The sequence below is a fragment of the Phoenix dactylifera genome, chromosome 3 (genome assembly GCF_009389715.1).
Source record: "Phoenix dactylifera cultivar Barhee BC4 chromosome 3, palm_55x_up_171113_PBpolish2nd_filt_p, whole genome shotgun sequence".
Lineage (NCBI taxonomy): Eukaryota > Viridiplantae > Streptophyta > Magnoliopsida > Arecales > Arecaceae > Phoenix > Phoenix dactylifera.
This window is the reverse complement of record NC_052394.1, coordinates 23,475,687-23,615,558: the sequence shown is the minus strand read 5'-3', so window position 1 is coordinate 23,615,558 and position 139,872 is coordinate 23,475,687. Positions and strand designations below refer to the sequence as shown.

General features: G+C 39.2%; 15 protein-coding genes and 1 long non-coding RNA gene across 42 annotated transcripts in view; 10 read left to right on the top strand and 6 right to left on the bottom strand.

Annotated features, from left to right (window-relative positions):
* The window catches only part of LOC103704110, a 1,476-nt gene extending 414 nt beyond the window's left edge, over window positions 1-1,062 (top strand). The window contains exons 1-2 of the long non-coding RNA XR_603564.4: window positions 1-474; window positions 598-1,062. The exon at window positions 1-474 is cut by the window's left edge and continues 414 nt beyond it. This is a non-coding gene — a long non-coding RNA (uncharacterized LOC103704110). The remainder of the gene's footprint in view (window positions 475-597) is intronic.
* Window positions 740-6,228, bottom strand: LOC113462538. 10 transcript variants are annotated; one of them, XR_005511260.1, is made up of 4 exons: window positions 5,299-6,227; window positions 1,781-3,302; window positions 1,423-1,484; window positions 740-1,116 (listed from the first exon to the last, which is right to left on the bottom strand). XR_005511260.1 is itself a non-coding variant. In XM_026803450.2 (4 exons), the coding sequence occupies exons 1-4, from the start codon at window positions 5,319-5,321 to the stop codon at window positions 1,025-1,027; spliced, it is 270 nt and encodes an 89-aa protein (XP_026659251.1). In that variant the 5' UTR covers window positions 5,322-5,770; the 3' UTR covers window positions 740-1,024. The 10 variants fall into 10 exon arrangements, 2 of the variants coding, with proteins under 2 accessions (XP_026659251.1, XP_026659250.1); XR_005511261.1 differs by having other exon boundaries at window positions 1,423-1,459; XM_026803450.2 differs by having other exon boundaries at window positions 3,210-3,302; window positions 5,299-5,770.
* Window positions 6,229-6,952: 724 nt separating this feature from the next.
* On the bottom strand, window positions 6,953-10,637 carry LOC103704111 (26S proteasome non-ATPase regulatory subunit 14 homolog). Its single transcript, XM_008787264.3, has 6 exons — window positions 10,200-10,637; window positions 9,854-10,031; window positions 8,242-8,323; window positions 7,757-7,933; window positions 7,498-7,665; window positions 6,953-7,314 (listed from the first exon to the last, which is right to left on the bottom strand). Exons 1-6 carry the CDS (start codon window positions 10,327-10,329, stop codon window positions 7,123-7,125), a joined length of 927 nt encoding a protein of 308 aa, XP_008785486.1. The 5' UTR covers window positions 10,330-10,637; the 3' UTR covers window positions 6,953-7,122.
* Window positions 10,638-11,002: 365 nt separating this feature from the next.
* Window positions 11,003-15,452, bottom strand: LOC103704112 (elongin-C). The gene is made up of 3 exons (XM_008787266.3): window positions 15,182-15,452; window positions 15,002-15,107; window positions 11,003-11,390 (listed from the first exon to the last, which is right to left on the bottom strand). The coding sequence occupies exons 1-3, from the start codon at window positions 15,291-15,293 to the stop codon at window positions 11,312-11,314; spliced, it is 297 nt and encodes a 98-aa protein (XP_008785488.1). The 5' UTR covers window positions 15,294-15,452; the 3' UTR covers window positions 11,003-11,311.
* Window positions 15,453-16,619: 1,167 nt separating this feature from the next.
* LOC103704113 (ras-related protein Rab11C) lies at window positions 16,620-19,459 on the top strand. Its single transcript, XM_008787267.2, has 3 exons — window positions 16,620-16,867; window positions 16,971-17,166; window positions 18,636-19,459. Exons 2-3 carry the CDS (start codon window positions 17,002-17,004, stop codon window positions 19,119-19,121), a joined length of 651 nt encoding a protein of 216 aa, XP_008785489.1. The 5' UTR covers window positions 16,620-16,867; window positions 16,971-17,001; the 3' UTR covers window positions 19,122-19,459.
* Window positions 19,460-32,128: 12,669 nt separating this feature from the next.
* LOC103704114 (protein NRT1/ PTR FAMILY 5.6-like) lies at window positions 32,129-35,104 on the top strand. The gene is made up of 4 exons (XM_008787268.4): window positions 32,129-32,676; window positions 32,801-33,018; window positions 33,402-33,946; window positions 34,123-35,104. Exons 1-4 carry the CDS (start codon window positions 32,385-32,387, stop codon window positions 35,030-35,032), a joined length of 1,965 nt encoding a protein of 654 aa, XP_008785490.3. The 5' UTR covers window positions 32,129-32,384; the 3' UTR covers window positions 35,033-35,104.
* Window positions 35,105-40,391: 5,287 nt separating this feature from the next.
* Window positions 40,392-45,759, top strand: LOC103704115 (BEL1-like homeodomain protein 9). 2 transcript variants are annotated; one of them, XM_026803452.2, is made up of 5 exons: window positions 40,392-41,257; window positions 43,236-43,609; window positions 44,179-44,239; window positions 44,608-45,282; window positions 45,363-45,759. In XM_026803452.2, exons 1-4 carry the CDS (start codon window positions 40,607-40,609, stop codon window positions 45,124-45,126), a joined length of 1,605 nt encoding a protein of 534 aa, XP_026659253.2. In that variant the 5' UTR covers window positions 40,392-40,606; the 3' UTR covers window positions 45,127-45,282; window positions 45,363-45,759. The 2 variants fall into 2 exon arrangements, with proteins under 2 accessions (XP_026659253.2, XP_008785491.2); XM_008787269.4 differs by having other exon boundaries at window positions 45,371-45,726.
* Window positions 45,760-49,810: 4,051 nt separating this feature from the next.
* On the top strand, window positions 49,811-64,076 carry LOC103704116 (mitochondrial substrate carrier family protein B-like). Of its 9 annotated transcripts, none has more exons than XR_003385048.1 (9): window positions 49,811-50,308; window positions 54,836-55,024; window positions 55,116-55,265; window positions 60,485-60,586; window positions 60,669-60,739; window positions 60,857-60,924; window positions 63,035-63,172; window positions 63,261-63,384; window positions 63,719-64,076. XR_003385048.1 is itself a non-coding variant. In XM_008787272.4 (8 exons), exons 1-8 carry the CDS (start codon window positions 50,054-50,056, stop codon window positions 63,296-63,298), a joined length of 1,011 nt encoding a protein of 336 aa, XP_008785494.1. In that variant the 5' UTR covers window positions 49,811-50,053; the 3' UTR covers window positions 63,299-64,076. The 9 variants fall into 9 exon arrangements, 4 of the variants coding, with proteins under 4 accessions (XP_008785494.1, XP_026659255.1, XP_026659254.1 ...); XR_003385047.1 differs by having other exon boundaries at window positions 63,714-64,076; XR_005511253.1 differs by having other exon boundaries at window positions 63,512-64,076.
* Window positions 64,077-66,598: 2,522 nt separating this feature from the next.
* Window positions 66,599-75,782, bottom strand: LOC103704117 (protein DA1-related 2). Its single transcript, XM_039124080.1, is given in 14 exon segments — window positions 66,599-66,983; window positions 66,986-67,120; window positions 69,125-69,183; window positions 69,878-69,993; window positions 70,088-70,150; window positions 70,222-70,434; window positions 70,551-70,670; window positions 71,617-71,700; window positions 71,829-71,949; window positions 72,030-72,075; window positions 72,078-72,149; window positions 72,310-72,391; window positions 72,616-72,721; window positions 75,715-75,782. Coding segments are annotated over 14 exon segments (1,476 nt in total). The 3' UTR covers window positions 66,599-66,792.
* Window positions 75,783-76,124: 342 nt separating this feature from the next.
* LOC103704118 (serine/threonine-protein phosphatase PP1) lies at window positions 76,125-84,881 on the top strand. Of its 3 annotated transcripts, none has more exons than XR_005511252.1 (6): window positions 76,125-76,447; window positions 76,561-76,850; window positions 81,851-82,410; window positions 82,489-82,713; window positions 84,109-84,244; window positions 84,454-84,881. XR_005511252.1 is itself a non-coding variant. In XM_039125085.1 (6 exons), the coding sequence occupies exons 1-5, from the start codon at window positions 76,431-76,433 to the stop codon at window positions 82,675-82,677; spliced, it is 843 nt and encodes a 280-aa protein (XP_038981013.1). In that variant the 5' UTR covers window positions 76,427-76,430; the 3' UTR covers window positions 82,678-82,713; window positions 84,454-84,881. The 3 variants fall into 3 exon arrangements, 2 of the variants coding, with proteins under 2 accessions (XP_038981012.1, XP_038981013.1); XM_039125085.1 differs by lacking the exon at window positions 84,109-84,244 and having other exon boundaries at window positions 76,427-76,447; window positions 81,851-81,934; window positions 82,148-82,410; XM_039125084.1 differs by lacking the exon at window positions 84,109-84,244 and having other exon boundaries at window positions 76,157-76,447.
* A 3,491-nt stretch (window positions 84,882-88,372) lies between these two features.
* LOC120110320 (mannose-specific lectin 3-like) lies at window positions 88,373-89,238 on the top strand. The gene has a single exon (XM_039125086.1). It carries the CDS (start codon window positions 88,381-88,383, stop codon window positions 89,188-89,190), a length of 810 nt encoding a protein of 269 aa, XP_038981014.1. The 5' UTR covers window positions 88,373-88,380; the 3' UTR covers window positions 89,191-89,238.
* Window positions 89,239-92,314: 3,076 nt separating this feature from the next.
* On the top strand, window positions 92,315-93,269 carry LOC120110136 (mannose-specific lectin 3-like). The gene has a single exon (XM_039124079.1). It carries the CDS (start codon window positions 92,315-92,317, stop codon window positions 93,125-93,127), a length of 813 nt encoding a protein of 270 aa, XP_038980007.1. The 3' UTR covers window positions 93,128-93,269.
* Window positions 93,270-95,637: 2,368 nt separating this feature from the next.
* Window positions 95,638-96,486, top strand: LOC103704186 (mannose-specific lectin 3-like). Its single transcript, XM_008787376.1, has one exon. It carries the CDS (start codon window positions 95,638-95,640, stop codon window positions 96,484-96,486), a length of 849 nt encoding a protein of 282 aa, XP_008785598.1.
* A 4,107-nt stretch (window positions 96,487-100,593) lies between these two features.
* On the top strand, window positions 100,594-112,358 carry LOC103704120 (protein NEDD1-like). 2 transcript variants are annotated; one of them, XM_039125081.1, is made up of 11 exons: window positions 100,595-100,729; window positions 100,924-101,106; window positions 102,471-102,583; window positions 104,821-105,081; window positions 105,209-105,313; window positions 106,405-106,470; window positions 106,660-106,881; window positions 107,981-108,511; window positions 109,806-110,432; window positions 110,538-110,717; window positions 111,853-112,358. In XM_039125081.1, exons 2-11 carry the CDS (start codon window positions 100,950-100,952, stop codon window positions 111,958-111,960), a joined length of 2,370 nt encoding a protein of 789 aa, XP_038981009.1. In that variant the 5' UTR covers window positions 100,595-100,729; window positions 100,924-100,949; the 3' UTR covers window positions 111,961-112,358. The 2 variants fall into 2 exon arrangements, with proteins under 2 accessions (XP_038981010.1, XP_038981009.1); XM_039125082.1 differs by having other exon boundaries at window positions 100,594-101,106; window positions 111,857-112,358.
* Window positions 112,359-113,642: 1,284 nt separating this feature from the next.
* Window positions 113,643-131,191, bottom strand: LOC103704121 (delta-1-pyrroline-5-carboxylate synthase). Of its 6 annotated transcripts, none has more exons than XR_603569.4 (22): window positions 131,058-131,191; window positions 130,169-130,240; window positions 129,963-130,066; window positions 129,700-129,802; window positions 129,410-129,571; window positions 125,253-125,530; window positions 124,041-124,191; window positions 123,658-123,822; window positions 123,361-123,438; window positions 123,050-123,139; window positions 121,427-121,513; window positions 121,236-121,322; window positions 121,031-121,127; window positions 120,804-120,907; window positions 119,850-119,925; window positions 117,930-118,080; window positions 117,673-117,741; window positions 114,969-115,035; window positions 114,812-114,882; window positions 114,211-114,314; window positions 114,041-114,105; window positions 113,643-113,793 (listed from the first exon to the last, which is right to left on the bottom strand). XR_603569.4 is itself a non-coding variant. In XM_008787284.3 (21 exons), the coding sequence occupies exons 1-20, from the start codon at window positions 131,106-131,108 to the stop codon at window positions 114,236-114,238; spliced, it is 2,142 nt and encodes a 713-aa protein (XP_008785506.1). In that variant the 5' UTR covers window positions 131,109-131,191; the 3' UTR covers window positions 113,870-114,105; window positions 114,211-114,235. The 6 variants fall into 6 exon arrangements, 3 of the variants coding, with proteins under 3 accessions (XP_008785506.1, XP_008785507.1, XP_017697524.1); XR_001879269.3 differs by having other exon boundaries at window positions 114,272-114,314; XR_003385050.2 differs by having other exon boundaries at window positions 113,677-113,793; window positions 114,041-114,314.
* A 739-nt stretch (window positions 131,192-131,930) lies between these two features.
* LOC103704124 (uracil phosphoribosyltransferase-like) lies at window positions 131,931-138,703 on the bottom strand. Its single transcript, XM_008787289.4, has 12 exons — window positions 138,448-138,703; window positions 138,218-138,307; window positions 138,036-138,114; window positions 137,292-137,350; window positions 136,716-136,793; window positions 136,487-136,568; window positions 136,001-136,049; window positions 134,336-134,397; window positions 132,702-132,769; window positions 132,557-132,612; window positions 132,434-132,481; window positions 131,931-132,259 (listed from the first exon to the last, which is right to left on the bottom strand). The coding sequence occupies exons 1-12, from the start codon at window positions 138,580-138,582 to the stop codon at window positions 132,208-132,210; spliced, it is 858 nt and encodes a 285-aa protein (XP_008785511.1). The 5' UTR covers window positions 138,583-138,703; the 3' UTR covers window positions 131,931-132,207.
* Between the last annotated feature and the right edge of the window lie 1,169 nt (window positions 138,704-139,872).

Here is a 139,872-nt window from a genome sequence, read left to right as displayed (position 1 = left end):
AAGAAGCGTAGACGCGTGCAACGCCGGCTGGACCCCTTCCGGAAGCCCCACAGGACCCCACTTAGTTCAGAAGGGACAGGAACATGTTTTCATCATTAAGCAATCAAACGACCAATGATATCCTTCCCTTGCGAGCTGTCTCTCCTCTGTCTCATCGATCTAGAAAAGACCCATAAAGTTGGTGACTCGGTTCATGGAAAAGGAGGATGGTTGCGAATTTCTTGAGATTTTATACGGATATCATTTCACATCGTGCAGAAATTAGAATAACTCCAAGAGGACCAAGACCTAGATGGAGTCCACGTCTAGTGTATAAAGCCTTCCAAGTTGCAATCCTCTGGCCAAGAAAAATAGACATGGAATCACGAAGGGCTCCCTTCTTCTTCCTGCTGCTCCTGGTTTCAATCCAATATCTTCACCTCTCCGGGTTTGCAGAAGCCAGGCCACTGCCGCTGCCCTCGGGGAAACAAGAGAGTAAGAGCTTCTCTGAAAGTTACTGAAGAATTTTACCTGTTTATGCTGTGTCCGTCTAATTATGTGTATTTGAAGGGATGGGTATGAAAGTCTAATGAGTCTTTCAATCATGGCGTGGTTCAGGGCATGTCAAGGTGCTGGAGTCGCTGGGCCTCCTCTGCCGGTGCTGCGACGGAGTGGGAGGGGAGTGCAGGAGCGCCTGGGAATCCACCTGCACCAAACTCGACTGCCGTCCCTGGAAATCTTTGTGATTTTGGCATCTCAATTTTGGTTTTCTGGCCTTGTAAATAACTTCTGAAGAGTTGGTACTTGAAGCATCAAGCAAAGCCATGCAAATGCCTTCCATAATAGCTAGTCTCAATAGGATATGGTGACCTCTGTGAATTGCACTTGACTAGGAACTTTGGAATGGTGCAATTGTTGGGCAAAATCAGCATGATCATACACAAACATTACAAATTGACATCACAGAAGTTAATTAGAGCCATGGGCTTGTTCAAAGAAAACAAATAATGAAGTAACGAGAGCAAAATGTCAGAGGAGAGAATGGTTACATATAATAGAAGAGGAAGATGTTGATTACTTGTCCGGTTTTGACTCTGCTTTCATTTGCCAATGCTCTTGAGTATGGTAATCGAAAATCTGCTTTCATTTGCCAATATATAAAAGATGTTAATTGCTTGTGTAGTTTATACTTCAGGATGGTAATTGCTTGATATATATCAGTCCCCTGAGATGCATCAACGACAGGTCCATTATCTGCATGAATTGCTTCCCATAAAAACATCCTACCCTTTACCAGATCACTATCCACGGAGCCTGGTTCGCAGTACCTCTCCGATAGACCAAAGAAGGAAAAGAAAGAAGAGAAAACTATGTATATATAAAAGAGTGAAGCCCAAGAGGCAAATCATCAAATGGGATCATCTGACAAATTGAAAACATTACCTTGATTTGCCAGCAGAAAACTTGTTTTGCGCATTGCCTGCATATATAATAGGACACGTACTCTGTGGGAAATGTTGTCATCCAACAAGAATGACATTGTTAAGCAGATGCAAATGATGAATAAAGTCTAGTAGTAAAATGCGAATATCATGGTCCATTAGTAAAAACACTGCATTGGATGACAAGGGAACAACAGATCTCCAACAAAACTTTTTGAATACATGCATGCAAGTAGCACCAGCAGTATGATCTCAGTGAAGAGGGAATAAAAAATTAGACCAACTTCATGGACATTAAAATACGAGAAAAAACCCTCATTAGTTACATGTAATGTTGATGCAAACTCCCCTTCATTTACCTGGTGGTGCACTGTGAGCATCACCTCAAAAGCTCTCATGTTCTGGCCAAAGTCCAGTGTCAAGCATGCCAATTATGTTGTTGCTCTCTGCTTCAATTTCATGGTGTAGTGCTGTAGAGACCTAGAAAATGCCATGAATTTGTGGTGTGGAGCTTCAGCGTTTTGCTTGGAAACACAGAAACTATTTCTTCCATGCCAGCGAAAACGTCAAAATATCACAGATGTAGATGATATTGTCACAGGGGTTCTACCCTAGGCTCTTATTGGCAAACTTTTCATATTCTTTGAGTTAGCTTGGCTGCAAAATCACTGAAGCTTCTTTTATGTGCTGCACCAACTCAATACAATGTGCTCAGACTATGATCAAATTTTTCTCGTAGGATCTTTTATGCATACGGATGTGCTCTTCTGGGCCTAGCGAACAAGTTGGTCAAAGAATTCACAATTCAGCTTTTGGGCACACTCTGATTGATGCTATGAGAGTATGGAAATCTAGCGATCAAACATGGCAATGCATTGAGTCTGGATTTTCAAATTTTATGGACTGCTCCTTAAAACTACATCTTATTAAAGGTTTTCTTCTCATAAACATCTTATTCTACGATCATTGTTAAAAGAGAAAGTTCTAACATCCCAAAAGAAATTTGCCCCCGTATCCAACTGAAAGATGCTAACATAGTATATGGAAGGTGCCATTACTTTGTTAGAAAGAGGCTACACTGTCATGTAATGTACCTTGATAAATCAAATAAATGACATTCACGAGAACTAGTATGATAATTTAGATCAATTAGCTTAAGGGATCAAATGCGAAGCATCATTAGCTAGTTCACTGGGAACATTCGGATATGGTAGTAGTTCTATGAGTATAAAAAATTTCACAGATTTATTACCAAAAAAATGAAGGAATGACATTACCTAGCAAAAACATTTCTCCATCATCCATGTATTGCACCAACATTTTTAACAGAATCACATGTGATTTTTTTTTCTTTAATTGCTTTTTATTTTTTTGAGAACTAGGATGGGAGGAAGCCCAGCTGAAAATCAGGTGAGGGTGGAACTCAAACCCACCAGTTAATTTACCAACAGCACCAGCTGGCAATGTTGCTTTAATTTCTTTATTAATGCTCACCTAAAGAGGGTGTTATCAGGATATTTGTACCAATTGGTCATTAGACACAAAAACAGTGCTCCAGCTTGACCAGTGGCCCAAAGAATAAAAGCCCTACAACAGGCCAATTACAGAAGGTACTGACAGACAGCTCAAATTTGATGCAAGACGTGTCCTTGTCCTTAAGATTGCATGTTGGTTTTAACAAAACTATGCCATTCCAAAACCAATTCTGTTCAAAACCTACCAAGCAACCATATCATTTCCATTTCTTTGTGATATACAAAATCTAGTTGGCTTAGATTGGGAGCTTACCTGTCCCCAAGCACTTGCTCCAATAGACTATGGTGGATAGACTCAGTTAAGTACTCATCATGCAGCTTCTCCCCCAAGTACACTAATGTAAACCTGTCACATCAAATGATTTCCAACCCATCAATCCATCTCAAAGCTTATTTGCTTTGTAGCATCAAATAATAGCAAGTACCAACGACCTTCTGCATACACAGTTCTTATCATAGATTAATGCTCACCTGTTTGTCTGCATCGGCACAAATGGAAATTGGAAGGAGAGATGGTGAGAATGGTGGTGAGATGAAGGAGCAATATCCATGCAGTAAATGAGAAAGCAATTACAGCATAAATGAGAAAGCAATCACAGCAATCTTTCAATTTGCTTAGGCAAAAGTGCAAATAAGTTATTAGAAGATAATAAGCTCTGTGTTATTCATTTGCCCTATGAAACAGTCACTATTTCATACATCCCGCCTCTCTCTAGTGATATATGGCACCATGTATCGAGAATCACTTGGCACACTTAGGGCATGTTTGGAAAATCCAACAGGATTGGGCTGAATTTCTATAGGAATCGGGCTTGTTAGCCTGCTCAGTCCCTTTTTTTCTAAAGGGCCGTCCTAGTCTTGGCCTAAATTCCATCTATAGGCCTGTTGGACAGCATGTTGAGAAAAAAAAAACTATGGAGGTCTTTTTTTTTATCCCATGGGATTTGGGCTGGAGAGAGATTGGGTTGATATGGACCTTACCTAAATAGACTATGTAATCCATGATCCAACAAGAAATCCAACCTAATCTTGCTGGATTTCCCAAGAAGACCCTTACTATGTGATAGATACTGTCATCCTTCATATTTGGAATATACCCAACGACTCATGAATACTTTACAAACAAACCAAGATATGACCTATTCTGGTTAACTAGGTAGATTTTATTCCTTATGGTGGTGGCAGGAGTGACAAAGAATAGTAGGTCACTTTGATGTCTCATTACATATTTGACACATGTCATTCCATTTGCTATGACTTATCATTTCTGTAAAGGAGCATTTGGAGGCTAATCACATCACTCCGAGGAGGATTCATTCTAATTTGGCACCGTTCGGAGCCTGCATTACATCAGGCACATCCCTTTTACCTCCGAAAATTAACGGTCCTGTTTGTAGTTTAGTAATCCAGGGGCATGATAAATGCATCTTAGGGAAAAGAAAATTCTGTTGATAAAAACATTTGTACATCACTTTATATTTTAAAAGATAGAAGATAGGAAAAACTGGGAGAGAAAGGACAGATTATTCAAAGATAAAAATGTCAGCTAATATTAATACATTTATACATCCATTTACAATTTTACATTACAGGAATCTTTTGAAAATTTATCTACATAACGAGTAAATGAATTTTTATTATAATTACCAATAATATGATGAATAGGAAATGATATTAATTTTGTTGCATAAAGTTCTGGTATAGAAAGGTCAAAAGTAAGTACATAAAGTTCTGCAATCTCAACAACACCTCTCACAGGCATTGGCTCTTCAGTTTTCAGATACACTGTTTCCATTTATATCCGAAGTTAAGACAAAACTCATTGGAAAAGCATATGGCAGATAGCAACCTTTGAAAATGTACACAGATAAGAAGTACATGATCATCTGATATATGCTGGGACTTCAGCGAGCTCTCCAAATCCATTGAAGGCAAGCATGCCCATAAAATCTAGACCATGTAATTTTCACCTCTGGATTCATTGATGGTGATATGCTATCCAGCCATAACATAATTAGTTTCTAACATAAGTAGGAAACAATACATTCAGCACCAAGATTTAGATAAATAATAAATATGCAATCATCTGCTATTAGAGACACTTAAAAGGCAACTTTACTGCCCAAGCAAATTGGATCTGCAAACAGGCGAATGCACCCACTTAAAAAATCAAGGATATGAACTTTTTTTTGTTTTTAAGAATGGTTAATCAATAGAGGAGTAAGAAAAATACATAAGGAATATGGACAATAACGCCGGGGGGGGGGGGGGGGGGGGGGGGGGGAAGGTTGGGGTTGTTCGAGCGGAAATGGATAGCAAAGGTTGAGAAGAGGGTTCCATACCGTTGGGTGAGTTTCCAAATCATGTATAAAAGTAGAAATCGTTGCCTCTTTTATCACAGGAATAGCAGCTCCAGAAACACAGTGACTAACTATACTTCCATCCTAGACATGGCGTGGAATCATTAGCGGAGCAAAGATCCCCGTCAATGCAGTCACACGGAGGAGACGGAGGCGATCAGCAGCAGGCGCCGCCTCTGGGTGAGAGATTTCATCGAACGCCTTCCGGGCAGGAATCTTGGTTCCCGGGGCCACCTCGAATCTAAGCGGTCTTCTATCTTCATCGACCCGGGCGGCCCAGATCTCCGACGGGCCCCGAATCCCATATTGCGGCTGGACGCGAGGGCCAAGCGCTTCTCTGATGCTTTTCGATGAAAAGATAAAGCACCTGGAACCAGACCCGTGAAAAACTGGGTAGTTCTGCGAGCATCCTACTACTACTCCTGCTCCCTGTCCTCGTCCCCTATAAAAGTACAAGCAAAATACCCTCGCGATGCGGAAGAGGTAAAAAAAATAATAAATATAAAAAATATTTATTATTTCTTAGTCACATGGCTTATTGATGATACGGCAGGGAATTTGTCTCAATTTTTTCTTGAAATTTTCAATAAAAAATAAAAAAAAGCCTATATATCAAACTTGATGCAAGTATTAGTAAAACCAAATTAGTAATTCATATACTTCGTGATCGAAAAAAGCTAGACAATATTTCAACAATACGATTACCTCATATAATGGACTCTTAAGATTTCGTTAGTATTTTTTTTAGAAGTACGGCCCAGATGCTACCAACGAACGGGTTGGATTCCTGGTTCTTTTTATTTTGAAAAATATTTTATGGAATTATTTCTTTCAGAATTCGGATTAAATGGGAAAAAAATCTGACCTTACTCTTTAAAATATTTATTTTATTTTCAGAATAAATAAACTACTTTTCTGTATTTGATTTTCTAAATGAGTAAAAAAAAATGTTTATTCCATTTAGTTTTCATCCAACACGCAGCCAAACACAGCCTTCATACTAACAATATATTTAGAATATAAAAGTATAATATAATATGAGGCTCTTGAGATGTACAAAATCACAGGCGTTCATCAAATGCTCCATTTTTTAAAAAATAAATCACGTACCTCGGAGTTCACTAACGTGTCATGATATTTTTCCCCAAATCTATAATAAGCACGCCATATCGGAGGCCACAAGGAACTGGGTTAATTGTTTGTTAAAGTGAACCCACACAAAACTACAAGTCGCAGTACACTGTGCTGTGAAAAGAATAATGGTGAACGCCAAGTTCGACTTCCTGTGAAGTCCATGTAACACGCTATATCTGTTTCAGACAAGGATGCAGCAGAGAGCTGACATTTTTGCGTGGAAAGAACATACCCTGCATCTCACTCTCATCCAGTTGTGAATGGCTAGGCCAGCTCAATTTTGAAGTTCACATCAGCTGTGCTAATCTTCTGTGTGAGAGATCTTAGGCAGACACTGCTCTCTCCATTATAAATTTACAGACACGGACCAAGCCCGGAATTTGTACCAGGTAGATGGCTGCCATGCTTGGACTTGGTATGAGGACTGAGTCATAACACAACTATTATGAAGCTTGAGGATATGGAATAGAGGATACGAGCTTACTTCCAAGTATGGCCCTGATTGGTCATGAAATATGCTCGTGGCATTAACAATAATATAATATAACTCGAACAATCATATCATCCAACTGGAACATTAGTCTGCACAAGATTCATTTTGAGCAAATAAATGATGGAATAAGTTCAAATAGGACAGAAAGCCATGCATGTTTTTCTGAAATGCAGACATTCTTAGAATACAACAGTGTCTAGCATGGCCCCCAATGTCTGGACTATATTAGATGACATCAGGTTTGAGACATGCTCTTCTAGACGCTTCTTCGCATCTTGCCTTCCAACATTTGCAATTGCCAGCTTCTCTGGTGGCAGCTCATCTTCCTCCCGAACCGCTTTGTTATATTTGATGGCCAAATTTAGCATTTCCTGTTTTCAGGCCAAACATCATAAGCTAAATTCATCAGAGAATTCGGCAATTAATTCACGGTTCTCAACTAGCTGATGGGAATTGAAAAATTTTACAGCAACGTGAAGCAAATTTCTATCATGATGATATCACAGCACAATTGACAGGAGCGGTAAGAGAGCTGAAGATCCAGGCAACGTTACCTGCACGGTCTGTTCATTAGTTTTAGAATGAGCGTCGAACTGCCGCAGTGTCAGGCCATCAGTCCATTTCTTTTTGTGCAGGTTCAGCAACATCTTTTCTTCAAGCTCATTTTTCCGATAGTTTATGGCTATAGAGTAGTAATGCCGATTCAACCCATGAATGAGTGCCTGGTAAATGAAAACCATTTAGAAAGGGTTACTTTGCATTAAGACATTTAAATGAAGGTTACACAACTTACTGCTTCAACAAGCAGTTTACCTGAATAGATGGCTTGTTGAGATGCCCAACATTAGAAGTAGTCTGGCGAGGCTCTTGGCCTAGCATCATGGTCTGAGGATTGATCAAGCGGAAAGCATCAATAACCACCTTCCCCTTAACACTCTGAATTGGATCTATGACAACTGCTACTGCCCTTGGATTCAAGGCTTCAAAACTCTGCAAGAGGCATGAAAGCAGTTTAATGCCCAGAGCCACATGGTAAACTTAGTATTAATGATAGAATTAACCATATGAATTGGCAGTAAGATTTAAAAGGAGGTCTGGAGTGAAAGGGAAGGAGGCACGACATTAGTCCCAGAACCAGTGAAACAAGAAAAAAGAATCACTCTTCTTCCAAAGGTAGTGCAACATCCTACCAAAACATAGTAACCAAGCATGTTAAGCCATTGGATGTGTGATTTGGACAAAGAAGAGAAAAGACAAGTTCCCCCATCCTTATCCAAAACAAAAAAAAAGTTGATTACCTGCTGCGTATTTATATCAACACCAGAAAGCCAACAACCAAAGCCTGGATGAGAATGGTACCACCCCACAACCATCTCGGGCCTGCACAATTAGGACCATAGTTATCCACGATTACTCAGAGGAAGTCTTAGCATGTGCAAATAACCAAAATAAAGAACAGCGGTTCCAATAATGAAACAAAGCTATCGTTCTGCAGGCCTAATAAACATCAATTCTTTTTTCTCTTTCTTTTGAGTCGGGTTCTGAGTTGTTAATGTAGGAAGTTAACAAAGCACAACTATTGGACAATGTAATAACTAAAAAAAGTAGAAATAATAATAAAGTGAGAGGGAAGGAAGGGGGGGGGGGGGGTGATGGGGGGAGAGCTAGCTTCGTGGAATGATATATGGTGGCCATTCCTAAGGAGTACACATTTGACCATCATAGGTTCTACTCCAATCCAAAGCAAAAGTTACCGCCGTCATGGAACCGATTATCACACAAAGCAGTTAGAATTAGTAAATTGCATGCTTGCAATTTTAATCCTTTTGGAGATAAACCCACCAGCATAGCTCCTTATTATCCCTTTTAATATCTCCACTGGATTCCCTAAATAGCAAATGCTAACAGCCAGATATTGGATTTAACTTAACGACCTAAATTCCAGTGCCAGCTAATGGCCTAAAAGGATAGTCCATCAACCTACCAGACATTGGCCAAAGATGCTTTCTGCCTGGGCTCTCTTTGAGGTGTCAATACCTTCTCCTGAAATCTATTTCTAGGATTTCATTATAGGTACAGACTGGCTTGGCTGTTATCAAAAAAATGACAGGTATAACCTCCAGAAGGTGGCAAGACAGAATGAACAGAAGAATGCCACAATTTAGGAGATGAAGAAGAACTTATCACACCAAGAACATGAACTGTTAATGCAAAACAGATAAACTACCTCACATCGGCAGATCCAAGGTAATTTTCCTGCAAATAAGAAAAATATACAGCGATGGAAGTTTCAAATACCACTTCACATCCCAGGTAACACTTAAGTCATCGAGTCTCTCTCTCTCTCTCTCTCTCTCTTCAACAGCTAATACTTGAATCACTTCACATCCTAGGTGCATGCATGCACATGCACACACATATGCATTCTAATGAAGTCTAGTAGAGGCAGTCACCTAAATGGAACAATACAGCAAGACAAAGATCACAACAATACAACCAGAGAAATGGGGATCTCATATTCCATTCATCATAAGATTTGAAACATACTTCTTCTTTGTTCCAAGAGGCCAATGTAGTTGGCACAAAGCTTCTTAACACTACATCCCTCCAAAAGTCTATCCTGCCCCATCCTGACACCAATTATGGAACATTTAGCATGATGAATAAACCGATCATTAACTCGCCGCGAACAGCCAGAAAAGAATTAAAGCCAACCAATATTTGCAACTCATGCTCACATAACATCGGTAAGTAATCCACATACTGCAATCAGGATTATAGCAGACCTTAGAGAGCACACGTCTTATACAATACCTTATAATAATCATAAATAATAAAAGAAACTGTCGAATAATAATGCCAGACACTTGAGATGAACCCGCAACCAAAATAAGAGAGAAAGATGAGGACCTTCCGGTCTGCTTGAGCATATCGAGCATGTTGGTCTGGAAGACGTGGTCGACGGCCTCGACGCTGACGCCGGTCCCGCTCTGCGGCATGGCGAATACGTCTACCACCCGCACCGTGTACTCGTCCACGAACTCCCCCAGCATCAGCCCCATCACCTCCATCGGCACCCCAGCCCTCCCTATTTTGATTTCATTTCATTACATTTCAATCAATTATTCTGATATACATATTCGTAAGAAGGAAGAGAACCCTAATTTCAAGGAAAACAGCACTCGGAAGAAGAAAACCCACCACCCTAGATGATCTGGTGATGGATGGATGGACGGATGGAAAATGAATTAATTACCGTGCTTGAGCATCTTGAGGAGGGCGAGGGAGGAGATGTAGACCTGCTCCGACGAGTCCACCAGCGGGGAGTCCGTCGGCGGGTGCCCCATCCCTCCCGCCCCTGAGAAGATCCGATGCAGCCTCTCCATCCCGCCCTTCCTCTCCCTTGCGTTCCTCTCCTCTCCGCTTTGGGTTTCTCTCGCCAAGCAAGAAACTCCGCCTTCCAGCTCCGAGCACCAAGCCTTCTTCTCGTCCCGGTCCAACCCGTACCAGTCTTAAAGGTTGGGCCCGCGCCTCTTGATCCACGGTCAAAATATTTCTAGCAAATTAATATAAAAGAATAATAGAGAACTAACTAGAAAAAAAGAGATATTTGATTTCATCGACGGAAACGAAGCCTCCAAAAGTTTTTTTTTTTTTTACTGGTTTTATTAAATCGATCACATTGACCGCTTGCCTCCGTAGCCAACATGAGAAAGATGTCTTGACCATAAAGAAAAGGCATAATCCTAATTATAATAAAAAATATAAATAAAAGTAAGTTATAAAAAATAAATAAAAGTCGATTGTGATTTTCTTTTCTTCGAGACTACGATTCTCTTCAAAATGGCACAATCTAGTTTATGTGGCCAAATCGAGAAATCATTATATGTGTTCCATGATAAAGATTTGATCTGTCTTACACCTGATCATTCTTCTTTCAGACATATACAAAGTATACAAATTTAGCATTTTCCCCTTGTTTCGACCTTCTCCAACATGTCCAGCATGATACATTTAACGTGATGAGTTATGATTGATTTCATCACACACCACAACACAGAAGTAAATAGCATCTTTTGTTTCTGTCCATCCTTCATAACAAGTTGAACAATATGATGCAGCTTGATCAAAAGCTGAAGTCCAGATCCAAGGCACCATGTTCCAAAATGTAAAAGCAACGCAACCAAAACAACTAGCCAATCTTGAGACAGTCGTCCATCTATAAGTGTTTGTTACACGAAACTATAATTTCATTTCTCAAAAGAACGCATAATCCACTTCATAATGACTCTGTATACATACATGAGCACATTGACTAACAGTGCAAACAAGAGACGAGCCCCAAGATAGCAGACCCATAGAGATCTCTCAGGTGTGGAGATAATTAGCTGCCATCATCAACTCCAAAGTTATTTCAGGTTCAATATGAAACTCTGTCTCCATTCCACTGCCAACAACATAGACAAAAAAGAGGTTAAGGAATAATTTTAACAGAAATAGTAAGAAAGCACAGAAGGCTTTAAAATTAGTCGCTTTTTAAGCTGAGAAGAAGCGTGTGAGGCAAAGCATAAAGATCAAGGACATTGCTCGTTTGTCATACCAGTTTAAAAAGTGAAGTTCATTGAATTCTTATTCAGTTTAAACCTTTACAGTAACACAAACAATCAAGAATTCTGGCACAAACAGACCCGAAATCATACATACAGTACACCACTTATGTGGTAAATTTGGAAAACCAACACATCCATTGATAAGAGAGGAAATTATCTCTGTGATGAACACATAATCTAGCTAGATGTCCACTTTAGTCAATAAATAAAGTCACAAGCTCTTATTCACAATTCCGTCTGTCCTTTCACCGTCCAACTTCATTTATCCTTTCCTATTTCTAACAAGATTTTCAACATGCATGACCGGCTTGAATGGATAGAAAAACAAGTGCATAAATCAGGCATGAGCATTATTTGCCAGAGCATATTAAAAAATCACTCTCTTGCAATATAAACAAGATGCTGCACAATCTGACAAACACAGAAACTACAGCAGATTTAAGTGCATTGTATACATGAATAAAGCATTTGCTCATCTCGCACTACTATTTGCAGATTCGAGTTTTATTAGAGTAATAATGAACTAAGATTTTTCTGAAGCCTCTTGTGAGGTGAAAAGTTAAGAGGATATAAGTTGTGAGTTCCTCCAAGCACTGAGAAATTCAAATAGTTCAATTTTTTAATTATATCTGGGTGCAGGGCACGCGAAGGGGGTGGTGGGAATCCTTTCACATGGTCAGTTTCTTTTTTTTTAAGCATTGCCCTTTACACCCTAATATGTAGGTGAAAACCATCTAAACAAACCATACGTCACACAAAGACATAGTGCCCAAGCCCTATAGGAGCCACAGCATTGGGTGTGGCATATCTGGCACAGGTATACGTGGCTTATGTGTGTACAAAGCGCTCCTTATAATCCACTCGAGGGTTGCTAGCTACAAGCACCAAAACTACATCATAAACATACATACTTTTAAATATATAAAACTGCAAAGTCCAGTGATCTAGACATGGTCCCACAATGTGGAAATTCCCCACTTTGGATTGCAAACATTGATTAACCCACCAGTCTTTCTCCACCTCAAAGGCATGAATAAGTGTAAGAGGTGGAGAATAACATAACTGACGACAAAAGTATGTTGCATTCAAATTGTAACAATAAAGTCTAGTCTATAAACATATCAGCAACAAGAATATACATGAAAGGAAGGCTTTGTTAGCTTTTGTTTTTGGTGTTTCATCTTGAAAAGCATTGTGTATTGAATGGCTGTATGGGCCTTGCAGGAAGAGATTTCGACCTAGCTTACACTAAAACTAATTTAAGAGCCATTAATCTTGGCAATAATACAACAGTATCAATTTGAACTCATCCAAAACCAAAATATAATATTAATGAGTCAAACTTCTTATAATAACCGGGCATTAACTAGCACGAAATTCAATCTGAACCAACACATCAAGTGTGGCATCAAATTATTAACACAAAAGTAATATCTCATCATATAATAAGCCTTGATGATTATCTTCTCAGGTAGAAGAAATACAAGATACCATCATTCGTCGATGAAGTGAAGACTCGTATTGTTACAATTTTTACTTTTTTTCTAAATAGCATTCAAGCTTTTCTCAATCATTTCTTCAAGATCCTTCCTTGCCTTAAAAACTTTGATCAAAAGTCATATATTATACTTTTTATAGATTATATAGCTTCCTTAATTAAACATCATGATTCATGTATAACTTTTGCAAATACCTGATGCAGTCATACCAGTGCTAGGGAACTGAACCCCATCAAACAGTTTCTTACATATTTCTTTATTGATAAGATCTACCCCTCAAAAATATTTACAGAACACATAAGATGGAATGCCTAACTACATTGATGGGAGCTAGCATCACTTGAAATCCATACTAGGCAAATCCTATAGCTCTGAAGTCCTTAAGAAACTGAAGTGAAGCTAGTAGGCTCTTGATATATAACATGTGTGAGCCTGAATTCTAAAATGTTTTGAAAAATAATAGCTGCATAACACCTCAATCTTCAAATATTCTCTCATTGTTCGAGATAAATAATAGAGGACAGAACAATAACCTGGATACATTAGCAATCAACAAGGTAGTCATGTGAGATGGTGGTCTTAGGATGTTATCCATCAGTTCTGAACAGTATTTGACAACATCAAGATGCTAACCCTCTTTAGATCAGTTGCTGAAGCAGATAGTTGTCTCCTTTCCTCTTTTGGAATGCAATGCTGGACAAATTGATTAACCCTGTTCCTGATGCCATTCAGCATGAGGGGATTTTCTTTGTTAGCTTCAAGCTAACAAAATCCTTAAGTTCAACGGGAAAGATTCTGTCTTATATTTGATAAATCACATCCTCACCCTAATTAAGAGAATGCTGCTTAGTAGTCAGAACAACCGTAGATTCAACAAATAATTTAAATTAGTCTATTTGTGATCTCTTCTGTCACTGGTTGTAGTTCATTATTTGTACATGTCCTTAGTTTGAATGGGAAATCAAGGTTGACAAGATGGATATTAACTAATCCATTGCAGATGCTTTATTGCCAAATGCCCAAACCTCGCAAGCTACTACGTTGGAAACTGATAGCTTCTCTATAGTAGGATCCACATGCAATATATTCACAAAACTTAAAATGAACGCAAATGACTGAATGATGTTCTTACAAAGCACATCTTGTCTTGGGTAAAGGTTTTCTACTTATTAGACTTGTCTGACAATCCTCCTGCATCTACCCTTCTTTTTCATTATAAAGGGTTTTTCTTTTGGGAGGGCCAATATAAAGGCATATGCACAAAAACTGAGAAATACAACATGGATTCCGAAATTAGAGACTCCAGAACGTACTGGAATTGGTTATTCATACAATACCCGACTTGTCATCAACACAATCGCCTTCCCGGCTTACCGGAAAGAAAGCCCATGCCTTGTCAAACAAACCATGGCATACAATTTTAACAGTTTAGAATCAAGCACTGAAAGTTTCTACAAGCAGCATACTAACAGCATGAGAACAACAACCTATCCATATAACTACTGGATTAGGAAACTGGAAAATGCACATTACATGTAGGTAATTCTTCAAGTTACTTATCATCAAAAAAAAAAAAAATCAACTTTATTGTAAATTTTAGCTCATTGTTTCTTGAGGAGTAGATGCTACAAAAGTTCTGGTGGTTCTCAGCAAAAATTAGATGCGAAACTGATCATACAAGGATTGCCACTAAGAATCCAAAACCAATTCTCTATCCAGCTGTCCCTGCACTAAGGATAATCTCTAAAATTGCTAACATGTATGCCCCGATAAGACAGATTGCAACAACTGATAAGCACAGACACATTTGGCCCTCCTTGATTCAAATATTTTGGAATCGGACTGGTACGTCTAGTGTGATGACCTTAAAGATCCACCAGAAAAGGAACGAATCACAACTTGGTAAGGAGTAAGTGTCGATCAAGATAAGGAAGAGGGAGAAGAGGAACCTGGCGTATTGAAGGGACCAGTAGAAATACTGGCAGACCTTCTCCAGAATGGGGGTGCTTATCTCCGGAAACGTCACCTCTCCGAGCTGCGTCTCCGCGAAGCCACCTGCCATATACTAGACGTTTAATGAGAAAACCTAAAAGGAAAGCAAGATGGAAGCGAGAAACGAGATGGTAGACCAGGGGAGGTGAGCATGTTGCGGATGGTGTGGGAGACCATGGCGGCCTTCTTGTCGATCACGAACTCGAACCCCTCCGCGCTTATCAGCTTCACCGTCTCCTCCTTCTTCATCCCTCCTCGTTGCCTCCTCCCCCCCACCCCTCGCCGCCCGGACCTTTATCTCCCGTTTCGACCGGTTCCAAATATTTGCGTCTCCGCGTTGGATTGCCGTGGTCGGTGCTTCTTTGTCATGCGAAATGGATGCGGCGCATCCGATCCGTGTGCATTGATCAACAAATGGATGACCAGGCTTGCGGAGCAAGATTTATATAGTCTATTGGAAGGCATAGCCCAAACGCAATCCATATTACTCCGAGTTGTGTCGGATTTCAAAGTGGTGTAACAACTTAGAACCTCATCTAAAATAATTAATCAAAAAATATTATTTAGATTTTTTGTTCTATCCAACATATGCTCACATACTTTTTTTCGTTTAACTCTCGACGTTCTCGTCAAGATAAGAATTCAAATCCATTCAAATCTAACTATAGTCGGACTCAATAAATTCGTACTACAGTGTTCCCTAGTCTACATAAGTTATGAATCGGATTTGTCCTGATATTATTTGTAACAACTCAAAACCTCATCAAAAAAACTAGCCGAAAGATATATTTTGGGTTTCTTATTATGTATAAGTACCCAAGTTCTTCTCGGCGAATAATTGATGTGATGCTAAACATATATTCGTATGAATCTTCATAGATATCTTGCCCATTTCAAGTCAATAGCGAAGGCTCGAACTACGCGATCTAATCATGCCTCCAACTTAGAACAACGCTACCAGATGGTGGTTTGGAAGGGGAACCGAGGAAGATTTATGAGCATGCCATTACGGTCCCTAGGTTACATCAGCTTGGAATGCACCCTAAACCAAGTGTTAATCAGGTCTAACTTGTGCCTAGTTTAGCTTCATCAATATGGTTGCCTATGAGCAAAAAGTGGCCTTGATACAGTAACTGTAATTGTTCCTTAGACAAAGATAGAGGTCCCTTGGGATTTATGTGAATCACATTACTCCATCTTTGAATGAGGTCAAAAATTTTATGCAAAGTCAAGATTATTTTTGGGTAAAAATGTCATTAAAGACCAAACTGTAAAAGGTAATTATATCAACCAATTCAATATTGTATGAATTTACAATCCATTAAACAATTAATTCATAGTGCCAGACTCAAGGACTTTAGATATTTGAAGCTTTCTTAACAAATACATAAACACTAAGGATTTACCAGATCGGGCATAAACGACTTCATACCCACCAAAGGACGTGGACGGTAGATCTTTATTTTCGTACTGAAAATCATATGCGGCCGCCCCTACATCGAATGTCAACGTGGACGGTCGATCTTTATTTTATTCTTCCTTGCCGCCTACTTCGATGCTAACGTGCGCTCACTGGATTAATAGAGTGAACAGAAATTTAAAGAGTGAAAAAAAAAATCCGGGATTTAGTAACGCATAATAATAGAATAGAATAAAATAAAATAAAATAATGGTTGGGCCATTTCAAATCAAAACGCCCTTTTTTTCGGTTTTCCGTTTCTCGCCGTTGGCATTGGCACCTGCCTTCCCCTTCTGTCTCTCTGATCCCCCCACCTCCTGAAACCATCGAATTTTCCGCTCTCTGCACCCTCCTTCGATCGGAGGTAGGATTTTCTTCGATCTGATTTCGACTATTTTGATTCCTTTTTTTTTTTTGATGCCGGTTTGACTTGGTGGCCATTTTTTTATGGTATGGATCGGGCTCAGATCGGAGGGCAGATAGGAGGAGGAAAAAGTTATGGCGCATCGAGTGGATCATGAGTATGATTACCTGTTCAAGATCGTGCTGATCGGTGATTCTGGCGTGGGGAAATCGAACATCCTGTCGAGATTCACCAGGAATGAGTTTTGTCTGGAGTCTAAATCGACCATCGGCGTCGAATTCGCGACCAGGACTCTTCAGGTCAGCACCTGTTTCCGATCTCTGTTCGGGTTCTTGCTTTATTTCATTTATTTGCCCTTTTCAGCGTATACTCGGTTTTATTGCTTCATTTTGTTTATTTGTTTGTCGGTCTGTTTATTTTTTGTGGTGAAATGATCGTTCTCGGTTTCTTCGGATATATAAAGAATTCGAGGGGAAGGAATCTGTTATAGGCGCAAAAGCAAAATTCCGTTCTATTGGTTATGCAACAGGAATAAGCACGGCCACGATCTCAAATTTGAATACGCTTATCAAGTTTATGTCCTTCTTGATCGTCCAGTACTGTGATTTATCAACTTCATTTGGTTTGTTTCTTTACTATGGTAAATCTCATTACAAGATCGAAGGTTGTATTTCATCGTGTGTTTTGCATGTAAATTTTGCACCAATAGATTCATATTGTAAAGAATTGGTTCTGCGATTTATGTAAGAATTATCATGGATAACAGAAGATTAAGTTTGTCTACCTTATGTGTCTAAATCCACAATTCATGTCATTCAGAGGAGCAGCGATGAATTCACAAGTCATGTAGGAGGACAATGAATCTATAAGACATATGTAGATGTAGCTGTGAACATCTGAGGACTGGGAAAAGAATGATGCTCGAACTTTTCCTAGGTGAAACAAAAATAACACTTCTCTCTTCCAATCCAACAATTATTTCAAGTGAGTTTTCTTCTTGTACATCTTGCTGATTAGTTAGTCAAGAAGTGAACCAAAGTTTCCTAAATATGTATCCTGCTGATTTATTTAGTTTTCTGTCCTTTGAGCCATTTTGCTAGTCCTTAAGGGGCGAACTAAAGTTTAAACTAGTTTCTATAGGTTAGTACTTAATGATGGATGGCGTCATGGCCTCTTTGTTTTTCCCTTTTTTTCAGAATACTCAGGGTCTTATGAGTTTAAAAACATATTAGAATGGCAATTCCAGCCACTTCCTTACTTTCGGCATATAGCCTAGGGAGAAGTTTCTGTTTACTTGTTTATTCTGTAAGTGCAAGTTGCTCCATAAATAGAATTGTTCTTCTGATGGATGAATCTGCTAAACATTAATTGTTTGCTGAGTCACCTTAATGTTTCTACCTAACATATTCTCCTCTTACATCTTCATTGTTCAGTTCATACTAACCATCTTCCTGAAAGATTTTATAAAAAGAAATATGTTTTTCTTTTTCCTTTAGTGAATTATGTTGCAATTGATGCTTGTGGATGGTAACACGAGTATGTATTCCCTAAAGGAATGCCATGATGCATGCTTCTTTTTAAATTACATGTTAATATGTTTTTCACTACTTTTGTAGTATGCATCATCAACGAAATGGGTCTCTTAACCTAAATTCAAAGTGGTATTAATTCCCCTGTTAACTGATTATTTAACCATCATACTTTAGTTTCTACTTCTTGCTTTATTGATGCAGTTGTCAGTGCTGCAATAATTTGATATTCTGAACAGATAGAAGGGAAAACCATCAAGGCACAGATATGGGACACTGCTGGTCAAGAGAGGTACCGTGCGATCACCAGTGCATATTACAGAGGTGCAGTGGGAGCACTCCTAGTCTATGACATAACAAAGAGGCAAACATTTGACAATGTACAGAGATGGCTTCGTGAACTTAGAGACCATGCCGATTCCAACATTGTCATTATGATGGCTGGTAATAAGTCCGACTTGAAGCACCTACGAGCAGTTTCAGAGGATGATGCCCGGCTATTGGCTGAGAAGGAGGGGCTTTCCTTTCTAGAGACCTCAGCATTGGAAGCATTCAACATTGAGAAGGCATTCCAGCATATTTTGACAGAGATTTACCAAATAATAAGCAAGAAGGCACTTGCTGCTCAAGAGGCAGCAGGGACAGCAGGACCACCCATTCAAGGAACAACTATCAACGTTGCTGATTCTTCAGGGAATGTAAAGCGAGCTTGCTGTTCTACTTAGTTGATTAAGTTCCAAAAAGGAGTGCGACATCAAAGTGGATCAGCCTTAAAGGCTTCATAAGAAATCAACCCATGTGTAGATTACTTTTCTACTTTTCCTTATGCTTCATTCTGCAGACTCTGGAAGTTAGATTCCTCTTTTTGAGAAGAAAATTTTCCATTAAGAGATTGATGACCTGTGCAGTTTAGGTTGTTGAGTTCTTTTGTGCTTCTGTTTGTCATGGCATGGAAGCATGGTAGAACAGTTGAGCACTGAATTGAGCACTTTTGAGAATGTGGTGCCTGTTTTATATTTTTGATTTGATTCTAACTTTTTATAATGAAGTTCCTTTTGCATCACATGAGTCTATCAGCAGATTAAGTCATCATCAATTGGTTGGTCCATTACCATAGCAGCTACTCTGCTTAGCAATTTTACAAGAGGTGTTTATCAAGAGGTATGTAAAATCCTTTTATTTTTCCCTTTTCAGTATGCAAGAGGAATTTAAAATTTTAATGAGTAATCAATGCTTAATTATTGCAAATGCAAGAGATGCATGCCTAGCTTGCTGCTTGGTTGATTTGAAAAGAAAATACTTGGTAGATTCTTTTTGATTGGGTGAGGGATTAAGGAGAACTGAGTTTAGCAACGGCATGTGGTAGAAGAATACAAGTTAGCTCAAGCAGTTCAATATTTTCACATGGTTGATCCACTAATGATCACAGGCAATATGCTCCCTGGGATTTAATGTTTGCATGGACAGTGCTAGTGCTTGTGGCTTTTGACCTGGTTTGCGTCCAACTTGACAGAAGTCTTGAGGATACTAAATTCCGACAGTAGCATATGTTCATTTTATAGTTACTCAGGAGATACATCTACTAATTTTTTTTCTTCTTGAATGGGTATTTTAGCTTCCATGGGTGGCATCCTGAACATAGTTACATTAAGTGGTCATGATCAGCTCAGACCGCCTAATTAAAGTGGGCAACAAACCCAAATGTTGTGTCGACCAGCATAAGCTTGGAAAACAGCTCTTGGAGTGATAGCTTTTGTAGAAACACTGGATATGAAGCTGTCTTTCGACAAACAGCACAAGTGACTTAGCAAATCATGGTCGTCCAGTGCATAAGCATCAACATTTTTTCTAGAACTGGCCCTTTTCTGCACTAAATATGCCCCTTAATTACCACATTTTGCTTCAGGCTTTAAAAGTTGAGGGTTCTCTCTTCTGTTGCTCTCAGTCCAGATAGTCTCAATGTCCTTCCAATCCACCATAACTTCATTTCTTCTTCCCACAATATGGTACGCTGGTTCACCTGCATGCCTTAAGAGCAGGGTAATTTTATTGGATGTTGCACCACCTCACCCTAGAAGAGGCCCTAGCCAGCCAATCAAGTGGAGCCATGGAGGTGCTTCATAATCATAGGTGATTTTGGCGACCAAATGACGGTCAAAGGTCGCGTCCTTTGCATCTTTCTACCTTTTGCTTTGCTTCCAATTTGATATATGATGCTGATTCTTTGCTTATTTATTTGTAGATTCTTGCGCTTCTTTCCACCTGTTCATATAGAATGTGTAAGGATAATGGCTTTATTTTCTAGTGGGAAACTGACCCTGTGGACGCATTTAACATTAAACTGCCTTTGCATCTTGTTAGCTTTGGCTCTGATTCTGATTTTATGCACCATGCTGCTTTTCTGCAGATTCCTGCACTTCTTTCCACCTGATCATTTATATTGAGTATAATGGTGTTCTGTGTCATGCAATAGGTTTGAATTGCCAAAATACCCATCCTGTGGACCCTGTTTATAGCATTAAACTAGCTTTTTATATATCTGTTAGAGCAATCTAGCATGGGGAGCTGCATCTAAAAAAGGAATATGTACTTATATCAGTTGACATGGAATGAAAAAGTCATATTATAGCTCTAAAGCTGTCACCAAATTGTGCACCGTTTAGCTATTAACTAGTACTTGTTATAGCTAGAGGACTTGGGTCTGTGCCAGTTGGCACACCTCTCAGTGCTTTTACTGGGAAAAATTTGGGTTCAGAACAGAAGGTGACATTTCATAGTAGTGATCCCAAAAGAAGGATTACTGTTATTTAATCCTAAACTTTTGATTTGCTAAATGAAAGCAATTAGGCATTGACTAATCTTTTCGTGAGAAAATAAGATGTTCTTGAATCTTCAACAAGAGGCCATCTGTGGCTTATTAGGATTACATGGTCCAAATGACGAACTATGTGTTCTAAAGTGAGGTTGATGATGCACTTTGATATCCTTGAGGAGCACCTACTGGTTTCCTGGTACATTTTTGTTTTAAGTAATGTAAAATTGTAACCGAATTAATGATCACTTAAACATAACTGCATGTTATTTTTTGTAAATCAGTGTGTATTTCTGAATGGAGAATGTCTTAGGCATTCAATATGGGGGAGTTGGACATTTTCATTTAATTTGGATGCATTCAATTTGTTTTGTGAGCTAAATGGGGATGGAGATACCTTCATGATGATCGAGCCCCTTGGAAAAAGCTGTGATCTTGCTTCTATTTTAAAAGGTGTAAACCTTCTGATTGTTGGAAGCCAAAGCGGAAATGCTCCGCTATCCTCAATGGTATACTCTCTCCTCTTTGCAACCCTTTTAGAATAAATCTTCTTTTGTTGTTGGAAATGGGTTGAAAGTTCTCTTTTGGAAGTACAAATAGATCCTGAATCTACTTTTGAGGGCCTAATTTCGCAACCTCTATCAAGCTTCTAGACTCAAATCTAGGTATGTGGCTCAATTCTTTAATCGAAGATCCAATTCTTGGCACTTCCGGTGTGGGTCTTCTCTTTCGACTTGAGTCTACAACTGAACTGCAGCAACTGTCTAGACTTCTCTATGAAATTTGGTTAGATCCAAATCAACCTGATGATATCTCATGGTCCCTTGTTGTCTCTAGTATATTCACCACTCCATCTCTGTGTAGCTTTCTTGACTCAACCGGAATTAAATGGGACCTTGCTTCTATTATCTGGAAACTCAAAGTCCTCTGAAAGTCAGATGTTTCTTCCAGATGGCACTCTTTGACAAACTTAAACATCAGGGGAAACATCTTGAAAAGAATGGGTAAGTCCCATGGTGGCTGACCCTATTGCTCTGATCCTCTAGAAACAAACAGTCATCTCTTCCTATGTTGCCGCTTTGCCTTTGAAATGTGGAGCATCCTTTGCTTGCACCTAAATGTCCCTTGTCCAAATGGTGATCTAGAGGACTTATGTACCAAATAGGTATCAGCTTACTTCTCAAGAGACACCCATTCTGCAATGCTCATGCTAATTGTGGCTTTTCTTTGGTGCAGCTGGAAGGAATATAACAATCGAATCTTTCTGAATTGAAGTTTCCTATCCTTAATTATTGTCTTCTTTGCTATTAGCTTGGTTAATAGCCAGTTAATATCCATGATCATAAGTCCCTTCTTGGTTTTGGCAAATTGTGGGATTGTATAAGGAAGCTTAGAGGAGCGGGTGTTTCCTCTTCAGATGAGCATATAGATGATGCCTTCTTTCTGCTGCTACTGGTGTCTGGCTATGTGACTCTCTGAATGAGAGGAAGCCCTGCTATTCTGCTTTTTCTTTTGTTCGGTTCCCTCTAAAGGAGACTATGATAGAATCTCAAGCAAAATGATGATCCCTGGATCTTCTGTGATGTATGAGCTACTTTGTCAGACTTCTCTATCTTCTTAGTTCTTTTTCCACTTCTACTCTTTACCATGTTTGTTGCTTCAAGCTCTAGCGGCAACAGTTCTGTAACCTCATTGGGTCTCTTCCTTCCTCTTTTCTCATATAAATTCCCTTTTCAGTCATCCTGGATGTATTTGAAACTTTTCTTCTTCTTTAATAAAACTTCTAGTGACTAATGTGGCTTATTGCCCGTTAGTCTCCTTTATTTTGCGCAAAAGAAAAAAAAATATTTTGCAAGGAAAAAGGTCGCTACATTTCACTCAAAAAAGAAGAAAAAAGATTTTTTTGGTCAAAAAAGAGAAAAAGTTTACGACAAAGCGATACCCCATCGAATCTTTTGTAAAAAATCACTAAAGTAAAAACAATTCAGATTTCAGATGTACTCTCTATGTGATTTGGTGTAAGTTAAATCACATTATCATTGCTATATGAATTCAAGACAATATAATTGCAAGGGTCCAGAAAAGTTGACCTGGATTCTTATGAGCTCTTTTTCTTTGGGTTGGTCCCAAGTGCTCTTGTAGGTGGTGGCATTCTTGTGGCTCACATTAAATGAAGAAAGTGAACCAGGGAGAGGATCAGGAAGGACGTCTGATGCAGGACGGAAGTACGGATTGAAATACAGAGAAAAAAAAGAGGGGAAGAGGGGAAGAAGAAGAAGGAGGAGGAGAAAAGGAGGAGGAAGAAGAAGACCAATTTTCATTCAATAATTCATTAAAAAAAAAAATAACAAATGCATGCCCTATATATATATAGGGCCACCAAATAACAAATAAGTCCTCATAAAAAAAAACAATTCGAAATAGGTCCTCACAAGACAATATGCAAACTAATCCTATCAAAATAAATAATAATAAAAGAAAACATCAATCAATCCAGCCACAATGAAAGTGGCTGGACCGTCTTCCTGCGACGACCATAATCCCGCACAATAATCAGTCCAGTATTCGTGTCCGCACCAACTCCCCCCGGGTAAGAAGAAGTCGACCCCGACGAATGACTCTGGTAGTACTCCAAAAGATCTGGGTCAATGCGCTGTAACTCCGCACGGGTAATCCATGTAGTATCAGACTCCGGGCGTCCTCGCCAACGAACCAGAAAACGCTGAACACCCCCATCACTGGTAGAAACAGTCTGCTCATCTAAAATGGCATCAATTTGTTCTTTTTGTGCTGGTGGTAAAGTTAGATTGGTCGGAGATGGGATGGAATCAAGAAGAGGATTATCATCAAGCTCAAGTGATGGCGGAGCGAAAGGATCAGTAGGAATAGAAAGGGGGCCCTTGTAAGCAACCAAATCCTCAATATTAAAAGTGGAGCTAATACCAAAATCAGAGGGAAGATCAAGAACGTAAGCATTAGTACCCACGCGTTGCAATACCCGAAAGGGCCCAGCACTACGAGCCTGCAGTTTCTTGACGGTTCCAGATGGAAACCGCTCAGGCCGAATACGTATCATCACATAATCCCCAGTTTGAAATGATTTATCTCGCTTATGAGAATCAGCTTGTAGCTTATATTGAGCATTACTCATATGAATGCGCTTGCTAATTTCCTGATGCAGATTATGAATGTGCTGTGCAAATGCATGTGCAGACTCAGAAATGCGAATATGGGGGGACATAGGTAGGAGATCTACAGGTTTGCGAGCTTTATAACCATGGACCACTTCGAATGGACTCATCCCGATAGATCGATTGACTGATGAATTATATGCAAATTGGGCGACAGGCAGAATAGAATCCCAGTTACGATTGTGATCCCCGACTAGACTACGCAGAAGGTTACCTAGACTTCGGTTGACGACTTCGGTTTGGCCATCGGTTTGAGGATGATAGGCCGTAGAAAATTTAAGTTTGGTGCCAACCAGATGCCACAAGGTTTTCCAAAAATAGCTCATGAAACGGACATCCCTATCAGAGACAATGGTTTTTGGTAACCCGTATAACTTAACAATCTCATCAAAAAATATCTTGGCTACTCGAGAGGCATCAGAAGTTTTGGAACAAGGAAGGAAGTGGGCCATTTTAGAAAAACGATCCACAACCACAAAAATGGAGTCATGTTTCCGAAATGTGCGAGGAAGGCCGAGTACGAAGTCGATACTAAGGTCAAGCCAAGGGCGATCTGGGACAGGTAATGGAGTGTATAGGCCAGTATTTTGTTTTTTGTGCTTAGCTAGTTGACACGTGCGACACTGTCCCACAATTTTAGCAACATCCCGTTTTAAACTTGGCCAAAAAAATTGACGTTCAACTTCTTCTATGGTCTTATCACGGCCAAAATGTCCAGAGAGACCACCGGCATGTACTTCCCATATCAAGAAATCGCGCACAGAAGTGCGCGGAATGCAGAGCTTGGAAGCTTTGAACAAGTACCCGTCTTGTAGATAAACACCATCAATCAAAGGTCCTTGTCCATCAGCAAGGGCATTATAGAGTTGGCCAAAATCTGGGCAAGACAAGTAATCGAGCTTAAGTCTATCAAAACCGGTGAGGGAAACAGACATGGCGGACAACAGAGTTACTCGACGACTTAACGCATCAGCAGCTTTGTTCGCAGCACCGGACATATGCTTGAGAACAAAAGTGTAATCCTGGAGGAACTGAACCCACTTGGCATGTCGATGATTAAGTTTTTTCTGGGAATTAAGAAAACGAAGTGCTTCATGGTCAGAATAGAGAACAAATTCATTAGGAAGGAGATAATGTCGCCAATACCGTAGGGCCTGGACTATGGCATAAAATTCCTTGTCATAGGTGGAATATCTTTGTCTAGCCTCATTCAGCTTTTCACTAAAATAGGCTATAGGATGACGTTCTTGACTAAGCACACCACCTATTCCTAAGCCAGATGCATCACATTCCACCTCAAAAACTTTGTTAAAATCAGGGAGTCGCATAACTGGCGCTTCCGTCATTTTTGTCTTAATGTCATTAAATGCTTTAGCGGCTGCGCGTGTCCACCGAAAATCACCTCGTTTAAGACAATCAGTGATAGGTGACATAAGTGTACTGAAGCCCTTAATGAAACGACGGTAAAATGTGGCCAGGCCGTGAAAACTACGGATGTCAGTAATATTCTTAGGTTCAGGCCATTCAACAATTGCGGTGATTTTCGCAGGATCAGCAGATAAACCTTCAGAGGAGACTATATACCCTAAGAAGTTTACGTGAGTAGTGAAAAATGAACACTTCTTAAGGTTAGCATAGAGGCTCTCGTTGCGTAAAGTCGTACAAACTTGCCTTAAATGGCCTAAATGTTGCTCCTTAGTTTGACTATAAATAAGGATATCGTCAAAGTACACGACTAAAAATTTGCCCATAAAAGGTCGGAGTACTTGAGTCATCACTCGCATAAATGTACTTGGAGCGTTTGAGAGGCCGAAAGGCATTACCAGCCACTCATAGAGGCCATCTTTTGTCTTGAAGGCTGTCTTCCATTCATCTCCTGGACGAATCCGGATTTGATGGTAGCCACTTTTTAAGTCAATCTCGGAGAAAATCGAGGCACCTGCCATCATATCCAGCATATCGTCGAGCCGGGGAATAGGAAAACGGTATTTGACCGTGATTCTATTAATAGCCCGACTGTCTACACACATTCGCCAAGTCCCATCTTTTTTTGGAGTAAGAAGGGCAGGTACGGCACAAGGACTTAGACTCTCCCGAATAAATCCCTTTTGTAGGAGCTCGTTAATTTGCTTTAGGAGCTCTGCATGATCAGAGGGGTTCATCCGATAATGGGGCAGGTTAGGAAGGGTAGCTCCCGGGACTAGGTCAATGGCGTGTTGAATATCACGCAAAGGGGGTAAATGATCTGGAAGGTCTTCCGGAAAAACTTCTTTGAACTCCTCGAGAATAGCGAGGGATTCTGCCGATAATGTGCTTTGAAGATGTGGCTGAAATTCTTTAACTAGCAGGGCAAACACCGGAGAGTCCTTAAAGACGTTCCTCTCAAATTCCGTGGGGTTAAGGATATGCAGTTCCTTCCCCTTTGATGTACTCTTGTCTGTACTCTTATTTAGCGTTTTGGGCCGTAAAGGATTAAGCGTAATCTTTTTACCCTGGAATACAAAGGAGCAAGAGTTAGTTCGACCGTAGATGGTGACATCGAGATCGAACAACCAAGGCCTACCTAATATCAGATGACCTACGTCCATTGGGAGTACGTCACACCAGACAGTGTCTTTATAAGAGAGGATTTGAATAGGTACAAGACACCGTTCCTTAATGTGAATGGACGACGTGTCGATCCAGGAGACCTTATAAGGGTGAGGTTGGGACACAGGAGTCAGACCCAAGCGTGCGACAATGCTGGAAGATATCGCATTAATGCAGCTCCCGCTATCAATGATAACTTTACAGTCTTTTTCGCCGCATTTAATGTAAGTGTGGAAAATTGAGGTTCGTCTCCAGTCATCAGTCTCTTTAGGCTGGGTAATTGCACACCTTACTACATTCACAGTGGATCGGTCAGGTTCGTGGGCAATTATCCGGGGAGTAGGTCGGATACAACCTAAAGTGTGTGATTCTTCCTCAGTTTCGTCTTCGACATCGTGAATATCATCTAAATTAGGCTCATAAATTTGTTCCTCCAAATTATCTATGTCATCCTTCTGTTCATGTGTGTCAATAACTAGAGTCGGATTTGCACATTGGGAGGCAACATGACCAAACCCTTGGCATTTAAAGCACTGAATTCGTGAGCTTGGTTTTGGAGGTTCACCTAAAATTCCTTTGCCTTTAATATCCCGGTTTTGGATAGGTGGAGAAGAAAAGGGTTTAGGAGGGACAGAACCGACTGGGGGTCTGGGTCCAGATGGTTGGGCACTAGTGGGGACCCGCCTGGTGTCAGGGCGCCTAGCAAACATAGATTTGGAGAATTGTTCATAATTTTGCACAAATGTATAGGCTTGGTCTAAGGTGGACACTTCACGAAGGATAAGTTCTTTCCTAAGCTCATCATTTAGGCCTCGTCGAAATCGGCTCAAGATCATACGTTCATCTTCAGCTACATTACTACGCATCATAAATTCATCAAATTGGGCGATGTATTCAGTAGCTGTGCGACTACCTTGTCTTAAATTGTTCCATCGATCTAAGAGGTCAGATTGATAACTTAATGGAAGGTATTTTTCTTTTAATTTTTCTTTCATCTCAACCCAATCGGTAATAGCAGGTTGATGTCTCCTGGCTAGCAGTTGTTCGGTGTTTTGCCAAAACAATTTGGCTCGACCAAGGAGTTTCATTCTAGCGAATCGGACCTTTTTCTCCTCCGACAGATTGTACCACTCAAAGAAATGATCCATTTCGTGTAGCCAATCGGAGAAGACCTTCGGATCAAGACGACCATCGAAAGTAGGGGCTTCAACCCTAATGCCTCGCATTACATCGTCATCAGGGTCACGAGGCTCTCTAGATTCTACGGTATGTCGGTGACCTCTATCAACAGGAGGAATGGGACCAGGTCCTCTAGGGCGAGGGTAGGCATAATGGTGACCTGGAACAGACCTATGATCAAAGTTGCCCTGCCGAACCGAACCGTGTTGTTCTAGGAGTTGTTCTAGGGTATCATCCTCATCAAGACCCGGTAAATGGGGAGTACTAACCTTTTGGGATTCAATAACCCTTTGAATTGAAGCCTCAATTGAATCGAGTCGAGTATTAACCTGGGTGGACATTGTGGTTAGGTCATGAATTTGGGCGTTGTTTGCTTGGACTTGGGTATTAGTGTCATGGATAGCTTTTAATAGGGCTTCAATTTTGGAATCCATGTCTAGGGGGGACTCAAGATGAGATGCGACACGACCACTACGTAGATGCATAAAATGAATAACAAAATGTATTAGCCGACCAACTATAAAGGTTCCTAAGTAGACCTAATGCATGAAATGAATTCACAATTGCAAAGTAGATGCTCAATATAAACTAAAACTACTCTCTAGCAAATAGTCATAGCAAACTGTAAATTACTATGAAGCGCAGGCCAACAAGTAATGCAGTCCAGTAGTACTAAGTTTTCGGACTATGCAAGAGGGTACGGAGCCACGTATGTTTCCCCGAATTGATCTAGCTCCACAGTTAATATTAAAAGTGCTGCTACTAGGGTTTCTGTTTGTCTTGTGAACGTGTGTGAACGCGTGTATTTTGGATTTGTAGACGCAGTACCACGCACAAATTAAGAAAATTAATGCCAACTTAATTGAGCAAATTGAATCTGCAGGAAATGGGAGAACAGCGCTGACCTGGTCTGGAGAGAGGCTCGCAGAAGAGACGTGGTCTACAGAGATGTAGAACAGGAGCTCGATGACGACCGGTGGCAGAGAAGGGGTCACGGAGACCTCCGTGAAAGGTGATCAGAAAAACTGATGGCGGCTTTGGTCGGGACAGTTCGTGATGGCTGATGGCGCGGTGACCGGCGATGGCGAAATGTAGCAGCAGCGCGGCGGCGACTTAGCAGCGGCGAGCGGCAGTAAAGAAGGGCAGGGGCGGCGCGCAGCGCTGTGGTGCAGCAGCAGGCGTGGCAGCGGCGGTGGGGAGCGAGCGGGGAGCGCTGTCAGCAGTGGAAGGCAGAAAGTTGCGGTGGTGGGAGGGCGGGATACGGTGGTGGAGGTGGGAGCAACTGTTGGCAGGGGAAGCGACAGTGGCGGTCCAGCAGTCGACGGCGGCGACGGCAACGCGGCGGCGCGGCGGTGAGAGCAACCCGGCGGCGCGGCAGTGCGGCAGCAGGCGGCGACGAACAGCGGCGAGCGGCGGCACGGAAGAGCGGGGGCGGCGCGCGGCGCGGTGGTGCACGCGGCAGAGATAGCAGCGGCTGTGGAAACGGGCGGGAGCGCAGAGAGCAGTGGACGGCAGAGTGGGTGGCGGAGGAGGAGTGGTGACGGCTTACCCGTACTGTAGATCACCTTCAACCTTCAATCGCCCGTTCGCTTCCGCCGGATCTCGCCGGATTTTGCGGCGGTGGGTGCGGGGGGGCGTTGCACCGGCGGAGGAAAGTGCTGGGGCGGCGTCTCGTGAAGAGGTGGCGTCCTTCTTCGAGCTTCGGCCACGGGCGGTGGCTGTAGGGTGCGGCCGAAACTTCCACGGCAACGCGGTGGCTTCCAATGGCGATTCGGCGGCGCTGCAGGGTGAAGGCAGTGGTTGGCGCCTGTGTAGCGGCGGCCGGAAGGGAAACGGTGAGAGGGGGGGGGGGGGGGAAAAAGAGGGAGAAGGCGGCTTATTCGCCGCTCGGGTCACTGTGGGGTAGCTGGCGACGGGGTCTTCCCTTCTGTGCAGGGACCGAGAGGGAAGGGAGAGGGAAAGGAGACGGTGGTGGTGGGGGACGAAGGCGATGACGGCGTATGGCGAGGAGGCTTGGTGGAATGGCGACAGGCGGTAAGCGGCCGACGGGAGGGCTTTGCCCCTTTTTTCCTCACGGCCGTCACGGGAGATGAGATCAAGGAGAGGGAAGAAAACAAAGAAGAAAGGGAACGTCCCTTCTTCTTCGGAATGCGTGTTGTGCAGGAACCCTCTGTACGATCCGGTGTCCGCGGTGCAACTACTCCAGCAAAATATAGATGAGGAAAAGGCCGAAAAGGAATCGGCGGGGGTCCGTCCATAAACTGGATCCTTTGACTTCAGCAACAGAGGTAAAGTCAGCCCTGCTCTGATACCAAAGCTGATGCAGGACGGAAGTACGGATTGAAATACAGAGAAAAAAAAAGAGGGGAAGAGGGGAAGAAGAAGAAGGAGGAGGAGAAAAGGAGGAGGAAGAAGAAGACCAATTTTCATTCAATAATTCATTAAAAAAAAAAATAACAAATGCATGCCCTATATATATATAGGGCCACCAAATAACAAATAAGTCCTCATAAAAAAAAACAATTCGAAATAGGTCCTCACAAGACAATATGCAAACTAATCCTATCAAAATAAATAATAATAAAAGAAAACATCAATCAATCCAGCCACAATGAAAGTGGCTGGACCGTCTTCCTGCGACGACCATAATCCCGCACAATAATCAGTCCAGTATTCGTGTCCGCACCAACGTCGCTCTCCAAGTACTCACTCTTGAGCACTCTCTTCGCTCAGCAACAAAAAGTCTGCATTCAAATCTTCAATGATAAATTTTCAAAAATTTCAGACTGGATAATTATGGCGTACATGGATAAGTCTCGTCAGAACTTCGGATTTCACATATATTCTTATGGATTTTAATGCAAGTTAAATCACTTCGTCGTTGCTCAGTATATAAATTCGAAACAATAATCATAAGGGTCCAGAAAATTGTCCTGGATACTTAAAAGAGCTCTTCTGTTCTCTTTATTCTTTTCGAGTGCTCTTACACGTAGTGGTTCTCTTATGCTTGCAACGACCACCAAGAAAAAGTGAACTAGCTAAAGGTGGGGTGGGTCAACAAGGGCATCACTCTCCGAAATCGCAGACCTTTTTGAATAAACTATTTGCTAAGCAATAAAATGTTCAGCGTTCAAATCCTGAATAGCATATTTTCAAAAATTTAAGATTGGATGGTTATAGTGCGTGTAAGTCTCTCGTCCTTCATCTCAAAAGAAATATCAAAGAGGAGCGGATTCCTCATTTCACTTTCATCATATATTGCTGTCAGAAGTTGAAGAATGGTTATCTTGTTTGTATATTGGTTGCAATTTGCATGTGTGAAAATGACTTCAAATGATGGGACATGCACCGAATAACCTAAATATAATATTATCTACAAGAAATTATGTCCTACAGCATATAGACTGTATAGACCGTATAGCCGTGTACCATGCCTATCACATGCCCTCGTTCCTATGGACCTCATTCATCAATGGGCCCACAGGAATGAGAGCATGCAATTATGCTCCCAAACCTAGTTGGTTTAGTAGAGAACTAAGACAAGGTATGATGACTGATGCCTTCTGCTGCCACATTAAATCCAGCCAAGAAGGGAAATCGCTAAAGAGTGACTCAGGCTTTCTGAAATATGTATCTCATGGTTCATCACTCTTTAAAATAGCTGGTGGGAAAGGTTGGAGTCTAGAAAAAGGATAAGTCAGGGAAGCTTCTCTTTCTCCCTCTCCCTCTCTCTGTTTTTTGCTTCTTTTTTTTAAAATTTTTTTTGGCAATAGCATGATAATGCATTACTGTCATGTTATATGTGACTTGGATTTACCATGTGTGATGCATGCAAATGGCCTGCTCGAGGTGGGGAACATGGGATAAAGATGTACCCTCAGAGTTTTATTTTTTATTTTTGAAAGCATAGCTTCAGAGTTCTTAATGATTATAATATTACGGACAAGGTGAGAAATAATTATTTTCATCTCCCACAGTACCCATCTTTCGCAAGCACAAGATCATACCTCTATATTTTATGTGGATATGGTCTGGTTAAAGCTAGCTAACTTTACCATACATGGCTATATATATACACCATCCACCATCTTAACTTGTTCCATTCATATTCCCATGGAGTACTCGGATTCTCGTCTCTACAGCGACCGGGCATTCTTCAATTCGGAGATGAAAGCAAAGGCCATGATTGCGAAAAAAAGGGAGAATATGTCGCTTGAATGGATGTTATACAAAGAAGCCACATAGCTCCTTTTACACTCGGCCTCTGCACCGGCCTCATTCTATTCTTAAACTCTTTCCCTCGGTATCTTTTTAACTCTGCATCTCTATCTCCTTCAGCTACAGTCCTGCTTTCATCCATGGAACCAGGTAGGCTTGACAAGAAGGCGCGAGTACTGGAGTCAGAAGTCGACGACAAGAAATGGGTCCATGACTCATCCGTTGATCACAAGGGGAGGCGGCCTCTCAGAGCCTCAACTGGTGTTTGGAAAGCATCCTTCTTCATCATAGGTAACAGCGATCATTCATAAGCCCCGCAGATGGTCGCGAGAGGAAGTGTCCTTAATTACCACCTGAGTTTTCCTTTGATGCTCTATTCTATTCCTTTGAGGTGTGTGCGGTTTCTCTCATGCAGCGATAGAGTTCAGCGAGAGGCTGAGCTACTTTGGGCTGGACAGCAACCTCATCATATACCTGACCAAGGTGCTGCACCAGGAGGTGAAGACGGCGGCCAAGAACGTCAACTACTGGTCAGGGGTCACCACCATGATGCCGCTCCTCGGCGGGTTCATCGCCGACGCCTACCTGGGGAGGTTCTCCACCGTCCTCTTCTCCTCCCTCATCTATCTCGCGGTGAGACTGCAACCTTTTCTGCTTCCATTCATCTAAGGCAGCCAGTAGTAGCGTGGTCAGGCACCAGGGATATATTCCAACTTCCACGTTGCAAACAAAAGCGAATTCGGAAACCGATCCTCCTTTCGCAAAGAAAAGAAAGCAACCATGAGTGGTTGTGGATAGCCATGATGAGCCCCCACTATTCCGAAATTCTCAACCACCCCCATGCGCTTCACGCTTACCATGGGCTGGTTCAGGCCCGGCATTTGCATTGCTAATACCATTGGATGCAGACCAAGACATATCGAATGCAAATAAAACTTCACATTAGTCAAGAAGTATCTATTGGAATATAAGCATTTATTCTACGATAATCTATCGGAATATGTCTTTTTTCCCAGGGCCTGATCCTCTTGACTTTGTCGCAACTGGTCCCGAGCTTGAAACCCTGCAACCCGGAGACCTGCCACAGATCGTTGCGACTTCATGAGCTCGTCTTCCTTGTGGCCATGTATTTGATCTCTGTAGGCACAGGGGGGCATAAGCCATCGCTCGAGAGCTTCGGAGCGGACCAATTTGACGACGATGATGCGGAGGAGAGGAAGAAGAAGATGTCCTACTTCAACTGGTGGAACTTTGGGCTGTGCTGTGGGCTGCTGCTGGGGGTCACTGTTGTTGTGTATATCCAGGATAAGGTGAGCTGGGGTGCGGCTGACATCTTGCTAACCTCGGTAATGGGCGTCAGCCTGGTGATCTTCTACCTGGGGAAGCCATTCTATCGGTACCAAGTACCAAGTGGTAGCCCACTGACTCCCATGTTACGAGTGTTGGTGGCAGCCGTGGCCAAGAGACACCTTCCACATCCTTCGGATGCTGGGGAACTGCACGAGGTTCCTAAGTCACAAAAGAGCGACAAGAGGCTTCTGTCCCACACTAATCAGCTCAGGTAAGGTCCCTGATATATCGATTGCAGATGTTTCACTAATTAATTATTCTTTTAGCGCATGCACACCAGATTATTTTGCCACTCTATATAACTTCTCATAAGGCTTCTAGACATTTATGCAAATCTATCCATCATCATTTTTCACTTGGATTTATGGTGGTAGTATTAAATTTCAGATTTCTCGATAAAGCTGCCATAATCGAGCACACAGAGGACGAGTCGGCCTTGGCAGCCGAGGAGCTAAATCAATGGCGACTAGCGACGGTAACTCAAGTCGAGGAGGCGAAATTGGTCCTTTCCATGGTCCCTATCTGGCTTGTCTCCTTACCGTTTGGCATGTGCGTGGCACAAGCCCCTACCTTCTTCATCAAACAAGGAAGCATAATGGACCGAAGACTAGGCGGCAGCAGCTTCGAAATCCCTCCAGCCTCTATATATTCCCTCGGTGCCATGGGCATGATCATCTCCGTTTGCTTCTATGAGAAAATCCTCGTACCCTTCCTGAGACGAGCCACAGGGGATGAGAGGGGCATCAGCATCCTTCGAAGGATCGGAATTGGCATGGTGTTCTCGGTCTTGGCGATGATCGTTGCAGCCATCGTGGAAAGCAAGAGGCTGAAGGCGGCCCAGGGGGAGCAAGCCAATGCAGTCTCCATGAGCGTCTTCTGGTTAGCCCCTCAGTTTACGATCCTGGGCGTGGGTGATGGGTTCGCTCTCGTGGGCTTGCAAGAATATTTCTACGATCAAGTGCCTGACAACATGAGGAGTCTGGGAATAGCCTTCTATTTGAGCGTGATAGGGGCCTCCAACTTCCTCAGCAGTCTCTTGATCACTGCTGCGGACCATTTGACTGAGAAGGGAGGGAGGGCAGGCTGGTTTGCCAAGGACTTGAACAAGAGTCGCCTCGATCTTTTCTATTGGTTGCTTGCTGTAATAGATGCAGTAAGCCTCTGTGGCTACGTATACTTAGCTTGCAGGTACTCTTACAAGACTGTGCAGAGAAAAAATGGCTCCCCTAAGGCCCTAACTTCCCTGAAGAAGATGGACGGGGAATCTGGGATGTCTTCAGATGTCTCCACTGTATAGCATAATTGTAGCTGGTTGGGTACGTATATACGGAAAGCAAATAAATACCATGCATATTCTATTTATATGATGCATCATTTGTCAAAAGGAAAGGGCAACCAGAACTATTACATGGATGTGCAATATTTTACATTAAAAAAAAGGAAGAAGAAAAATCCTCTACAACGTACGGATAATAGCAGCCAGGGCAAAGGGGAATGGAATGAGTTACAATAAAGTGGTGATGACATTCTAAATAATCTTAGTTGATTCTATGAAGAAGAGCAAGAAATAATTGTTTGTCTCCTACATGCTGGCATGTGTTTAGTCCCACATCGATTTTTCACCAGAGAGATCTTGAATATTTATATAGGACTAAAAAATTCAAAAAATATCTTTATGCTAGCCTTTTTGGGTGAGGTCCTAAGTTGTTACATGTGGTATCAAAGCATAAATTTAAGGTCAATCTGGATTATATTTGATATTGACATTTTCGGATACTACAAATAGGTGAATCTATATTAGCAGATTTAATTTTATATTTAAAGCTATAAATATGCATATTAGCCAAAGTAAACTAACCTAGATCGTCGGATGCTGCTACCTAGTCAATCCTATCTTTCCTTCACTTTGACTTTTATTGGTTACCATTGAACCCATAATTGATAATCCCTGATCTATTACCTTTATCTTGATTGGATATATTATTTTTGATCAGATGAATTGAGTTGCATTGTGCTAACTCGAATAATTGGGCATTGTCATCTAGCTGGCCTCGTACTTCATTTTATACAAATCTATTTTCATACTTAGCCCTAATTTTGTATGGGGTTATAGTCATCTAGATATACTTAGCCCTAATTTTGTATGGGGCCTCGTACAAATCTATATGAATCTATTTTCATACTTAGCCCTAATTTTGTATGGGGCCTCGTACTTCATTCTATACGAATCTATATTCATACTTAGCCCTAATTTTGTATGGGTCAATGATCTCCATCTGTTGATCATGAGGGAAGGACTACTTTTAGAGCCTCCACTGGAATTTGGAAAGCATCCCTAGAATGAGCCTTGAGAATGATTAGAAATCCCAGTTTTCTTCCTATTTTCTTCATAAGTTAGATCATAATATATTACTGGCTAATTAGGGAAAACATAACAACTACCTGATTAAACTAATATAATATATATATACATATATGATTATGTTGGCGCATCTTTTATTTAGTGCTAATTGATATAGAAGCCTGGCTCCGACTTTCTTATGTTTGACATTAATACAAAAAAAGACAAATGCATTAAAAAAAAACAAAAAAAGAGAAACGCAAAAGTTTCATGATCTTCTCCTTTATTACTTGTGATAATTAGTCTTTCATGCACACAAAATCATCACAACAACCTATTAATCTCTAATCATCATCAATGGAGATATAAAATCATGCTTCCATGAAACTTTATTGGCCTCCAACTCCCACAAACTTAGGAATGACTCGGCCAAACTCTACAACAATTTGGTCCAACTTGGCAATGACTCGGGCTAACTTGGTTGAGTTTAGAACTTGGATAAACAAAAAAATTAGATTCATGACTCCGCCAACTTTTTTATCTCATTGATTCAACTAAATCGGAATCAGCTAAACTCGGCCAAGTCTTGCTCTTATTTTTAATACTAATTGAGTCATCTTGACTTTTTTGGCTCAATAAGGTTTTTGACTCCACTAGGCCAAGTCATGAGTTTGACTCATCAATTTTCCCTAGCTTGTAATTTTGACCTCATTCAGAGATCCATGGAAAATATCTTTAATTAGAATAGAGAAAACAGGATCAAGTCTACCATCCATCTTATGAACAGTTCATGAAACCCATAGCGATGAAGGACCATAGATAGATATATAGGGTTATTTGATGATTGTAAGGCCATTCCATATCAGCTTTAATAACCATGAGGGTTTTTTTTGAAGCATTTACAGCTGAATGCATAAATTTCTGTGCCCCCGGAGAATTGTCAGAGATTTTCCCATCTTGAATGAATGTTCCTTGCTCTTCAGAAACCAGTTTAGGCAACAAATCCTTCATTCAAACCAGCAACATGTTGGCCACAATTTCATATACTTAATTACATAAGCTGATTGGTCTGTAATCCTTGCATTGTCCTGAGTGATTCTTTTTTGAAATTAAGGTGACAAAAGTTGCTTTCGAGGCACTGAGCATATTCCTACTTGAGAAGAACTCCTTCACATCCTCCACTGCATTATTTTTGGTCAGGGACCAAACGAATTTGAAGAACCTTGGCTAGAGTCCACCTAACTCAGATGCCCTATCATTATCCATACTACACGCCACCAATTCTATTCCCCCGCTATGACTTTCATCATAATAACTCAATTAAGCATCAGATACTTCTTCTGGAATTGAAGGGAACTCAGAATTGCAATGTCGAAGGTCCAAATTCCATTTCTCAATCACATTCCCATCAGATCGAACCATGCAGGCAATTCTAATATTCTTCATCATCATCATCATCATCATCAAGATGTTTTCTTGTTCAAGTGTGGGAGTTATTTTTTAATTTTTATCAAAAGAAATAGTTGAAATAAATGGGAAGAAATGGAAAGGCCAAGATAGAAAAGAGTGAATTAATTTTAGATTTTTGTCTCCGTAATAATTCTTGTGGGTGCAAGACCTTGTTATATGGTAAAAATAATAGTAACTTTGAGAACTACGGAGATTGCTGATCCCAGGATCCTGCAGCCATTGCTTTTGCCAAGGCTATCATGTGAAATAAGGGCCATAATTTGTACTAACTTCTCACAATATAGCAGCGGAAAAAGTGTTGGGCTTGAGGCACATCACACCCATTTGATAAATTGATGTATAGGGTTTGATTCGAGATGTGCACGAAATATGGTTTCCCATGTTCTGGTCACGTGCATCATGCATGATACAAGGCTCCACGCTGCATTGGATCATCAAATCGTTCATGTTGGACCCAACCTACTTCCATGGGCTAGTGTTTGACTGGCCTGGCTGAGTACCATACTCTTAGCCCAAGCCGGTCTGAGCTAAGTTTATTCCCACCTTTGTGTAATTACCCAAGGAAGCCGGCAACCCCCATTTCTTACCCACCAATTATAAGTATTTAAAGCATGGTTCATTATACCAGTCCGAACGAAGCAGTATGAGGTGTACCATACTGTACAAGTACTTGGTACAGATGGTGTACCAGACATTCGGTAAGCTGAAAAGGCTCCATATCGCACCGACATGGTTATAGCATGGTACCAGTACCGAATCGGCAAACCTTGATTTGAAACTCAATATTGTGGATCAATAGCACTTAAGCCCAAAATCATAAGCCCTCTCATTTTGGAACCAAGAGGCTTTGACCACCGAGGTATATGTTTTAATGGTATTTTCAAGACTAAAACACTAGCAACAAAAAATCCATTATATCAACCAATAATAGATTTTATCCTTGTTCACAAAACTTTTTTTTTCTGTAGGTATATAGGTTTCAATTAAAATCATCTTTTTAAGGTATGCAAAATGTCAAATACTAACTTCTATTTTAATTATGTAAAAGTTATTATAAGGTAATAGATATACATGACATAATAGGATTCGAAATCCAGGGGCAATAGTAGCTGATTCCTCATTGTCATGTAGTCTGAAAAATGAAAATGAAATACAGATAAAAAGAGGGCATTGTTAACCAAGTGTCAAAATAAAGTGTGAAAAAGAAGATAATAGAAGGAATCTAAAGTAAAAAAGTTTCATTATTAGTTTTCCTTTATACATTATATAAATAAAATTTCTGCTATGGAAATGATGTTTGGACTAGCCAAAGATTCATCAGGATTCAAGTCAAATTTCAAAAAAAAATCCACAATCCATTAGCATATTATATGTATACTCAAGTTTGTCCGAAATTATAAAGAAGAATCCGTCCTACATCCTGTAAAGCTGACACCCGGACACCCAGGAGACGCACAGCAACCAAATGAGCCGCTGCTTTGATATTCGTGCATGTACTGGAACTCGGCCGGCCGTCGTCCTCCATCTCAAGCAAAAGATCCGCAGGCGTTGGAGAGTTGCTATTCTTTTACACCAACATAGCAATCAAACCCCAATTAAAAGACTAAAAAAAAACAAGTGTAAACCTAAAACGAAGGCATCTCCATCTACGGTATTCTTCCTGTCTCTCTTGAAAGCAAGCAAAGCCAGGCTTCTGATGAGCTCCGGACGTAAAGGGGCAAAAGGCGACGTCACCGGACTCCCTTTTCCACAGTGGACAAAGGCTAGATCTAATTATTCCTCAGTAAAACCCAGTGCCGATTTCCTGTATTGGATCTCGACACGTGGATAATGATGCCTTATGACAATTTAATAGACCTCTCTGTAATATGAACGAGCCGTCTCCGTTCCCCAAATCTGGCCGTAATCATCACAATCTGTAGACGTACACGCAACGATGGAACATGTCCATCTCTTTATTCCCTACCGTTGGTCTATTTCCATCTGATGCATGTTAAATAGTAAAAAAAATTTGATGTGGGTCCCGGCGTAGCTACGGTCTGATGTAACGTTTCGTTCGTACCAGGTCCCACCAGCACAATCAGTAAAGGTACCCGGCTGGCCACCTTAATTATTAAGCAGCCAAAGGCTGTGATCCTCCAACGGTGCAAGTAACGTGTGCGAATCGCTGTATCGGTGTTCTACTGCACCAGCGTTTCAGGCGTCAGCGTCATTGCCTTCCAATAGCAGGTCCATGACCGTAAGGATTTCTAACCGCCTTTCTTTTAGAATAAAAAATATATTTTATATTTAATTATTTATTTTAAAAATAAAAATAGTTTTTTATATAAAAAATATATAGCAAAGAAAAATTATGAAAAACATTTATTTTCATTGGTTGGAAATTATAGAATTTTTTTTGAAAAATATTTTTAAACTTTTAAATGGGATAGAATTTCTTTCTTTTTTTATTAAAAGCTTAACAAATATTTTATAGTATGCCGCTTTAGCTTCTCAAAAAAAATGTTTTGATAACTTTTTTTTATAAATTAAATATTTTTTATTAAATTAACAGGAAAATGCCTGAGTGTGAAATTAGAGAAGCAAAGAGAATGGTGCACGGCACTTACGACTTTTTTTCAAGTAATTTTTCTGAGTTACCGTTGCATTACTCGGCTCTTTGTAGCATCATTTATAATTAAACAATATCTTAACTAACTAGGAGCAGAAACCATGAAATGCACTGTAACTGAGAGAATCTAGCAACCGGCACAAGTTAGCCACCGCCAGGACTGTTCCTTCCAAAAAAAACAATGCTCCACCCCAACCCCTTTTCTCCGTCCATCAACTTTCTCCACTTTAAATTCTTATCATAACCTGATTCCCCCAATCCCCATACCCCTATCGCTTTCACTGCTCACGCTTCCCCCTCACTTTCTTGCCCCCTTTGCAGAAAGGAAGAGCGAAAGAAAAAGAAGCGGAAGTGACGGACAGCCCTTCTCTCCACCTTCACTCTCTCCAGCGTTTTAAAGCAGAGAAAGAGGAGTGGACGAATACGACCCAAAACGAAGAAACAACAAGATGTCGTCGGCGGCGAAGGGCTACGGCGGCGGTGACGGAGAAGCGGAGCAGCTGCTCTACCACTACCACCATCAGACGTACCACGTGCCTCAATACAGCCGGCGAGAGAAGCTCCGGTTCCCACCGGAGGAATCCCCGCCGCCTACCTCCTTCTTCTTCCACCACGATCCCAACTCTCTCACCACCTTCCTCCCATCCTCCTCCTCCTCCTCCTCCTTGTCCTACTACTCTCCAAACCCTAGCGATACTTTCTCTCCAACCACCCAATTTTCGGGCCATCAGGGCTTCTCCTTGTCCCTTGCCTCCTCCCCTTCTTCTTCCAAGCCTCCTCCGCCTTCTTTGCCCCACCTCCAGTTCACCGCCGGGCCCGCGCCGAGGCCGGCGGGGCCCTTCACTGGCTACGCCGCCGTCCTGAACCGGTCCCGGTTCCTCGAGCCCGCCCGGCAAATTCTAGAGGAGATTTGCGACGCAGGACGTCGACAAGGACTAAGTGGTGGTGGCGGGGGAATGCTCCTCGATGCCGATCCGCCGGAGCTTTCGTCGTTGGATCATCATAAGATGGAGGGGTTGGCTGGAGGAGAGGTAGAGGGCCGGATCTCGGGGACCGAGCAGCAGTGGAAGAAAACGAGACTCGTGTCCATGCTTGACGAGGTGGGAGTCTAGCTCTTGAAACAACTTCGCCTGCTTTCTTGGATTTTTGTTCTTTTATTTTTCTGTTCTCTATTCATATGAAAGGACTTGCTTTGTCTCAGTTCTCTCATCCATTTATGCCATCTTCTCGAGGCGTTGCATATATTCATAAACAATGGCTGTGTTCTTTCATGTCAGAAGATTTTGGTTGCAACTCGTGGAATCTTGTTACTGTTAAGAGATCATGGTCATGTCGTGAACTTATGGCATGGTTATAGCTATCATTACTTGATATAATCTTTGCTTGCTTATTTTGAAGATGGAAGATTTTTATCTTTTATGGTGTCGGTGATGCTACTGCTCAGCCCAAGCATAGTTCTTTCAGATCAATGAAGTATTTCTTATCTGTGACTGTTTGTCTTACTCCTGTTCTCCTACTTTTGATTTGTTTAAGCTAGGGCTGATTTGATATTCCTGAAATCAGGCCATGATTTTGCGAGAACCTGTAAATGCTGGTCAGTAGCTTTAGGTTATTTTTCTTGAAAAAGAATGCTCTTGTTAATTAGCTAGCATTAGTCGTGATAATCTTTTTCTTTGTTAGATTAGTGGTGGTAATCTTTACCAGGAGCTTGATATTATGATATTCCCATATGATTAGAAGGAATATGTCCAGCTTGTTTTGTAAGAGAAAACAAATTGAGATGAACGTGTTTGCTACTCATTATGGAATGAGTATCATGTCATGGGCGAAATTTCAGCGACAGTTTTTATATCGTCAAAAAAACTCCACTCATAATTGTGCCACATCTGGAAAATTCGGGTTGAATTTGTGATGTGAAGTGTCTAAAAAAGTTGAGAGAAGTGCATTTAATTTACTCAATTTTTTCACAGGCTTAAATGTTGCTTCATGAGGTAGACTTTGACATATATATTGCAGTTACCAAAGTGTTTTCTGCGACTCATTTATTTCTGAGATGATTCTACCTTTTTAATGCTCTACTCATCAATGAATTGCGTTCGGCAATTATCATTAATTGAGTTAGTTTGTTCATATAATTAGCTTTGCTCTTTTAATATGAAGAATGACATAGTATTTGACCTCGCGAGCTGCGGGAATTCTTCATGCACCTGTGCAGAAGCTTATTCTTTTGCGTTTGATGACCTTTGAATTGCTTAGCAAGCATTCCAAATTTCATAAGCTTCTCATGTTTATGTTACAACTGTATGACCTTTAACTTGTGGTGTGGGTATCATCATGGTATTTAACATTTTCGCTAACATAAACGGTAGACTGACTGTATGGCTGATCTGCATTGGAAGGGCAAACTTCAAGGATTTTGTGATATGCTTTTCATCTGTTATCATGAAAACATCTAGAAACTTGGCGGTTCTTCATACTGTCAGCTGCGGAACGCAGTCTCAAGTAAATTTGATAGCAACTCACCCAGATTTCTTGCAGAATATTTGCTTGATGCAATTTTAAGCTATAGAGCAGTCTGCCATAAAATCAATAACCCTATTTTGCAGCTAAGGGTACTTCCATTATTCTTTGTAGTCGAAGATCATGCAACTGAGAGATGAAAGATCTGAACTTATCTATAATTTGAAAAGTCTACAATAAGGTAGAAAGATAACAAAAATTTGATAAATCTATGTCTCCAGGGAACAATTGTAAGCCAAAATGTCTTATTGAAATGCAATCTGCTGCACATCCTTAGTGGATCTTAAATGATTTCTTTAAATTTGTTCATTTCTTTGGTCCTTCCCAGGTTATCTATTTTCTGGAAATAATCATCATGTGGGTTCTTTTTTCCTTGTTGAGTTAACTAGACTTGCATTCAGAATTATATTAATTCTTTATTAAATTGCAGCTCTATTGGATTTGATTACAACTCAAGAAGCAGTTTACTGTATTAAAATAGTTCATGCAAGCTATTTTGTGGTCCTACTGTCATTTCTTTGTTTCCTTTTGTAATTTACCCCATTGATTCTATTGTAGGTCTATAGAAAATACAAGCAATATTATCAACAGGTGCAAGCTGTCATCACATCATTTGAATCTGTGGCGGGCTTGAGGATTGCAGCTCCGTATGCCTCCATGGCCCTCAGAACCATGTTGAAGCACTTCAGGTGCCTCAAAAAAAAAATATCTAATCAACTAAGTTACGCAAACAAGGTTCTTAGGTCGACAGAAGGCCTCAGTAGAGAAGAGAGCTCAAGCTTTGGCCTCATTAGTTGTGGTGTTGGTCTCCAAAGAGCACCAAACGACTCTGGCACTTTTGGTCCGGCAAATATTTGGCGGCCTCAACGAGGACTTCCTGAACGTGCGGTGTCCGTCCTTCGTGCATGGCTATTTGAACACTTCTTGCACCCGTAAGTTTCTAAACTCCTGGAACTGGTTCTGAAATATAGCTGAGAGCAACACCTTAGAGGTGGGCTTCTTCCTTCTTCGTTGGTTTATGGTTTGAAAATTTTTTGCTCGTCATGGTTGAATATATTTATGATATCAACATTTGGAGAGGACACATTCTTCTTGCGTCAACATTTTTATTGAGATACAGTCCGATGGAGGATTTTTCACTTATTATGTGCTATAGATGCGATCATGTGAATATAGTATAGTATCTTTGAGTATGACAATATGATAAGGCATTGTTTAGTAGATATTGCGAAAAATCAGTGGGAGTATCTATGTTTTGGGTTGTTTTATATTATCAATAAAAAAGAAAAAAACATATTAGCTTATTTGCTTTGCTGATGTAACCATGCTCGCCTTCCATATTTTTTCTTCAAAAATCCAGTGCCTTGCTTCTGAACCACAAGGCAATAAAATGAGCGGCAAATAAATGGTTAGATTTATTTTGCTCAAAACTTTCGTTCTGTGCTTGTCTTTTCGAGATATAAGCATGCATCCATTGATATGTTCCATTACTGTTTTCTAGGTATCCGACCGACACCGACAAGCAAATGTTGGCTAAACAAACAGGTCTAACAAGAAACCAGGTACGTAAAATCTACATTCATGCTAAATTTACTTCATTGTGAATCGATGTTGTTCAAATACTCGAGCATGGCTCTTCTTGTCTGATTGAATGAGGACTTTTTGTTGGAGAAATTGCCACTGGCAGTATGGCTGTTGCATATTACCCTATAATCACGATATGACTAAAAAGTAGGACCCGATTGACTCCTACGAGGGGAAAAAACCGACATTTTTAATAGCACCAAACTTTTCTCTCCTCTTACATGGATGATATGCCCCCTTTTTTTGCCTGATATACCCCAATTTGCCTTGAATGGACTGCCTTTACGCTTGTTCATCCTTACAGTTTTACAATATCTTGTACCAATCACATATTTGATTCAAACAGGTCTCAAACTGGTTTATCAATGCAAGAGTAAGACTTTGGAAGCCAATGATCGAAGAAATACACACTCTCGACATGCGACAACTGCATAGAGCCCCAGCAGCTGATAGAAACCGTAAAACCGAAGAGCAAACTCAGGTTCCATCAGCATCTGTTGCACCTCCGTCCAGTTCTCAACCTCTCTATGCCAGCAGCAGCCAAAAGAATCAAAATCCATCCACGGAACTCTTTCAAGATGACCTCACCCACATATCCAGCCACATCCGAGAATCCTGGAACTTTGTCTATGATGATTTATCCGGCCATCAGCACGGAATGGATGTCGCTGGTGGTGCGAAGGGTGATGTTTCTCTCACTCTGGGCCTCCACCAAAACAATGGTGTTTGCTTAGCAGAGCCGCTTCCTATGAATGTCGTTCGCCGTTTTGGCCTTGAAGACTACAGTGATCCTTATGTCATGGGTGCATTTGAGGGACAAGATCGACACTTCGGAAAGGATACCTGGCGGGCACTTCCTTCATGATTTGTCGGATGAAGTGCTCACGAAGTTTACAAAAACTGAAGCAGCTGATGATGAGCTATCATGTTAACATCAATGTACCCAACATCTCATCCGGACTCTGTGTGACATGAATTTCCAATCAGAAATTTGGAAGGTGGTTCTTCATGAAGTGTCGAGGTATGTAGATCTATTTGTTTTTCCCTACGTGTTATATATATTCTTCTATAGACACTCGCCAACTTTATTTTTATGTACAGAACGACAGTGCAAGTTGGCCAAGTTGCCGTTTGAGATGGCTGGGAATAGTTGCTGATTGGAATACAGAAAACAATGATGGTCTACCTTGATTGTAGAGCATGAGCTGTGTACATTAATTGACCTGCTAGCTTAGGCTGCAAGTAAATCATTTTAACAAATGCTTGTGTTTAGCTGGCTAGAATTATGGATTGGAACGTAGGAGCCCATTTGCCCCATCTAGGGGATGCAGGCTAGGCTGTGAAATGGAGTTTCGTGCTTGTGTCCAGCCAAGACGGATCTCGGATGGATTATAGGAGCTAAGTTGTAGTCTTCACTGAAACCCATGTCAAACGGATCTATCGTTGATATTGGTGTCTCTTTTAATTTAGTTCTTCCGAGCAGTCGGAATTTAATACTCCGTGGGGCGAGCATTTAAAGTCCTTTAATCGCTAAGTTGTATGGAAAAAAATCCATTACTCTAAGCCCTGTTTGATATTATTAATCTGCGGCAGGGCTGCGTCGACGTCAGTGTTATTTAATGGGGATAATGGGGCAAATTGGTGTGGGAGAAGGTAGATGCAGCGGATCCTGGCTTCTGAGTTGCGCCAAGAGCAAATATTTTGGACAATTTCGTGGCCAACGTGTAGCCGTCTCGGAAATGACATGCTCCGTGAGGAACGGGTGCCTTTCTTGGAAATGACAGCACTGTTCGTGATGTAACTAAGGAATGGGACTCATAGATGTAGCTTTTTTTTTTTTTTTTTTTCAATCCTCTCTCATTGTGCCCATGGCTTTTTCCGGACGCTGTCAGCGCTTCCACCGCGGCCTATATTTATCTGGCACTTTTAGTCCTCGTTACAGTTAGGCGACAGACTGCAGCCACCAAGATTTAGAATAAGAACTGCTATAATATGGTTATAATAATAATTGGAAAAAGAAAAGGATAATGAGCGTTATAACTAGTTTGTACTTTGTAAATGGACGTATTTAGAAAATGAGAATTTCACTCGTATCCAACGGGGTATCCGCGCTCGGGGCAGATGGAGGAGTCCATCTGTACCTAAATTCGCCACTGGCTTCTCTCACTCGTGGCAAGACTTTTGATCGTAAGCAGAAGCAGGGCTGGTAGTCTGCCACGGTTAATCCAATGTAGAAGTATGTGTTTTGAGATTGGTGGAGAGGTTTTTCAAGTGTGGAATTAGATGTACAGTCGTTACCTTCTGCTTTAGTTATACTGCGAATTAACGTTATAGACCATGTTATGCTTGCTTGGTACGACATGCTCTCATTTTTTTTTAAATACTTTTTTTTTGTATTTGATCATGGTTTAGATTGATCAAAAAGTAGCTAGATTCTTTTTCATGCCGAGAATTTTAAATTTGTTGAGTGATTTATAGGAATGAAATTATAAAAAGAAATGAAGGATGCGATTTATGTAATTTGGTCAAGAACGATGTTGATACAATGTGGTAAAAGAATGAATCAAATGACAAGAGAGGGTTAGAATCATAAGTCATTTCTGCTCGCTTTCTTTACAATAAAAAAATATTCATTATCAACTTCACTGATCATCCGAGCTTGACGACAGCAAATAAGTTGAACCATTAATTTATGGTTTCCTTGGTGTTTTTGCTAAAATAGATTAGACCTTCATTATGAGTCTCTTGATATTTATGTGAGTGTATGTTGAATCTTCGACGAAATTAAAATTGCATTTATTGGTGGTTGGAAGACCTCACCGTCAAGAGATTTTGGATTCCAAAAATTTTAGGAAGGGATCATCAAACCATGTACTTCATAGAATTGCAGTACGAAAGAAAATCACATAGATAGTGGCATTGAATGAAAAGAAGCTCTTTAGATATGTATTATTATACGCCATATTTTGGATTGTGCCAATTGAACATGGTCGAGACTAACTTGATATAAGGAAAAAAAAAAGGAAAAACGAGAAAACTTATTAGACATCACTCAAACAGCTATTCGATTTGCCGCATGAAACAATACTCTAATCGGTGAGTCAAGTAGATCATTTATCATAAATCAGTAAAGTTTTTTAATACATAATACAAGCTTTTTATGGTGACAAGTTATTTGTGAAAAGAGAGTGTTTGTTATACAATCATATACAACAGCAATATTTGTGAGGCCCAACTCTTGGCGGACCAAGTCCATAAATGGTCTATTTTTGAGACGACCCAAGCCCCTAGAGGAAGAGAAAAAGAAAAAGAACTCAGTTGAGTGCATACCTAGCTAGAATGTGCCTAGCTAGAGGAAGACTCCTAATGGGAGACTTCTTCCCTGATTGACTCTTAATTAGACTCAAAATCTTAGAGGCAGTCGAACGCTAGGAAAAACCTAGCTCCCACCTCTATTTAACGGCCTCACTCCCTCCTTCAAGTCTCACCATCGAATCACTACTAGCCATAATAGATTTCATGGTGGAAATCCCTCGATTTCATCGGCGATCTTCTTGCCAACCCGATCACAAAAGCTTGATGAAGATGAGGTAAGTGCCCCTACTCTTCTTTCATCCACCATCTATAAGGTTTCCGGCAAACAATCACTGAAATTAAGCTGAGCACTAGACCCTTATTTTTTGCCACACTTTAGATCCTATTTTCTTAGTTTTTCACACCGATTGCTTGCGGCCTTTGGTCTTCACCACCATCCAAGCCTAGGTTTCTCCTTCTTTTTCTGATTCTTAGCCAAATCATTTGACTCTATTCAGTCCTTTTTCTTAGACCGATTCCATGCTTGTTTTACGCTAGTCGTTGCCACCGTCACCATGCAACATTCACCAGAAGCCAAACTTTGACTAATAGCTCACCGCCACCACTATCGAGCCACTGCACCTCTTCCTCTAATTTTTTTAAGGGCACATTTTTTTTTCTTCTTTTCTCTCCCCTCTCTTCTTTCTATTTCTCTCTCTATAGGAATCTACGGACCCTACTAAAGAGTCCTAACCTCCTCTGTGGACCTCTGGTCAACCCTCAATGAAGAGGTTCTGAACAGTCCTAATGGTGCCCTTGCCAGCCACCACTAGACTCCATCAACAATCTCTATTGAGCTATCTCTACCCTAGCATGACTCTTGGTTTATAGTTTGACCGGTTAGATTGCCTAAATTAGACAGCCCAGGCTGTCAAACTCCCAAATCAACATTATGAATAGCACAGAGTCTCCCAAAATTTGCCGGCGAAGAAGGTTTTGCTGCACTCGGCAATTCTAAACTATAACATTCATAAAGAAGAAATAACAACAAATTCCTCGGCAATTCCTTCAACCACTTGAGTGCCTGCCTCAAAAGATTGCCCCTCGTCAATCTTTGCTGCCTCAGAAGAAGGATGGGAAGATATCTCCTGGCCTTATAAAGCATCTTCCTTCTCGTTGGTGTGAACTTGAACTCCCGATCATCCTTCGTATGAACTTTGTTTTAGCTTTGCCAAGAACCGTCTCCTGCAGCTTCAAATAAGAGACTATAACCAGGAGAGGCCCAATGTATTTGGGGGCCTAAGGTTGTTTTGTCTTTGAGGCATTTCTGCAGTGGGCCAATCTAAAGCTAACTCACACAGGAACCTTTTTCCTTTTCATTTTGTCTTTGAGCCCTTTCCTGCGGTGGGCCTTCTTTGGGCCGGGGCCTTAGACGACCACCTCAATTGCCTAAGAGTTGGGCCGGCTCTGTCTATGATGCTTGCCCATGGTTGGAGGCTGGGATCCATTCGGAGATGCGCCTGAACGAGGAAGATGGAGACATCACACTCCTCTCTGAGGATGAGCTAGCGACTCTTGCTGACATGTGCATCCCTAATTTTTGCCTGCCGTTTTGCTCCAGAAGTGATTATTGGTTAGACTAGATTCACTATTTACCTGATGCACCAATCCAACCATGGAGCAACACACATGCATTTCGTACATGTTGCTCCAGTAGATTTGGTTCAACAAAAAACAAAATTATACCGGTGCCATTTAATTTTGACTTTTCCCATACTAGTCCTCCTCCGTTTGTTCCAAGTTTCCTACTTCATTAAGTCTCCATAGTTTCTATGGATGAATCACAATCTTGGTAAACTTCTGGTTGCTTTCCAAGTTTATGACCCAACCATGTTAAATCGGGACTATTGTTCCAAAAGTGTTTGAAACCCATCCACCATCCATGGTAACTGGCCCACCGGTCAACCTGCCCCACTCCCATATTTCCGACTCCCACAGTTCACCCTGGGCCCGAGACCCCGAGTGCTCGCTGACGGTCACATCAAAAGACCAACAGTCCCGTCCACGAATCGTAATCTTCCACGTCATGCGGCTCAGAAAAGAGACTGCCCCCGAGATGGAACACCGCATCTTCCGGTCTTCAGGGATACTCTTCATCCTGACCGTGCAATCCGGGGAGCGTGATCACGATAGGCAACACACCCAAACAAAAACGCTAACTGAAAAGGAAAATAATAATTATAATAATTGGGAAGGGAAGGGAAGAGTCCCACTCGGACGCTGCATCCTTTCCAGCTTCGAATTCCTCGCCCAAAAACCTATATATGAAGCAAACGAAGACGACGACGCCAGACGCGCCGGACACCTTTCTAGGGTTTCTCTAGGATTTCCACTTCCATTTCGGCGATTCCAGGGGGCGAGTCCAATCCAAATCTGGAGCCGCTCCGCCTCGTTTCTAGGGTTTCCGAGGTCACAGCGGGAGGAGGACGAGATCGCAGATGCAGACGGACGCGCGGATGAGGGCGGTGGTGGAAGGCGGAGGGCAGAGGGCCCTCGCCGCCGCCCACGGAGTCGCCGTGGAGGGCGGGATCCGGCGGTACTCGGCCTCGCACCCCAACCAGCAGAGTGGGCAGCAGGCCCCTCAGCTTCAGCCGCAGATGGCGCCGGTGGCGAACCTCCTGGCCGGAGGCGTCGCCGGAGCGTTCAGCAAGACCTGCACGGCCCCACTTTCTCGTCTCACTATTCTATTTCAGGTCGGTCCCTCTCTTGCCCTCTCTTTCCACTTGTTGGAAGGAGCGTCTTTGAACCATGTGAAACTGCTCTTATTTTTCGGTGGAATTTGAATTCTTACAAATTCTTGAAGGCGGCGGTTCTTTTCTTTTCGGTGAAATTTGAATTCCTACAAATTCTTGAAAGCGGTGGTTCCATGTTTATTTTCCGTGGTTTTGTTGTTCGTTTTGTACCAAGAAAAGTTTTAAAGTGCGCAAATTTGAAGCAAGGTGGTGGAACAGGAGCGATGAAGACCGAAATACCCTGTTTCGGATGAAATTTCCGGCGATTTGCTGGCTCAAACCTAAGCAAAAGTCTACTCAAACACTAGGAAAGGAAGGGGAATAAGATGAGGAACATTTACCTCGGTCTGGCGAGGTTTTGGCAGCCCTTTCCGACAACGAATTGTGAGGAGGAGACTCGGAGAAGAAGAGCTTGAAATTGCGGTGATTCTCGGCAATTGGGGTGGAGGAAATCAAAGGGGGTGGAGAGTTAAATAGGCAAGATCCTAAAGTTCGGATCAAACTTGGATTGCCCTCGGTGAGTCGCTGACTTCGCCGAAATCGAAGAGGAAGAAGACTCCCAGCCGGGGTCTTCTTCCCCAACCCCCTCACATGCCGGATCGGGTTGGGTCTGGCCTATTCGAGCCGGCCCACAAGTTGGGCTAGTTGGAGTCGAGCTGGGCCTGGCCACTTCGAGCCGGCCCACGATCCCAAAATATCTGGTTATTGCATTCTCCCTCTTAAAATAATTTGGTCCTCGAAATTAATATACCTGAAGATTCAAAAAGCTGTGAATGTTTGACCTTCATTTCTTCCTCAAGCTCCCATGCAACCTCTGTTTTTGAATGATTATTCCATTGTACTTTGACAAAAGGAATGATTCGGTACCGTAATACATGATTTTTTCTGTCCACAATTTGGATCGAAAGCTCCTCGTAGGTCAAATCTTCACGTACACTCAACGGTTCATATTCTACCATAAGGAATGACTAAATCAAATTGAGAAGACATGGGTAAGCACTTCTCTAAGTACGGGCCAAAATTTGTGCATGCAAATTTGACCACCTGTTATAGTTTCTTGATGCAAAATGTCATGTTTTTTGAGTAATTACCAAAGTGAAACTATGTCTATAGATGAATTTTGTACCAATCATTAAGTTGAGAAAGATTTTAGTTCCTAATTTTCGTTGTACGATCAATATCAGGGAACATTGTTTAGCTTCATTTTGGGTAAGTATTTAGAATGTTTAGGACTAATTTTGTCAAGAAAAACCATTATGATTTTCTGTAAAACAAAGTATCGAAGAACATCTTCATATTTAGGCACACAGATAGTGCATGTCTAAGTCACAGGTCACAATACAATTAAGGCTTAACAAGGACAATAATGCATTTTGCTTAACTATGTGTTTCTTTTTTCCCCCCTTTTCTTGAGTGTGCTTCAACTGGGCTAGGTGGTTGGTTGCAAGTTTTAAACTTTAAATCATTTTTTTAAAGTCATCCTACTAATGTACTTGGGTGGGATTGTGGGAAACTTTTGTGGTTTCAGAGTTTGTTACCTTCTTAGAGGCATGACATAATTGATATCAAATTGAAATTGAGCACAACAATTTAGCATTTATGTATTCACCATTCCCTGTAAGGGTCCAAGGGTGTGTAGGTATTGTATTGTACCATATTGATGGCAGGCTTATATTGGTTCCAAACAAAAAAAACAAAATATCGCTAAAACGATATATGACTCTAAGACATGTTAAGGAACAATTTTCCTTTTTGAGATATAGCTTTTTTTTTTCTTGCAAAAATAGAGATGTTTTGAACCTCTGAACATCCTATTTAATTATATATTGCCAACTTTAGCATTTGAAGGCATTATTGACAAAGCATGCCTTAAATCCTGTAGTAAGCTATCTGAAGAACACTGAAAGTATCAACGAAATGTTGCACTCAAGTTCTACGGTAAAAGCTATAAGAATTCATATGATTTTCTATATACTAAGATTTTCTTTGAGGTAATGATCTACATTAATTAATGATGTCTTTGATTGGTAAAATATATGAAGAAAATGGGTACAAAATGCATCTATATCGATATGTATCTGCATGTTTATTAGTCTGGCATACTGAAATTGAGATTAATGTATGTTGGGATAGAGAGAATATTGTTACATTTATATGTGCACATACATACATGTATACATAGACATGCATGTATGTGCACATACATAGACGTACATGCATGTGCACATACATGTACATGTACATATATATATATATATATATATATATATATATATATATATATATATATATATATATATATATATATATATATATGCATAATATATCTCAATGATAGAGCATAATCCGTGATCAAGTGAAAAAGAAGTTGAAATGGGGGAATGCTCTTTTAAGTCTCGTAAAATAGATTTAAATGATGGTCCTTTCATATCATGTTATATGCTTGTATCATGATGTAGAATTGCCTACACAACACATAAGTGTGCATCTTATGCTTTAATATGAAAAATTTACAAGAAGTCAAAATTTTAGATCAAGTTTGCAGAGTATAAATTCATTAGAAACTATTTTGGTTTACTCCACATCTTAGCATTCATTTGGGATATCTTATGGCTGGTTGTGTATTTTTCATTGCCAGGGGGCCAAGTAAAGCAGAACTTGTACTAGCTGGCCCCTGACTAGCACAAGCGTGATATGTGATAAGTTAGATGTTGGACTTAAGAAGGTGGAGCAGCAAGGATGGAACCTTAAAAAGTATTCATTTGTGTAGGTGTTTGTGCTGGTACAAGCATACAGTTCAAATTTTACATTATTCTGGTTGACTCTATTGTATTATATTTTAAGTAATGCGATTTCAAAGTCATTACATGGGTAATTCACAGTGTTAGTTAATAATGACCAGGCAACAGATTCAATTTGTGTTGTAACTTGTAAGTAAGGTGTTGTTTATGAGTAAAGTTTGAGCTTAGATTAGTTATATGCGAGTTAGTTTATAATTAACACTTTGTTTGATTGTTTCTATGTTCTTTATGCACCCATGTAGTGGGAGTGAAAAATCAATTAGAAATAATAAAAGTGAACATATATTTTTATTTTTTCTGCCATGATGATGACCTTATGCTTAGAGGCAATGAATTTACCATCTCTCAGCAAGGACCTGAAACTGCCTACATTTAGCTGGTGATTTGTTAGGTGGTGAGATTTTTAATCAATTATTTGTTGTTATTCTATGCCTTCATAAAGTTCTTCCATAACTCCTATTACTAGATTTTTTTTGCCCATTAGAGTTAGGTCCTAGATTGAGTCCTCATACACATTCTTCATTATATAATTGGAGAATCTATATTTATACGATCCAGTTTGTGCTGTATCAAGACCTCAGACTTGCAGTTTCCTCTATTTCTAGCATCTAGCCATCGGTCCTTGACTTGATCATACAATCCCAAATGTTAAAATTTCTTAAGTTTCCCTCTTTAAGATTTAAAAAGAAAAATCTTATCTGAAGCATGTTGTACCTCCATGGAAGCATCTTATGTGAAGTTAAGGAAGCTCAGAACTCCTCATATCTGAATTTGTAAGACATAATAATTGAAGTCTCTGTTTTAAATCCTTTCATTTAAGGACCCAACGAATCTCTTTCCCATTACTCATTTGGCATGCATGACTACTAGTTGGAAAGTGAGCAAGTGAATAAAATACGATTTTAGCCCTCACTTCATTGTAGCTGGTATTTATGGGGATTCATATTCATGTTTTTTTAAATAAGTGAATTGTGGTGTTTATATTATAGGCGAATAACCGAATAACCATTCATTTCAACAAGCTTTACTAGTAGCTTTACCAGTTATTTGCAAGGCCAAGTTTGTAGCACATGGACTTTCTTGTTATGCTTTAAGAGTGTTGTGTGCTTGTTTGGGTAAATAATTAGCTCAAGATGTAAGCACAAGAACAGACTATAAACTATGTTCTTGACTCATGTTAAAGGGTCTTTTAGGTAGAGTTCTTTTTAGCAAGGGTCTTCTAGGTAGAGTTCTTTTTAGCTTTCTTTCTTGATTTTTATCAATGGCTAAGACTTAACTAACTGTTTGTTGGCTATGATACCTGGATCCTTCAGTTTACCTAACACTTGGACACGGATATTGGTATGGTATTCAGACAAGGGCTTGTAATATGTAATTCTTAGATATTGAAAGGACTCGACACTTAGATCTATTTAACAGAGAACTTGAGCAAAAGTACCTCATCGTATGGATGCTTTTTCCAGATGTGTCCTCATTTAAGGCTTTTGTGTGCTGCTGAACTGGTAACGTTCTGTTATCTAAGGTTGTCATGCCACTTTTTCTTCCTCATTTTCTTCATTTTCCTATCTGTTCTACAATGGTTTATCTATATTGGTTGGTGTCATAGAGAGGATCCTTCATTTTGGCTTCCATTTCTCACCTGTTCTCTCAGATCACCAACTGCTTTCCTGGCATCTTATTTCCTTAGGTGCAAGGCATGCATTCTAATGTTGCTACCCTAAGCAAGGCTAGTATATGGAGGGAGGCTTCACGCATTGTCTATGAAGAAGGTTTTAGAGCATTTTGGAAAGGAAATTTGGTCACTATTGCTCATCGGCTACCATATTCATCTATAAGCTTCTATGCTTATGAACACTACAAGCATGCAAGTATGAAGGTTTGTTGGAGAAATATGTTTTGGCCAGTCAGCTAGTTGGGTTTTATAATTTTTAAATGATATGTCTATATCAATTATTATTTTTTTGCAGTTACTACAATTGATTCCTGGGCTTGATAGGCATAAGGATTATATGGCTGCAGATGTATGTGTTCGGCTGTTAGGTGGTGCTTTGGCAGGTGTAACAGCTGCATCTATCACATACCCGTTGGACCTTGTGAGGACGCGTCTTGCTGCTCAGGTGATCTCACCATTATTATATCACATCATGCAGTAGAATTCCTATCTATTAATCTTATCTTCAGCAATCATATTTGAAAATTTGAATTCTTAATTTTTTTTCCCAGTGAATAAGTAGGAGAGAAAAAATGCATGATGGCTTCTCTTCAAGGTTTCAAATTCAAGGCTTTTTTTTAAAAAAATAAACCATCGCTAATATCTGTCGTTGCAAATGAAGCAGGATGTTTGCTAATTAGCTTATTTTCTTTTCTAGAAGGATCTGTAGTCTAGATATAACTTGGCACTGATAATAACTGTCCAGCTACTAAGAGCTGTCAGTTGTTTACTGTGGATGTTAGTTTGCATTTCTTACTGTCATAGGGCAATCACATAGACATTTTGGGATATACTTTGTGCAGATAGAATCATAGAAATGTGTATTTGCTTGAATGATGGGATTCCCTTGTATGCAGTTATCTTAATAAAGTCTATATTTGTATACTGAATAAATTCTCATGATTTGTTTATATGCTTATTTTTTATCATGTTAGAACTAAGTTCAATTGATATATTAAGAGATCATTCTTTTGGCTAGGTTTCTATATTTGATGCACTCTGACACTTTTATCTTCTGCATGAGTTGTGCCTATTTAATATGGTTATCCTATTTCCTTTTGAATTCATTCTTCAAGCTGTAAAATTTTGAAGTTTTATTTTGTTTCTGTAATAAAAAATATGAGAATCTGATGGTTTAAATTCCTAGCTATATAATTGATTGGTACGTGAAGCGAAGTTTGCATGCCTACTAACTTTGGTAATTCATTCACATTGATTGTGGGTCATGGTGATAAATCTTTCTTTCCCATTCATTTCTTCTGGTGTAACTTGTTTACTCATTTTAAATTGCATAAATTGTTTTGTCGTAGCTGTTCTGCCGTTTTCTTTAGGTCTTCCCTTGATAAGACTTGAAACCTATAAGTAGGGCTTTCTTTTGGTCATTGTTGCACATGCTGTACAGACTGGGGGTGAAGTCGAGTATCTAACTATTTCTCAGCTAGACATTGGGGACAAAAATCTTGATAAGCTTTGGCTAAGATGAGCCATTTGGGAAAAAATGGTATATAAATAAGCAAAATTGCTATCAATATTGTTAGGGTCATTCATAACATTGTAATACATTTGGAGTTCGCTGCTCAACAATGCGATTGAACTTTCTATCACTGTTTAAGTCTATGAAGCAAGGTCTGCTAGACCGGTACCAAGGCTCGTATTGACTGGTGATCGGTTTGGTATGATACCAGTATATATACTATACCGGCCTAATAGAGGGAGAGGGAGGAGAGAGAGGGGGGGAGAGAGGGAGATTGGGGTGGGGGCTTACATGGGCATCGATTGACATTGAAGAGGAGCAAGACGAGCTACCAAGCAAGCTAGACGAATAACCGAGCGAGCGCGATGAGAACACGAACACTCTCTCGAAGATTCAACCGCATGTGGTGGAGCTTCGAAGCTTCGATCATGGCGGAAGATGGGAGAGAGGGGGAGAGAGAGGAAGAGGGTCAGGGCCTTGGGGTGGGGGGCTACATGAGGTTTTTAAGGGACTGATCTGTCCCAACCATCCAAATTGTGCTGGTTCTTAATCAGTTCAGTTTGGTTTGTTACAACCCAAATTGCCCTACTCTGAATTGGTAGATTAATATTCTTGTAGAATCACAAAATATCAAAAGTCAAAAAAAAGAGAAATGTAAAAAAGTTAACTATGTACAACTCAAAAGAAAGGATGATGAGTCAAAGGAAGAATATCATCACCTACACTTTGCACTTCTACTTTGGCATGGGTTGTTATTCTTTCAAAAGTTATGTTAATAAAATATAGGACAACTATGAATTCATAGTTTACAAGTTTCTTATATGATGACTTGTGCTTACATTCCCTAAGCTAAGGATTCTTGTCGTGTGATATGTGGGTGGCGTTGGGTGACCCCAGTGGGATCACCAAGGTGATCTTCGATCACTAATGATTCTTATCCGAGGGTAATTTGATCGCGATGATCTAAGATCACCTCATTTGGCATGCTATATTCCAGTGACGAGAGATTCTCAGATATCCATGAGTAACTTGTTTGTTATTCCATAAAAATCCAAGATCACTAAACATGTAATACCAAAACTACCTCTGATATATTTTATAAACTTATATTTAGTAATCACATCAAATATATTATAATAAAATATTAATATATTTGCTAATATATTTATTATTAGTATGTTCCATAAAAATATATTTATGTCCTATAATTATTAATCCTATAAAGATATATTAATAATTATTAAAGAATTAATATTTTTATTTATTCTTATAATATATTATTTTTAATACTGATATTTATTTTGATTAAAAAAATAAGGCAAATAGAAGTAATGTATTAAATATTTTTATTATATAAATATAAAGTACAATTATATACTTCTACTATAATTTAAAATTATTATTGAATAGTAATTTGACAATAATATGATTAATAATAAGTAAAATATCTAATATCGATATAAAATAATATATATAATATTGATATAATATATTAATGGTATAGTTATATACCAATTTTTTTTGTTGGACCGACGGACATTTTTGTCCTCAAATTTCAGCCCAAGATCACTGTAGTGCAACCAAATGTTGTGATCTCATTATGTCCACCCGCATCACCCTTAATCTTGGAATGATCAACCCATACCAAACTCTCCCGTAGTTATTGAGTTATATCTGCTATGGCCGGCATATCGCATGCAACCGGCACTAGATGGTATGGCACTGATATGTGGTGAATAAGATTTGAGTGCTGTGGTCTGATATATAAAATAAAGAATTCCTTATGAAAAAATATGGCCGATATGTGGTGAATAAGATTTGAGTGCTGTGGTCTGATATATAAAATTAAGAATTCCTTATGAAAAAAAGCAAATCAACCAAGGAATCTCTACTACTGTATTTTATGTTGATTTTGGTGATAGTTATGGCAATAATATTTCTCATAAAAAGATAGTTATAAACTTATAATAATAGTTGAAATGTTGGTACTTTGTGCCATTAGTTACTTGATAGGTGATCATGGAATGTGGATGCTGAAGGGACCATATAGTGCTTAGGAAGAAGGTTCATGCCTAAGCAGATTCCATTGGAATATTAGAATAAAATTAAATGCTCTCTCATGCATGTGCACACAAATATGTATGTATATATACATAACTAGAAAATACAGATAAAGCATAAAAAATTGAAGGAAAAAAGGTCAAATTGAGAGAACTCCTTTTATTTATTTGAGGACCTATTTTAGTGCAATGTGACATATGAACCAGTAAAATCACAATATTCTTGAGGAAGTTATATGATGAGATAAATTTTCTGAGAGTTATATATTAATCATTAAAAAAGGCATGCATAATTATTGAAGTTGATAATACAAGACAGCTGCCAAATGATGAAAATTAATAAATGACAAGTTAACAAGTAAGTAAATTTATGACTCATAAGCTGTAATCAGTTTAAAGTTTATGGCTTCATCAAGACGTTTATGGGGGGTGATGAGGTGCATAATTAATATGGTCAATACCTAGGCCTACCTTAGTAAACTGGTACGAAAAAGTAGTCCAAGCCCATTAGTACTGCGCTGCCTATGCATGTGCAGGTTGCTTGATTGTTCACTAGGTGGTCAGTTGCATATAGGAGCTGTAATCATGCCCCAGGTAATGCATCCAAGGAACCACTCAAGTCCAGGTGGCTGCCTTTCAAGTTGTTCTTGGGCTTTCTGTGTTATGGTAATTTTTATGTTGTAGGTGGTCTGCTGCATATAGGAGCTTTTATTGTGCCCTAGGTAGTGCACCCAATGAACCACTTAAGTCCAGCCTTTTAGGTTTTTTCTGTTTTGGGTTTCTATATCATGGTGCACTTCGATCTCACAATTCCCATTACATTAATGTAACATTTAATACTCATGTTGGCCTTATCGTTGAAAATTATGAACTCATTATTCTCTTAATATCATTGCTTTGCTTGTTCTACATGCTTATATTTGTGCTTAAAAAGATACTTATTGATTGGTAGAGACTGGCGAAATAGGTTCAAGAAAGAGCAAAAAGGGTTGAGATCAAGAAAGTTTTACACTATTATAGCTTTTTTAACCGAAAGTTCAGAGAAATGTTTTCAAGTGCTTGAACAAAAAATGGTTTTACACATCCCTCATGACTCTGACAATTTGCTAGATTAGACAAAATATATATAAGTCCATCGAAGATCTATGCAAGGTTTTTAAAAACAGAGGTACTGATTATTTGGTGGGCGACCAAGATTGAGATGAGCAGAGGTCTTGGCTTTATTTTGGCTGAATATGAAAGGTTGAAAAATTTGAAAAGAGCTGAAATTTTATGACATCTCAGCCAATATTTTAGATGCAAGATATCAAAAATTGACATGGTATTTCCAAGATCGGCAGCTATTTTTAGGCACTGGTTTTGCAATCTATTCATTAAAAATCTATTTAAGTAATTAAAATATGTGATTGAGAGAATATCAGCCACGTATATCCACTGATGTCTCAGGATTTAGTGGTTGATGTTGGCCGAGATACCTTATATAAGATAACTTTTTTATAAGCATCCTAGAGTTTGCAGTATCTTGCATTGGAATACCTGTTTATAACTTCCAGTCCACTAAATGTGTGATATCCATTGTTCAAAAACTGTGATAACAACCTGTCTTCACAAAACTGTTATGATTTCACTTTTTAAAAGTACATTTTCCCATTACGTGACTTCGAAATGATGAACAGATATTTTAGGTATATCTGGCTTGTTCTTCCATGCATGGTATTAGTTGACCCACCTTTTCATTCATGCATTGATCCAACATTATCATACTATTTGATTGATTTAGTTGTTGGGTTAGGTGTTTGTATGAATACAGATTCTATTCTGAAGCATCTTGGAATAACCAATTTATTTATTCTAGAGTTTGCAATCCTCATTGATGATTGATATGGCAGATAAAACTTTGGCTTCACTTTTTTTAACACTCTAATTAGTCTAAATTTTCCTGATCTGTTAGGATTCTCTTCTCATTGCAATTACATTGTTGTTTTTACAAATATTGAAGTTTGTGTTCTTGCACTGTTACTTCCATTGTTTGCAGAACTTATCTAGACCAGGATTTGCAGCATAATTAACTTGAGATATGTAATTATGCAGACAAAAACCATGTATTACAGAGGCATTTCTCATGCACTCTGTGCCATCTACAGAGATGAGGGTATCAGAGGGTTATATAAAGGACTTGGAGCAACTTTGTTGGTAAGCTGTTCAGATCAATCCGTATTGAGGTCATGGTTCTTAAACTTTCATTCTGTTGGCATTGACCATTGGTAAGCTGCAGGGTGTTGGACCTAATATAGCGATCAGCTTCTCTGTGTATGAAACCTTGCGATCTCATTGGCAATTACAGAGGTGGTTTCCTTGTGCTTTGATTAAATAATTTTGGTGCTTCATATGCTGAGGAGACACTACTTTTTCACATTGTATGGTAAATTTTGATATGTGAATTTTTTTCCTGTAAAATGTCAGGCCCAATGATCCTGCTGTATTTGTTAGTTTGGCTTGTGGAAGTATTTCGGGCATTGCTTCATCAACAGGTAAGTGATTGACAACTTGATAACCAGAATCTAGGATTGCGCATATGGACACAGAGTTATATGAAAAAACTATAGATGAATGGAAGCTGATACTAGGATGAATCATAGCACTAATTGATCTAAAGAAGTTAAAAATCTACAACTAAACAATTTTGCAGAATTAAGTGAACAGACATAAATTGGTTGGTTTTGCCTCTTTTTCCCAACTGTATGCATCTCCTGCAATCCTTTATTTGAACTTGAACCTCTTTTTTTTCAGTGATAAGTTGCCTGGTATTTGCAGTTTAGCTGTCATGACTGATTGACACTTAATCAAATAATAAGAATTTTGAGTTAATCCTAATCTACTCTTGTGTTTGTATTTTGGATCAATTGCTAATAGTGAGAAAGGATAAAAATGGATAGGCACCAGAAAGACTAATTTGTATAGTGTGCACTGTCCAGTATCATGATTACTTGATATACTGGGAAAGTCAGTAATGAAGACAAAATACCAAAATCCTCGCATAAGTAATTATGATAAAAGTTGCTGCCCCAGGCCTATTAATTATGCCTAATTGCAATATAAGCTCCAAAAGTAGCTTGATCGTGAACTTTTTGGTCATTTATGCAAGTTGTTTTCTTTTTTAAAAAAAATTGAATATCATATAATTGGCTTAAGCAAATTTTCTTTAGCTCGCTTTTGTGTGAAGAGAATAGGCTACGGGAGCGTTCTTGCCTTTGAAGAAGAAAAATTGGGGGGACGAATAAGATGAGAGGAAAAGAAGAGAGGAGGCAGATGGGGAAGTGGTTGACAGAAAAGTTTTATATCCTTTGAGCTCTACCTCTTGACACGTGAAATAATGTGTCTCTAATAAGCAATATTCTTTGAGCTCAAGTTGTTCTCATACTGATTTCCAAAATAAGACATTTCAAAAGGACAAACTCATTGCATTAAGTATTTAAATCAACCTGAAAGCAGGTTGAACTTTGTCCAAAAATTTCAAGAGAGCTCTTATTGGTGATGTCATCTGTAAGTGTCCACCTTCTTTGCTGCAGTAGTTCTTTTTGGTAAGTATTTCATTAGTTTCCAATTCAGTTTGGAATTAGCACCGGCAGATATGATGTTAATGTTCGGGTGTTTTCTAAATGTGCATTTGCAATCTCCAGTCTCTACATGCACATGTAGACTCCAATTATTATTTTTGTATGCCATAGATTGGTGTTAACTCATGCATGATATGCTGGCATTATTTTTTGAGACACCTGTTTTTTGGAGTGACTTTCAGATTGCATTTATAATTCTTGACATGATCAATTATAGAATGAAACAAGTGATAATTATAGTAATCATCAAGGTCAGCGGAACTGTCCCGAATCGGTCGGTTCCGGTCATAAGGAGCCATCCCGGCGGCGGATCAGAATGATTCCGTTAACGGAAACGAGATCGGTTGCCGGAAGGGGAGAAGGAGAAGAGAGGAAAAGAGAGCGAGCGGGGGAGGGAGAGGGAGAGGAAGGAAGAGAAAGCCGGCTAGCGGAGAGCCGGCGAGCCACGCGGAGGGAGGGAGAGGGAGAGGGAGAGGAAGGAAGAGAAAGGGAGGTGGAGGCCGGCGAGCTGCGTAGAGGACGCTCCTCCGGGCTCTGCAGCCGAAAAACAATGAAACATGGGTCCGGCCTCTTTTTTTATTTCGTAATTTTTAAGTAAAGTCGACAAGTGATTTGCTGGCTTTACTTAAAGATTGCGAAATTTAAAAAAAAGAGGTCGGACCCTGCCGCGGAGCCTTTCTACGCCTCTTGCCTATGTTGCCAGCCTCCGACGGCCCTTCGTTGGCCTCCACCACCCCCCTCTCTCTCTCTCCCCCTTTCCTCTCTCTTCTCCTTTCCCGTTCGCCTTCTCCTCTGCCTCCTCTACTATATCGATACAAGCCCGGCACAGCATGGCGCGGGCCTGTACCAACCTGTGCCGCCGGGCAACCGGTCCAGGCTCCGGTACCGGCATAGCAAACCATGGTAATACTTCTAAGTTAGTATGCAAGATGGACCATATATCCAACTGATGATAGCCTTATATTTTTTGCTTGCTCAAATTTAGAGCACCTAAAGTGCTGATACATCTAAAATTGTTTTGCAGTTACATTCCCATTAGATCTTGTGAGGCGGCGAATGCAGTTGGAAGGGGCAGCTGGAAAGGTTCATGTCTACAACTCGGGGCTGTTTGGAACATTTAGGCACATAATCTATACTGAAGGATTTCGAGGATTGTACAGAGGTATCTTGCCTGAGTACTATAAAGTTGTCCCAGGTGTTGGCATTGTTTTCATGACTTACGAGATGCTGAAGTCATGCCTGTCTGGCAGAGATTCTGATGACTAGCATTGAGATCTTTCAGAGATGAAGTTTTGACCTCTGACATTGATGCACATTGTTAAGTTCTTAGAGATAAGGTAGAAAAGTTTCTAGTGTCCAAGGAATCACATGGTGGTAAGTTTTGCAATTGCTTCCATGAAAAAGTTTTTCATTCGTTATAATTTTTATAAAATTATATCTTCAACTCTATCCATGAGGCATTAAGTGTTATACATCTTCCAATTCTGCTAGCATTTTCCAGATCATGTACTTCTCAGTTTTGATTGATCTTTAAGGGAAAAAAAGATGATTGGGCTCTTTGGAGCCTACTTGTCTATTTGCTGTTGATGGAGGTCCAGCTGAGTTTCTTGTAAAAAGCATATGCGAGGTTTCGAGGATTATAACAATGACTTTTTAGAAAAAGTGATGGAGAATTTGTTTAACTAACAGAAGCAACTTGCCAGTTCAGGAAATTATTAATTCCAACATCAGGGAGGATGGGTGGTGAAAGATATCTATCAGCAAGTGACGTCATATGCATGGTGAAAACATCCCCAGAAGCTACTGCAAGATGTTGTTGGTGACTTGCTAGCTAAGGATCTCAGTTTTGAATTACCGCTGTGATCTTAGCTGATAAGTTTATTTTCTTTTAACTCATCGAAGACCATGGTCAATTTTCATGGTGTTTAAACAAATTCTTCTCTGCAATTAAATTTTATAAAATGTTGTCACTGGTTACCAACTTGATTGAGTAGGGGCCCACATTGATATGCTGATTGGTATAACTGTTTGCACAATCAAATGAAGCTGATTCTGGCGTTTGGATATATTAAACACACCGCTGGTTATGCATAGGGCATTCTTGTAATATCAGTGGGGCCTTAGCTCTTGTTGATAGAGGTTTTTGTTCAATCTGTTTCGGGACAGTTTAATGTGCTTCATCCTCAACTTGATCTGTAGAGAACAGGGGCAGGTGAAAGGAGCATCCTGTGTTTCTAGTCTATAAGTCGATTCATTAAAATTATATGAGAAGTATTGTAGTCATGAGTCTGATTGCTTGTGAAAGAATGGTGCTAGGTCCTGTGTGAACTGCTTTAGAAGGTTCTGTTTTGATGCTTCAAGAATCATGCGCTCATTCTTTCTTAGAAGATGCCACTCTTCGTGCCATCGAGTGAAAGCTTTTAGGCAGGTTGTTCAATTCCAAGCTTCACTCAGCTAATCAAAGCAACAAATCGTGTTACAGGCTGACTTGCTAATCTGTGGTCCATACAGAGGCCCACCACCATGACCATTACTAATCGGTGGCTCATAGTGGCCCACCATCATTACTAGAATTATCGCCTGTTTGTTTGTCCGTTTCAAATAAGCTAGGGTGTCAGCCAGTGATTGGTTGAGCAATTTAGTATAGGAAGAAAATATTGGGTGGTTCGTTGCTTCTGATTGCATTGTTTTCTATAAATTACCAATTTGAAGAGATGACACCGGTTGAGCATCCTATGACAACAGTTCTACTGATCAAATTTTAGAGAACAGAAAATCCTATTGAAGCAACTTCGATAGGGTGTGCTTTAACTTGAAAAATAATAGTAGTCGAACCTTCAACCGGAAGTGGAAGAATGCATCTTGAAAGTGGAACTGATGCAGTGCTGCCAGCTTCAGGATTGAAACACAGAAATAGTCATACACGAGCTTCAGCCTTAGTTGAGAGTACATTCATGGCCCTTTGTCCCCACTTGTTCTCAACAAGTTGTCTTTATCCATCCGCTCTAAACTATGCTATTGAGGAACCATCCATGTTGATGCAGAGAATTTCTTTTAGGAACCAGTAGACAGAACAAAGATAGAGAGGAAGGTTAAGGTCATACAGAAACCATGACCATTAACTGAAATCAGAAACCATGACGAGTAGAGCTACGATTATTGGTGTCAAGCCATCCAACCTTTCCGCCAATTTCTACCAAACTTAATGGAATTACTTGCTTATTCAAAACAATATGTAGATGCAGTTTGATGATATTTCCTCTTTACCACTGATTCCTGTTTTGTCAGGTGACTTGGTGCAAAATTAATGATGCAACCATCTAGAAAAAAAGCAGACGCATCTTGACACCAATTAAAGTTCGTGCTTTATGTTCATGGCCAGCATCCACTCTTGCATTTACAACTAACCGCAAGTATGAAAGGACTCCAGATTAGGAATAAAGAAGATAAACGAATAGATAAGATGAAACCATTAACTGCTCCGGACATGTATATCAAGCAAATTCAAGCAAACAGCAAGCATATTATTCTTTTTTATGCGGTGGTCCTGGCTGGAAGCAAGCATATTGTGTAGCTCACTAATAGACCAGTCCACCAATAACTGTCGTACAGTGAGGGAGAGAATAAATTAGATCAACAAGAATGACACTGATGCAATTTTATGCTAGTTTAAATCCATCAAATATAATTTGAGAGCTTTACTTCAATGCCAGCATCCACTTTGCTGCTAGATTTGATCACATCTAGACAACAGATTAGAGTGCATGACATGGACTAGGTACAAAATGATGAACAGTTGCACAAGCAGATAAATGAAGTGCATCAAACATATGAACTAAAAACCTCCAATAGAAAGAAGTTTTCTCTGAAAAAATGGTTATGAAACAATTATGGATTATTAACAGAGAAGTAAAGGAATTGAACTAGCCAATAATTTAAATAATATCAGTTAATAATATCCTTCATTACCAACATGATTGACATCGCTGGCTAAACCATTCAAAGATCAATCAAAACACCATTACCTTTTAGGCAGCAGTACATGATGTGAGTGCAACATGAAATTGAACATCTTGGTGTAGTGCCTCTAGTGATATTTAACGTTAACACTTCAGTTTTGCACGCAATTCACTTAAAAAGCAGCAGTGACAGAAGCCCATGTAAGGAGACAGCTACAGCATGCTAATTCTCCTGAAAGCAGGCTCCAGCCAACACAAAATGGTGCAACCAGCTAGCCTTGGTTATCAGGAAGCCGGCCCATCATACAATAAATCTGCGGACATGGAACATCCAGCATCCTAAACCACCTTCCTAGGAATTATAAGCAGTAAGCTCAAGTTTGACTAGAAGACATGACAGGTGAAGAACCTGGTATTGTAAGTTTGAAGTGTGTTTCATATTGCCTGTTAAACATAGTGATGCATGAGCGTTACTGTTTGCTTGCTCATGTACCTCATTTAATTGTCTGGTCTTTTATATCACTATGACTAATTTTTAGCCAGCAAGCGCCGACTTCCCATAAAGGCCTGCAATTGCCATATAGCACAGATGATCCCTATATATCTGCTATTATTTTCACAAATAATGCTGCTGGAATTTGAAGAAAATGATTTTATTGATGGTTGATCCAATACAAGTGCTTATTTACCTGAAATAGTAGTTGGTAAGTAGCCCCATAAAAAATTAAGGGGAGCTTGTCCAAGCTTCCATGACTAAATTTTATCATCAAAGACATAATATATCTCTGAAGGAATATATCTCCTTACAACAGAAGAAATGGCTTTACATCGGAAAGTTTCCTGTCCAGCGAATGTGATCTAAGGTGCAACGAAGCCCATACCTATTAACAGCATCATTAGCAGCTCTAAAACCCTCACCATAGGCAGATGAAGTGTCATGAGCAATCTGATGAATGAAAAAATCACCAAGCTTCTTCTCAGTATCAGATTTTCCTGCTTTCTTGGATGATGGAATGAAGAGGATGAAGACGAAGGAAACGTAGATGAGGATGGCATGTTCCTTGACCCTGGCATAACCTCTGATTCAAGCCACATATGGGAGAGCACCTGGCAGATACCTTCCTCCACCTCAGGGCTTAGATTGCGGTAGCCTAAATTGGTGAAAGGAAATTTAACTCCAGTATTGAAACTTGAAGCACCAAGCAAATAATAAAACAAAAATCAAACTCTGTGTGTGTGTGTGTGTGTGAGTGAGTGAGAGAGAGAGAGAGAACCAAGGAAGACTTGGATAAACTTGGTAAAATCAATATGATGGGAATTAATAACAAAGTAGAATTCCATGGAGCTCACACAGTTTATTGTTCACATATATGTTTATACAAGGATTTTGTCAAACCCATGAGTCTTCATCTTACACTGCTAACTGCATAGAAAGATAATGACAGTGGATAAATGTTGCAAAGAATGTTGTGATGGAAGAGGCATAGGTGGTAAATGGGTGTTGAAGGGAAAGTGATGGAGGTTATTAGAGCTACTTCTAAGGTAGGACTGCAACCAGATCCATTTAACCAGCAAGCTAACGCAAACTCAACGAAGTTAGAGCCAAATCATGAATATATGTCTCGAAGCATTATGTTAAAATGAACAAAAGTAAAGAATCAAGACATGAGGTGGGTGGAGAGAGGATTTTACGAACGCCACCAGATGACCTATATAACCTTTCCTCATTCCAATCAGTTGTAAAAAAATAAGGGTACCACTTTAATTTAAACAAGCAATTGATGTACCTAAAAAGGCCAACACTATAGGCATATGATGAGACACTTCCTTATATTAAATTATGTTAATTATATTGTACCTAACAAAAATCCCCTCCACATGCATGCGCATACAAGCACACATGCACGCCTACACATGCACATAAACACATGCATGCAAGCATGAGGATATATAGGGATCATGTAAGCCCAATCTAACTGGACCTTAAAGTTCAGATGACCCAATCCAACCCATTCACAACTGGCCCTTTTGCTTCTTTTTTTTTTTTTTTGTTATTGCCAAGGGGATAGTTTCCCAACTTATTAGGCATTGAAACAATGTTCCTTTTGAAGGACTCAGATAAAAAGTTTTTGCTACCACTTATTCTACATGAAGAGGAGACACATGCTGGGGCAACCAGATGAAGCTTTCAGGTTTGGTCAAACTTCAGGAAGGGTTTAGCTGAAAGCTTAGGTTAGAAGTGGTATGACTTGAGTCCACGTCCATGCCATTCATTAGTTGTTACTTATGACTCAGTGTTATTGAACTTGTTAGTTTCTAGGGCACCAAATCATGTAAAATCGCTTAATAGTAACCATTTTAGCATCTACAAGCAATATCAGAAGAAAATCATGACTGCATAGTCACACCCAGTCATTTCCTAACAGCTCTAGGTTTTGAGTGTGAACGAAGCTTGACTTCTTAGCAAAAAATACTAATAGTGAATTTAGCCCAAGATTGGGCCAAGTTTCGAGCTTGGGTGCCGGGCCAAAAGTCGGCCTCAAGCTTCGAGTTGAGCCCTGGCCGAGGGCAAGCAACAGTCCAAGCTTAGCTCAGAATTTATCTGAGCCCTTTTTTTAGGCCCAAGCCTAACCCAAGCAATATTGGGCCTAACCCAGAGACCCAACTTGAAGCCCGCCCGGTCCAATGGGCCTCAAGCCAGCCCGGGCCCATTACCAGCACTACTTCTTAGTTTGACATGGCTTAAGTCGAAAATGGACATATATAAGCCTCATCTAAGCTTGTAGTCCAGGTTTGGGCCCATGGTCAAGAGCTTCCAGCCAAGTATGGCAAATCATGGCAACACCTTAGGCTTAGCAGGTTGCAACCCCAACAGACAAGTAACCAAACAAAAGCTTGAAAAGATACTGACAAGTAATAATGAGATGAAGGGCCAAAGGTAAAGAGCTCCCTTTGACTTTACTAGCTACATTATATCAGTCTCTGTTAAACATCCCTTCATCAGCAGTAACAAGTGCATAAAATCTTAATTTACAAAACAAGCAACAGAGTTTTGTAATAAGAGACTATGATTCAGAGAAAAGTTATAATAATCTTTCTCGGATTGACAACAAAAGATGTACCCTAATGAGAATCTGAAAAGCAGTGCAATATACCTTTGAGGCGTAACCATGCATGCATCAATTCATGAGCAAGGATAGAACCTGTTAATAGCCTGCATTAATAACCAGAAAAGACTTTTATAAGTCATGGGAAAGCTACAGGAACTTGTGGTGTATGAGCATGTTGCTGGCTATAGGGAGCGGGTTGTTATTCTCATAGTTCACTAGAAGTTGACACATCAGAACCTTTAATTAAATCTTTTCGATGCATAAAAATTGATTCGATGCAAAACTCAAAATGTGCATCCGTGGCATAAAAACTAGAATTGCTTTCTTAATAATTACAATATAGAGGGGCATGTGTGTTCACAGGCGTGATTGTGTGCATTTGCACTTGTGCATTTCTACTGTTGTAATATAAACTTTTATCAGATAACATGGTTCAAATATTTCAAAAAATCTCAACTGGTTGAATGAATAAAATTTATATGATCTAACCAAGGTATCCCAAATTTTCGCTTTAGACACCTAAAAAGTTGTAGGTTCCTCCATGCACAAAGCATAAGTAGCATACCAGATTCAGTTAAGCACTTTTGTTGTCCTGACCAAAAATATGCTATAATAAGTTAAAGAAAAATGCAATTGTAAATCAGACGAAAGGTAATAAGATGTATAATGCTGGCAACCAGATTCAAGCATGTTAGGAAAACCAGATCATGGCACTCAAAACATCAATCTAATTGGATCACACCAATGTATTTACAAATGTAAACGCTGGAGTATAACATGGCATTGGATGAAACTGACCTGGGAAGACCATATAAAACAAGAATTGCTGTGACCTCACATTTACGAGTCAACTTCTGTGGATGAGTTCTCATGCCAAATATTTGATTTCCCCCAATCTTTGGCCTCTTATGTATCTATATTAACAAGATAGAAAAATAAAGATATGCTTTTTATATATCTGAGAATAAAAATTGTGGTGATAAAGATGGCAAGACAGAAATTCTTTACACTGCTAACTGTCTGCTCCTCAGAAAGGCATAAGCCCCTTGTCTCAGGCATGTGATAATGACCCTAATAACACAACAATTTCAGAGAACACTCTCAAGATTAAGCATGTAAAACCACCGCAAAGTAAAACTCACATCCTTCTCCCCTTCCATGGCTTCATTAAGTGCTTGCCTTTCAACCAGAAGCATTGGAATCTGTTGATCTATTTTCATATTCATTCCTTCATAATAGTCTCTGATAGAATGGTATAGAGATTGACAATCACCAGTATCCATGATAGCAGAATCCAGACATTCTAGGCATAAGTTGCGCCCATCTCCTAGAGAAATGTATTTCATACCCCTTGACTTTGATATTAACCAAAGAAAAAGAAAATCAATGTAGAGTCAGGTCCACCCTGAATCCTATTGGCAAAAAGAAAACGACAAATAGGTACTTCCACTTAAACAATAATATTGCATACCTCCATCCGCTCACAACTACAACAACGAGGTGTTTTGTCATGTTCATGTGAAGGACAATATTTTTGGCCCCAAAATGGGTGAGCTCTATACTCAATTAAACCAGCCATGTTCGTTGGAATCTGTAAAAATAGATAATAGAGAATGGTTGTTCATGCCAATTATGATTTCGATTATTGATATCTGTGGCAGCTTTATTCTTCCTCATCTTTGAAATAGAAGCAGGAGAACCAGCATTAATCAATCAAAAGGGGGAAAGCATGCAGCTTCTAAATGATAAGACACATACTACATACAAATAGCAATTGTTGTTAAGATTTTTTTTTTTTTTGCAAAACAAAAAAATCGACATCTTCTGTGTTTTCACCAGCAACTTTTAGGGGGATCATGCCTATAGTATCGAATAGTAAGACCATGATAGCAATCATGACTAGCTGTTTGCATTTTAGCTTTAGGGTCTTACTTCACTCCCAAGGCCCATCCAATGGAAGCCCACTGAAATGGTTTTAAAATAACCAACCATACCTTCGAAAGACAAACCTAGAAATTAGAAAAGAAGAAACAAATTGCATGCAGTAGTTTGATAGTTTGCTTTCTTCAAAAATTGTCGATCAGAAAAATGCCATGTATGTAGGTAAGTGATGTATAAATCTAGAGGCCACAGTGAGAATGGATATGATGCATGATGGTATTAAGATGGTAATAACTTATATTACCATATAATGCATGGTTAGCTGGAAACACGAAGCATAAAAGGCCTGAAAGAAAATTATTTATAGAAGTCATTGATGAAGAGCAGCAGCAGAGGATACAAAGAAGATAAAGCAGACCAGAATGAGATTAGTTTATGCAATGAGTTAATCCCAATGTAACCTGATAAACAAATATTTAAACTTAATATGTATTAAATAGCAGATTAATACAAAAACACACTACTTCAATGAGAAAGTTTAGTTTCAATGATGGCCTGTTAACTGAAGCACTGGTAACAAGGTAGAAGCATTAATTAACAAAATTATCTTATAATAAGTGATTATCTGCAAATATACAGGAACTAAATGTTCTTACAAATTCATGGCAGACATCACATTTTGGATGATGCGACTCCTTATAGCATGCCTTGTGGTATGGCAAATTCCCTGACAAAGAAAACTGAAGCAATTGCTACATTTAAAATCTGCTGCGCTACAAAATCCTCTAAGATAGGCACTTTGCCAGTAGAATTCTTCAGAAAAGAAACAAAAACTAAACAAAATTATATGACCATAAAAATTGCATACCTCAGTTTCATGGATAGGCCGTCTACAAGCATGACAGCAAAAGCATTGAGGGTGCCAGAAGGTTCCCATGCAGCTTAAGTAACGGCCATAGCCTATTTCCTGGTTACAACCTCCACAAACTCTGCAGGGTTTGAAGCAATGGTGGAACTTTGGGTGCCCTTTAGCAAGATATTGTATGGACTAAAAAATGCAGATACGAACCTATATTCTCTAGGTAAATACTGGATTGGGGCGTATGGCTGAAGGAAGACATATTCAAACTCTCTTGTAGGGCTCTTGCAAGTTCTTCATCATTATTGCCCATTCCATTGTATCCTGAAGCTGTCCTACAAATTTGTTATGTTATGGAGAAGATTCTGAAATGCAAGTTATATTTTTAAAAGTGAAAAGAAAAAGCTGAATTAATGCAAATAGTTTAGTGAAGAGAAAAACACGATGCTAAGCGAGCTCATAATTTAAATTTCAAATAATCCAAACTTACATTTCCGTTTCTTAGCATCCTCTGCAAGAGAAATTGCAATTGCACGATCCAATTCCTCATTCTCAGCTTTAGGTTGATCATCCTGACAATAAGTTATGCAACACAATCTCATGCAACAACATGAAAGAGGGAAATACAAAATTTAACAACATATCCCCTATTGGCATGTTATTAACAAGGAGCAGTCAGTTAATGAACATGCTACTGGCTTCAAAACCCAGCTAATGCCCTATTCATATGAGATGACAATATGGAATAGCTGGGGGCAGTCTAACATAGAAAATCTGAAGGATATGAGCATATTACCGTTGATCTAACTGGCTCGTGCCAAAATATGTTCTCCCCGAGAGCTCGTGGATGCTGTCCATTTGATGCTCCACGACTCGTTCCCTTAAAAATCTTGCACCAGCCACTTCATGAAGCGGGATTTTCTTTCGCTGTATGATGGAGCTGTGTGCCCTGGTAGCATAAATGAGGTCGGTATGAAAGAAAAATTAGGAATTTAACTGAAGGATTGAATGGAGAGAGTGCAACATACTGTGTGATCAACCTCCTAAGAATTACTTAAACTTTTTTTTAAAAAAAAAAAGCAGGTAGTTCTACATTTTGAAGACAGCCCTAGTGAGGAAAGAGCACTTATTAAATAGTTCTACATTTGAAAAGGGAAACACATTAAGAAAATTAGAATGGAAAATGAAGTTGATCGAGATTGTAGTTATGAACATATTTATGATGAATTCCAAGAAATGTCCATATGTCAATATAATCTTTTTTTACGGAAAAAAACCTAAAATATAATCTAATTATGCATTGTCTCTTTACTTGAATCACCGTGCAATCTTTCTTGGTGACGTCATGAGTGTCATGAGAAATAATAGCAAACGTGGCCTATCAATACTACCCTAATGAATGACAAGCACTAAAAATTTTCAGACAAAATCCCTGATCGAGAAAGAATTCAAGAACATCAAAAAGAAAAAAGAAAAATAATTATTTTTACGGGCGGAGGTAGGGTTATGAATGTATTCATGATCAATGCAAAATAAACATATAAGGGGAACGTATATAAAGATTGTAGTCACGAACGTATGCACGATTCCAACCCTAAAAAAAAGTTCAGACTGCTCTCTTAACTTGAACCCCCTCGCAAGCAAACTCGGTAGTGTCATGAGAAACAGTAGCGAACATAGACCATCAGTTTTATCATAAGCGTTCTTGCCCTGTATTCTCGTAGCACTCGTCCAGAACAAGAACCCCCAACAGACATAATCGAAGATGGAAATTTTCAAAACAGATTACTAGTTTTCCATCGAACGAACGTCAAAACCCTGAAAATCAACAAATCGAGGAAACCTTCGGAGAGTTGAAGAACACAAAGAAAGCAGAGATTGGGTTTGGAGTACCGTAGATGCAGGGCTGGGAGAGAAAGGTGGAGTCGGAGGGGGAAGCCATCGAAGTCGAGAGCGGCGCTGCAGCGAGGAAAAGGGGTTTTGATGATGAACAGGAAAAGAAAGACGAGGGGGAGATGATGGCAGGTGGGGAAAGAAAAGAGAGGTGGAGATGGAAAGGAAGGGATCGGGACAGATAGAGAAAAAAGCCACCGCAGCAGCAGCGGCCGCCCAACGAGGTGGAGGCATCTCGAAAAGCTACAGAAGAAGATTAACTTATAAGGCGAGATAGAGAATATGTGAAGGGGGAGACGAGGAAGGAAGAGATTCTTCTCTCCAATGGAAGAGAGAGAGAGAGATGCGGGAAACGACACGCATGGAAGGGGCGGAGGGAATTTTGTACGGGAATTGGGTTATATCTTTCGCGCGAAAGAATGATTCGCGTTCTTTCGCGATGTCAACCGTTGGATCGCGCAATAACGGCCGCAGACAGAGAGAAAAAAATAATTAGACTGCTTTAAAATTTGTGACATACGCGATCCAACGGTAAAAGGATCGACCATTCTTTCGAGCCAAAGATACAACCCGAACCCATTTGGTAAAGGTTGGACAAGGCTAATGCGGGTCGGTGTAGAATATTAAAGCATTCTTATTCCGCTCCGCTGAGCTGTGGGAATATGAATCGTTGAGGAGATGGAAGGGCAAAAGGTGTGGCCAACAAAAATAATAATCAAACATTGTTTCTTTTTTATATTTGCGTCAATATTGAAAAGTAGATGGAACCACGAAGAAATAAAATCTTGCAAGCAAGCTGATTGGTGGTGTCTTGTATTGTGTTATATTTGCCAGTAGTTATATTATTAGCATTTGTAATGAAATATTATAACTTAGGAATGCTTTATATTTTAGCTTTCTATATACGAATTAGATTATCTATAAATATTGCTGCAAAAAATAAAGAATATTTTGGAAAAACATAGCATGGCGATATTGAATATTGGCCTTGATAGCTTTTTTTTTTTTTTTTTTTTGAAAACTATTTGGCCAATACAAAGGTGTTCAAAATAAAGCCCGATGAAGTCGAGTCTTTAGCACAGCTAGTAAGGGATTTGAGTTTAAGGAGGTTAGAAAAGGATTACCTTGGTGTCACTGATTGCTGATGGACTATTTCAATGCATATGTACAAGCAAGCACATAATATATTGGTTTATTAGAAAAGATAGATCCAAAGAATGCTATGCGAGTTGGTATAAATGCATGCTGACCGTATGTACGTATAAGTACTGAATCAGTACATAATATAAGAAAGGTATCGAATTAGAGGTAGTATAAGAGACGTATCGAGTGTCGATACATGGTACAAAAGGTGTATCGAGTATCGATACGCCCAATTGGCCTTCATATTGGATGTACCGATACAGTAACAAATTAGTACTAGTATAGAATCCGATATCAAAATGACGTAGATTCAAAAGTTAAATGCTCTAACATTTTTAAAATGTTTTAATTTTGTTGAAAAATATGCTATAGTGATGCATATACGTAGCTAAAGTTTTTCCAAATAAATTATATTATCATTTTGAAACATCATTAGGCTTGAGAGCCACCATCCTTTTTTTTCTCCTTTGGTTATCCATAATAATACCAACTTCGTAAATTAATTCAAAGTAACATTACCTGCCTGCTGCCTCATAGGTCTAAACCACAAACTCACTCATATATGATAATCAACTCCTATCGTGCATTGATTCTCTTTTTTCTCTACTTTATATCTTACATTTTTGCATGTAATTGGAACACCCTGGATATAGGTAAACCAAGGCTGCAAAACAAAGTCAATTTCATGCAACTTCAGAGTATAACAGTCTTCGTTGTTCAGGAAAGGAAGAATGCATCTGTTGTTTTTTTTGATTCAAGGAGAAGGTCTAAGTAGTATTAATTGTTTCCGAATAAGAGTTGGGCCAACTCAAGTATCGAAAAATAAGACTTGAACTTAGATTACTTTCAGCAAATCTACCACGGATTTTTACCAACTAAAGCAACCAGCATCGTCATCAATGAAGTTCCTCCTCCATTAGACTCCATAATCTCAATGAATTTGATGAATGCTGCCCTTTTTCTTTTAAAAAAAAAAGGGAATAGGTGGTAAGTACCTTTTAACAAATGAAAAATCTTTCAATGTTTCTAAGATGGTCCATCTCTAGTTTCATGCCAATCTGCACTGGTACGTGGATATTTGTCTGCTGCAAAAAAGTTTAAACTTCTATCATGACCTTTTACCTTGATCATTAGGACAAACATACTCCCTGTGGCACTACCTTTTGACCTACTCTTCCTCACTTGGTTCAAGTAAAGCTAAATTTAGATGGAACACTTGAAGACTCATTTGCTGGTGCTGGTTGAATGCCCCCTCCAAGGATTTTTCTCCTTGTTGATACCTAGGTCTGATTCCCCTTGTTCTCACGAGAGAGAGAGAGAGAGAGAGAGAGAGAGAGAGAGCATTGGAGAATATCTAAATGCAAATGCTAAAATTATGCATGATCTTCCTTAGCGCAGTGGCCGGTCACGGTGACGGTCACATCACTGGAAGTACCCGGGAGGTTTAGAAAAATATCCGATTAAATCCGACGGTTCACATCGATAAGCATCATGATCCGGATGAACTTGACAACTGCAACCGCGGCCATTGTCGTCGGTCCCTTCGCAGGATGCAGGTGCGCATCGAGCCAATTAATGCACCACCCGAATAGGTCCCTGGCTCTTTCGCTCTCCATCCTCTTCTTTATAACAACAACGGTGATTTTTTCATCTTCTCTCCTCCGATCCTAATTTTTTTACCGCTGAATGCACCTCCCGAAGGCAGAAGAGAGAGACGATCGAAATCGGGGAGATTTTTCCTTCTCTCCGGTAGTTTATACGTTCGTTGTCTAGATCTAGATTCTGGAGTGGATCGTTCGGGATCGATCGGGGAAGGGATGGATCCGGCGTTGCTCGATGGCATCATAAACAGGCTCCTGGAGGTGCGGTTGGCGAGGTCCGGGCAGCAGGTGCAGCTCTCGGAGTCGGAGATTCGACAACTTTGCATGGTCTCTCGGGAGATTTTCCTCAGCCAGCCCAATCTCCTGGAGCTCGAGGCTCCCATCAAGATCTGCGGTCAGCGCTCTCTCTCTCTCTCTCTCTCCCTCCTTTCTTTCCCCTTTTCCTTTTGCGCGGAGCGGTTTGGTACAACTGCAGTTGATTTTGAGAGCTCACGGGTGATTTAGGGTTTTTCAGGAAGGGGGATCAATTGAAACTGCGAAATATTTGATCTTGGAATTCATAATGATGTACATTCCTCGTTTTCTTGGATTTACATGTCAGCCTGTTTTGGATTTTCATCTTAGATCTTGTGCCGCTTCATCGTCTGAGCAATGTGCACTTTAACCGGCTGGAAATTCTGAGGAAACATCAAAGATAATCAAATTCTTGATAATGAACGAGCATGGAAAATTATATTAAAGGCACCATTCCAGCAAATTATGTATTCTGTGTTGTGCGAAAAGCTGTCATAGGAATGATTTCTGAATTTCGCTTTTCCTTATGATGCCTCTAACGCCTTTAGAAGTTCCAAGTCTTTTAATTTGACTAAGTCAGCAGATGAACACAATATAGGTCATCTTTTACTACAAGTTCAATGGACATTTAAAATGGTTTAATTCAAATCCCAGAAAGAATATGCTATTTGCTTCATTTTCTTTACTTGTGCCCATCCATGCGTTGCAGTGGACAGTCTAGATTTATCTGTTGACAGCCTAGGGTAACTGATTAATGGTGCTGGTACATTATAATACCTTTGAAACTCAAAGGTTATTTTTATTAGGCAATATGATAGAGCTAAGAAAGGAAAAGAGAATCCTCCTCAGGCTTTGATTCTTCCACATAAGTTTTTCTGGCCCAAGGAAATAGTTGCTAAAAAGTGCAATTCTTTCATCTCAGTGCCGGAAAATGGCACAAAAGAAAGGGCAGCTCAGATTCATTTTTTTCTTTAAATAGGCTACTACCAACGTCTATCAGTTGGTGCTTAATAAGAACCTTTATGAAGTACAGTTTGATTTCAATTACCCCTTAAAAGTAAGTATTTTTTTCATAACTCTATCCATCACAAAACTTACATCATACTATTCCATTCTCTTGATGGATCTTGTGGCGACCCTCCCTCCTCTAGCTCCATGTTGTACAGGCATTAAAGTGCATATTGATAGAGAAAGAGAGAGGGTGAGAAGAGAAGAAAGCTTTGTTCTTGAGGGTAGGATAAAATGTGAATGAACTTTAAGCACTATTCTAACAGGACATGAAATGAGGAACACATGCTTCATCTGTCTGTTTCTCTGTGGTGGACCAGGTGAAAGAAGTGGGGCAAGGGATCTAGGTGAAAAGAGGTGGTTGAGAGAGGAGGAAAGGGGGGCAGGGACAATGATAATTTAAAAGAAGGGTCACGTAGTTAGGAGGGGGGCCGATAAGGTTGTTGTTGGGGGGGCGGGGGGACGTGTGGATAGGTCTAGTTGTAATTAATTGGAGGGGATGGTTAAATTCTTCAATTACTCGAGCCAATAGTTATGTGGCATTCCCAAATTCACCCCCTCCATCTAGATAGCCGACATTTTTTTAAAAAAAAAATAATTGAAAAATGATTTGTAGTTATTGAAACCATAACTATGCCACAACCAACCAGCCTTTCTCAATTCGGGGTTGACTTTATGGATCCTCATTCACAAAGTATCAAATGTGGATCCATTTCATAGTTGTTAATTGATTTTTATGATCGATTGTCAACTTGACATCAACCCTCTACCTTTCTCATTTAGGCTTAGGACCAGCCATGATGGGTTTAGGTACTTAATCAAATCCCCAAATATTTGTTAAACTATAGGGTTCATAACAAATGCTACTGCATGGCAATTTGTTTTACATGAATGATGTCCGAATGGTGTTGTATGCTGCTTGTATAATTTACTATTTCACATTATCATTATAATTAATGTCTCATGTGCGATGCACATACAAGATTGTCAAAATCGGTAGAATATGCTAATAAGTAATCATTATGACCTTTTTCTTTTACCTACTGCATATTTTAGTGGAATCTATACTATATATAAAATTCATAGTTTTGAAATCAAGGAATATTCTTTCTTGATTTATTTGACATTGTTTATGCCGGAAATAATCATCCAATTATTTTAGAAAACATGTAAATTATCTAACTTTCTCACCATTAACTACCACATGTGCTCTCTTTTCCTTTCCCACTTAGAACCCAAACAAATTGGACTCTTTCTCTAATTTGACTTCCAAAACGGTTGTACTCTTTGATTTAACTTCTAAATAGATTGGACTGTATCACTCACTCTCTCTTCTCTCTTCCCTCGAATGTGCATTGCACATGCCTCGTTGCCATTTTAGAAGAGAATTACACCTAAAAGGCAAGTGGCATTTCATATGTTGAGGATGAGTTATTGCTGGGCTTGCTATACCCTTGTTCTCTCAGTATTTAGATGGCTTGCCTTAGTCAGCAATTGTGTATTTGATTCTTAGGTTAGTGATAGCTTCTCGGTGCCATAGGGGTGGAAGTTGATAGGACGTGTTTATTGAAGTAACTGAATTGGATGCCTCTATGCTGTAGGTAGTTTAAGAGGCTTTGCTTAGCAGTAGCCACAAACCTATTAAAAGGAAGATTTGTTGGTTCCTCATCTTGGAGGGTTGACTCACGATCCTCTGTTGCAGTGCAGCAGTAGTCATCTTTCATTGCAATTCTTGTGGATGGTGAATTTGATGGGACAGACATTTTAAATATGTCAGCATGTGTGCAGAAGGGCTTTTTTTAATGCATTTTAAAATGGTAGTCAAAAATAGAATATAGAGGAATCCCAAGAAAATTTCCATGGAAAGGTTGAAATTGTTAGGAAGAATTGTTCAAATACAAACAAAGAAAAGTTATGCTGGATTAACATTTCAGGTCAAGTTGTTAAATGTGATTCTAGCAGACTTGAAGGTGGAAATGGCCTATTTGACCTATCATGAAAGAGTGAGAAGCAAGGTTCACTGAATTAATACCAAAGGTTGTACCAATAGCGACTGGCTCGCTACGGTACCAATATGTATCATAGCGAGCCGAGGCATATTGTAACCACGGGGAGGGGGAGGGGGAGGGGGAGGGAGAGGGAGAGGGAGAGAGAGGTGTAATGGTTGTTGTCGTCATAGACCTAAACCCTAATCCTAGTTAGCATCATCGTCTTGTCATCACGTCGTCGTTGTCCTATAGAGGAAGATTGGGAGGAGAATCGAAAGAGAGGGAGAGAAGGAGAGAAGAATGGAGATCGAGACATCGAGAGAGAGGGAGAAGGAGAGGGAGGGGGGAGAGAGAGGGGAGGAGAGAGGTCTACCGGTCTACCGGTCTAGTCGGCATCATTGTGTCATTACATCGTCATCCCGGAGAGAAAGATTAGGTGGAGTATTGAGAGAAAGGGAGAGAGTGGGAGGAGAATTTAGATCAAGAGATTGGGAGAGAGAGAGAGGGAGAGAGGAATCGAGAGAGAGAGAGAGAGAGAGAGAGAGAGGATTGGGAGGGGAGAGGATTTATAGGAACAGGTTTCGGTTGAACTGGATTGACTAGCCGAATCATTCCAGTAATAAGTTGGTCCGGTTTGGTATGCTCCGAATTACTCGGTTTGGGATGGTTCAATGGTCCTTGGTGGAAAAATCAAGCTATAAGAGTATAACTAATGCTTGCTGAAGATGGTTATTGCTTGCATAAAAGTACTTGACGCAATGCAATGTGATGCTTTTCGAGAAGAGGGCTGGTATGATTTGTTTTGTTGTCCATCATGAAAGATCAACCAAAGAACTTAGTATGTACAAAGTTTTAAATCTTTTTAACCTTCTTTAATTGCGGAAGAAGAGGCATAAGAGATGGACTGATTGAAAAGTTCCTCTGAAATTCTTAGATGCTTTTGTAAATAATGATGGAAACAAGAGGGTACCGTGGTCATAAAAAGTTTGACCTAGTTGTCTTAGTTTATTGCCTTTAAAATAATCCACTATAGTTGGTATGGGATCTTTTAGTGAAACAACAAGATGATCATAGAGATCTGCTCCAAATGGAAGGAATGATCCCATTATAGATACTAAACCCGCTGTTACAACAATTGGGAGGGAGGGAGGAGAGAGAGGAAAAAAAGAGAGGGAGGGAGGGAGTTGCTGGAAGAGAGAGAGAGAGAGAGGGGGGCTCGAAAGCCCTCCTCTCATCCTCATATTCTCTACAAGGGCCACAGGGGGCATCCCTATTTGAAAGGACTTTCTCTCCCCCTCTCCCCCCTCTCCCTCTCCCTCCCTCTCTCTCCTTCTCCCTCTCCCCCTACCTCGCCTGATTTCCTTTGTCGGTACGTGCCGAAACCACATGGCACAGTGCCGTACTGCTGGCTAACTGGTACAGGTGCCAGTACCAGTACCACATACTTTGCTTATGTGAGCATTTAAGAGCACAAATAATAGAAGTAGATATTTTGTTCTCGCAACATTATACATATGTCATGCATGGATGTGTTATGCATGCGCATGTTTGTTAAAATTTTGCAAGTAGTATGAAATTCCAATTCCTATTGATGTGAAACCAATGATCAGCCTTCCAAATTGGGAATTTTAAATTTTTGATTCTCCACCATTGATTCTTACAGTACTAAAGGCTTCTGCTCTCCTATAAGATTTGGATCCCACCACCCACCCCCCAAGCAGCAGACTTTTTAATATATAATATATTTGTTAGTCTTGGCATTTCATATTTTGAATGCTGCAAATGCTGTTTCAGGGTTCATTGTTTTTGTAGCATGAGATTGTGTCAATCCATGGATTAGAGCTCTCCTGCTTAAAATAAATGTAGGCTCCTCTTATAGCAGCGATATTACTTTTTGTATTCACACTTACATTATGGAAAATGTGGAATCGTTCTATTGTCTATACTTCAATATTTACTCAGAAGCAATTAGTTATGGCTATTCACCTTTCTGTTTCTGCATATTTGAAGAAATTATTATATGATATTTTTTTAATCACTTGTGAGTCGTATTGCTTTGAATCCTTTGTTAATTTATTATTCCATGTTTTATATGGAATTTCAGGTGACATTCATGGCCAGTATAGTGATCTTTTAAGACTCTTCGAGTATGGTGGTTTTCCTCCTGAGGCCAACTATTTATTCTTAGGTGATTATGTGGACCGAGGAAAACAAAGCTTGGAAACAATATGCCTTCTTCTTGCTTACAAAATAAAGTACCCAGAGAACTTTTTTCTACTGAGAGGAAATCATGAATGCGCTTCTATAAATAGAATATATGGGTTTTATGATGAATGTAAGCGCCGGTTTAATGTTAGATTATGGAAAGTTTTTACTGATTGCTTCAACTGCCTTCCTGTAGCTGCTCTAATCGATGACAAAATATTATGCATGCATGGTGGCCTTTCACCTGATCTGTCAAACTTGGATCAAATTAAAAGTTTAACTCGTCCAACTGATGTCCCAGACACTGGTTTATTATGCGACTTACTTTGGTCAGATCCTGGTAGAGATATTCAAGGTTGGGGAATGAATGATAGAGGGGTTTCATACACTTTTGGTGCTGATAAGGTTTCAGAATTCTTGTCGAAGCATGATCTGGATCTTATCTGTCGGGCTCATCAGGTTATAAATTAATCCATATTTTCTTGCTTGTAGAATATGGTTTATGTTCATGTGCTGAGTTATTTTTACAATTTGCAGGTTGTTGAGGATGGGTATGAATTCTTTGCTAACAGAGAACTTGTCACCATATTTTCAGCCCCAAACTACTGTGGTGAATTTGACAATGCCGGTGCAATGATGAGTGTTGATGAAACTCTAATGTGCTCTTTTCAAATTCTCAAGCCTGCAGAGAAGAAACCCAAATTTATTATGCCAACAGGAATATGATAATAACAAAGCCTATTTATCTATATGATTATCATGGTTAGTTGCAGCTTATCCTATCTTGTTCCCTCCTTTGCTGTCAATGATTTGTAAAAGATAAAAGATACTCATGTATGGGTATCTTTACAAAAAAAATAACAAAAATAAAAAAAGGATATCATGTATGAGTAGCCATCCGACTTTTCTGTTAATGCTCTGAAAATGTTTGGTAGCTAAGGTGATAATTGCGAATGAGAATGCCTTTCACCATGGTGCACTGGAAGTTTTTGCATCATGCCATTCTTATAGGAGTTTGCTTCATGCACACACAGGTGAGGGACAAAAAGAATGGAAAAAAAAATAGAGAACATAAAGATCACTTATTAGTAGGGCAAATAGGAAAAATAGAGAAAGCTTTTGTAAGCGGAACTACACAGTATAAAAATAGCCACCGCCTATTCTTGCATTTTCTTAGGTATAGCTGGACCTTTGACCATTTTACAATTTTGAGATACATGTAACCTCTTAGTTGACTTTCATCTGCCTGTTTTGTTGATTTTACATAGATTGTTGACTCTTCAATCACTAGTTATATGTCCATTTTTGCTTGATAGTACAGTGAGGTTCTGGTCCATAATATGCAATTCTTTCTTCATTGCTACTGCATGGTTGGATGGACCGATTGCACTAATACTGAACAGTTGGTTCAGTCCCCATTCAGTCAGCATGCCTAAATCATTAATCTGTTGCGGAACAACATTCTGTTTATATCAAGCTCTATCTGAAATTTATAGAGGTGTATTGATCTCAAATATGTTATGCTTTTTATTGCAGATTTATGATTTTTGTGCTGGAGAAATTCCTGCAAGGCAGAAATTGCGAAATCCCTTGAATTTAGTTATATAAGACATGATTGACAAGCTTTAAGGGCGTATTGGTCTGCTTAAAATTATTATTAGTGCTTTAAGCTTTTCCAAACACACAATGTTACTGGCATCTTGCGGTATTAGGTTGAGCTCCATGGTGGAAAGATGGCAGTCCTCATTGATAAAAAAATATTTTAGTTTCTGAGTACAATCTGGCAAAGTTGAAGCTGTATATTCAGATGCTTTTTTTGACAACTTACAGAGCAGAAATAAACTTTTAGTTCTTCAATAAAAAGGAGAAGGATATGTTAGAAATATGTCGGGATTTAAGATTGTGTTATCCATATTTTCCATGAGTATGCATGCAGTTGAGTGCATTAAGAGAAAATAAGAAAATAAATTGATAATAATGAGGTTCAAGTGATCTTATATATAAGTTTAGTATGATTTCATGTTATAAAAAAGATCAACTGAGACTCAGCAGATAAATAACTTGGTTCAAAATGTAAAGGATTGAAACACTTTTATGAAAAAAGATATTATATTTAGAATTAGATCCTAAACTGAGTAAAAATTTCAATATATGCAGGATGTTTATCAGCAATGATGGAAACAATCTTACAGCTTGTAGTTTACTTCAAGGCTGCTAGTAGGTTATGGAGTACATAAAAATACTATCTCTTGTCATCATGGCATATGATATTTGACTTCATATGCAACCAAAAGTAGGTGATGAATGTTTTGTCCTTTTGTCTTTTTTTTTTAATTATTATTACTAAACAGGCATTGTATTCATGTTATTCTGCTGGAAGGCAATTTATCTGCATATCCTTTTCTATTTCGTCATTGTATTTTACTTTCCTGTAGCAGCATCAACTTTGTAGACTGAGTATCAAATTTGCTCATTCTAAAGGATGCTATTGCACTATTTCAGGTTAGAAACTTGATAATCGAAGGTGCAAAGCTTCATGAATAATGGAAATGAATTTGGGGCGTGTTAATGCCACTAATGGAGCTGACATAATATGATATAGGCATTTGGCGGTCTGTCTGGAAGCTATCTCATTCTTAGATGGCAAGTGCTGTAGTTTTTTTCATCTTCAATGTGCAAAACTATGCTGCAGGTGTGCGTACATTGGTGTTGGCTGGTTGGAGTAGCCTACTCTCTTCTTCAACGCCCTGATTTTAAGTAACGGATTTTTTTTTTTTAAAAGACAATCCAAATATGCAAAAAAAATTATGACAAAGCCATGTTGATTAGGTGGTATGAATGATTAATTGGAAATTATGCATTGCATGAATAGACTATAGCTGGAAGTGATCATGATGTTAATTCAGAGATCTGTTTGAATTTGTCAATCAGATTTAGGTGTTTCGCCGTGTCTGCCAGATGCCTGAACTCATCCTGAGTCAATGATTGTAGCATGCCCTCAACAAGATAAATGTACCCATCTCAACTTGTTGAAGTTTCAGATATACTTGCTTGTAGTAAGCCAAGAGCAGGTCTAATCTCTAGTAGGACTTTTTTTTTTTCGATCTATCATAGCATATGGAGAGATAGATTCACCATGAGCAATTTTAGCTGTATTACGAATTTGAAAAAAAAATGTTTACATAGGGGTAAGTGTTAGTAACTTTATTCACTAATTTGAGTATCTTGCTCTCATGTGGCGCGTGCATTCATAAGGTTACTGCCTTAACTGCAGCCTTCGCCCTATCAAGCATCATCAGGTCAATATATGTTTATTTTTTTTATTGGAAGTCTTTTCCCTTTTGCTGGATTTTTTTGGTCATGCAACCCGACTGCAACCTAGTCCTCATACTTCCGTCCAAGAGAGCTACGCCTTCCTCTTGCAATGGAATGTATGGTCCAGCTCCAACGAAGGAGAACCGAGCGATCCGGAGCTTTCCAACGTCGCCACGGACTGTCTCCCATTCCTACACCGTGTTGCAAGCCTATCGGAAAGAACTATAAGCTGGTGTTGCGAGATGACTGCAACCTGGTGGATCCATGGGTTCGGAGTGGAATCGAATAAGCTATCCATGGCTTACTACCGTGCATTTAGTTATATCTTAAGCTGCTTTATCTTCTTATTATTGTTAGGTTCTTGTCTGATGCTGTGCAACATTAAGATGCCATGGTTGTAGTCTGGTACATCATATGATCTCTCATTGCATCGCGACTGTTACCTTGCATATTAATGTAGCCTTCACTGTTCAAACATTTTGGTCCTGGAAAGCTTATCTTGAAAATTGTCACTTCATCTTAACAGGAGAGAAAGCATAAGGTCAGTTATCAACTAGGTGCCAGGTTCTTTTTTTGTTTCTTAGCCTTAGCATGTTAATAATCATCAATATGTTTAGATAAATTAGTAGGAGAATTATTACACAGTTTTGAAATAGTAGCAGTGCCAATGGGCGGCCGCAATGTAATTATGACAATCATGAGAAGAGAGGGACCAAGCAGCGTCTTGGCTTGGCCTAGATTGTCTCAATGGAACGGTTGTTATTTGGGCTATGTTTTTTTAGTTAGATTGCATCACATTATAAGATATTAACATATTAAAACAATCATATTTGATGTCGTTGTTATTGATTTTCTATCTATGGGCTGCTAGAGATCTGCCAGAGCACGGACCACATTAACATATTAAAACAATCATAGTTGATGTCGTTGTTATTGATTGTCTATCTATGGGCTGCTAGAGATCTGCCGGAGCACGGACCACCTCTTAAAATGGCAACTTTAAAGGGACATATGCATAGCTAGGCTTTTGTTGGGCCTTGGTCAGCCAGACTATGTTCAGCCCATTCCAGATCCTAAAATTTGGCAGCCCACAACCTGCTCTTGTTATGGACCAGTCAAAGCCCAATTCAAATGCAAGTCAATACTGGGAAAGCACATATAATGGCCATCATTGGTTAATCTTACTGTTTGTATGCCGTCTTTTTTTTTTTTTTTGCTAAACCGGGAGATTCATACAATATATGTGCAGATGTATCCAATAAATAAAATCGGAAAAAAACATATCACGGAGCTCCCAAGGCAGCTTTCCATCCCTTGTATGTATGTCTTTGCTGCATAGTGTTTATGCCTTTGTATGTGCCAACCCTCCACCCACCATTTGGATGGATTCTTAAAAATGGTAAGTAATGAGGTCCTGGACGGTCAGTTTTACATTGTAATCCATTATTAAATCTTGTATTCTAAACCCATGATATATGCACCGTTTGGATTAGAGTTTTGCTTGATGATATTGGCATATAATCCTCACTTCAGAGTGGAGTGCCAACTGCAGTAACCGATGTTTTGTCTGGTAAAACCTAAAACCCAAAATGGAACCCAGGACCTGTTTGAGAGGATGCAAACCAACTGGACCATGTCCTGTTGGCGAAACCAACTACTCATGGTGATGGCTCTTTTTGGAGCTTTTTATAGATTTCAGCCGGCCGGGCATGATTGTTCATCTTCGAACCCTTTTACTAAATGGGCCATGGACTCATGGAGAAAAACCATCCTGGGTTTAGCTTGTTTTCTTGGATAGTTCAAGGAATATAACAATTATTTCCTAGCAAACTCACAAGTCGCAAGATGAGCCGGCTAAAACTAGTGATTTACTAGCTGTGCTGCGATGATGGCATTCAGCGTGAGAAACTAGGTGTGGCTTCCTAGGATTTCTTTTCGAACTCAATGGTCACATCGATGTGTCGTTTTGTTATAGCTGGCTTACACCAAGACGTGCCCATGCATGCAGAACTGATGAAAAGGCTCGACGGCCTTGGCAAATGGCAGAAGACCCTCTCGCTATATATATATATATATAGTGTGACCACGTTTTTTCGGCAGCCCATAAACCCACCCAACCAAGAGCTAGCAATGGCAATTCCATCCTCAACCAAACCCTCCAGGAGGCAAATCTTGACTTCTGTCTTCTACACGTTCGATCAAAATCTTATCCGAAAAGGAAATTTTCAATTTGACCATCCCATTTCAGAGCCTAAATGATAAAATTTCGGCCTGATTTGGCCCAAAATTGTAGATCTCTACAAAATATCCAATTTCAAAAAAAAAAAATGATTTTTTCAATTAGACATCGCATGACCAAATTATAGCCTTTGGAAGTTTAGCTGCAAGTTGGCTTCACGATGCGGCGGGTCTTGCTCTTAAACACTATCCAATCCCGCTCGTAGTGTTCAAAATGATCCAAATCGAGTTTGATGTTCTCCAGAATACTCGTAATGGCCAAAATATTCTACATCGAGTTTGGTTATTTTCTTAGATATGCGTAATGGCCAAAATAATCCACATCGACTTTGGCAATCCTTCTGAGTATTTGTAGTGGTTATAGTGCTTCGCATCTAGTCCGGTGATCCTTCTGGATCATGGGACTAAGTTATTGGCCCGACTGTTACACCCTTTTAGATTTCATTAGGCTTTAGGTTTAATTTCATATATGTGGATTAGGTCCACCAAGCAAGTGTTGCTATTACGGATAAAAAGAAGAAAGAAGAGGGAAAATCAAGGGATAAACTACTTAATTATCACGCCAAAAAGGAAAGCTGGTCCCCAAACAATGAGAAGCGGCAGGGCGTTCAACGTGGGAAACTAGGGATAGCTGCCGGCGTGCATGGTAGCTGGCGTGCCTGCATAATATTTCTCTTCGGGCTCATCGGTGTCGTCTAGTTGCTTCCCATTCAAATTTCAACGCTAGCTAGGCTGGGCGACACCGGGACCCATGTCCATTGCCAAGACGTCTAATTAACGACATTGGCCAAAGGCCCTCCCCTCTCGCCCAATATCTATATAATGACCACGTATCAAGAGCGGCGAGAGCAAAAGCAAGACAATCAACCAATAGCAATGGCAATAATCCCATCCTCGATCCGCAAACTTTCTCTCCTCCTCGTCGTCCTTTCATCGACCGTCTCACTCCTCCCACGGCCATCCACAGCCAACGACAGCAATGTCCTTCTCACCGGCGATGTTCTCCCCACCAACGGCCAGCTTTCCAACGGGGACGCCACATTCGTCATGCAAGGTGACTGCAACCTGGTATTGTACAACAAGCGCCGTGGCTTCCAATCCAACACCCATGGCAATGGCGACAATTGCACGCTAACCCTCAACGCCCTCGGCCAATTGGTCATCAAGGGCGCCAGCGGCTCCGCCTTCTGGAGCTCCACCCTCCGCGGCAACTACACGAGAGGAAACTACGCCGCCGTCCTCCGACCCGACGGTGAAGTAGCCATCTATGGCCCTGCCGTTTGGTCCACGCCCAACTTCGGATTCAGCACCGCGCGGGGTGCTGTTTCTACTCGGGCGATGGAGGTTCCGATGGCGAACAACGTGCTGTTCTCGTCCCAGGTTCTCTACGACGACGCCCAGCTCACGACGAGGGATTACATCTTCACCATGAGTGAGAGCTGCAATCTGGCCCTGGTTAAGAGGTCCAGAGGCATCATCTGGCAGAGTGGAACGATTGATGGAGGCGAGTACTGCTTCCTCAGGCTTGACCACCGCGGGCAGCTGGCCGTTGTAGACGACGAGTACAAGACGGTGTGGCGCAGCCAACCAGCATCCAAGGATGGAGACTATGTGCTTGTGGTCCAGATCAATGGACAAGCCGTCGTCTATGGACCCGTCGTCTGGTCGACTGCCTACGGCTACTGATCTATGAGCATAAGTTAAAGTTGCTCGTTGCATGGATGTGTCTCGTCTTTGTTTGTCTGTTTGTTTGTGAGGTATCTCATGTTTGACGAATAATAAATTCTGGCTGGCTGCTGCCACCGGCCTGTACGAGCTTTATTTCCAAGGAGTTTCCAGCATGAACAAAACTAGCACCAAAGCAATTTTTTCTTTAATTATAAAATCTGGAATCAGATAGACAATATAAATTTTAGCATTAAGTCAAACTTTTGAATCTCTCCCTATGCCTTCGCCAAGATCTCTTCCTGAACTCCTAAAGTTTCTCCTCTCCATTGAGATCTCAACCCATCTCAAGACTGGCCACCACCAAAACGACCAAGAACTTGAACTATAAATTCTTGAATGTTGGCAAAATCTCAAAATTACTTGGTGAGGTTGTTAACTCCAGGAATTGAAGCATGACTGGTTACCTAGCTACTAGTCATGAGATCCAAATATTAACAAAAGTCAGGAGGGATGTTAATTTATTTCATATTTGAAATACCTCAAGATCGTATACAGTGTCCATGTAGACATGTGACTACCATGTCAACGGACCAGGTTTGGCCACATCCTTATCAAAACATGAAAAACACCTATTAGATCCAAACACAAACCAAACCTAAATAAAACAATATACATATACCGAACACTCGAAAAGATTGCATATGTGTATAAAAAAAACCAAAAAAAAACAAAGAAAAGATTGCATATCGGATCGTAATAAGGTATCTAACAAGTTTTCATATTATGCTCTTTAAGTTACTTGTAATTTTTTTTGATGCATCCAAAATGTTGTCTCATGAACTATGAACCATAAATAAAGAAATAATGATATAAGAAAAAGTAGTTTGTAACCCAAGAGTCCCTTTTTCTTGATACAAAACAGAATAGCTATGTTTGATTTTAAGCAATGAAAAAATAGTCCGCTATAGAAATTTGGTGGAAAAAGGTGGGTTACAGATTGAAATTTTTTCTACTTTATTTTCTTCTATGACTAAAAGCAAATAAATGTTACTTGGTGCATGTATGCCTGAACGCATGCATCCAAACACACACGCACGCACACGCATATATATATATATATATATATATATATATATATATAGTGTGTGTGTGTGTGTGTGTGTGTGTGTGTGTGTGTGTGTGTGTAGGGTCGTGTTTTGGAATTTTGAATGAGTCCATCATAATCTACACTTGGCCTAATAGAAGTTCAAATCATATTTCAAGACTGAGCCCAAACCTAATTACTTATTGCGTGACTTGCGTCTATTTCTAAATCAAACCACATGGTCCAAGTTAGTTTTGAATCATGGTTACTAGCCTCCTTCAACACATCTCCATATGGCATAATTAAGTCAAGATCAGATGAGATGTAAGGATTAATTTCTTACTTTGATGAGAAGCACACACCCTTGCCGTGCAGCATACTTTGTCAATCAAAAAAATCTATCACCATCACTACTTGATCACCATTTGATGGTGACATGCCAATACTAATTAGATTTTTCTCTTAAAAAATTTAATTATATTATGATTTCAGATTTCTAGTAGAAAAGAAAAAACTGCTAAAAAAGATATCATGGTAATACATATGGACTTTATTTGGATAAAATAAGAAGAGATGTTTGTGAAGCAAAACACGAAGATGGAAAATAGTACATTAAATGAAAAAAATTAATTATGAGATATCGGCCGTTGTTAAAAGAAGATATAACAGAGGACCTTCCAAGCTATAATAATGGTCTGTATAGCTCTCCAAGCCCTCTAAACTCCATTCATCTATCTGCAAAGATCTCGAAGCAGCCATTGCATGATCCAACGGTGGATTCATGTGAAGGAATGTAAATCCTTCTTTCACGCCAAAGATAAAACCCCTATCCGGTGATGATGAGGTGTTGTTGGGTTGTCAAATGGAAGCACAATTGTGAATTGGGGTTTAGCTAGCAATTCTCGCCCATATATCAAGCCTTTTACTTATTCCCATTAATTTACTAACAGATGGAAGGTAAAACTTAGTTTGATTTCTAATACTCTTTTTCTCTCTCTATCTCTATCTTATGTAAATATGGACGAAGTAAGACCGATAGATAGACTCTCTGGATCAAATTGGGATTATCCAATCGGAGAGAAGAAAGATTTTCTTCAACCCATTCAACTTGAATCCCTAAAAAAAAAATAAAAGAAGATATAAAATTATCGAAAGTAGGACTTTTAGTCCTTTTTTTTCTCTCATTGATCCTTAAAAAATTGAGGTGCAAAACCTCTATTATAATATGAGGTCCGTCCTAACATAATTTGGGTCAGATTTCTCTTTCACTCGTAATGGGACTCTTTTTTCTTAAACAGATATCTCTAGTAGAAAAAAAGCTAAAAATCTCGAGGATGTAAATCCTAATTTCTACATCAACTCTGTTTTCTATTGCTTCATTAAATTCTTATCGGATAGAGGGCTACACTCGATCAAAGTCTTATCCCGAAAAAAAAACTTTCGATTTGACCAGTCTATTTCTGCTAGAATTACGGCTCTGTTCTGTCTCTCTTGCAATTTTTTCTAGTTTCTGACTTTATGAGCTACACCCACAATCGTTGTGTGTGAGTCACCGATGTACAAAAAAAAAAAAAAAGGTCGACAGGCTTAATGTCCAGTCCTAATTAGGGACCATCTAAGAGTTCAAGCATGGTGAAAATATTTAAGATCTAATTGGCATACATATGACCTAGGTACACCAAGCACGTGTTGCCATTACACGTAAAAAAAAGAAAGAAGAGAGAAAATCAAGGGATAAACTACTTATCACGCCAAAAGGGAAAGCTGGTTCCCAAACAATGCGAAGCGGCAGGGCGTTCAACGTGGGAAACTAGGGATAGCTGCCGGCGTGCATGGTAGCTGGCGTGCCTGCATAATATTTCTCTTCGGGCTCATCGGTGTCGTATACTTGCTTCGCCTTCAACGCTAGCTAGGCTGGGCGACACCGGGACCCATGTCCATTGCCAAGACGTCTAATTAACGACATTGGCCAAAGGCCCTCCCCTCTCGCCCAATATCTATATAATGACCACGTATCAAGAGCGGCGAGAGCAAAAGCAAGACAATCAACCAATAGCAATGGAAATAATCCCATCCTCGATCCACCAACTTTCTCTCCTCCTCCTCGTCCTTTCATCGACCGTCTCACTCCTCGCACGGCCATCCACAGCCAACGACAGCAATGTCCTTCTCACCGGCGATGTTCTCCCCACCAACGGCCAGCTTTCCAACGGCGACGCCACATTCGTCATGCAAGGCGACTGCAACCTGGTCTTGTACAACAAGCGCCGTGGCTTCCAATCCAACACCCATGGCAATGGCGACAATTGCACGCTAGCACTCAACGACCTCGGCCAATTGGTCATCAAGGGCGCCAGCGGCTCCGCCGTCTGGAGCTCCACCCCCCGCGGCAACTACACGAGAGGAAAGTACGCCGCCGTCCTCCGACCCGACGGTGAAGTAGCCATCTATGGCCCTGCCGTTTGGTCCACGCCCAACTTCGGATTCAGCGCCGCGCGGGGTGCTGTTTCTACTCGGGCGATGGAGGTTCCGATGGCGAACAACGTGCTGTTCTCGTCCCAGGTTCTCTACGACGACGCCCAGCTCACGACGAGGGATTACATCTTCACCATGAGTGAGAACTGCAATCTGGCCCTGGTTAAGAGGTCCAGAGGCATCATCTGGCAGAGTGGAACGATTGATGGAGGCGAGTACTGCTTCCTCAGGCTTGACCACCGAGGGCAGCTGGCCGTTGTAGACGACGAGTACAAGACGGTGTGGCGCAGCCAGCCAGCATCCAAGGATGGAGACTATGTGCTTGTGGTCCAGATCAATGGACAAGCCGTCGTCTATGGACCCGTCGTCTGGTCGACAGCTGCCTACGGCCACTGATCTATGAGCATAAGTTAAAGTTGCTCGTTGCACGGATGTGTCTCGTCTTTGTTTGTTTGTTTGTTTGTGAGGTATCTCATGTTTGACGATTAATAAATTTTGGCTTGCTGCTGCCACCAGCCTGTACGAGCTTTATTTCCAAGGAGTTTCCAGCATGAACAAAACAGGCACCAAAGCAATTTTTTCTTTAATTATAAAATCTGGAAATCAATATCTATCTGAACATGATAGACAATATAAATTTTACCATCAAGTCAAACTTCTGAATCTCGCCCTATGTCTTAACCAAAATCTCTTCCTCAACTCCTAAAGTTTCTCCTCTCGATTGAGATCTCAATCCATCTCAAGATTGGCCACCACGAAAATGACCAACAACTTGAACTATAAATTCTTGAATGTTGGCAAAATCTCAAAATTACTTGGTAAGATTGTTAACTCCAGCAATGGAAGCGTGATTGGTTACCTATTAGTCATGAGAACCAAATATTGAAGCAAGTCAGGAGGGATGCTTATTTCATATTTGAAATACCTTGAGATGGTACGTATATAATGTCCATGTAGACAACTGACTAGTATGTCGATGGACCGGGTTTGGCTACATCCTTATCCAAACTCGAAATACACATATTAGTCAGGAGGGATTTCATATTATGCTTTTAAGTTACTTGTAAATTTATTTGATGCATCCAGAATGTTGTCTCGTGCACTATGAACTATAAATAAAGAAATAATGATATAAGTAAAAGTAGTATGTAATCCAAGAGTCCCTTTTTCTTAATACAAAATAGAATAACTATGTTTGATTTTAAGCAACGAAAAAATAGTCCACTATAGAAATTTGGTGGAAAAAAGTGAGTTGCTTGTGCTCGTATTGAAGGTGTCGCCAATCGAGATACGATCTTAGTGAATTGGGCTATCTTTTTCTCTAGTTGTGTGAAACGTTCCATTATCTCATTATCCGTCGAGATAGAAGTAACATGTATACTCGTCTTTATCCTTGAGTGTACTTCAAGTATGGATAGTCCTTCTCGTAACTACTTGTACTACTCGTGCATCTGGACAATGCACTAAAGCTCCCATAAATGTAGAGGACCGAGGCTTTGATGCCAACTTGATCTGATCAAATCAAGTTGGAATTTTACAAGGTAAGAGCATTGCTCTAGTACCAACTTGATCTGATTAGGGATAAGAAAGATTATCTTCGACCCGCTTAACTCGAATCTCTCAAAAAAAATCTAGAAGAAGATGGAAGAATCTCGAAAGTATAGCTTTTAGTCCCCTTTTGTTTTATTGATCCTTAGAAAAAAATAAGATACATAGCTTCTATTTATAATATGAGGTTCATCCTAACATAATTTAGATCGGATTTCTCTTCCTAATCCTAGTAGGACTCTTTTTTCTTAAATAGACATCTCTAGTAAAAAAAAGCTAAAAATTTCAAGGAGGTAGATCTTGACTTCTATATTAACTCTGTCTTATGTCACTCCGAGGAATTCTTATCGGATAGAGAGCTACGCTTGGACAAAGTCTTACGTAAAAAGAAAATTTTGGATTTAAGCAGCCCGTTTTGGGGCCTAAACGATAGTATTTGGCCCTATTTGGCCCAAAGTTGTAGATCCCAAAAATATACCCAATTTCAAAAAATATCATTTCAATTGGGCATTGTATGACCAAATAATTGCTTTCGAAAGTTTGGCTGCGACTTGACTTCATGATGTGGCAGATATTTCTCTTGAACACTGTCCAACCCCGCTCATAATAGTTAAAGTGATCCACATCGAGTTTGGTGTCCTCGTAAATACTCGTAGTGGCCAAAGTATTCCACACTGAGTTTGGTAATCTCTTTGGATACTCATAATGGCCAAAGCGATCTACATCGACTTTTGTGATCCTCCTAAATACTCGTAGTGGTCATAGTAGCCCACATCGAGTCCGATGATCCTTTTGGATCATGGAACAAAATTATTGACCCAACTGTTACAACCTTTTAGATTTCATTGAGCTTTAGGTTTAACTTTATTCAATCCCAACCAACTAAAAGGTCTGAGTCCTAATTAGGGGCTCAATGTCCGGTCCTAGTTAGGGACCAACTACGAGTTCAAGTACAGTGACATTATTTAAGATATAATTGGGCTATATGACATGAAATTATTAGGTGCACGTAAAAAGAAGAAAGAAGAGGGAAAATCAAGGGATAAACTAATTATCACGCCAAAAGGGAAAGCTGGCTCCCAAACAATGAGAAGCTGCAGAGCATTCAACGTGGGAAACTAGGGTGGCTGCCGGCGAGCCTGAATAGTATTTCTCATCGGGCTCATCGGTGTCGTCTAGGTGTCGTCTAGTTGCTTCGCTTTCAACGCCAGCCAGGCTGGGCGACACCGGCCGGGAACCTTGTCCCTTGGCAAGACGGCTAAGGACATTGGCCAAAGGCCCTCCCCTCTTGCTCTATCTATATAATGATCACGTATCAAGAGCGGTGAGAGCAAAAGCAAGACACTCAACCAATAGCAATGGCAATAATTCCATCCTCGATCCGCCAACTTTCTCTCCTCCTCCTCGTCCTTTCATCGACCGTCTCACTCCTCGCACCGCCATCCACAGCCAACGACAGCAATGTCCTTCTCACCGGCGATGTTCTCCCCACCAACGGCCAGCTTTCCAACGGCGACGCCACATTCGTCATGCAGGGCGACTGCAACTTAGTATTGTACAACAAGGGCCGCGGCTTCCAGTCCGGCACGTCCGGCCTCGGTGATGCATGCACGCTAACTCTCGACGACCTCGGCCAATTCGTCATCATGGTCGCCAGCGGCTCCGCCGTCTGGAGCTCCACGCTCCGCGGCAACTACACGAGAGAAAAGTACGCCTCGCCCCGCGGCAACTACACGAGAGGAAAGTACGCCGCCGTCCTCCGACCCGACGGTGAAGTAGCCATCTATGGCCCTGCCGTTTGGTCCACGCCCAACTTCGGATTCAGCACCGCGCGGGGTGCTGTTTCTACTCAGGCGATGGAGGTTCCGATGGCGAACAACGTGCTGTTCTCGTCCCAGGTTCTCTACGACGACGCCCAGCTCACGACGAGGGATTACATCTTCACCATGAGGGAGAGTTGCAATCTGGCCCTGGTTAAGAGGTCCAAAGGCATCATCTGGCAGACTGGAACGGTGGATGGAGGCGAGAACTGCTTCCTTAGGCTTGACCACCGTGGGCAGCTGGCCGTTGTAGACGACGAGTACGATACGGTGTGGCGCAGCCAGCCCGCATCCAAGGATGGAGACTATGTGCTTGTGGTCCAGATCAATGGACAAGCCGTCGTCTATGGACCCGTCGTCTGGTCGACAGCTTCCTACGCCTACTGATCTATGAGGACATGTTAAAGTTTCTCGTTGCTCGCTGCTTGGATGTGTCTCACGTTGGTTTGTTTCTTTGTTTGCTTTCTTGTTTGCGTGAGGTGTCTCGTGTTTCATGATGAACAATAAATTTTGGCTTCAGCCTGTACTGGACTTTATTTCGAAGGATTTGTTGAAGTTAATGACGAGTCGTCGGGGTTAATTCGGTGCTCAACACGCGTACCACTAGTAGACGCAATGAAGATTTCTTAGAAGTTTTTTTTATAGCTAAGCAGAACTAATAAAAGTTTTTACCTTAGCACCATGTCCTAAAAAATTCGAACATTCCTATCTAGCCTACTGTGCTAAGCCAGATAGGCTATCCAGATCCTTTACTCCATATGGGTGGGCCTCCAAGAGGACTCCCTCAAGAAGGACAGGATGTTCTCTATCGACATCCATCTCCGAAGCAAGCCGGAATAAATCGAAGCACACTCCTAAATCTGGATAGCCCACTTACAGTCGAAGAGCACATGAAAGATAGACTCCTCCGTCTCCTGACGCGCCCCACAACTTAGGAGAATATTGCTGACTCCTCGCTGCGCCAGTACCTCTCTAGGTGGCAGGCACCTCCAAACAACTTTCCATATAAACAAAACTGCCCGATGGTTAATGCGCATCCGCTAAATCTAACCCCAACAACCGATTTCGTTAAATCACCCTCCAACTCAAAAAGAAATGAGTTGGGATCCCCTCCACTTCACCCTTTTGGCCTGTTTTAAATTAGGGCCGCCCCTAATTCGAGAGACGGCCAGTGATCAAGCGCTCCGCGTGGCATGCGAGGTGCGTGTTTCCGTGCCCGCATGAGATCCGCATGATCACCGTCTATGCCATGATTTTAAAACAGGCCCTCTTCGGTTCATAAATAATCGACCACTCAGAAGGAACGTGCACCGCCGATGTAAGACCCTTGCCGTCTTTGTTGATATAAATGGATTTTGTTACATAATTACAACAGCCAGCAGCTACCTAGCATTTAATTAGCACCTACTCTTCAATTAAGAGATCTCAAGCTCGAACCAATGCAATGGTGGTCAACCACCATATTCTAAAATATGAGGAGCCAATTACAATATGTACTTCAAAAAGAAAAATAAAATTTTCAGCCATATGGCATAAAAAAGATTGGTGTTACAAGCATGAATGCAGGGAAGCATTTCTCCATATATTATAACATATCAAAATCAATCACCAAAATTAGCCATCACCAAAATTAGGAGGGGCAGTCGGGTCAGATCAAACTAGGTATGGATTAGGTCTGATGCAAGATAAATCAAAAATCACTCAATCGAAATATGATTTATTTATTAAATAAGTCAAAAATTCGAATCTGAACCTAACCATTTTATCAAACTAGTAACCTAACCCGACTTACAAAAGATTGAATCAAGTTAAACGATTAAGTATTGCCTCCGCTGGCCAAAATGACCAAGATCTTGAACTCTAAACGTTCGAATGCTGGCAAAATCTCAAAAATTACTTCATAAGATTGTTAACTCCAGCAATTGAAGCATGATAAACTACCTATTAGTCATTAGATTCAAATATTGAACCAAGTCAGTAGGGAAGTTTATTTGATATTTGAAATACCTTGAGATAGTATACAGTAGGGATGTTAGGGGACCAGGTTTGGTTTATGTTAAGTTACATCCTTATCCAACTTAAAATATATGTATTAGCTTCAAGCTTAGGCTAAACCTAAATAAAACTCTATGCACATATTGAACATTAGACTCGTAAGGATTGCATATCAGATAGTAATCAAGTATCTAACAAGTTTCTTATTATACTTTTAAGTTATTTTTAAATTTATTTGATGCATCCAAAATATTGTCTCATTAATTGAGAACCATAAAAAAAGAAATGATGATATAGGAAAATGGCAAAAATTAAGTTGTATTCAAACCAAGGGTCCCTTTTTCTTTAAAAAAAAAGAGATAATTATATTTGATTTCAAATAGTGAAATCATAGTCCACTACAGAAAATTAGTGGAAAAAGATGGGTTACAATCTCATATACCATCTACTTCATTTTCTTCTATGACTAAAAGCAAAAAAAAATATTACATGATACATGTGTATGCACCCATGCATTTGTGCATCTATACATTACATAAATTGCACACATACATATACATATGTGCATACGCATATACAAACATATATACATATACATATACATATACATATACATATACACATACATACATACATGCATACATACATATCTATCTATATATATACACGCATATATACGGTGTATTGTGTGTAGGGTCGTGTTTTCGATTTTTAAATATGAGTCTATCGAAGTCTGTACTCAACCTTATAATTTTTTTTTTTGGTAGAAATCTTGTAAAAGTTCAAATCATATTTTTAGGCCAAACCCAAATCTAATTAGCTATTTGGTATGTTTCTATTTCAAACCATATGTTCCAAATTAGTTCTGAATTAGGTCTACAAGATTCTGGCCTCCTTTACCACATCTCCAACGGCCTAATTAGATCAAGGTAAGATGACATATAAGGACTTCTTACTCGATGATGAGATACACATTCTTATCATTGGCCACATACGATGTCAACCAAAAAAAACTCTATCACCATTGCTACTTAATCACCGCTTGATGGTGACAAGCCAATGCTAATTAAATTTACCTTTTAAATTTTTTTAAAATATATTATATTTTCTAGTCGATGGAATTTTGTTGAACTTTGTTAAAAAAAATTTTGCTAAGAAAAGATATCTTAGAAATATATATGGACTCTATTTAAATTCGAAGAGACATCTGTGAAGCAAAACGCCAAGATGAAACATAACACATTAAATGAAAAGGTTAATTATGAGATATCAGCCGTTTGTTAAAAGGAGATATAACGGGGGACCTTCCAAGCTACGACAACGGTTGTTAATTTAATCCAAATTAAACTTGCCGGCCGAATGAGTCTTAAAATTTGAAAAAGAGGGATAACATGTCGTGTTCCGCCGCACCAACAGCACAAACTCGCTACCTACCGTTCACTTCCCAAAGGGGGGTTCTATATACACCCCCCCTATTGCTCAGGACACCCCCCAAAAATTAAAAAAAAATTAAATACTCTCTACACCCCCCCATTTGCTAAGGACACCCCTAAAAAATTAAAAATTCCTAAATTACCCCCCACCCTTCCCACCCCCTCACCTAAATTGCTCTCTACACCCCCCAAACCCCCCCCACCCCGCTCTTCCCCTCCAAAACACCTCGCCAACGCCCAAAACCCCCCCGTTCCCCCTTCTCCCTCTCGTCGCCGGCATTCTCCCGATCTCCGACCACCTCGCCGGCTTCTTCCGGAACCACCTCGCTGGCTTCTCCCGAAATTTTTTTTTTTCACGGTTCGTGCTCCGTTCGGCACTGGATCGCCGAACAAAAAGCTTCTGTTCGGCTGAACAGTGCCGGACAGAAGCCTTCTGTTCGGCACTGTGCAGCCGAACAGATCTGTTCGGTTGAGGGTTGCCGAACAGAAGGCTTCTGTTCGGCACTGTTCAGCCGAACAGAAGGCTTCTGTTCGGCACTGTTCAGCCGAACAGAAGCCTTTTGTTCGGCGATCCAGTGCCGAACGGAGCACGAACCGTGAAAAAAAAAAAATTTCGAAACAAGGTGGAACACGTACCTTTGCGGCCGATTCTTCGTCCCAAATCACTAGTTGCTTGTCCATGCTTCGAATGGGGCTTAAATCTCCTTCAAAGATCGCCTAAACGATGTAAATGGATCGAGGGGTTTAAGGGGGGTTTGAGGGGGGTTTTTTTTTTTTCTTTTCAAAACGAAACGGAGGAGGAGGAAGGGGGGTGTATGAGAAAATTTCAAGGGCAATATGGTAATTACACTAAAGGTTAGTTTGGGTATTTTCTTTTGGTTTTTGGGGGATGTCCTGAGCAATAGGGGGGGTGTATATAGAACTACCCCTTCCCAAATCCAGCACCATCACGAGATGAGAAAAAGACCCAATGGGATCTCCGCAACGCATGTCAAAACTTGACTGTTAGTAGTTCCGGCGGGACAAAATTAAAAAAAAAAAAAATCCAAACGCCATTTGAAAACAGTAGCCGAGTCCCCACCGTTGCTGGGTTCCATTCCTTCCCTCTTTTGCTCCCCGCTCGAATTATTTCTACTTTCCCCTCGATTTTTTTTTTTTTTGGAGATAAAATAATCGATAAAGGGAGAAAATTTGAATCAGAGGTACTCCATGATCTCATTACCGGGGTTTTGATTTTTATCTCTCCGTGTTTCTTAGTAGGATTTTGATCTCTCTCTCTCTCTCTCCTCGCCGTCGAATTAGGGCATTGTTTTTTTCTCTGTGGAAATAGTTAGGGCATTGCTTTGATCTTTGAGTTTTTGAATCGGGTATTCTTTGTGTTTTTTAATCGGGCGAGGCTTCGATCGCTGATCCGATCGGAAGATGAGCTTCGCGGATTCGTCGGCATCACTGCTGACCACGTGCGGAGGGGACACTGTCAAGATTTTCGATGTTACGGTGGATTCGGGCGATCCGTGCGTGCTGAGCTACACTCCCTCCCCTGGATTCCAAGTGAACTCCGTCAGATGGAACCACACCAGTAAACCCATTCCATCTCTTTGCTCTATTTTTCTGATCTTCTATTCCTTTTTATTTTTGGGACAAAAAATTCTTCTTCTTCTTTTTTTCAATGGATAAGTTAGTTTTGCTTGCAATTTTGTGAGAGAATTCTAATATTTGGTTTCACTAGTTTTATAAAACTAGAGTTTCTTGGTTATGATGTTTGAGATGTGCTTGTTGGGCCACTTGTAATTATAACTACTGCACGAGATTAAATGCTATCACGTGATTTAATTTATTAGGGAGAAGTTGTGGAATTACAAATTTATTGTTTTATACTCCTAAGAAACTGAAGCAATATGAGTGATTTAGGACATTTTTTTAACTGGAAATGGAAAAAATAAGGAAAAGAGGATAGAATGGAGCTCATAATAATGAGGCACACTCATAGGCTCATAGTTGTATGATAGTCAGAAAACCTAATTCAGTTATTTAATAGGAACGCCGTCGAGAATCCTTCTTTTCCATCAATTCCTTCTACGGTAGCCTTTTCTCTATATATGGAATCTATTTAAGTTTTTTGCATAGCTATTATCCAATTTACAAAAAAGTTATACTGCTTTTAAACAAGAAGAAAGAACTTAATTTCCACTTACATGATACATGCTTCGTTGATACTTCATGTGATAGCAAACATGCATCTTACCTCATTGTGGTTTCTTTATATATCCGTAGAAGCAGTGACGTTTAAGTAATTCTAAACATGCTTTACCTTTTTTAACTTTAATTTCTTCCATTTAAATTGCATCATCCTCGTTAAGGTTGATTTGATTAAATCTATATGTTTTAGTTTGCCCTCTGTCATCTTAGCTCATATATACATTTTTTTCTGCCATGCTTTTTCGTTTCTCTTTTTTCTTTAATTTTTAACTATTAGTGTTTTTTGCTGCAGGGATTCATCTAATTTTCCAGTTCAAATATACTGTCATTTTTCCCTTTTCGAATCCCGTTTTAGATGGATTTTTCTTTTTTGGTTTTCAATTTTTGAAAACTTGCTTAATTAGAACCGGCACAACACAACATAGCTAATTTATGTTTGTTGAGTATCTAATGGATACTACACATATTGGTTAATATTTTATTCTCCTTGAACTTGGCCGACCAGATAATATTAGGTTCTTGACTGCTGCTTGTTTTCTGATATTACCTTTGTATGGCCTTTCTGAACCAAAGTGTTACTCTGTTCTGAGATGTGTCTGTGGTAGGGTTGTCATTGGCAGGGCACAAATCCTTAATTTAATATATTGTGATACTGTAGAAGACAATAAAACACCTTTGAGATGTATGCATTTGATCTGAGTTATGAGAATATTTTCATCTTAGTTTTATTTATTTTTGCTGCAGATCTAGTGGTTGCCAGTGCTGGGGATGATAGGAAGATCTCCCTATGGCATAAAAACGGTCAAAGTGTGGGAGTCATACCCCTTCGTGGGAGTGTTGTTGGTGATGATATAGAAGTAACTTCCTAATTGTATATATTCTTTCAGTGTTTACACGATAAATGGGTTTTTGATTCCCTGAACATCTTAGACTTAACATGTTTGCTGTTAAATTGGTTCATCTTGTTGGTTTGTGCATTTGAATTTTTGCATTGGTGCAATTTCTGTAAGTTCATATTCTGTGCAAGTATACTTGCTTTACAAATTATGTTACTTAGGCACTGCAATATTGGTCGAGTATCTGGATTACAGGGTAGGTTGGGTGAAGCAGTTAGCATATATGGCATTGCAATGTGCTTCTGTAAGATGAGATGGAGATATCTAAACTTGGTCATGGGTGATAGCAATCTATACCTTCTTAAAATTTGATTGAAGTCTTAATAATTTGATTGAAGTCTTAATATTGCTTTTAAAAAAATGTAATTTGATACTATCTTGAACTAATGATATCTTTATCCAGGAAGGTTTTTAGGTCTTGTAGACGTTTTCCCTGTAGTAACTGGAAGTTAAACTTTGTAGTACTCAATTCATTTTGTTCCTTTGTTCTGGGTACTAACAAACATAGAATTATTTTAACAATAAGATGTAACTATAGAGAGGGTGAACAAGTTATCCAGGTCCTCTTATCATAGTGATAAGGTGGACCAGCAAATGGAAAAGAAAAGAAATGACAAAAAGCAAAAAAATGCAACAGAAAACCCCCACATTCCACATTACTTGTACTTCTAAGTGTGGTATATGGGTTCAAATATGTGTTTAAGATATTTTTCTTGGGTTACAATTCCACTAAAGTTTGTGTTTTTGGTTAATTACTCATGCCCACATTTTTATTATGCAGGATATTGCAAGCATGTATGGTTGATATGTGTACAAAGACACATTAGAAACCATTCCAAGTGCCATTTTTCAATCTAAGCCATTCCCAACATTTCTTGTTTGTTTGAGGGGATACTAATAGCATTTGCATGTCAAACAATGTGTTATTGTCATGTATCTGGCTTTAGTTCTGCTGCTTGAGCATTAATGTTACTTCTTACCTATTCTGGAGCCACTAGATATGCCAACATAAAACTAGAACAATAGAATGTCAAAAGTCAAATAAACTCAATTCAACTAAGCCGTAATCCCAAACTAGTTGGGGTCGGCTTATCTCATCTTAACTTAGGCCTTAATCCCAAACTAGTTGGGACACTCAACTCAACTCAGCCTTAATCCCAAACTTGTTGGGGTCGGCTCAACTCAACTCAGCTCAAGTAAGCCTTAATCCCAAACTGATTGGGTCAAAACATAGGTGGAGGTGTCAAAAGTCAAGTATTATGAGAAAAATAAGATGGCATATGAAAGAATTAAGAAGAATAGAAAAGCTAATACTATTTCTTTTTTAGAGAGCAGGAGGAGCAGATGCAGTGGTATACCTTATTTAATTGGGTGAAGGCAGAGATCAAACCTAGGTCTCTAGTATTGACAGTTATTTACCAACTCTGCCATCAGCAGCTTGAAAAAGCTAATAATAGTTAAATAGTTGTAATGAGCAAAGTAGTTTGTCTGGTTATTTCAACTAAGATAGCATTCATTATAACATGTATATATTCACAGGTTCGCATGCAGATTTGGTTATGCATTTGCTGATGTGTCTATTAGCTCATGAAATGACCAATAATTGAGATATATTTCGGGTATGAGAGTAGCTACTGCTAGCGCCGATAGTACCGAAGGAACTGATACCAGTAGATGTCTACATTTGCCATACCAGTAGCACTTCTTTTTTGATAGGCATTATTTCATTATAGCACTACCTTCTTGGGATTATTTTTTATGCTAGATGGTACTAATGGGTTGTTGCATCTGATAAATTTTTATCTTGCTTCATTTCAAGATGCAGATAATTATTTATTTGTCATGAAGGATGGATTTTTCTAAATGTCAACTTCCATTTTCAGTTTGTCCAGCATTTAAGAAGTCAAACATGCACATATATTTGTCACACTGTTGAATTGTTACAGAATTTGCAACCTGATACTGTTATTTAATCAGAGACAAAACAAAGTTTCATATACATAAAACGATATTTAACAATTGTTCATAACCAAATTCTTAACCAAAAGGCTGTGGCCATAAAATTGGTCTGATGCCATGTTGGGTATCACGTAAACCTTCATGCATAATTTTACCAAACACCATCACTTATTTGGATCATGTTTTGAGACCACAATTTCTCCAAGCATTCTCTGAAAATCTTTTTCCTTCATTTGCAGGAGGCTATAGTTTCTATCAGCTTTAGCAACAAAGGTTCTAGATATCTTTGTTCTGGCGGAAGTGGTCGTATTGTCAGAGTATGGGATTTACAAAGAAAACGCTGCATCAAATGGTTGAGTGGTCATACTGATACCATCACTGGTGTCCTGTACAACTGCAAAGATGAGCATTTGGCATCCATCAGTGCGAAGGGGGAACTTATTCTCCACAATCTTGCTTCTGGAGCACGGGCTGCTGAACTCAAGGATCCAAATGGGCAGGTTGTTTGGTTTTCTTTTCTTTTTAAACTGATTTTGTTTGTACATCATCTTATTGCCATTCATGTAAAGATGTTTTACAAACTGTTTCTGAATCTGATATTTCATTCGGTTGATGCTCTAAGACCAGGTATTAAGAGTGCTTGATTATTCTCGACTCAGTCGGCACATTTTGGCGACAGCAGGTGATGATGGATCTGTACATATGTGGGATATAACTGGCCGCAGTCCAAAGGTATGGAAAATATTGCTGAATCTCGCTGCATATATAAAAATGAAAATGAGATTCTTCTGGGTTACTTGCTCGTTTAGAATTGTGTGATGACAGTTTTTCCTATTACTGCTGGTGATAGCAGCTAGTTGTTGTAGTTTTTTTATCCTATGTGCGTAACAATGCTCCAGAACTGTATAAAAATTTTAAATGCTTCCACTGTTTGACGCAAGGTTCACTGTGCTGTTACCTTACTACGGTATGCTTGGTATGGTACGATACAGCCCCATACCAATACAGGCTGGGAGACCCTTCTATCACTCCCAACCATGGTACCACCAGAAATCTGGTGGCACAAATTGGTACAATAAAATTAGAAGGGACTAGTGGGCTGCGCCATACCAAACCTTAGTACCATGCAATACCTTACCAATATAGTACAGTACGCCCATTTGGGGTGGTAGAGGTTTGTCTTGGAAACCATGGTTTGATGCTCCTGTAACTTGCTTCTAAGTCATGACAGGATATTTTCTCCCAGATTGTTTGGATGGTCTGGGTGTTCAGGAAGGCTGATAATTTAGGGTGATTTTGGAGGTTTTACTTTTCACATTAATGATTTTGGAGGCTGATAATTTAGGCTGATAATTTAATGATGCTCCTATAATTCTATAAATACATGTGATGTGTAGGCATTTAAAACCTTTTGAAAACTGTGAACTCAAAATCAATAGACGGAGTGTCTTTAAAGTCTATTATTCTTTTTCCCCTCATGTTAAGGCTTCCTTTCACTGCCTTTTCCCAAGCAATTCAATCTTCTGGCATATTGAAGTTTAAATGCCCATGGATTTTGAAGGAAGGAAACACAGATGTCTATGTCTTCCAACATATTGAAGTTTAAATGTCTATGAGTCTTCAGTTTTTCATCCTCTTTGTGCTATAAAATTTCTAAAGATATAGACAAACTACTATAATTAAATCTCCATCTGCACCCTATTTATTGGTTAGTGAATTTGTTGCTGAAAGTCATTGTGCTTCCAGTTACTTCATGTTGTTTTGATGCTTGGTTGCTTCATGTTTAGATGAGGGATTTAGCTCACTACTTTCACTGGACACAGATTTCTTGGCTGAAGCAGCATTCTGCTCCAACAACTGGTGTTTGCTTCTCCCCATCAAGTGACAAGGTTTCATCTTTTGCTTAATTGTGTATCACTGCCTTAGCTGAATAGTGTCTATGATAATAAGTTAATGCATTTGGTCAAGATGTTAACTTTTTTACTATTTTGTCATTAATTCTTTTTGTAAGTTTCTTCTATTTTTATAGATATGATATATAGTTGATACCTCTTGACATTGTTCTTACCTTCTTATAGATAATTGCTAGTGTTGGTCTAGATAAAAAGTTGTATACATATGATTCTGGGACAAGAAGGCCCACATCATGCACTCACTATGAGGCACCTTTCTCCTCGCTGGCATATCATGATGATGGCAATATACTGGCTGCTGGAACAAACAGTGGACGTGTAGTATTCTATGATGTTCGGGGAAAACCTCAACCTTTTACCGTTCTTCGTGCATATAATAGTTCTGAGGTATTAATCTTTTCTAAATATGCTATAAGACAGAAGATCCCTAAAACTGGGATTAGTTTCTTCATTTCTTGATCGCACCTGCCTATTGATTCTTGACCAGGTCTCTATACATATGTGGTATTTTTTTGTTAATGGAATAAAAAATGATGTATAATATTTTATACTCCTGTGCAAGTTATTAGTATCTTCACCATGAATTTGTCCATTGATGCAATGGTAAAATAAATAATCAAATGAATAGTATCTTCTGGTAGCAAGCCTCTTATGTGTGTGTGACCATTCCATTATCTTTCAGATTCATAATTCTGACTCCACAACCTTGAAGCAAAGAAGATATTGATTTTTCAGAATTACTGAGTAATCCTCTCTGTATCTAGATTTGCTAGCATCTATAATGGGAGAATACGTTGCACTTCAGAACAATAAATCAAAGCAAGCTAGTTATACCCTCCTTTGCTTTCGCTAGAATGTCTGTCCAGTGGATTTGACAAAAACAGAATTCATTTCAACCGTGGGCAATCCTTATAAATGCGACTATGTTCCAATCCATTGATTTCACTGTACCTATTTTAGTAATCCTGAAGATTAAGTGCTTATGCTTGTTAGAAGAATCATGACTCCTGGAGACAGCCAAGGAAACAAAACTTTGCATGATAGTAAATTAGTTTCTGGGTTAATATAAATAAAATAAAATCATCTTTAACGTGCCACAGTGAAATTTATAGCCTTTTTTTCTTTAAAAAAAAAGGAGTGAGTTTCTTCTACTGTGGCAAACCATTTTTTTCGGTAATGATGTCTTTGCTGGGTTTTTTCTGTTGCCATTCAAATCTGACCACTACCTATTGTATGTGAAATAGCTCTTATGCATATGTGGTTAGTTACCACAACCACACATTATTCACGGTTTCTGTATTTAGCAGTACTTTCTTGATGGTGTTACTTTCTGATAACATATGTGATTGCTTTCTGAGTATTAGTAATCCTTATATTAAAACATAATGAAATGGACTTCTTGTAATTTTGTCTGCACATACATATCTTATTGTTGGAGCTATATCCTTTTTTATTTATTTAGTTTTGTTTTTCATCTTCTTATCAGGCAGTCGCAAGTTTGTGTTGGCAAAGATCAAAGCCTGCTATTGTAAATGAAAATAGTTGTACTGCTGAAATTGCTCTTCTTGGAGGTACCACTGAAGATTCTGTTCTTATGCCAGATCCCCGGCCTTCTTTGGCAGCATTGAGTTTCCCTTCTGCAACGGTGCCTAGCTTTCGCTCTTCTTGGACAACAAGCACTAGTGGGTCAATATCAACTACGCCAGCAGTAGAGGAAACTCCACAGTGGAGTCGATTTTGGACAGGTGGATCTTTGGCAGTGCCACAGGCACCTCGGTCTAGTTATAACTTAAAGGATGATGATATGGATGTATTTTCTCCGCTTGTGGATGTTCAGCCAATCACACCTTCTCTTGGCAATTGGTGGGATGACCATGACAAAGCAAAAAAAAGTTACGCGCCCATTGATGAGAAATTTGCAGTGTTTCCTTCCTCTGTTAGGAGATTTCCCTATAGTGAAGGCAGCACTGACTCTCATCCAATCTCAGATTGGAGGTCAAGTTCTATATCCAAACAGGTTTAATACTTGATTCTTGCTCTTTTCATATTGCCGTCAGTATGTAAAAAGAGTAGTTGTAGGTATGAAGTGAATGTTATCTCTATCTAGCATGATTGTGACTGCAACCTGTTGGCACTGTGGATGATCCATAGCTAGAAAACACAGCAAACAACTGCAACTATTTGACCGTTTCATTTGAAGAGGCTTGCAATTTTTGGCAAGAGCTCATCTAAGGTTCTATTATATGAAGGGCACTCATTGGTTGACATGATTTCAGTTATGCTCCTCATGAGATGACTCCAGTTAATGAATTTATTTCTGCATCGTTGTTTTTTAGCAGCATGTATAAATTTTGTCGCATATGAGACATCATTAGAATGTAAGGTAACAAAGCAGTAGCATGGCTGTATTCGGCTATCTTATTCTTTCTGTAGACCCTATGCCATATGGTTCTACGGTATAACTCAGTGAGCCTAGGGAAAATTTTTAACTAAAAAATGATTTGATGTGATTTCAATTATGCTCCTTAGAGGTGGGCATTGGGCCGGGCCACCCATGGCCCGGCATGGTCCGCTTGCTACAGTAACGGGCCGTGCTAGGCACCGCTCATAAAAGGGGGCCGGGCTGGGTTAAGGATTTCTGGCCCGCAGGCCAAGCCCGGCATGGCCCATAAGGGCCTGGGCTGGCACGATTCGTGGGCCAAGTACGGCACGGCCCGCGGGCCCAATTTTTTTATAGGACTCCAATTTTTTCCCCAAAATACCCCTCAAATTAGCCGTTTTATGCCTGTTGGGATGGGCAAAATGGGTAAAAAGCCACAAATAGCCGTTATGGGCCACCCATAATGGCTATTTTTTTTTGGACAGACGGGCCGTGCCAGGCACGGCCCGTTTCGTGCCGGGCACAGCCCGTGCCGGGCCCGGCATGGCCCGCCACCCCACGGGCCTAGGGCCATGCCGGGCTTAGCCTATAGGTTAAGCGGGCCGTGCCAGGCACGGCCCGTTTAGTAACAGGCCGAGCCAGGCACGACCCGTTTGGTCTGTGGCCCGGTGGGCCTGTGCCGGGCCCGACACGGCCCGATGCCCATCTCTAAATTGCTCCTCATGAGATGACTCTAATTGATGAATTTATTTCTGCATCTTTCTTTTTTTAGTAGCATATGAGACTATTAAGAATGTAAGGTGAGAAAGCAGTAGCATTGCTCTATTTGGCTGTCTTATTCTTTCTGGAGACTTTATGACATATCATTCTATTGTATAATTCAGTAGCCTATGGAAAATTTTTAAGTAAAATTTGATCATCAACATTGCAGGACAGTGCTACTGTTACATTATTGGCCGTCACACCAGTTGCCTCTTCAAGGAGTGAAACATCATCTCTCTTTCCAATTCCTTCTGTCTCTCCAACTCCTGAAGCATTGTCGGACAAATTAACTCATCATCACCAGCCAACTTCACTGTCACGCTTCGTGCCTTCTGTATCATTAGCCACTGGGTCCATATTTGCAGGCTTGCAAGATTCATCTTCATCCATTAGTCACTCCACCAAGAACTCTCTGAACAATTCTATCACAAATTCTATAAACCTGCAGAACAAACTTACCTTAGACAATACAAATTCTTCTGAAATCCTGGAATCCTCGTCTGCTTGCCATCTTAGCTCTGTCTCCACATCGTTAGGGACTAAGACAATAGCATCATCATCATCATTTAATCTCGAGTTGCCAGGAACACTGCTATCAACTTTCTCTCTGAGGTCTTCTACATATGCTGAGAGAATAAGCACCACCTCTTCCTTTAGTGAGGGAATAGCTTCAGCAGTGGGTTCACCAAAATCAAAGAAAACAGGAGCAGAAACAAGAGAAGAGTTGTTAAATAGCCTGCTATCAAGGCAAGAAGCATCAACTACCTGTGGGACAGGGAGCCTTCCAGCAATCAATGTAATCAGACATGCATGCACATACACACACATGCAATGCACACTCATACACCTCTATGAATTTGCATGAGAAGTTGAAGTTTGTGCATAATTTTTGTTGTAACAGGGAGTGCCATCTCAATCTATGCGAAGATTAGGTCAGCCAACAGATCAACAAGGAACTTCATTTTCACTTCAGTTAGTCCAGCGCACTCTTGAAGAGAGTTTGGGATCTGTGCAGCAGTCCATCCATGAGGATGTGCGGAATCTTCATATCGAGCTGCTAAGACAATTCCATATGCAGGAGGTAGATCATATTGATTTATTTTTAACTTTCATGTAAACATCTGTATCTGAGCACTGTTTAGAATTTCTTTGCACAAGTATGCGTTTCTTTTTTCTTTTAAAAAATGCATTGAATTTTCAGCCATAGGCTTTTAGACTAGCTAGGATGGCAGAGACTCCTTTCTCAAATATATGCCAAATTGATTTTAGAAAGCTGATACCTTTCTGATTCATATTTCAACATGAGATACAAATATCTAGTATTATGAAAAGAGCACAATGGAATATGCTACGAGAATCCTGGAAATTTTTGATGTGCTGTTTGAATTTAAGTGGGAGATATAACCCTCTGCATTCCTATCAACATAAACATAAAGAGCAAGTGTTATTTCATCAAGTTGGCTCAGTTATACAGATCATAGTATCATACTTCTGCATTGGTTGCTATGCAGGGTCCAGCCCTCCAAAATGGAAACCTCAATACCTGAAATTGTCTTCCTATGTGCCACACCCTTCGAAATCCTTCCCCCACTTCTCTCTCCAACTTCCCGATGCTTCTACCCCCCAAAATCAAATAAATATTTACAGTTGATGCCATATTTTATTATGATCGGTTGGTTTTATCATAACTACAACCATTATCTATTTACTGTATCAGAATCCATATAGTACTTATTACATTTACACGATATCCAAGCGAGTGATTTCTTACATAGATGCTTTGACATCCTAATTTCTACGGGGCCTACAGTTTTTTGCTTCCATCAAAGCAGTTTGGTCCTCTATTTTGACCCAAAATCTGTACGTAACACTCTTTCTTGCCAAGGCTGTATATGGCTTGTGGGGCACATGGCTCTGATCATCTTAAACAATACTTCTCACAGTTAAACCTATGCAAATTTTACTTTTATTTCCTCTAGCGTATTGATCTACCTTGTTTCATCTAGATTGCCAATCTTTTGTTCATGCTCTTTTGTTGTTATTCATAATTTCAATATACTTTCTTATTTATAATTAATGATCCATACAGTGAAGCTGTTTTTCTAATCATATTTGTTATATTTATCATTAAACCATAGCGGCAACCTTTATAATGATGATAATCCTGTACCGTCTTCTCTTAAACAGTGTTTCTCATATTTTTTTGTTGATGATAGATAGAAATGTTGGGTGTGCTGACCTCAATCTTAGAAAAGCAAGATGAGTTGATGAAGGAAATACAGTCACTACGGAGGGAAAACCAGCAGCTCCGCCAGCTACTCTGAAGTGTCAATAGGGATTTCAATGAAATTATAATCTTTTTTTCTGGGTGTTTTCTGCTTTCAGAATGATCAAGATTTGCGATGTGCATATAGTTCACAATAATTGGATTACTACTTAGGAGCTGATCAATGTGTAAGCAGGGCTAGAACTAAAGGATTCTCTGAAATAATAGTATATTTTGGCTATGCTGATGTTTTGGGTTATACCTATGAGGGGTAAAAGTAGAGACGATAATTGAGTGGATCTAGATGCGATTTTGTCATCAGAAATTGTATATAGCCATTATAGGTTTCTGTTTTTTCCTTTTAATATATGGAGATAGTTGTATGTACACAGGTGTACAACAAGATCTGATTGTGAAGCAAGGGATTGATCATTTTTGGGGATTTTTTCTCGATTCTTTGAATTCCTTGCCGTTTGATCTCTGTTCCTTGTTGCTAGAACAGTGTATTGACACTGACTGCATTCTGCAATTATGAGCATTTTCGTAGAAAACTGTAAAGTTCTGGCTGCAGGTTTTCTCGTGTATAATATGGGAATGCTTGGTGCATTGAGCGGATCTTGATGACTTGGAACCCGTAATTGGCTTCCGTCGGCTACAAGCAACTGTGTAGGAGCTTCAGCAATAGCTGAATCTTCTAATCCTTGGTACTTGGGAAAAATACAGGAACCCTTTCAATGATCACCTAATCAACAAATATTTGTATTTTGTATTTTGTCACCGAAAAAAATAAAGCAAACACTTGTATTTCACTTCTTTCCTGCTCTTGAGATGTCCGGGTTCTTAGTATTTCATAACTTAATAGAATATCCGGAGCAAAACACAACTTTCTGCCATTGAGTGAGAAAACAGATTGGTACAAATCATACGAGATCTGCCTAGCCACTTCAAGACCAAGCAGATAATAGAAAACAGATTGGTACATGAAAACAATAAATGCAGCACATGAAATCCTACACTGATTCTAAATATGCGAGTATTATAATTCGTAACAATATGACGTTTTCTTCTTGAATAAATAAAATGAGCAAAAAACCATGTTGGCAATGCTAACAAGTAACAAATGAGTGATGTGTTCGCGAATGTCAACTTAGAAAAGGAACCTTTTTATCGTCATAGCTGTTGGGCTGATTGAAGTGGCAACGACTAATGATACCTACATAAGCAACCACCTTAGCTTCGGCACTCTAAACCAGTGCACCCTATTGCAAGCCCCAGAACAATCCCCTGCGACCAACCCCATAGAAAATGGTGCCTTCTGTCGCTGACATTACCGCAGTTGCACCACCTTTCCTCACTCTCACCTCTCTCCATTCACCACTCTCAATTATTGCCCTCAGAGTCATGATGCTTACACATTTGCTTGTTACTCATTAATTCAAAACTTGCTAGGTCAACTACCATCACTAACATCCACCTTTCCTCGCTCCCACCTCTCTACGCCAACCAACTCACCATCATGACCCTTGCCTACTTGCTTGTCAATCATGAGCTACTCTTTCTATATCCTCAACTACCATCATTAACTCTTATATAGAGCAAGGCAAAAAGAAAAGTGGGGAGAGAGTAAAGTAATTCTAGCCGGTAGGAAAAATAAGAATTAGATACCTTGGTAGTCCATGCTGTAAACGATGAGTGCTCACCCCCCAAAATTAAAAAGAGAAAAAGAAAAGAAGAGTAATATGCCAGCAATCTGAAATCTTAGGCCAATCAAACATCAAGACAAAATTGTTTAGCTTATTTCGAAATTTGAAACAAAAACTTGACATTCTTAAGATTTTGAACACGTATAACATCAAATCCTCAAAATAAGGTTGTCCACTTGTCCTGACTCCTGAGTACAAAAAGATGTACAGCGTAAGCATAAAATATAAAATGCACATGATATATATATTATGATAGGATACATATGCAGAAATCATTATGTAGTTTTTTATTCACTCGGAGCTTCTACACTGAAGGAATTAATTTTCTTTCTAATCTGTTGTGCTGTGATAAAGCAAGTGCATGTCTTATTTGATATAATTTCTACAATTACTGCACACACAAATTAGGAAACTCTTGCCATTGTGAAAAATCACCTCTACAACAAATCCAATAACACTTGTCTCACCAGCTCCTGTAAGTCCTGCTCCATCATTTAGCCCTATCAAGGGTCACATTCTTTATTCATCATGTTTCACAAAATTTTAATTTGACAAAATCAAAGCAAAATATGTTAAAATATATAAATTCAATAAAAAAAAATTACATCATATGAAAGAGATGATTGAGGCTTAATAAAGTGGAAGATTCTTGTGGGTGTAGACCACCTCTTTATCTCCATCCACCACTTGCCCGCTTCCTCTTAGAATCCTACATGTCATGAAGATAACATAGTTCAGTAAGTTAGAACACATGCATAAGGATATTCATGGTATGAACAGTATTGGACAAAATATATACTACAAAAAAGAGGGAATCTCCATATAGAAGGTGGCTCCTAGGGCTAAGCGATAGGAATCTCAAGAACAAGCATGAACAAGAGCTCTCATGCAAATTATCAATAATAATACTTCCATGAGAACAGAATGACAAAGACCTTCTAACATTCTCAGCCAAAAACCTCCCTTCAATTTTCTGGCAACCAATTTCATTATGCATGGCTGTGACTTGCATACTTTAATTTCTTCTCCACTTTTCTTCCTCACTCTATGTTTTTATCAATTACTTATTCTATTTTCTTTCAGCTTGTTATATTAAAAACCAACACTCTCCAATGAATGCTCATGTTGCCTATCAGAACCAGAAGAAACCACGAACAGCAGAATAATCGCAAGATGCTAGAAAAAGTAACATCATCTGGCATGTACCATCGGGTGGTTAGAAGTCCTTCAACACCAACAGGGCCTCGAGCATGTATCCTACTTGTACTTATACCAACCTTCATAAGCCATGAACACTATTTAATATAAGGCAATAAATTAGGTGACTAAAACATTTGGAACAAGTTGTTCAAAGAAATCATACCTCAGCACCAAGACCAAAACGAGCCCCATCACAAAATCGGGTGCTTGCATTGTGAAAAACAGCTGCACTGTTGGGAATGCAGGAGGGGGAAAATCATATACGTGTATTATAAACTTAATTTGACACGAAACTTGGTGCTTTTTTTGCAAATAATCACAAAAGAATGTTTAAATAGAATCGGTGCCAAACTGAAAAATGTAAATAATGGTAATGTTAGTGTAACTTAGTGACCAAATTAGGCATAATATTTTGACAGGTAATTAATCCAAACAATATCATGAATATACCCAGCTACAACAAAACATATACATGGACAGATAAGACTGCTCCCAAAAATCCAAATTTATCACATAACAAACAAGATATAACTCTTCATCAAGAATTAACATTGTTCAGGCAAAAGAAAATGTAAAATGCAGTGCTTTTAGAAAGTAAAAAGTATAAGAAAAGGGAAGATTTTTTTTTTTTTTGCAACTTTGGTAAAGGGGGAGACTTATTTTCTTATAAGAAATCTCACTCTCTCTCTAACTCTCTCTCCCCCTCACACACAGATTAACATCCAAAAGGAGTGAATGGGAGGCATACTAAGAGACTCAACTTATAAATATATGAGAAAAAAAGTTAAATTTAGAAAGGAATATGCTGTTCCACCATAAACCTCAGAAATGTGCATCTAACATGCTTAATTAAATAGTTGGAAAAAGCATTTTATAAATGCAAAGATTTGAAAAGTCTTCAATAAAGATATTATGATATGAACTACTTGAAAATGAGCACACCACTTTAACTCGTATGGATGTCAACAATTTTGTTGTCCCCAACCTAACTAGATAAAACTTCTGAAACTATGATGTCTTATTCCAATCACTCTGCCTGCTCAAGAGACCCGCAGCTGAATGTCAACACATTATAGCAAATCCACCTTCAAAACAAGAAACTGCAGAAACCAACACTAGGAAATTTGTGGTCAAATTAATATTCAGGGGGATGAGATATCCTGCAAACACCCAGATGCTACCTTCACCTCCATGCCCACCCTTTCAACATGCACTTCTTGTCTGACCAATAGATAACATATCGATGATATTTAATTTTTATTTTTGATTTTTTTTCCTGACGAGTTCTGGTTGGTGTATGCAGGATTTGAGGCTTGAGTTCTACACCCCAGCCATGCTTGGGCATATTCCAAAGCTGGTTAATTGGCACCAAAGAGCTCGATGCAAGCACAAGAATATTTATCAAACATGACAACTGCCTCCCCTAGGAAAAATAAGAGAAAAAAATTTCTAAAACTAAGTTGTATATATATCCTTTTCAGATAAAAAACTTTTAAGCTAAACAACAAGTGCGATCCTAATAGTTTGGATTTCCCACGTCTAAAAAATCAAGATTGGTCCAATTAGTTGGACTGGAGTCCAACCTAATAAGAGTTGGCTAAAAGCCTAAAATTGTAAAAGAGGTAAACCCAAATAATAACATAGAAATGAACCAAAATGTCTGGATAAGATGATCCGTGGCATTTCAAAAAAATGGGATTTTGCACATCTCAAGATTTGAAGCTACCATATGACATGTACAAGCAACCAACCAGTGCAGCCTTATGTCGTGGTGAGTGGTGTGCATGTGTATGATGGCATAAAACCAGTGCTTTTAAACTGTTGGTCTGGCTTAGCCATTTTGATTGCCAGGTCACAGCTAACATTTCAATCAAAGGTGGACCACACTCATATTTGATTCCATCGCCTTTTTGTGATGCACTTAGTTATCCCCATACAGAAGGCATGAGATGGAAACTTAGTTTGTACAGCCTAATTTGGGATCGGGTACAGCAATCAGCCCTGCAGATAATTCAAGCCAATGACCTGGGTGGTTTGAATGCATTTTGCAGAACGTCAGGGTTGGACCCAACCTGCAATAGGTGGCTGTGGCAGTTCGTCCAGGTTAACTTTTTTAACCCACCCAGGTTCTAGCACACTGTATAGAACACAAAACAACTACAAACACACTATATCACAACATTATTCAACTAGGCTGACTGATTAGCTAAAAAACCAGTTTGGACTGAACAGAGCACATATTAAATCTTTCAGTGTTCAGATCTAGAAGATTAAGGATCATCACAGAAGCCCACTCATTTGCTCCTATCCATGGTTATGTACCCCAACATAGAGAGATTTTCAAGAAAAAAAATTCACTATTCCCATTTAAGTCTTCTTTAGTCATCTCTACTCTCTTTGGTCTTTTTGCCTAAATTGCTTGCGTTCCAAACCAGATCATACCGACTCGTCAAAATGGGTCTGACCAAGTCCAGCGACTACTTAAGTATGATCTGCTAATGAGTACATTGAGAGGGAAAAACTAGATACGCCTATTGCTAATCTACAGAATTTTAATATAAGGGCACCGTGAATCCATTTTGGATTCCATAATTGAAAAGCAATGCTTCATAAGTCTCTTTCAATATCATTAGAGAGTGACAAGCAAATATCCAATTATTTATCTGCAGTAGTTAATGAGTCAATAATGTGTAATAGTTGGAACAAAATTTAACTAGAAGATGATTCAAATAAGCAAGATGAAATATTTTCTTTTTTAAATACAGCAATGCATTAAAATGTTAAGTGAAGCACTGAAAGGGGATGCATACAACAAAGGAACGGATACAACTTAATACACCAAATGAAGAGGTGATCAGTTGTCATACCTGTCAACTTGATGAAGAAAAGTCTCTGCAACATCAAGATTCTTTGCAACTATACAATCAGTATGTGCACTGGAGAATACCAAGGCACCAGAACAATAATTTTTCACTATATCTCATATTTAAGAGGCATTTGCATAACTCTAAATGGTAAATACTGAATACTACCCTATGTCTTGGAGATGGCAATGAAAACTAAATGGAAACACACCCCTGCCCAAACTAAGGAACATAGGTGCTGCAGAGATGCTAAAACATACCTTCCATGGCGATGTATATGGTCAATTGCAGCATGTACATCATCGACGATTTCAATAGTGCAAGCCATCGAGTTATATTCATGATGAAATGAATGTGCCCGTGGAATATTGAATTCGATGCTTGCTCTAGGTCCTCCATAAAGAGTAACCCCTGCAATAAGAGATGGACAACAAGAAATAATAAGTAAACAAGTGTCTTTTTATTTTGTTGGTCGGTTGGTTCACTATGGATTTTTCTTTTTCCTCTCTTTTTTTTTGTGTGGGGGGCTGTTGGTGGGAGTTTGGGGATGACATGGATTGCAATAAGTTTCTAACCTAGAGACAGAGTTCAAGGAATTTTTTTATATGACTCTGGTTTTTATAACACGGATTAATAATCTTAAATATCCAACATGTGCAGATTTCTTTCAAGCAATATTTTCCTTTCGCTCCCCAAAGGATGTCCCAGACACAACTTGGTTTTCTGGTAGAGTAGGTTACTAAAAACGTCCATTCCTGACCATGATCTAGAAGGATTAATGATGCAAAAATCCAGTTACACGATGGTACATCATATCAGAACATAAATATCAGAATAAATTTAGTAGTTTGCGAATTCTCTTAAGAAGTGTAATTACAGTCTGCTTTTTGGATAGGTGCTTTCTGGTTTTACTTATCCTTCTAAAAAGCACTCTACGGAATCAATAAACAGAAGAGGTGGTATGATTACCGATTTCATATTTCCCATTTGATGCAACTCCCAAGTCATAAATTCAAAGTGACAAACTTTGTAGTTTTAGCAAGAGTTGTAATAAAATAGCAAAAGGTCTGGGTAATATAACCAACTAAAATACTCATATGATCTTGTGCATTTTTTATCAGAGAAAGGTCATGCTGTGCAGCAGGTAAATTCTTGAACCAGGCTAAATTATTCGAAGTGTTCTTTATGGAGGACAGACAATAATATTTAAGTAGCATACCTTTCTCAATCTGGAGGAAAATGTCAAGTACAACCCTCTATCCATTATTTTATATAAGCAATGGAATAAACCCAGGCAACAGCTGAAAAGTATTAAGTAAATGAAACTATCCGGGCATATCAGATCTTCATGACATCAAAAGAAGATAGTTAATGAGTTTCCAAGGGAATCATTGTCTGGGTGATGCCAATATTTTCTGGAATAGTCTCAGAAGAGTTCGTACATTGTTAATCGACCTCTTCCCATTACAAATTATATAAATGAACCATGGTGATGCAGAAACTTATAAATCCATAAATTAACCATAGAAATTCAGAAACAAATTACTCGAAGTCTGAGTGATAACTAATCTGACCGGAAGCATATTGTATAGAACATTTTTTTGGTAAAAGATCCTTCACACGTTTGGTAAGAAAACTCAAATCAAACAGGCAAGTACTTCAAAGGAATCACACGTTTGATGCATAATACCAGACAACCACATATCAATGTTTCAGACTGAGAAATAATGACACATAAACTTATATTTAAATTAATAAACATGCAAAGAATCAAGACAATGACTTCAAAATAATGCCATAGAAATGATAGGAAGTTTTTTTTCTTAATTTTGCTTTTCCCCTTGGTACTTTTAATATTCAAATATCCTATGAATGAATCTTATCCATTACATGTCAGAATTCAACTCTTGCACCTGACTATCCACGCATTGTAGCTTGCATCCCTTCTGCTAATAGTAAACGTTACTTGTAAATTGTAATTGTATAATGTATCTTAGCAGCTGTCTTTCTATCAAATACGATAGAACCATCTCATATTCTCTCTAATGCATATCAGGCATTTTTCCAATTAAAAAAACAGCAGAAGAACAACATGGTAAGTATATGTTAATCAATCAAAAAACTATCCCTCACAAATTCAGCCAAACATCAGTTGTATCATTTGAGGGTTACCATCATACCTTCATGTTTGAGTTCTACCATTAAATCATTTAGCACCTCACTATTCAAGAGATCCTTGTGTATGAGAAGTGTTTCCTGCAAACAGTAGAAAGGGATGCAACTTAAATTTAAAGGCAAATAAATTCATAAAATAGGTCTACATGTTATTGCAGATGACACAGTCTCGATTGATGTGAAGAGGAAGAGATTGGATATTAAATTGGAAATACGGAAGAATGTCCAAGGGGATAATGGCCTTATAGTCAATAGAGTGAAAACAAATTGGAGAGAGGTGCTCCTACGATTTACATTATCATGGCTCTGTCAAATAATCAAAGAAAAAATGGAGATTTAGATGAAAAATATAGATATTACATGACTGATACATGCCCTGGCAACTCGAGGGAAGATTTTACATTGTGGCAGTTAAGCTCGAGCTGTTATATGGTTCAAAATGTTGGACGATAAACAATGTTGTTGAAATTGACAATCTAGAGAGGGACTTGTGGAAAGGGAAAGCAAGGTAGATTAAGGATGGGTAAATTAAAAGAAACATAGAAGTGTATCAGTTGAGACAGTAATGCAAAACCCAATGATTTGGCATTGTCATTTGTGATAAAATTAGACAAGGCCCTAATAATTCAAAGTGTTCAAATCCAAGTTGAAATATCTAAAAAGGAGAGGAAGACATAAGCTAACAGGCAATTAAGTTGTAAAAAGGGATAGAAAGGCTTAGTAGAACTAGAAGTGGTCCTTAACAGGAACAATTGGCAAATGAAGAATAGCAAATCCAGCTCCAGCTAGTTGGGACAAAACATAATGGATTAACTTGCCTAGAGAAATAAATCTACAAGTATAAGAACAAAATAAGCTGCAATTATGATAAACAAAAATGGTTAGTCATAATACAAAGTGCACTAAGGAAAACATTAAACAGCAAATCCATCATCTTAAATAATGAAAAATAGAAATACCATAGCATTACAGGCTGCAGGATAATCTATCTTGGCGTCCAATACAATGCACTTTGCCATATCCATGTCAGCCGATTTGTCAATATAAACATGACAAATGCCATCTGGAGGGTAGAGACCAGAAGTAAACTTAACCTTCAATTTAAAATGCATCTTGCAATAGGATTCAAGCTATGGTTCCAACAATGCAATGCACTTCCAAAGTATATCAAGAATAATTATCTTACCAGCATGACCAAGAACGGGAATCTTAGTAGAATCCTTGATTTGTGCTACAAGCTTATTGCTACCTCTTGGAATGACGAGATCAATGACATCATCAAGCTGGAAAAATTGTAATTTCATAGTCGGGAAAAAAAAAATCAACCTTTCCAATAATATTAATATTTAGAAAGACATTCTTTTAAGGTCCTACACCTAAGACAAGCTTACCTTTAGCAAATCAGGAATCTCATCTCTTGATGTGACAAGCCCAATAAGCTTCTCGCCTACTGTATCTGGAATAGCTCCAGTAATAACCTAATACAAAAGACATCAGACAAACATTTTGCAACATAATGAGAAAAACATATAGATTTAAAAATGGAAATTCTCAAGTTAGTGTCGATATCAAAGAAGCAAACCTTATGCAAGATTGCATTAGATCTCATGGCTTCCTTTCCACCTTTCAGAAGAAGACCATTCCCGCTCCGAACTGCTAAAGATGCAATCTATAATGATCATGCCAAAAGCAAAATGGCAAATGAATGAGAATTATATCAACTGTACACAGAAATAAAAAATTCTGATGTACAAATTAAAATCTAAGATTAAGCAACATAAAACAGGTGGCAGACACACTAAAATTTCATATAAATTTAATAACAGGAGTTGTTAGTAAATAAAGCAATGAGTTACTTTCAAGAAACAAAATCTGTCACCATATAATATATGTAACCAAAAGGCTCATCATAAGAGTAGTATGATAGGCCGGAAAACTAGATAGTGGTGAGAGATTATCTAGTTCCCTCATAACTCCAAATAATGCTTCCTATGAGTACCGCTACCCAACAATCATATGGTATCTCATTTTTAATACCACCTTTACTTGACAACAAGTTGAGCCTTAGAATTACAGAACAGCCGAGTAATTGACATAAGGCACTGCTATGCGGATAAGCATAAGTGTGAAACGTGTTTCAGACTCTGCAACATGGATAAACATGAAAAGCCCAATGAACACATAGGAATAACAATCATTATGCTATTCTATAAACAATGAACTCTTGGTGTCAGCACAGTCAAGAACTCAACTTTATATTACTTCCCCACTGCCACATGATTACCTAAATATAAATCAAATATAAGATTGAATGATTATATGATAATCAGAATACTGGAAACATTGACAGATATGCCTAAAATTTGCAAAGTATCAGAAACAGGAACATACATCCAAATCCAAGAAAGATTCCTTGTTATAGAATATTAAAGATTCCTTGTTAAACATATTTTTTTCCATTTGTAGCACATCTATTTATCCATGCATTCCCTGTTCTCTCTTGAAAATCTGAAAGCCAATTTATATGATAGTTTCACCTTAAATTTGATATTTTTAACACAACAGGATTTACCATATTGGTTAATTTCATCTCTTGACCTTTTCACTAATCCAATATCCCAATTCTGCTTCCAGCATGAAGTTATATCAGCAGATGACTGGTGAACATTGTATAGCATGGTGTGGTGTTAATACCATGCAGAGACCAATGCATCTCATGAAGGTTTAAAGTGCCACCAAATGGATTGTCTTCAAATACTGCTCAAGCAATGCTAGATCTCATTACGTGACATACATAAGAGGTTTTAGATGAAGTATGGATGAGCATACACTAGAGATGCCTCTCACTTGTCTGATAATCTAGTTTATTTTCCATTTTCACTTCTTAATAAAGGCAAAAGTTTTGATACTAATGGAATGCGCTCACCAATAAAAAAAGCTCAAAAGATGCTCTTCATTATTTTCTGAAACCAGATACATTTATGAACATGACAGTCAGCAGTCAGCATGGTGATTTTGTTTCTTTGCTAAAGGGAAGAAGACAAAGATGAGCATGTACTGCAGAATGGTACTTGCTAAATCTTTAAGTAGACTCATTATAATTAGTCATTGCTGCATTGTAAGATATATCAAGTAGTATTACTTTACCAGCATGATTAAAAAAACTGAAAACAAAAACAAAAGTAGGAATAGAGTGTTCTTTTACCTGAACCAAGGCATCAGGTCGTGACTCAAAAACAATAAGGATAACACCCAGGGGGCTTGATGTCTTTTCTAAGACTAGCCCATCTGCAAGCTGAATGAATATTATGCCTCAGAATTGCAAGCAACATATGACCACAGCAAACAAATATATTATTCTATATGCATCAAATTGTATTAAAGCATTTACAAATTTAACAGGTAGACTTTCCCAAAAAAACATATTGAAGATTCATGTTACATAATCTTTCAATCAAAAATTGTGTCAAAAAAGTAGCAAAGGAAAAAATATTTTTCTTAGTGTAGATTCCTGACCTCTGTCCTTTTTAAGACATGGCCTATTGGGTCATCCATCTCTGCCAGTATACGGATGGACTTCGAAAGGCTTAATATCTGTCAAATAAAGAAACATTAGATTAAAACAAACAAAAGAGAATCTAAGCAAAGCATTTGTATACAACATATTCATAAATAAAGGGCGCAGTGGATACTGAATCAGTAAATGTGGATACTAATATAAATGTTATCTCAAACTAGCAAGCAATGTTAAGTTGCAATGCACGGGCATTAGTCCTGTCCCAAATAAATTAGAAAGCATTCTCTGTGCCTTGCCTTTCCTGGCTTCAAAGTCAATCTAGAAATCAATGACTTCTCATAACCAGTCTGCTGTGCAGCAGCAACATCAGCTTCATTTTCAATTCTAATTAATTTCTCATTTGCCTCTAGAGCATCAGCAATGTCCAGCAAAATCTTCCTGCGGTCCTCTGATGATATGCTCTGGAAAGGACACCACAAAAGTTAGTAAAAAATTCTTAAGCAATCAGGACATCTCAATATTGAAGCACAGTCTGAAGAAATGAGTTTACATTTAAGTAAAACAATACCATGACTACAGGAACCTATAAAGAATAAACAATGAAACAACATATAAAGTATGACAGAATGCACCATGAAAGAACATAGATGCCCTACTATTTGAACTCATAAAAATATACCTGAAGTCGCCTGGAACATTCCCTTGCTGAAACTGCCATCTCACGTGCACCAACTTCTTTGGGCAATTCCCACAAATGTGCATCCTGATGAAATAGAGTACCAATTCTCTCCCCTTGAAGTACTTTCACAATGCTATCAGTGGCGAAACCACTGCAGTAACACCCCCCCCCCCCCAAAAAAAAAAGCCAAAAGAAAGAAAAAAGCAGGAAGCTAGTTGAGACACTATAAAAATCAGATGCATTAGGCAAGAAATTTAAAATATCTATGTAACAACAGATGGAACTAGAAAGACAACAGCTATCCTGCTGTGACCCCCTGAATATGGCCAAAAGCATCACTATGCAACTTGGTCCCCTGATTAGTGTAATCATTGGCTGCAACTCATGACCCACAAAGTGTCTGGTGCCTCGGTTATCTGCTTATGCCACTAGCATACCATATAGGGCATAGCAGTCTATGGTACACATCCAAGGTCCCAAAAGCTGGGAGACCAATCTCCAACTCTTGAGTTTTCATCACAAATCAAAGCATTAAGAACTGTTGATGGTTTAAAATGAGCAATTATCATTATTATATGCACAAGTTTAGGCAATGCCTCTTACTACAAGTATAATACAGTATTGGTCTTTCTAGGTGCCCATTTCAGTGTCAAGACATTATTATTAGCACAAATACCAAAGTTATTTATATCAGTATAAATACCAAAATTTGCAGCAGTATTAGCAATTAAGTCAGTTCTATAATATTAATATAGACATTACAACCAACAATAGCATCTGTGGAGTATTATTAGTATCAGTAAAAATATATATTGATATATAAATATATATGTATACATACAGAATATGTACATGTTGCAGGGCATTCTCCCTAAGAGTCCCCAAAAGTGGATGTGTGTACGCACATGTGCACATATGTGTGCACAGGTGTGTATGTATGCATGTGTGAGAGAGAGAGGGGGGGGAGGGAGCATCAAATATCTCATTCAAAGGTAATCATTTATCAAAATGTTAACTTGAAACCTGAGAAGCATAATTCTCGTGACCTTGGCATGAATGACCATATGAAGACTTCTTTAATGACTATAAAGTGAAGAAAAAGGCATACAAATCTTTAAGTGATAATATGCAGTCTAACAATATGCTGAACAACATACATTTTGACTGAATAACTGGCAAGGTTGAAAGTAAGGGTTAAGGCATCAGGCATACCTAGTGATTACAACAGGGGTGCCTGCAGACGCAGCATAAACTGCAGCCTTTACTTTAGCAGTCATGCCACCTCTTCCCACCCTAGACTTGTCTCCGAAAGTAATCTCACCCTGGTGCCTTTCTTTTATGTATGTATGTATTATCTTTGAATGAGGTTCACCAGGTGGAGCACTATATAGACCCTCCACATCACTAAGCAGAACAAGAAGATCAGCTTTTAACTCCAAGGCCAATAAGGCTGCTAAACTGTCATTATCCCAAAAGATACCAGAAGAATCCTGCAAATTATACTGGCTATCAGATAGAGCAAAAGACCACAAAAGGCGATAAAAAAGCTTGATGGGTTACTCAAGATATGGGCAGAGTTATAAGCTTATAGGCTTGAGTTTATAGGTAGATGTTTGAGTTACATTGTCATGAGTAGTCATCATAAAGATATTACCGGATAATGTAAGAGACAAGAAAAATTTAAGTAGATCTCCTTGATTAATGAGAAGCATCATTATCTCTAAAAAGTAACATTTATGCATTTAAAAGCAAGACTCTAGCTAATCATTTTGATACAAAATGATTTTACAAAGATCAGGAAATATCCTAATTCTGAAGGGAGGTTCCTTATCAGTTTCCTTTCCGATGGACAATGCCAGTTATTCCACCAGGCACATGTACTGTTTCTCCCACAACAAAAATGGCAGACATCCAGTAAAAATGAGAATTCTGGGATAGAAATCAAGCCATCAAGTACCATTATGGGTGGTGTCGGGGGAGGAGGGGTCATTCATTACTTCTGAAAAATGGATTTCTACAGCTTAACGGAGTTAACTTTAGGTTGCTGGTTCAACAAAAAAAATCTAGCATTCGAGCTCTGAGGAACAAGATCGCATTTTAGGACAATTTGTCCAAAATAATGATTCTCTTATATTAAAAACCAACTTGTGATGATTAATTCTTTGTTGGAATCCACTTTCCCAAAGAGTTTGGATACAATCCAAACAAATTAGATAAAAAAACTTATGTGATACATAAAAGAACTTGCAGATATCTTGAAGTTATATCCCCATTCAAATTAACAACTAAATCCCCAACATCACAAATCATAACTGAGAACGCGAGTGACAAAACAAAGGGTTTCTTCTTACATATTGATATGGGGGTATAAATAGAAAACTGCGGTATATAAAGAAAACCCCTGATAAGCTCAAACGCTAGTTGGCCAACTGCCTTATCAGAGAGTTGATGTCAACATAAGTCTTCTTAAATAACAAATTCCATCAAGTACACCACCAAATGTAGCCGATAAGCCACTGCCTTGTCTACAAAACAAGATCCTGGATCCTGGTATATTTCATCACTTCGGCACTTCATGAAGCACAAAACTTCCGCACTTTTGAGTTACAATCATGATCATCCATATTTCATCCTAAGGACACCGATCTATAAACCTCTCACAAGTTTCCTATCTCTGATGCACAAAATACTCTCCCTCATCCTCTGGAGACAAATCTTGGAGGCAAAATAATCGCAAGTCTAGATGAGTAGATAAGCATTTAGATTTTGGAAGAAAAAAGAGGAACCTACATAAAGGAATCCGCAAATTTAATGATGCAAACATAGTGCAAATTAGGAAAGTTAGCATCCATCTCTGTCTTCTATTCAAATATCTCTTAAAAGATAAAAGCATTCTTTAGCTTAAATTGTAATCACTATCTAAATTCCTCATTCCCTTTTACTATGTTTTCCTGAATGGCCCACATTTTTGATCCCATTGTTGCATCCAATGACCTCTATTTCAGAAATAATGGAATCCTGCATATGCAATGCACATGACCGCCAATATCAGAAATATCTGGGTCCTAGTTTAGCCAAAATGCACCCAAATGTAATTTCCCTTTCCATCTAAATCCAACCACCGGTTGAGAGTTACAGCTAATAAAAATCAGCTAATGCTTTTATTATTTACACGTATGGCCACATAAGAGGATACTTTAACTGCCTCTATTTAAAACTAAATTCATATAGTCTCAATCACTGGAGTTATTCAGTAAAGGAAGGAACAAAACAAAGTTGAGTTGAATTCAGGGTTGGAGTCCAAACCTCGAGCATTGGCATTAAAATAGTACAGATATATTCCTCCCAACTTGTGTTTGTAAGCCCACTATTCCTTCTCAGATGCTTTTAACAGCCCAATTTAGAAAATAAGCCTCCAAATGTCTAAGTATTTCTTTATTAGTTTTTTGAACTCTATTCCAAAAATGATTACATGAAACCCCAACTGTCTCATACTTCTTCCCAACATTGTCTAATAAAGTCTAGCACAAACTACAAGATTTTATAAATTAGATATTTAGAACAAATGATTTAGACAGGGTTGCTTTAAGTGAGCTATCACCAGTTAATAGTAATATATTCTTCCATCTGGCAAGTCATCTATACATCATCTAAAAAATTTCATCCAACCATTTTTTCTTTAACATCTCGAATCCCCACAACATCATCAAATGTTCAATTGATGCTTTCTACACTCTACAGCCATAATGCTGGGTACTCCTCAAAGATAGTCTCCATTCTAGTGGCAATTGGGGGAGTATTGATCTACTTTGCCCAAAATTAAAGAATCATAAACTATCAGTTTACTTGGAGCTGTCCTTAAAAATGTTGGTCCTCTTTGAGTCTTTGTTATATGGAAGATAAGTGATAAAATGCACTCTATTATGCATGAAACTCCACATTGCAATTTCATATTATCTAAATGTTTGCATGACTATGCAAGCAAAACAAGCCATATTCAAAGTCTATGGAAGCCTGTTGTGAATTTCAAGAAGCCATTGACATTCAAAGTATATGTACCTTAAAAGAAATATCTAGAAACTCCTGTTCGCATCAATATACTTATAGTCTTGTGTAGATAAAAATGTATGTTGTGTAAGGGTTCTATTTCCATATTTTAACATTTCTACCAAAAGATTTTCAACAATCCGTAGTCCCATTTCACAAACTTGAAAGGTAGGGTATAAATTCCATAATATTATGATTCCCTTAGCTATTTGAGATCGGTTGAGAAAAGGGTCTAAACATGGAATTATCCTTCCTGGAGCATCATTATTACAAAGAAAATATTCAGAACATTTTCCACAATATGCTAATTTTTTTTGAAAGAATGAGATCATGAAAAATTCAAATCTTAGTGCCGCTTTCCAGGCCATATGAAAATTTTCACTTCATCAAAGACTTCCTTTGGAGCTTTCATAATTAAAAATTCTTGACTCTGAAGTCCACACCTTCCAATGTGGCCTCGACCTGCTCTTGCTAATTTTATTCTCAACATATCTACCCATTTCTTAGTAGGCAAACAAACAATGTACTAAATGATCCCTTGAAGATTTACCTTTGTAATTGTGGAACCAATCAAATATATCACTTCTTAACATCTCATCTCAAAATCAGAATGATACTAGTTCCAGATCCAATTATTGAGAATCAATTTTCCTAAAAATATTTTCACTAAACAATAGGAAGGGAGAGCTTAATCAGGAGAAAGAGAAACAAAACAGTCCCCATGATTAGCAAATTGTGCCCAATGATATCCTCTATCAGTTGCAAATAAAAGCCCCAAAGAAATAGGGGTCAGAAATCAACAATGGAGTCAGCAGTTTTTAGCAACGATCTGGCAAGATACATTAGCAAAGGTATGGTGCAATTGGAATTTCCACACTTTGCATATGATGCTTTTGCAAGGGGTTTTAGCCGCATTTCAACCTGCAATATTATGAAACTTGGGAAACATGCGTTACACAATATGTGTTATGCTATGGAACAGTGAAGCACAATGCACGCAATTCACATATGCAGAACTCAGTATCTACAATCTATGTACAGGCTCCTAGGAATAATTACACCTTTAAAGATAATGGAGTAGCATCATTTTACGTAGATAATGTAATGTGCCTACCAAAGAATAAGCAGCCATACAAGTTTTCCCTAAAATATATAGTTAGCACCTGTTGTCAGCAAATATTAGATAAAAAAGGAAAAGAAAAAGAAAACACTTACAGACCCTAATGAGTTACACACATCCATGAGTTATATACCAGCAAATATTATAAAACAACAACCAGAATTCAGCTTGATCAGATTCAAGGATTACAAAAAAAGCATACCTCATATGGAGCTTTCCTAGTGCTGATTGCATCATTTTCGTTGAAAATGGGAATAACTCTAAGATCTAACAATGAATTCACAGTTTGAGAAAGCTGCATCCTAAAATCTGGATTCTTAAAATCACTATCAGTCACAAGAAGTTCAGATGATGTCACATCTAGCTGCATTGAGAATTTATAATGAAGTTTATCAGAAACTAGGGTGACATGCGAATGAAGAAAAGATATTCAGCCAAATAGTGAACAACAAGCAACATTTGTTGTACAAGGTTAATAGATCAAAAGCACACCTGACTAAATAAGCAATCATATAGAGCCATTAGGCCACTCTGACCAGCAGCAGCACAAGCCTTTCCATCCAGCTCTAATTGTGGTTTTTGGAGATCAGCAAAGCTGCAACATTTAAACGGTCTTTCAATGAATTTGAATAAGCAAAAGTAAGAATATGAGTAAATTCTTTGGCAGAGAACTTGAATATCGTTTTTAATTAAATATGAGGGCATCCCAAATTTTGAAAATGTTTGTTTTACTTAAATATAAAAGGCGTATCGACCTGCTGTTGAGCAGTCTCCTGTATCTAAGCCTTTGCCGGCCAACGCCCACTGCACCTGAAGTAACCAAAATAACCTCGAAGCCTTGAGAGATCAGTTCTTTAACCTGCAAATGAACCATTTCAACAAGAAGAGGGTAAAGTTTGAATCTTGCACTGCAAATTAGCATATGCATATGGCCGTGGCCTGCGGGACAGATCAAGCATACCTGTTCACAAAGAGCTCCAAGTCTTCCCAGAGCCAGTCTCCCATCAGTTCTAGTGACAACAGCAGTCCCCACCTATAAAAAGTATATGTATCATAAAGTCAATCTGCTATCACGCAGAGCATTATATAGTAACCAGCGATTCGTGGAATTTATTTTCAAAGTAAGAGCACACAAGATTAAGATTAAAAAGTGTTCAATTAATGTGAACTTGTCATTTCCAAATTTCTGATTCATGGAACATCGATAGACATTGCAAAACATAAGCTTGTGAGTGAATTTACCAGGGAAATAAAGAATTTTGGGTGGAGAGGGGATATACCCACTCAAATGACATCAAGGGATTAAAACAAGTTATAAACAAGAAGTTCTTAAGTTTCTGTTCCGGGGCCCAGATTAAAGTTCAATACCATCAATACATGCTACAATAAAACAATTCAAGAACTACAAATCAAGACAAAGAAAGAATGATTCTATTAATAAGAAGCACCTGAAATAAATCAAGACCATGAGCAGCGGAAATTTTTAAAAAAATTCATTACCGAAAAGAATCAAGAAGGTAAATATCAGAAATATAAACACAAATAACTTCCTTTTAGGTGTGGGGAATCAAGAACGTGAATATCAAAGAAGTAAACAAAAATCAATGCGCTCTTGAGAAGAATGAAGAACTGCAGCATAGAAAATATCGGCAATTCATTGACAAGTTGAAAAAACCCAGCCATTCTTTATGAGACAAACGGGTATTGACGCCTCCTGCCGCCTAGAAACTAGGGTTCTCGTTCCAGAAAGAAGAAAGAATTAGGGTTCTGAAGAGAGGATCGAACAAGAAAATCGCAAGAGAGATTAAAGAAGAATAGGAGAGAAGGAAAATAGAAAAGGAGAGACGAACCTTGATTATAATGCGCCTGACGTCTTTGACGAAAGCTCGAGTGGGATCCATGGCGGCCGAGAGAGCCGAGAGGAGCCTTCTCTCCGCTGGCTTTCTTTTTCGACCTGATTTTTTCTCTCCTTTATTACTACCCCCGACCCCCTCTCTATATATATGTCGGAAGCTGGGGATCCGACGATGCGGCTATCCATGCGTTAGTCCGAAAATACCCGTCGCTTTGCGGAGTTCTCATCGCAGCCGTCTATCGACAGCAATTATAGATCCAGATTATTCATCCATTTATGCAAATCTCAAAACAATCACGTACGATCCAAATATTCATCCGCCTATCTGATGATTGAAATATTCATTTATCTGCACAGCTCTTAAAGCGAACAATAAAGGGTCAAAATTATCCATTTACTTGCACAGATCTTAAAGCAACCGTGGATAATTTAAATATTCATATGCATACATCTCAAATAATTGAAATATTAATCCGCCTACATAAAGCTCAAAGCGACCAATGGATCATCCGCGTTTGCTTTGACATAGCAGCAAATCAACAATGGAGGAGATCTGTCACGTCTTCACCCGTCTATAAAAAAAATTTGATTAACATTCACGATGTCATGCAACCAATTCTTGCACCTCTTCCCCCTAATCCTTAGAACTCTCTTCCCCCTAAATTTACCACATTTTGATGTTGACATTAGCTGTTCACGAATAATGAAATAGTTATTATAACTTTCTTGGTTATAGTAAGGAGATTTGCCTTTATACATGCATCCTTCTATTTTGGAAACCTAAAAATGATATTGCTTCAAAAAAAAGAGAGAGAAACATAAAATGGTACCATATGACAAGCAAACCACCATGCAGAAAATTTATGAATCTCCAAAGCACCTAAAACATCTGATCATCTCATAAATGGCAATTGAGGGATCTCATTCCAAGGTACGAGAAGTAACTTTTTACATGCCACCTTAAGAGGCAATTGGGGGTGAAGGAATCAACTAACACTACAGGTAACCAGCAAAAACCATCACAGACAGATTCTGCGAAATGCTCAGCATAAAAATCTGGCAGAAACCATACAAATGCAACTGAATTTGAAGGTTTCTTCGATATTTTGGAGAGAAAATAAGTGGAAACGAAGGCATGCCAAGTTTCAGGTACCAAAGCTGCGGTCTCCTGCATCTCCCAACCCCGGGACAATGAACCTGAACATGGATAGATGGTAAGATGTTAATGCAAGACAAATTTTATCCATTGTGTGTGTCGATGCGAGCATAAAACATGCTTCTCTACATGGGAAGCCTATTTTTCATGCTGTGTGTGCAAGCATATGTTCATGTGCTTTGTCATGCATGTATACTGATCAGAGATGACTATACCCTTTCTCATTCACCACTGGATCTATTATTCCCGCATATACACGAAGCCTGAAAACAAAACCAGCATCCAGTTTGATAAACGAGTCCAGAATAGTGGGACAAGCAGATATATATTTGCCTTACCCTGGGAACTTTTTGCTGAGCTTCTGCAATGCTGGAGGGGCAGCAACAGCAGATATCTAGTGCCAAATGGTGATTTGTCTAACGAAATAAGAGACAGAGGATAAAATATGTAGTAGTGGTTGGAAGGATGTTTTCGTGCACTTACAACTTTTATTTGCTTGCCATCAACTCCACGATCCTTCAGCAGGTCGATAGCTGCAACTATGGTGCCACCTGCAATTCAGGAAGACATTAACGTTAGCATTAGATCACTAAACAAGCACTTTGCACCCATTCTAGGAACTTGTCTTTTGTGAGCCGATGTATGGATATGCTGGTTGGATCCAAATGTGGAACGAACTAACTTAGACTCTGCATTGCATAATGTTATCACTGCTCCATGTAAGTAAAAAATTATTTTCTGTAATTGTCATGCTGACAGAAAAAATAACTTACACATAGGCTATTCAATATCTGGGTCCACCTAGCAGTGCTCAATTTTTAAAGAGGTGCAAGCAGGTTTTCGCATTTTATGTTCTATACCCCATTTTCAAAGGCTAAATCTACTGTTATTAAAAGAAAATATAGGTTCCAAATCCGAGCCCATTTGATCAAAAGGACTTGCTTATAACGGTAATGATCAAGATCATCTTGATGATCAACCATACATATCGAAAAAATAACAAGTTCAAGAATGCATAAACAAAAGACAAGCATTCCCAGGGGGTCCACTTCTGCTCCTCTTTAACGATACCATCAAAAGTTCTCATCACTCAACCAAAAGAGATTGCTGTATTCTTAAATCTCTGTCTTTTTATATTTCTTTCCTTGAAAAGTTTGAACTTATAAATTTACAACATTGAATTGTTTAAGACCCAAAAGCAAGCTATATTTGATTTTGAGGAGCGGAAACATTTTGAAGCATTGCCAGCCTATCAAATCACAAAACAATGAAATGAAGTATCCTAACAAAATGTTCATGGCATATAATTTTCTAATTATGAGTCATGATTGCTTCTGGCTATCATTATGATGATTCTACAAATAAACGTTCTATCCAGAAAATTGCATTTTTAATATAATATCAATCGCTTAAATCAAGCCAGGCATGTTTTGAATACTTACTGGACTATTTAGCAAAAAGTTTTCAAAAGAAAAAGGGAAATAAAGAAACTGCTCTTTTCTGATTCGATGAAGCTTGCCATGAATGAGGATTGGATTTTTAATTAGAGCAAAAGGTCATGGAGGCTCGACCGACTGATCCCAAATGGCTAGTACAGGTCTTGTCGTTCATGATTATCATTCTTTTTCCACAGATTTGCCAAAATTTACATGTTTGGCTATTAGCCTATAGATGCCAATCAATAGGTCTATAGATAGTAGTGGTTTAACTAAATAAAAATAATGTTAAGGATTCAAGTCCGGATTACATGCCCTTACAACACAAAACCTCAGAGACAAATGTAATTTGCACCTATTGAACTACCAAGGAAATTATAATAAATTGGTTTTAGTTGATGCAGCAAAACATAACTTTGAAAAGGTTCCAGAATGCATGCTATATTGAGAGCAAAGGGAACAAATTATACATAAAGAGTGTGTGCTACTAGCCAAAGTATATTAGTTTAGATAGAAGTAAAACAATCTAAATGAGTGTTTCTAAGTGGATCTCAGCATCAGAAACAAGAAAAGATACCACCAAACTAGAATCAAAATGTAATGGTTCTAATGGAAATTGCCATGATAAAATATTTCAACCAGAATATGTAGAAAGCATATACATCAGTAAGAAAAAATTACCAGTTGCGAGCATAGGGTCTACAACAAGTACACGAGATCCCTCTGGAAATTTATCAGGTAACCTGCAGTAAACAATGAAGGATAAGTAGACCAACCTGAATCCAGTTCACAAGTTAGTAATAATATATACCATAATTATTTGCAAGACCGCCTATTGCCAAATGCGTCTGGAGATCATATGTGCATGATTCTACTACGCTACACGAAGGAAAACAGGAAATGAATAACTAAATAAAACAGGCATGATGAGGAAACTCAGCAGTTTCTTTCTAAAAAATGCAGGCAACCTGACATATTTTTACGATAGAAGAAGAGCAGATTATTCAGTCTACTTAACAATGGATATATATATATATAGATATATATATATATATATATATATATCACAAAGTACAATAGATGAATGAATCAACAACCAACAAGCCTTGTTCATTTATTTTACCATTTATTTTATCCCTAAAATGCCATTTCTTCAACTATCTCGAGCTTCCCTAATCCTTAAACCATGACTTGCACTCAGGTCTTTCCCTCTGCTCAACCCAGCTGGTGCCGATGACTGGGTTGACTGGAGCATGGACAGGTCTCCTAGTGGCATTGACAGTTTGGAGCTGAGTGAATATGGCTGGACAGTGATTCTTCTACCGTAGTGGCCTGGCTGTCAACTGATGCTACCTCTCTCCATCCTTGTCTTCCTTCACAAGCTCCTCCCTTCACTGAGTCACTATTAGGCCTCCCACATTTTCAGAGAGGGCAATGACCAAGTGGACTTCCCGGCTAATATGGGTTCTCAGCCTCCTGTGCAGCAGGTTTGGTTTGATAGTTTTCCTTGGGTTCTATTGCACCTGACATATGCCAACTAGGTTGGACGTTTTTATTGGCTGTAATTTTCCTTCTTTCTCTGAACCTTGCCCCTTCACTACAAAACCCAAAAAAAAGAAAAGAAAAGCTACCCTTCTGATTGCAAAGCTGTTGCATGAAGGTTTTGCTCAAGTCTCCCCATTTAATGTAATTTCACACCATCATAACATAAAAGAACAAATTTGACACACTTAGGGAAGTGTGTCAACCAAATGATGATGGCCAAGGGCTTGGGCAAGGTTTTGCTAAATCACATGCGTAATTAATAAACAGCTCTATGCTAACTAGTTCTCAAGCTTCAAGGCATTCTAGTGCCACCACTGAAACAAATATAAGCATTTGCAAATAAGAATATGTCCTGACTCAGCAAAACAAGATAATGGAGCTATGACCAATTAGATAAAGTGAAATTGTTGTGATGGTATTCTGGTAGAAATTATATTTAGACTAGAAAAGCAAGCAAGAATGCACCTGTTAACAAAATGCAAACAAGAATACCAATTGATAGCAATTGGAAGAAATAATAGCAAAAGAGAGTTTTGCACAAAGTTAAACTAGGAAATATGCTAATAAGCCAATCTTTTTACAACAATAAGGGAAGCTTATTCCAAGATGAACTCAAAGAAGTCAGCCAACGAAAATTTCAACCCTTCCACGACCTCTACCCTTGTATCATGGATAAGTGCACTCAAGTTACTAGGCGTTCAAGCCTTGAACTTTCCAAGTGTCACCACTAGAACTAGACCACATATAAACATTTCGATACTTTGCAATATAAAAGAAAAGGCATGGAAAATATGCTCTTACTTGTTCAGATATATGGATGGCTGTAGCGTTTCCTCATCCCTACGCATGCCTTCATTTGCAAAAAGAAGAAAACATTACACGATTATGAAACAGAGGAGGTTTCAAATTCTAGTTTGTATACTATTTTCATCATCATAACCATCAACCTGACTATCAGCCAATGTTCAGTAGCTTTCTGATTTAAACCGATATCGCATGGAACATCTTTCTTTCAGAATAATTGAACAAAAAACAAAACTAAGACTGGCATTTCAAAGGAGTCCAAGTCCAAATCCAGTTTACTTAAATCCTAAAACCTGATATCATCACTCGTAAAGAATTCCTAGATAGCAAGTATAGATGTTTATCATGATCAATATGCATATGCCAAAAATTGTATTGTAGAACATTAATCTAGAGAACGATAAGTGTCTTTTAACACCAAATACATGAAGCCATCATAATATTAGAAGCCTGAACAAATCCAGATGAAGGACTTTTCCTTACCCAGGTGGTAAGTTTTTGTTGCTGGCAAAACTGATGGAGCATGCTCGGCTAGCACAAGACCAGCTCTCAAGATGGGAATGATCTAAACAAAATAAGTATAAGAGAATGCTAAATAAATGAACTATGAATGGCAAGGAATAACACAAAAATAAGGAATAAGCCTATCATATTCTTATTTCTAAAAAATTATCTAAAACCTGAGATATAATTTAAAGAAAAAAAAACAGACCACCACAGGCTCACGTGGATCGATAAATTCAACAGCAGCAGGACCAATGGGTGACTGGATCTCTCCCGTGATTGTAGGCTGCAAGGAGAAAAAGTCAGTTGTCAAAGTCTGAACATAAAAGCATTGTTAGAAAGGATAGGAGATGGAAGGCCAAGGACCTATAATATGCTATTTCCTACAATAGATGCTTGCAAACAGAAAGACCCATTTGACATGAAAGAAGTTTGAGTTCAGGAGGTGCAATGCAAGAGTCTTTTTTACAAAACATCAAATCAGTGTGGATCTTTAGCAATACAGTCTAGCCATGAGGGCAGTCAATATGATGGCCAATCTCCTCTTGCAAAGTGGCAAAAACATTGTTTGTTTTTCAATGATTTTTGCATGATAAATTATGGTGGCATGCAAAAGCTAATATATTGATGCTAATGACTGGAGTACGTAAACCTGGTTGAGCATTTAGAACTGTCCCATACTTGATACTTTAAATGATAAGTACACGCCATGTGTTTGGAGTACAAGTCTTCACACAAAGTATGAAATGAGTGCAACCAGAAGGTCTTTGAGAAGCATACTTACCAACCAATCTCTTGAAGCTTCATATATCAGTAATCTCCCAAGTTCAGCCATGGCACTCTCTACAATGAATTGACAGCAATTAAAAGATATATTTAAAACAAATATTATATTCAGGACGCGCACCCCATGAAATTACACAAATGAACACTGTGGTGCCTTTGGTTCTAATTGTTTTGTGCTATATATCATGCAGTATACATTACCATGCAGCAAATTTCAAGCAAACTCTTTATGAGTCAGCTTGCATGCAGAAATCAGTAAAGCATTACTGAAAGTAAAACTAGCAGCTGGGATAGCAGATAAAAGATAGATAAAAAAATGTCAAGGGATTAGTGACAGAGTCAAGGATGATTGTAGCCTATTCTTCCCATAGATACAATGCTCATAAATTGTGGTTTCTATATACTATGTGCTAATATGCATTGATTCATATAAGTACAGTTAGACACACACAACTTGCAATAAGTTTATTACTGTGCGGAAACAGAGAATCACATCTATCAAGAAACTGACAAATGTTTTGCATGTATCCAATGCGACCAAATAACCCACTTGTAGGTTTCCAAATGAGAAACTTTAAATCCAAATAGATGTATATTCTGCATGAAAGAAACAACTTTTAACCCTTCATTGGTGCCAGGATTCTGTATGGCCAATCCATTGCAAAAATAATCAAGCAATTCCCTTTCCTAATGGGCTCCGAAGGAATAAAACAACGAGACTACAAGGAGGAAAACTACTCACTGAAGATGGCACACGGGGTCTGCTCGTTTCTGAGAACAGAGATCCAGTGCTTGATCAATGGATGTGGCGGAACCATCACCTACACCCCAATACGATCAGAAAACAATAAGAAAAAGAGCAAAAAAGAAGAAATCTCCAACAAAAAGAACCGATCAAAACGGCATTAAGAGCGCGACACCTACCAGCATCCTCTCATCCGAGACGGCATTCTCCCCCATCGCCGTGCCCGATCCCGCGACGAAGCAGCTCGAGCGACGCCTCCCGATCGAAATCTAGGATTTTGCGGATGAGAGAAAGAGTAAAGAAGAGGACACCAGGGTTTTAGAGAGAGAGACAGAGAGGGTTTCACAAAGGCAACGTCACCTTTGAAAGAGCTAGGGTTTTAGAACGCGAGTGGGAGCGGAGACGTTACCTTCGGGAAGGGTTTTATAGAGGAGGGAAGGGAGAGGAGAGCGGCACTTCGGGCGTTTCGGCATGAATGTAACAGCGAAAGATCCGGTGGCGTATCGGGAGGGCGCGGTAGCGGAATCCGAGTGGCGGCAGCCATGAATAAAGGATTCGGCGATTCGGCGAAGGGGAGGAGAGAGGACCAAGGAGACGAGTGGCTTAGCTGGCAGCGGGTGTGGTAAGTGGCGTTGCGAATCTTTTTGGAGGGTAGCGGAGGGAGGTATTGAATTCCCGCAACGGAAGCTGGGGAGTGTAGCAGATAATAATAAGGTAAAAGTTAGCCGCTTTTAGCTACAGTCCACGATGAGCTAACAAAAAACTTCGTGATTGGAGTTGCTCGGAGCGCAAACTCGCGAAAGGCACGTGCGAGGTCGCCCGGATGGGCAGATGGTCCTATGGCATAACTTGCAGGCCCGCAAAAAATGGACGACTACAATCTCTGATGATGTGGTCGAATCCTGACCAATGATGTAGGATGAACCACACTGAACAATCTTATATCACTCTTAAAACAATCCGTTAAAATATTTCCTCTATTTTCAAAGTAACTATCACGTGATGCACGAGGGATGATTAAATTATCTCCAGAAGATAGGAGGTTTTTAAACATTTGTTTATAAATATTGTTATTGACAAGATATACCATTTCATTATTGAATTCTGTACCTATGGCATTCTGTTAGGTTTGGAGATCGATTCGGCATACCAAGTATTAGCATGACCTCCTACTATGTATGGATACCAAAGCACTATGGTATGACTATATAATTTAGTTTGGTATGGCATACTATAACCGTCAAAGTATATTATTTCCTCCTTCATATTTGTTGTCAAAATCATCTTTTGAACCTCCACCTTTAAGTCTAGCGTTGTGGTGCGAATTTGAAGTTTTAGAGTTCAGATCCTCTATAAGTTTTGCTCTCAAACTTGATAGTCAATTTATGATTACAACTATCCATGTACTGCAAGGATTGCTGTCTCATATATATAATCTCAGGATTCTTTGCAATGTGTCTTTTGCATTGCATCAACACAATTACTCGGATCGTGACAACTAGTGACAACTATCCATCTCTAAGATAGATAATACTATAGCTATCTAGCATTATATAGTATTCTGCAATAAACTCTCTCATATATATTCCTTGGGCCTTGATGCATTAGGAATATCCAGCAATACATTGAGGGCTATGATAGGGTTAAAAATGAGCTCAGGCCAGCTCAAAGCCCATCGGGACGAGCTAACTTCGGATTAGGCCCAAAAAAGTTCGGACCAGATTTGAGCTTAGATGTAAAGGCTATTTATTTTTTGGATATGGCCCGGCCTGACTCGGACCACTTCTAGCCGTAACTATGTCTGCAAATTGAATGATCAAGTTCAGTCAAAAGT

What these genes read in the sequence shown, in the direction of transcription:
- LOC103704118 (XM_039125084.1), top strand. Translation starts at nt 76,347, where the DNA reads ATGATCCGGATGAACTTGACAACTGCAACCGCGGCCATTGTCGTCGGT. An exon ending in GGCTCCCATCAAGATCTGCG is followed by an intron (nt 76,851 to 81,850) that starts GTCAGCGCTCTC and finishes ATGGAATTTCAG; the next exon opens with GTGACATTCATGGCCAGTAT. An exon ending in TTATCTGTCGGGCTCATCAG is followed by an intron (nt 82,411 to 82,488) that starts GTTATAAATTAA and finishes TACAATTTGCAG; the next exon opens with GTTGTTGAGGATGGGTATGA.
- LOC103704121 (XM_008787284.3), bottom strand. Translation starts at nt 131,108, where the DNA reads ATGGATCCCACTCGAGCTTTCGTCAAAGACGTCAGGCGCATTATAATC. An exon ending in TCCCGTTCTTGGTCATGCTG is followed by an intron (nt 120,908 to 121,030) that starts GTAAGATAATTA and finishes TCTACCCTCCAG; the next exon opens with ATGGCATTTGTCATGTTTAT. An exon ending in CTGCAGCCTGTAATGCTATG is followed by an intron (nt 119,926 to 120,803) that starts GTATTTCTATTT and finishes TACTGTTTGCAG; the next exon opens with GAAACACTTCTCATACACAA.
- LOC120110320 (XM_039125086.1), top strand. Translation starts at nt 88,381, where the DNA reads ATGGCAATAATCCCATCCTCGATCCGCAAACTTTCTCTCCTCCTCGTC.
- LOC120110136 (XM_039124079.1), top strand. Translation starts at nt 92,315, where the DNA reads ATGGAAATAATCCCATCCTCGATCCACCAACTTTCTCTCCTCCTCCTC.
- LOC103704120 (XM_039125081.1), top strand. Translation starts at nt 100,950, where the DNA reads ATGAGCTTCGCGGATTCGTCGGCATCACTGCTGACCACGTGCGGAGGG. An exon ending in CAAGTTCTATATCCAAACAG is followed by an intron (nt 108,512 to 109,805) that starts GTTTAATACTTG and finishes TCAACATTGCAG; the next exon opens with GACAGTGCTACTGTTACATT. An exon ending in GGAGCCTTCCAGCAATCAAT is followed by an intron (nt 110,433 to 110,537) that starts GTAATCAGACAT and finishes TTGTTGTAACAG; the next exon opens with GGAGTGCCATCTCAATCTAT.
- LOC103704114 (XM_008787268.4), top strand. Translation starts at nt 32,385, where the DNA reads ATGGATGTTATACAAAGAAGCCACATAGCTCCTTTTACACTCGGCCTC. An exon ending in AGCATCCTTCTTCATCATAG is followed by an intron (nt 32,677 to 32,800) that starts GTAACAGCGATC and finishes TCTCTCATGCAG; the next exon opens with CGATAGAGTTCAGCGAGAGG. An exon ending in TCCCACACTAATCAGCTCAG is followed by an intron (nt 33,947 to 34,122) that starts GTAAGGTCCCTG and finishes ATTAAATTTCAG; the next exon opens with ATTTCTCGATAAAGCTGCCA.
- LOC103704116 (XM_008787271.4), top strand. Translation starts at nt 50,054, where the DNA reads ATGCAGACGGACGCGCGGATGAGGGCGGTGGTGGAAGGCGGAGGGCAG. An exon ending in GTCTCACTATTCTATTTCAG is followed by an intron (nt 50,309 to 54,835) that starts GTCGGTCCCTCT and finishes TTATTTCCTTAG; the next exon opens with GTGCAAGGCATGCATTCTAA. An exon ending in GGGCATTGCTTCATCAACAG is followed by an intron (nt 60,925 to 63,034) that starts GTAAGTGATTGA and finishes ATTGTTTTGCAG; the next exon opens with TTACATTCCCATTAGATCTT.
- LOC113462538 (XM_026803449.2), bottom strand. Translation starts at nt 5,321, where the DNA reads ATGATTTGGAAACTCACCCAACG. An exon ending in GAGCAAGTGCTTGGGGACAG is followed by an intron (nt 1,460 to 3,209) that starts GTAAGCTCCCAA and finishes TTATATATGCAG; the next exon opens with GCAATGCGCAAAACAAGTTT. An exon ending in TTTTCTGCTGGCAAATCAAG is followed by an intron (nt 1,205 to 1,422) that starts GTAATGTTTTCA and finishes GATGCATCTCAG; the next exon opens with GGGACTGATATATATCAAGC.
- LOC103704115 (XM_026803452.2), top strand. Translation starts at nt 40,607, where the DNA reads ATGTCGTCGGCGGCGAAGGGCTACGGCGGCGGTGACGGAGAAGCGGAG. An exon ending in TTTGAACACTTCTTGCACCC is followed by an intron (nt 43,610 to 44,178) that starts GTAAGTTTCTAA and finishes ACTGTTTTCTAG; the next exon opens with GTATCCGACCGACACCGACA. An exon ending in CAGGTCTAACAAGAAACCAG is followed by an intron (nt 44,240 to 44,607) that starts GTACGTAAAATC and finishes TGATTCAAACAG; the next exon opens with GTCTCAAACTGGTTTATCAA.
- LOC103704113 (XM_008787267.2), top strand. Translation starts at nt 17,002, where the DNA reads ATGGCGCATCGAGTGGATCATGAGTATGATTACCTGTTCAAGATCGTG. An exon ending in TCGCGACCAGGACTCTTCAG is followed by an intron (nt 17,167 to 18,635) that starts GTCAGCACCTGT and finishes TATTCTGAACAG; the next exon opens with ATAGAAGGGAAAACCATCAA.
- LOC103704186 (XM_008787376.1), top strand. Translation starts at nt 95,638, where the DNA reads ATGGCAATAATTCCATCCTCGATCCGCCAACTTTCTCTCCTCCTCCTC.
- LOC103704112 (XM_008787266.3), bottom strand. Translation starts at nt 15,293, where the DNA reads ATGAAGAAGGAGGAGACGGTGAAGCTGATAAGCGCGGAGGGGTTCGAG. An exon ending in CAACATGCTCACCTCCCCTG is followed by an intron (nt 15,108 to 15,181) that starts GTCTACCATCTC and finishes AGTATATGGCAG; the next exon opens with GTGGCTTCGCGGAGACGCAG. An exon ending in TGGTCCCTTCAATACGCCAG is followed by an intron (nt 11,391 to 15,001) that starts GTTCCTCTTCTC and finishes TGTTGTTGGCAG; the next exon opens with TGGAATGGAGACAGAGTTTC.
- LOC103704111 (XM_008787264.3), bottom strand. Translation starts at nt 10,329, where the DNA reads ATGGAGAGGCTGCATCGGATCTTCTCAGGGGCGGGAGGGATGGGGCAC. An exon ending in TCAACAAGCCATCTATTCAG is followed by an intron (nt 7,666 to 7,756) that starts GTAAACTGCTTG and finishes TTCATTTACCAG; the next exon opens with GCACTCATTCATGGGTTGAA. An exon ending in CTAATGAACAGACCGTGCAG is followed by an intron (nt 7,315 to 7,497) that starts GTAACGTTGCCT and finishes GCCTGAAAACAG; the next exon opens with GAAATGCTAAATTTGGCCAT.
- LOC103704124 (XM_008787289.4), bottom strand. Translation starts at nt 138,582, where the DNA reads ATGGCTGCCGCCACTCGGATTCCGCTACCGCGCCCTCCCGATACGCCA. An exon ending in AAGCTTCAAGAGATTGGTTG is followed by an intron (nt 136,794 to 137,291) that starts GTAAGTATGCTT and finishes TTCTCCTTGCAG; the next exon opens with CCTACAATCACGGGAGAGAT. An exon ending in CCAGTGGTGAATGAGAAAGG is followed by an intron (nt 132,260 to 132,433) that starts GTATAGTCATCT and finishes ATCCATGTTCAG; the next exon opens with GTTCATTGTCCCGGGGTTGG.